The 108,358-nt window shown below is 36.8% G+C and overlaps 7 protein-coding genes across 11 annotated transcripts; 2 read left to right on the forward strand and 5 right to left on the reverse strand.

Moving 5' to 3' along the window:
• Positions 1–14,204: 14,204 nt before the first annotated feature.
• LOC126716980 (putative disease resistance protein RGA3) lies at positions 14,205–30,183 on the forward strand. Of its 5 annotated transcripts, none has more exons than XM_050418061.1 (7): positions 14,205–17,102; positions 17,542–17,709; positions 19,045–19,145; positions 19,246–19,340; positions 28,392–28,548; positions 29,731–29,998; positions 30,110–30,183. In XM_050418061.1, exons 1-2 carry the CDS (start codon positions 14,265–14,267, stop codon positions 17,572–17,574), a joined length of 2,871 nt encoding a protein of 956 aa, XP_050274018.1. In that variant the 5' UTR covers positions 14,205–14,264; the 3' UTR covers positions 17,575–17,709; positions 19,045–19,145; positions 19,246–19,340; positions 28,392–28,548; positions 29,731–29,998; positions 30,110–30,183. The 5 variants fall into 5 exon arrangements, with proteins under 5 accessions (XP_050274018.1, XP_050274020.1, XP_050274017.1 ...); XM_050418063.1 differs by having other exon boundaries at positions 29,741–29,998; positions 30,107–30,183; XM_050418060.1 differs by having other exon boundaries at positions 29,741–29,998.
• A 21,064-nt stretch (positions 30,184–51,247) lies between these two features.
• LOC126719217 (uncharacterized) lies at positions 51,248–54,264 on the reverse strand. The gene is made up of 6 exons (XM_050421797.1): positions 53,510–54,264; positions 53,284–53,404; positions 52,525–53,109; positions 51,953–52,008; positions 51,335–51,460; positions 51,248–51,254 (listed from the first exon to the last, which is right to left on the reverse strand). The coding sequence occupies exons 1-6, from the start codon at positions 54,262–54,264 to the stop codon at positions 51,248–51,250; spliced, it is 1,650 nt and encodes a 549-aa protein (XP_050277754.1).
• On the reverse strand, positions 51,570–77,366 carry LOC126716981 (putative disease resistance protein RGA1). Its single transcript, XM_050418066.1, has 9 exons — positions 73,747–77,366; positions 73,526–73,625; positions 73,232–73,411; positions 72,801–72,878; positions 69,939–69,982; positions 69,466–69,569; positions 68,504–68,588; positions 67,885–68,394; positions 51,570–52,008 (listed from the first exon to the last, which is right to left on the reverse strand). Exon 1 carries the CDS (start codon positions 77,272–77,274, stop codon positions 73,792–73,794), a length of 3,483 nt encoding a protein of 1,160 aa, XP_050274023.1. The 5' UTR covers positions 77,275–77,366; the 3' UTR covers positions 51,570–52,008; positions 67,885–68,394; positions 68,504–68,588; positions 69,466–69,569; positions 69,939–69,982; positions 72,801–72,878; positions 73,232–73,411; positions 73,526–73,625; positions 73,747–73,791.
• LOC126719218 (uncharacterized) lies at positions 54,466–56,215 on the reverse strand. Its single transcript, XM_050421799.1, has 3 exons — positions 55,993–56,215; positions 55,236–55,858; positions 54,466–55,110 (listed from the first exon to the last, which is right to left on the reverse strand). The coding sequence occupies exons 1-3, from the start codon at positions 56,213–56,215 to the stop codon at positions 54,466–54,468; spliced, it is 1,491 nt and encodes a 496-aa protein (XP_050277756.1).
• A 5,030-nt stretch (positions 77,367–82,396) lies between the features above and the next one.
• LOC126719219 (uncharacterized) lies at positions 82,397–89,632 on the reverse strand. Its single transcript, XM_050421800.1, has 4 exons — positions 89,567–89,632; positions 89,408–89,470; positions 83,628–83,671; positions 82,397–83,504 (listed from the first exon to the last, which is right to left on the reverse strand). Exons 1-4 carry the CDS (start codon positions 89,630–89,632, stop codon positions 82,397–82,399), a joined length of 1,281 nt encoding a protein of 426 aa, XP_050277757.1.
• Positions 89,633–95,053: 5,421 nt separating this feature from the next.
• On the forward strand, positions 95,054–95,578 carry LOC126719220 (uncharacterized). The gene has a single exon (XM_050421801.1). The coding sequence runs from the start codon at positions 95,054–95,056 to the stop codon at positions 95,576–95,578; it is 525 nt and encodes a 174-aa protein (XP_050277758.1).
• A 405-nt stretch (positions 95,579–95,983) lies between these two features.
• LOC126719221 (uncharacterized) lies at positions 95,984–98,559 on the reverse strand. Its single transcript, XM_050421802.1, has 2 exons — positions 98,203–98,559; positions 95,984–96,037 (listed from the first exon to the last, which is right to left on the reverse strand). The coding sequence occupies exons 1-2, from the start codon at positions 98,557–98,559 to the stop codon at positions 95,984–95,986; spliced, it is 411 nt and encodes a 136-aa protein (XP_050277759.1).
• Positions 98,560–108,358: the final 9,799 nt, after the last annotated feature.

The raw sequence follows: 108,358 nt of genomic DNA on the forward strand, positions 1-108,358 counted from the left end.
ATGCTTTTGCTTTTTCTCTATACTTTTTGTCACTTGGATTTTGTTTGGTTGCATAGATAATAAAGTAGGAGGATAAAAAATGTTGGAATGATAGAAAATAATTAAGTTTTTCACAATATGTATGTTTAATTGGATATGAGAGGAAGGAAAAGTGGGATGATGAAAAAAGGTTAGGAGGATAAAAAATTTAAGTTTTCCATCATGTATATTTGGTTGGGAGAATGGAAAAGGGGAAGGATGGAAAATTAACATAAAATTTAGGGCAAATTACAATTTATCCACTTGTACTTTGGTCAAAATTTAAGTTGCCTACTTGTGGTTGAAATTTGATACTTTATCCACTTGCGGTTAACTTAATTAGAGTTCTGTAACCCACCTATGTTAAAAACAGGATTAAGTATGCAATTTTGCTCCACCTTTATGTCTCTTTCTTCCAAAAACACAAAAAACATAAAAATACAATATCAAATAAGATAAAAAAGAATCCAGTGAAACACTTGCATTATGAGATTTCAAACCACAAGTAGGCAACTTAAATTTCGGTCAAACTTCAGGTAGTTAAAGTGTCAAATTTCAAACCACAGGTAGGCAACTTAAATTTTAGTTAAACCACAGGTAGATAAATTGTAATTTGCCCAAAACTTTATTTGTTTGGTTAAAAAAAAGTGAGAAGATGAAAAATATAGATTGTATAAATTTAATTTTTATGCCCTCATAAAAATACAAGGTAAGGAGAAAATGACAAAAAAGTAATTGGTGGCTAACATTATAGAGAAGGGCATTAGTATAATTTTACTTTAAAGCCTCATTTTCTCTTCGATTGAGAGAGAATAAGCATTCACGGGCTTGAATGGAAAACACCTTGTAACTATTTATTTTCCTCTCTATTTTCTATCCCTATGGCTCTATTGGTTGGGATAATATAAAATTTGGGGGGATTGAAAAGTGAGAGATAGAATAGAATTAGTTTTCCACCATATATGTTTGATTGGGATGATGGAAAAGTGAAATGATGCAAATTTTATTTGTTTAGTTGAGAATACAAATGAGATTATGAAAAATGTTATTTTTCCAATTGACTATTATGTCTCAATTACATAGGAACTAAATTTTTAATAGTTTATAAGAAGTAATTTCTATATCTATAAGAACTAAATTTTATCTATTTATTTTATAAGAACTAAAATTTTAATGGTTTGTAAGAAGAAAAATGAGTAATTTCTATTTTGTCTCAATCAATATCAATTTATCTATAATTTATTTCTATATGTATATCTATATATATCTAAAAATTGAAGCGTAATATTTATTATTATTTCGCTTCTATTAAGCCACATTAGCGATCATGTCATCATTTCTTTCATTCCTTTGAAAAAGATATATATATGTATGTATGTATGCAATAAATTTTGTTACTTGAAGACACCTCATTTTGAACCCCTAACGATTCGAGCCCCTGTTACCTAATGACGACATTACTCGGAGGTCCAAGGTTGATTATGGCCCAATCTTGTGAATCTTTAGCTTGAAGGATGTTTTGGTGAGGAAAAACATGCAAGAAAACCCTAAATATGCGCACGCATACTGAAAGCATGCATACGTATAACTCGTATATGCGCACACATGTAGGGTTTTAGAATTCTGTAAGGAAAGTCTTTTGGATGTAAAATTGTGTAGAGCGAATCCCACATTGGCTGGGAGCCGGCCTACACTTGTCTATGATCACTATAAAAGGCCCCAAAGTCTCTTTTACCAAAACACGCTGAATTATGTAGAAAATAGTGAATCAAAGAAGAAACGGTTATTCTAAAACATCGTCAAAATAATTTTTTCTTGGATGGGACCTACATTAGTCTTGAACTTCGAGTTTTGAGTTTACTAACCTTCTGGTTTTTTCTTGATTAGATTAACAGAGGGAAACAGTCAAATCAAAAGTTCAAAGGAGTTCTAGTGTTTGAGGTAAAGGTATAACTTTGTCTCTCTCATTTTTGTTTGTTTATATTCGTGTATTATTGTTTAAATATTTTGTTGTTAATTTAGGTTATTTAGTTTGTGTATTTGAAACATAATAGGTTGCTAGAATTGCTATTTTGATTGCTTTTTCTGGGCGTATATGCATGCGCATGCTTCATGCATGCGTACGCCTACTTGAAGCATGCCTACGCATACCCCATGTACGCGCATGCAAGCTTGTGCCCGGAAACACAAATTTAGGGTTCTTGTTGTTCTTCTTGTTTTGCTTTGCTTCTTATCTTATGTTTAGGTTCTGTTTAGTCTAGTTCTTGCATGTTTAGGTCCTAGGTCAGTGAGATAACATGTTTTTCTTCATTTAATTGCTAGAGTAGGGCTTATATATTGGATGAACAACATGAGAATGCATATGAACATGAGCATGCATTGATGCATGGTGATGTGATGAAGAGAGGTAAGTAAGATAAGTCATGCATAATTTTATGGATATGCAATGAATTGAGTGATGAACATGATGAATGTATTTGATGCCTAATTGCCATGATGCTTGGATGTTTGATATGCAAGTGATGATTGGGTTACTTACTACCCTATGAATATTTTGTGACATGATACTTGTTGCCCTTGGATACAATGCATAAACTTGTTAGATGAACAGTAAGGTTGTATACCATGAATGAATGAGGAACATATGCCATGTTATGTGCTAAATGTATGTTAGTGTGTGTGTGAGTATAAGATAAACATGTTAGAGGACCCTTTGGTGAGATTAGGATTTGGATCACAATTAGTGGAGGCTACCAACGGGTCATGTGAGGTTGGATGCCTAATACCTTTAAATTTCCATATCTAAATTCTAGACACGTGCTCTGGTAAAGATCAATCCTTCCACAAGGGCACTACATATATGGTTCCTAGACCTAATTTAGGTGGCAACTCCATTTATATCCTCCATTTAATCCACTCCAAGCTGAGGCGTACTTTCCACAAGGAAACCACTCATTTGTGGGCACTTGTGCCCGCACTACTCTATCACTGAGCCACATCATTCACTTATTTTCTACATCTTTTTCAACTTTTCTTTTCTCTATTCTTTAAAAAAAAAAAAAAAAAAAAAAAAAACTCTTTTTCTTCCTATTAGTCCACACCTACTCTTACACTTTCTCCAACTTTCCCCCTCTCTCTTTATCTCCCCACTACTCTCTACTTTAATGTTACACTTCATTCATTATTTTCTATTTCTTATATTTTGACTCTTCTTCTCCCTATTTCATTTTGTATAAATTTGATATAATTTCTCTCATTCAATCTATACTTTTCTCACATAAAAACTATGGGTACTCTCTCTCTCTAATTTATTTTGGTGGATTTTTGTTCTTTCTTATCACTCTAATTTAGGTTGATAGGTTTTTTTTTTTTTTTTTTTTTTAATTTTATTTTATTTTAAAATTTTTTAATATGTGTTTTGGTGTTGTGTTTTTCTAATTTCTCATCACAATGTCTTCTCTCTCCCTTTCATAGTTTTGGTTGATTTTTTGTTTTGATTAATACTTAATTTTTTTTGGAATAGGAATTTGAGTTTATATCAAAACTCAATCTACATTGCTATGAATTGGAATAAAACTACCAATTGTTTGAGTAATAAATTATTATAAAGTTATCTTTTTATTCCTTCGATTTCATTTTAATTTCGGTTAAGATAACTTTGTAATTTTGTTATAAATTTTGATTATCATGATAGTCTCTCTTCTTCTTTTTTTTATGAGAATCATGATAGTCTCCTTATTCCTTAAGAGATGAGAAATTTGAATAATAAATTCAAAACTTATAAAATTTAGTTGTGTATTGACAAATATAACATACTACAATAGATGTTAGAAGAATATAGTTCACCTTAAAAAAATATTAATCAAACACAAAAAAAAAAAAATTAAAATGATATATTTGTAGAGATAAAAAAAAGACTTGTAAACATCTTTATAAAAATAGACAATGCTAAAAGTAATTGTTGCTTTTTATATATCACACCTTATTATATAATATTTATATATTCTTACGCATTGCATGGGTCTATGACTAGTATCTTATAAAAGTTGGATTTCATAATTGGTGGATGTATAAAACAATGACAAGTGACGCAATATTTAATCTATTTAAATAATATGAACAAATAATGCCACATGGCAAGTAGCAATTTGCCCTTAAAATAAAACATTTGATACATGTTAATACATATAATATATTTGTGATGTGTCAATGATAATGAAGATTTAAAACTCACCATTAAATGTTCACTATTAATTTGTCCAATATGGAAGCAAAATTCATTGAATATGGCAACAAGTATTTGTGCGTTCAAGGATGTTTCTAAGTGGAAATAAAAAAACTAATGTACGCCAATAAATTTTTTATATGGCAACCGATTGGTCCTATAGTATAATTGAAGTGAAAAAAAAGAAAAAAGAAGAGGCTATTGTGGCGGGGCAAAAAGTAATTGGTGCGAATTTAGTTTTTTTTTTGGCTCCAATTACTATTTGCTCACACAATTCATTTTTAGAGATGGGATGCAATATCAACCCTTTAGTACCTGTCACAATTTAATTGATGTCAATCTTGTCAAAAACTACTAGCGTAGTTTTTAATATCCAAGTAGGAAATTGTTGAAAAAAGACTAAGTGTTGGTTCTCGGGTTTGGGTCGAGGATGATATTACAGTTGACTTATTTCTCTACTTATTTTTGATCCTTTTGTCCCCTTCCCCCCCCCCCCCCCCCCCCACTATGATCTTGGTGCTTCTTGGCTTTATATAACTTAGCCAAGACGCATTCGGATCTTACATTTGGAAGGCTATGATCAAACTCTCTTGATACTTGTCCCATCAAGACCTTGCTAGAAGGTTTTTACACTTGAGTATTAGCTGTGGTAACACCATTCAAAGTCATTTTCCCATTAATGTGACCAGCTAAATGGTTGCAGTGCATTTAATGTGGAAAGGACAACCATCTTGTACTTCCTTTTTCTTCTCTTCCTTGTCCAATACCAAGCTACCCTTATTTCCCATCGGGTTGCCCTATGCACCCTCTGACTCTGTCCTTTTACCATCCAAGGTAAGGCAAGTGTCCTTGGCATCCTCATTAGTTATGGTTAGGCAATCCAGGCGCGAGTTTAGTGCATACCTTCTAAGGACAATTCACTTATGTCTCCCGAGGCCACCACTATATGAATTTTGCTAGCAATTTGGGTCCTCGTCCCCCCATAGCTATAATAACCATGATCAAATGGGAAAAAAACTGAAAAAAATAAATTAATTGTATCAGTTGCTCTTATAAAATTCAAGTGAAAAAAAAGGAATAATTGCAACCTAAATAGGTCTTAATCATTTTCTAATAGATTGATCTTATACTTAGTTTACTTACAATAAAAAAGAAAAAAGAAAGAAAAAGAAATTCAGTAATTTAACAAAGTTTATGTAAAAAATGGAAAAAAATTACACCAAAAAATTATTATCTTTTTCAAGTGAAAAAAAAAATAAAAAACTAACAATGAATATCAAAAGTGTCAAATTTTCCATAAACCTATATGGTAGTCTAAAAGCCCTCTATTCAGACTCTTATCACATTAACTATACAACTTACCGGTTACAAATACATTAATACCAATACATACAAGGCCTCCTCCTCTTCTCCAACCTTTCTCTTCCTTTAACATCTTTTTATCATAAATACTATTTTCCCCCTCCCTCTACATATTTACATGTTTATATATGTTCTCTTTTTATGTTTTTATTTCTATTATAACCACAAGCTTAATATATGTGATGAAAAAAAAAGACCTTTTCCACTACAATTTTTTAATCTTTCTCTCTCCCATTTTAATTTCTCTATAATCTTGATCTTTGATTTGGTTTAATGCTTTGCATTTTATAGAATGCTTTCTTTGTTTGTGAAAATTCAAGTTGAATGATTATTTTGCAGCTAAAGATCTCGGTCACAATATTTATGGTTATTAACTATCGTTGTTTAATTCATCCAAAAAAAAAAAAAATCTATATTATTATTATTTTGTTCATGGCCAGCTTTTGATAAGAATCATATTATCATAAGATGGTCAACTTGGGACCAAAATATTATTGGTCTCGATATGAAATTTTGTTTATGAAGGCTACTAACAAACTATATAAATATATAGTTGTAATTTCTACTTGACATACCAACATTTATTGATATTAAGCTTCTCAAAAAAAAAAAAAAAAATTGATATTAAGCTATTTCATTTCTTAGCCAAATTGCAATGGTCTCTAGTACTATATTAACTGTTTTGTATCATACTATTGAGCAGACAAAAGATTGAACATTAGTAACTTGATCCTCAAGGGCACCTAATAATTTATCGCATTATGATATTTACAACTTTTATATATATATATATATATAGTCTAACAAATTTCAATCTAAAATAGAACAACAACAAAATATAATCTATACTATTAATAAGATGATTCCCTTGTTTTGTCTTCAATTTTTTGCGTTCTAAAATATCCTCATACAAATTCTAAAATAACATATTTTTAGTTTAATTTTTTTCCTACAAAAAGGCAAAAAATGTTAAAACATTAAAACTATCTCGCATACAAAAGAAAAAAAAACCGTTATTCTCACCACCCATTTGTATTCAAATGTTTGATTTCTATGGTTTTTTTATATTTTATTTTATTCTTTAAAACATTCCAAAATTTTTGTTATTCAAATTCTATACAGTTATCACAAATCTCCATCTATCCATACTAAATAATATCATCTTTCTTTTGTTTAAATCTCAAAATTTTTCACTTATCACAATTTTTATCCCAATCAATAAATTCAAATGTCCCATTAGGTTTCAATTTCTTATGGTTCTTTATCTCATTTTTAAATATTATTTTACGTTACATTACCTCTTTCTTAAAAAAAAAAAAAAAAAAAATACACACGGTTATTTATATATCACTTTTAAACATTATAACACTAATAAAATAAAATAAAGCATTATTGTACATATGTTTAATAATAAATAATACAAGAGTTGTAAAAATAAAGAACTCTATATAATAATAAATAATACTATTAACAAAAATGAGTGATTTCTTAAACATAAAATTTCGAATTGGCCTCCGCATGGACTTTTATTTACGAACGCTACTAGCAAATAATGAGTATTTATGTATATGCTGGGTAAATACTCGTAAGATAGAGTTGTAATCTTGAATTGATATACTAACTTATATTAATACCAAATTATTTCATTTCTTAGCCAAAACGCAATGGTCTTTTTTTTTTGAGACAAAAACGCAATGGTCTTTAGTATAGTGTTGAATACTTTGTATCATATTACTCATAGGAAAAAAATCACTAAACATTATTAACTTGGTCCTCAAGGGCAGTTAATAATTTCTCACATTATGACATCTACAACTTTTTCAAGGGGGATAAAACCTTCTAACAAATTTCAGCCTAAAATAAAATACAAAAAAATTAGTATTTATATAAAACTATATATAATAATAAATAGTACTACTAACAAAAATTAATTTTTTCTTAAATACATCTAATTATAATATTTAAAAATTTTAAAAAACAAAGAAAAAAAATGTGCAAAGCATGGGTCAATAGCTAATATATATATAAAAGCGAGATTTCATGCGAGAGAGCAAGAGATTCTGATTGTAGAGACACAAAAGGGGGCTTGCAATCCATGGAATCCCACATTGCCTAGGGAAGCACACGAGGATGTATTTATAAGGAGTGACCTCCCTTTAATATGTAGAGACCTTTTCCCCACTACATTGATTGTGTGTTGTGTGGGCATATGTGATATGTCCCACATCGGATATATACTAAGTTGAACTAAACTTTATTAATAACTCGGTAATCCCGTATGGGCTAAAAAACACCACCCCACAAAGTGGGCTTTAATAAGGACGTTAGGAATTTAAATGGAGGAGATTGTGATGCCCTAATTTGATTGATTATGTGTTTTGTGTGTGTATATGATGAGTCTCACATTAGGTATATACTGGGTTGAATTAAACAATGAACCTCAACTGTGATTAGTCTTTTTGAGGTACAACAAAGATGTGGTTAATGCTTTTCATTGGGTTCTTATATGGTATCAGAGCCGGTTCGGTAACCCCCTTGTGGGCCAAAAAAAGACTACCCCACAAAGTGGACCCTAATGAGGACATTAGGAATTTAAATGGAGGAGACTGTGATGCCCCAATTTGATTAATTATGTGTTGTGTGTGTGTGTGTGTGTGTATGATGAGTCTCACATTAGGTATATACTTGATTGAATTAAGCTTTATTAATAACTATAAAGAGCCTCAATTATGATTAGTCTTTTTCTTAGGTACATTATTTCAAGACTTTTTTTTTTGTTTTTGTTTTTGTTTTGGGTTTTCACCTTTTGCATTTATGCTTTAACTTGCCCATAGGGCATATATTAGGTTGAACTGAGCTTTATTAACAACTACAAGCAGCCTCAATTGTGACTAGTTTTTTTGAAGTATAACGCAGATGTGGTTAGCGCTTTTCATTGGGTCATTACATATAGTATTAGAGCCAGCTTGGTAACCCTGTGTGGGCTCAGAAATACTACCCCATAAAGTGGCCCTAACGAGGACGTTAGAGATTTAAATGAGGGAGATTGTGAGACCCCAATTTGATTGATTGTGTGTTGTGTGTGTGTGTGTGTGTGTGTGTGTTAAGTCTCGCATTAGGTATATACATGTTGAGCTGGGCTTTATTAACAACTACAAAAAGTCTCAATTGTGACTAGTTTTTTTCTTAGGTACATTGTTTCAAAACTTTTTTTTTTTTGGGTTTTCACCTCTTGCACTTATGCTCCAACTTGCTCGTAGTCCTTTACGTTATCCCAGCTCAAATACACATATGAGATTCTCCAAACTAAGAATGATGTCCTTTAGCTTCAACCCATCAACTACACATGTCTAACCCTATCATCCCATCCCATCTCACCCTAACTCGTATGAGTTGGCTACAACTAGAGAATAAGTCTTGTGGTTTTGATTTTAAGTGAAAATGACTTAAGGTTTTGATGTGGAAGTCAGAGGTCATCGTGGGTTTTGTGAGGGTTGTGATTGGATATGAGTAATTGGTTTTTAAGATTTTTGGTGTTGGAGCTTTTGTTGGGGGTTTATGATGATGTGTGTGGTTTTTTTGCCAAAATGGTGAAGTTGTGAAGAACTTTTTATAGGCTTTGGGAGTTTTGATTTGATTAGTATGTTATTGTGGCAACATATATAGTATTTTGTCAACTTTCAACCCTTATTCCATGTTTTACCTATTTTTTGTTTGTCTTTCTGTATTTTTTTCCATTACTTGGATACTAATGTATCATATTGCACACCCATAAATGAAGTATATTTTTTTTCACTTATTAGCGTGAACTATTAGAATTGTATTTGAAATTTTACATCCGAGGTTTATAATTTAATAGATTTGAGAAAATTTTGTTTTTAGTTAACATAAAGTTATTTTATATGTATTTAAAAAATTGTACAAGATCTCTTAGAAGTTTTTATTTGCGATTTGCCTTATACAATATTTGGGCACTTGGGAACTTGCTTCAATTTTTGCAATATTAGGACATGATTTTGTCTTGTGCTTTTAATTCTTATTTATAAATTTCATAATCAATTACAATTTTTGAAAACAAAGTTTATCGTTCCTTTAAATTTTATTTTGTCAATTTAAATAGAAAATTTTCTAACATTAGTAAAGCAAATCAATCAATAGTGGTTGGAGGACCATTAATACTATTGACGTGACCTTCCAATTGAATTGAATAATTTTTCCCATAATTGAAAGTTACTTTCTTACCTCATACGTTAAAATTGACATATAGAAACATTTTACAAAACTTGTCAGTGTAAAAGGCATTGATTTTTTTATTATTTATTAGATGGGACATAATGTACATTTCACCTTCAGGTTAAAAAAAAAAAAAAAAAAAAAATCCAGGTCTATGCCACACTAATTAGTTTAGTGATATAATTTATGACAACTTTTTTTTTAAATGGCAAAAAAAAGTCATAAAATAAGTATTTTAATTTTTTTTGAGAATAATAGGTATTTTAATTTGAAATTATAAAATATCAGTACAATGCATAGGACATCATCTAGTTATTATAGAAGCAACTAGTTATTATAAACTTATAAACTAATAAAACATCCATAAAAAAAATTATTGTTGATTAAAAAAGATACACTTTATTAATAAGAATAAGGGATAGATGAGTCATTTTTGAGAAAGAGAATTTTTTTTTGAGAATAAAGAGAAAACACTTTTTTTCCCATTCCGACTAAACATTTTTTTTTTTAAATTTCTTCCTTATTATTATTATTTTTTTTTTTTAAGAAGTTTTTCTCATCCTCTGACTTTTTAACCAAGGTTATCGATTCCGTACCGTACCGACTGGTACGGCCGGAATATATCGTACCGTACCGGCTGGTATGGCCGGAATATACCGTACCGGCCAACAATCCGGTACGCTCGACCCCCCGTTTCGTACTGAAAAAAATATCGGCCGTACCGACCTTGTATCGGCCATACCGGCCAATTTTGGGCAATACCGGGCGTACCGGCCGGTACAGAAAAAAGTTTTTTTTTTAAGTTTTGTAATTTTTGAATTTTTGTTAGAACATAATGGTAACTTATTTGCATTAACTTATTAGTATTATTTGTTTTCTTAGTATGCAATGGTAACTTTAAGCTTTCTATTTTATTTTTTTTATTTTTTCCTTTTAATTGATACTAAAATCTAAAACCATGAATAATTAGTTCTGAATTGAGAAAATATTTAATGGTAAACTTTTATATTTATTATAATATATATATACACAGACACATACATATATATATATATTTATTTATTTATAAATATAAAAAATAGCGGTAAACCCGAAACAGTACACCGGTATTGATCAGTATCTCAAATATATCATATTGATGATCAAATTGATACAGCCTCCAATACGGTATTAACATCCTTGTTTTTAACCCAAACAAACACACGCTACGGTAAAATACCGCTTTCCTCGCTTCTCATCTATATATATATATATAAAACCGAAGCCTTTGTCGCTCCCACAATTTTCCACGTCAGCATTTTTTTTTAATTTTTAAATCTGATTCAATTTTCCATGTCAGTATTTTTTTTAATTTTTAAATCTGATTTATTTCTTTTAATTATATATATATATATATATACCCTCCTTTCTCAATCCAAATACTCTTCCCGTTATAATTCTGAAACCAAACATAGAACGACAAAACCTAAAGCAATAGTGCAAGGGCAGAACGGCAGAACCTCTCCTTTCGACAAAACCAAATCCAGCACCTCTCCTTTCGACATTACTCACCAAACGCAGAACATCTTCACTCTCTCAAACACAGATCCAAGCTATTTCGCAGAAAGCTTGCAAGGGCACGACCATGGGAGCCAACGTTGTCAATCTCCGACCCAGCCTCCATATAGAGCATTCTATCTCGGTATCTCTCAATTAATCTATGAATAATCTCTTTTTCTATTCTCTTTAATTAGGTTTTTCTGATTCAATAAAAAAATTTGAATATTTGTTTGTGTTGTTTGGATGGTTGAGATCCATTAGTTCATGTGTTTGATAATATAAACCCAATGTTTTTAATTTTAATGGTAACGTGCTGGGCGCTTTTTTGTTTTAATTTTTTAAGGGGTGAAATTATATTAAATGTGGCTGGTTGGTGGTGCACCGCGCACTTGCATCACCACCTGAGCTTCGCTACCGCTTGGCCCAGCTTCTACGCCTACCACGAACTTGAATCATCACGTGGCTGCTAAAGCAAGCTAAGCTTCACACGGCCCTGAGGAAGCCAAAAGACCCTCTCCTCTCACGGCCGAAGGCTCCGAAATACGTTGGAAAGCTTTTAGATCCCGCCCTAAAACGCCCATTCTCCTAGAGTTCCGAAGTGATCCTCATTCTCACCGCAGCCTTCTTAAGCTGAAAGAAAGCCGGGTCTATATATATATATATAAAACCGAAGCCTTTGTCGCTCCCACAATTTTCCACGTCAGCATTTTTTTTTAATTTTTAAATCTGATTCAATTTTCCATGTCAGTATTTTTTTTTAATTTTTAAATCTGATTTGTTTCTTTTAATTATATATATATACCCTCCTTTCTCAATCCAAATACTCTTCCCGTTATAATTCTGAAACCAAACATAGAACGACAAAACCTAAAGCAATAGTGCAAGGGCAGAACGGCAGAACCTCTCCTTTCGACAAAACCAAATCCAGCACCTCTCCTTTCGACATTACTCACCAAACGCAGAACATCTTCACTCTCTCAAACACAGATCCAAGCTATTTCGCAGAAAGCTTGCAAGGGCACGACCATGGGAGCCAACGTTGTCAATCTCCAACCCAGCCTCCATATAGAGCATTCTATCTCGGTATCTCTCAATTAATCTATGAATAATCTCTTTTTCTATTCTCTTTAATTAGGTTTTTCTGATTCAATAAAAAAATTTGAATATTTGTTTGTGTTGTTTGGATGGTTGAGATCCATTAGTTCATGTGTTTGATAATATAAACCCAATGTTTTTAATTTTAATGGTAACGTGCTGGGCGCTTTTTTGTTTTAATTTTTTAAGGGGTGAAATTATATTAAATGTGGCTGGTTGGTGGTGCAGAATGATGAATGCAAGAACCCAGCATTTAGGTCGCAGTTCCATGCAATTTTCGATCAGACCAAATTAACCCACAAACATTCACCTTCATTCATCTTTGTCTACTCCTCTTCGCCTTCTTTTTAGGCTTCTGTTTCCAACATGGATTGAAGAGCTGAGATTCGTGGATTTAATTTTTCTGGGCTCTGGGTTCATGTTCAACAACAGATCTGAATTCATGTTTTTTCTTTTAATTTCTTTAAATTGATAAATTATTATTTTTGCTCATATGCTAATGTGTCATTTTATATTATTATTTTAGTTGCCGCCTAAGCTTTAAGTATGCCAACCATGCATACCATTTACCACGTATGCATTTTCCGTTAGTGAGTTAACGGTAGGGATCAAATTGAGTGCAAGTTGAAAATATCAAGGACCAAATTGATTGCTACAAAAAGGTAGGGACCAAATTGATTATAACTTCAAAATGTAGGGACCAAAATAGTGTTTTTGCCTTCAAGTTTTGCTTTATTTTGCTATCTAGGTTTTTTAGCACATCTAATTTAGCTTAGCTTAATCATTTGATTGATGAAATAATTATTTGGGCACCTAAAACGTCAGCCTTCTTTGTCTCCACTTAGTCCCCTATTTTTTTTTTCCTAACCTTCTACCTCTTCTATACAAGTTCATGTCTTTTTTGTTTTGGTCTGTCTCTGATTGTAAAATGTAGGAAGAAATTTTGGGTTGTAGCTGTTGTTTTGTTTTATAGTAGAATTGTAGTGAAACTCCAGTAATTATTCTTTTTAAGCTATTCTAGCAGATGTTAAGCTTATTCTTTGACATACTTGATGTTAAGTCTTTTGGAAAGTAAAAAAATCAAAATTTGATGATTTTTGATGCAGCAACAAAGGAAGAAGATACAAAAAACACTTTAAAATTGTCTTTCAATCTCTAAGATTTTCTATGCATAATTTGATTTTAATGAATTTGTGATTTTGGTACTAAAGATGTATTGTAACAAAGGAAATTTTTTTGCTTTTATGCACAATTTGGTTTTAAATTGAAACAGGTAGGAATTAAACTCTTATATTTAGTTGTTTAAGGATACAACTTTACTTCAACGTTTTTTAAATATAATGAATGCATTGAATATTTAGTAGAAGACATGAAATAAATGAAATTGAAAACTAAGAATGTGCTACTAGAGAATCGATGCTGAATTCCAATAGCTAATGTCACGTCATTTGGAAAAAATTGGTAGTTTTCCTGTACACCACACGGGTTAGCAACTAGTTTTTTTCATTTTCCATCCACCGGTCTTCACCCCAAACAAATACCTTGCTTAAGGAATTAGGTGGGACTTCAATTTTTGGTGAAGGAATTAGGTGGGCTTCAATTATTTTTACTTTTACTCCCAAAAATAAAATTAAAAAAATCTGTAAGTAAACGACAGCCAATCAGGACTACATAAGTACATTGACGCTGTCAGTTGTTCATTTGCGTTTAAGTTTATCCTTTGTGAATAATTTTCTAATCTATCTCCGCTTCCAGTTTTTTGTATTGTCAATCGGAATTTCAGTTTTCAAGTATGGCTGAGGGATTAGTTACTGGTCTCATAGATCAGTTGGCTTCAATTGCTGATCGGGAGGCGGAACGAGAGACAAGGTTGGTCGTCGGCGTTGGCAAAGAAATCCGAATGCTTGAAGGCAATCTACGATCCGTGAAGGCGGTGCTCAATGATGCTGAGAAAAGAGAATTGAAGGATGGAGCTGTGAAACGTTGGTTAAAACGGCTCAACGACGTATGCTACGAGATCGACGACGTAGTGGACGAGTTGAACACTGAGTTGATTAAATCAGCAATTCAGAAAGAAGAAGAAAATACTGTTCCTATTGTGCAGAAGAAGAAGGTATGCTCCTTTATCTCCTCCCCTTCACGTTGTTTTGATAAACTTGCTAGACGTCATGTCATCGCTCGCAAGATAAAAGATCTGAATGAAATATTAGATGAGATTTCCAAAGAAAAAGATGGGTACACGTTTCAGTTAACTAATGACGCTGCCCCTAAAATAGTTGAGCAGCCGCAAACTATCTCCCTTGTTGATGTGCCTGAAATATATGGTCGTGATAGGTATAGGGATGAACTAATGAGGTTGCTATTGGAGAATGATGGGGTCCGTTGGGAACAAGTAAGAAGTCCCTTTGTCATCTCTTTAGTGGGCATGGGTGGTATTGGAAAAACTGCTCTTGCCAGACTAGCCTACAATGATCCTAATGTGCAAGCCCATTTTGAGATAAAAGGGTGGGTTTGTGTTTCTGATCCTTTCGATCAATGCAAGGTTGCCAAAGCAATCATTGAAGCCTTTGGAGGTGGATACCCCTTTATTACTGTATTGCAAAGTCTATTAGAAAAAATTTATGAAATCATCAGTGGAAAGAAGTTCTTTCTTGTCTTAGATGATTTGTGGACTGGGGACTTCACAATTTGGGAGACATTTAGACTTGCACTCAAATATGGTGTCCAAGGTAGTAAAATTCTAGTCACCACATGTGACATTAACGTTGCGAAGATGATTGCAAGTGAGTTTATAATCAATTTGGAGGTTTTGTGTGATGAAGATTGTATGCTTTTGTTCTGTAAAACAGCATTTTTTGGAAAAAATTCTAAGGAACATAATTATCCAGAAGACCTTAGCAGGAAAATAGTGATAAAGTGTCATGGCTTGCCACTTGTGACAAAGATTCTAGGGGGTCTCATGCACTTCAAGGGAAGTAGAGAAGAATGGGTGAGTGTTTTGGATAGCAATTTATGGGAATTAGAAGATGTGCAAATAGGTCTTTGGGCACCATTGTTATTAAGTTATTTTGATTTGTCCTCACCATTGAAACGGTGTTTCTCATATTGTGCCATCTTTCCGAAAGATTATGTGTTTTCTGTTGATGAGTTGGTATTTATGTGGATGGCACAAGGATATATTGAGTCAAAGGCAAATATGGAAATCGTGGCAAGAGAATACTTTGAAAATTTAGCCATTCGTTCTTTTTTCCAAGATTTCACACAAGAAGAATATGATGGCAAGATAGTAATGAGGTGCAAAATGCATGACATAGTGCATGACTTTGCACAATTGTTGTCAAAAAAAGAATGCTGCACAGTCAATAGTGAGATGGAGTTGCAATCAAATTATGAATATGCTCGCCATTTGCATCTAGAAATTCCTAGAGCAGCCCAATTTCCTGTGTCCATCTATAGAGCAAAGCTGCGCACCCTCATTTTTGTATATCGAGGTGACTATAACTTATCTGATGTATTCCAGCATTTAAGATGTTTACGGACGTTAACTTTGTATTTTCCAGATGCTATGTTTAAAGAACTTCCAAATGAAATGGGATATTTAATACATTTAAGGTACCTCAAATTAGTTAATTATCGTGGAGGTGGATTGCCCGAAACCATATGTAATCTATGCAATTTACAATTGCTGGAGATTAATTTTTGTAGTGATAGGTTTAAGAAATCACTGCAAGGGAGTAATCTAAGTCATCTTATTTGGGATGATCCTTCTTTTACATGTTTAGATTTTCCAAGAGGGATTGAGAGGATGATTTCTCTAAAAACAATAAGTAATATCAGCATAAGTGTTAAGGATGACAGCAAAGGCTGTGGTCTGGGAGAATTACAAAATTTCAACCACCTTAAAGGGGCTTTTCAAATAAAAGGATTGGGGCACATGGTAGATGCACGTGAGATTGAGAATGCACAGCTCAAGAAAAAGACAGGCCTTCATACTTTGAAACTATGTTTTAACAGATGGGATGGTAAGGATACAGGAAGGAAGGACGATGCATTAGTTCTAAATGCCTTAGAGCCTCCTCCAAACTTGGTATATTTACGCATTGAAGATTACCAGGCCACCAGAATGTCTTCTAATTGGATGATGTCCTTGACCAAATTGAAAATGCTTTTTCTTCAATGCTTCATAGAGTTAGAGTGTTTGCCTCCATTGGGGAAGCTGCCATTCCTGGAATCATTAAGGATATTGGAAGCAAATAGTTTGAAAAAAGTGGGTGTTGAGTTTTTGGGGATAGAACCTGAAGAGAAGAAAGACAATATAATAGTATTCCCAAATTTGAAATCTCTCATATTTGAAAGGATGTGGGTTTGGGAAGAATGGCTTGGGATTGAAAGAGAAGAAGAGGAAGAAGAATGTATTATTACTCTAATGCCATGTCTTCAAGAGTTAAAAATTCGGCACTGCCCAAAGTTAAAGTCGCTTCCGGACTTCTTTCCTACAACTCCGTCGAAGAATTCGGATATGAATAATAGTCAAATTCTCAAGGAACATGTTGAAAGGGGGACGGGAAGACTGGCCCAAGATTTCCCACATCCCAACATCCAGATTGATGATTGGAGTATGTGCACAGAGGTAACTTCTTCTTCTTATTCTTCTTCTCCTTGGGCTTCTATTATTTTTCAAAAAACATCAATTAAATATTCTCACTTTCTACCAAAAATTTCTACTGAAAAAATTACTACTAACATAGGTTGATGAATTTATCTGGTTCTCAATGATTTGAATCATGGGATTTATATATTGTTGTATACACATAACTAGCATAGCATGTGGTTGTTTAGATCTAGTTATCTTGTTATGTATCCAAAATTGCTTGATGGGCTCAATAAATATCCACAAATCAAATGAACATGTCACCAGATCTCACTTATTTGCATATAGAGAAAACAGCTTAATGCCCACCTCTTTCCAATTCATTCAGGTTTAATACTTACATAGGTCTTGTTCATTTTCTTAACTTCGGCTATATAAGACTAACCTCAAATAACTCATATGGTTTTCCTTTTTTCAGGTAGACAGTGAAGATGAAGAAGAGGACCTTTGATCTCTGTGTTTCTGGTCTCATGAATTTTAGGCTCAAGTTGAGATTTTTGGATGATGATGGTGAAAGATGATTTTTATTTGTGGGCAAAGTTCATTCTCGGTGTGATTCAATATTGCAAGTTTAATTCAGTCATGGGTAACTTCTTCAACTTCTTCTTCTACTTTTATTAGAACAACATATCAATTTTTCATCCTACTTATCTCACAAAATTTAATTTAAAAAAAAAAAGCAAAATTCACAACTTTGGGAAATAAATTTATCAGATTTTGACCGAAATTTCAAAGACATTGACACCAACGTTGCAATCTTATGTAATCTTTTGTGTATAAGTTTTTTGGTATATTTATTGAATAAAAACTTCCAAACACTTAATTTATAAGATTCTAGCATTTTCTTCTATCAATTATATGCTCAATGAACTTCTATATGGAACAAACTACAAACAGGTCCTTTTTAGTTAATTTCTAAAGTTTGTTAACGCATTAATAAGATATCTTAGTTTCTTAATCTCCATAAATTCTTTTGAGTGACTCTATAAATTGATAGAGGTTCTGTCTACATTGATTCAAGGGCAAATTAGAGTAAACCCACCGGTGATTAGACCTGTTTTTATCTTGCCTACCCGTGGTTCAAAACTTACCACTTTGCCCACTTGAGGTAACTTCTATTAGGGCTCCGTTACCCACCTTTTCCTTTGCCATTAGAAAAACATATTTTTAGGGAAAAACAAAATAACAAGAATAAAAAAGTTAGGATTTTTGATTGCTTAAGAACTTATATGAGAACAAAGTGGAGAAATAGCACACCAATCAAAGGGCTCAATGAAATCACTTTTAATCTATATTAATATCAATAGTCTAATAACAACTCAAACTTTTGAACCAAATTTTACAAGAAGACTGACAATCTGAAAACAACCAGCAATGTTATTAACAAAAGAGAGTGAGATAGAGATAAGCAATCAACAACCGAAGAGTGACGCAAAGAGAATTCTAGCTGTGGGTTTGGATTGTGGTAGATCAGCCATGGGTTTGGTGGCGTGGTGGCAGCCCCAGGTGTTGCTTGTGCCTCTCCTAATTCTCGGTCCTTTTCTGCACAACCAAACGCCACCAATCAAAGAAAGGAACCTTCCAACTTCAAACCCAATTGCAATCCCAACCACAATAGCAAAACACTTGAATCATCAAATCCAAAACATCAAGTATATAGAGCCCTAACAGAAGTTACCTTAGGTGGGCAAAGTGGTAAGTTTTGAACCACGGGCAGACAAGGTGAATATGGGCCTAACCACATGTGGGTTTACTGTAATTTGCCCTTGATTTGATTCAAACTTCTAACAAAGAAAAAATTATTTTTTTGAAATGTGTACTTTGGTGATTGTAAATTCTCAGCTCATGTAAATTTCGAAGCAGTAGTGTCTTGTACTCTTGTAGCCTACTAAATACCAATTTATGTTTTCCACTTGTACAGTTCAAGCTCTATGTTTTGGCTCATAATCAAGAACAGTTTAAAACATTTGCATAGAATTGATAATCAAGAGTGTGGCTTGATCATTTTCATGAGGTTGCCAGGTTGGTTAATTTCCTCTGCTGGTATAATGCTTGTTTGGAAGCTGCAAATGTGAACCATTTGTTTGATATTATTTTCTGATCCTGTGCAGTGCATATTCAGGTTGCAGGTTTCTAGTTCCACAATGAATTTCGCTGGTTGAAAGGTGTTGGTCTCTTCACAATTATTGTTGGTGAGAGATTATTCACTTGGTACAAGTAAGTAATCAATTTTAAGCAAAATATTATGATATTGTCATTGTTCTTCTTATTCTTGTGGAAATTAGTCTTTTCAATGATCATTAGTGGCTAATCTGCACAACTTGTTGTTAATAGTACAGAAAAGCCTTGGGTTTTCCATTTCCAACATGCCTAGCACCCTTGGACATTTGGATATGGAATGTGATTTTATAAGCTTTTTATTTTTAATATGTCTTGGTTGCATTTTACCATATTGCTGTGTGTATGCATGTCATGTCAGCTGCATTGACCTACTTTGTTACTTTTAGATGGCACATGTCAGATGGTCAAGCTCCTTAGCTTCAATTGAGGTGCCTGTTCCTACAGAGATGAGTGTTACCCCAAATCCATATAATTATGTGTGTGTGTGTAGAGGATAGGCTCAAGGTTTTGGTTAGAGTACCATTTCTTTGGGTACTTTTTTTCATAAATTGAAGATGATCCTCTGTTTTTGGGAGGAGTCATGTTTCACCTTGTGCTTCACACTTAGGCAAAGTTGGAGACTTTAGCACTTCAATGCATCCCTTTAGCATCTGAGTAGTTTTGCAATTGGGAATTTACATAGGGACTAACAAATTTGACATGCACCAATATATTAAACATCCAACTTTAGTACTTCATTGCATTACACCTTTAGCATCTGAGTAGTTTTGCGATTGGGAATTTACATAGGGACTAGAGAATTTGACATGCAACAATATATTAAACCTTTCTAAACAAGTTCTTTCTACATAAAACTTTCATAAATATGAATTCTATCTTCAAAATCTTTTACGAACTGAGAATAAACAAATGCCTATTCCTTAGATATTGTTCAGAGTGGCAAAATTTGACACGACATGACACGACACAACATTAGTAGGTTATGGGTTGTAGCTTAATGGGTTCGTGTCATATTTGGGTTGACACAACTGACTTGTTTAATAAACATGTCGGGTTTGTATCCAACCCATGGAACCCATCTAACCCGTTTTATTAAATGAGATTTTACCAATATACCCTTTTAACCCTTAAGTATATAAACTTATTAGTTGTTATGGTTTATTTTCTTTGACATATTGTGATAGATTATTTGTAATATTGAGATATGCTTTAGTTTTGAATGATTATTTATGATGTAGTTACTTGTTAGTTCTGAATTTTATATTAAAAAAATTTATTTGTTTGGGTTTTTGTAGTTCAGATCAATTTGGTTAATACTAAGTTTTGTATTTTTTTTCGCTTTGGTAAAATCTGATGAAAGGTCAACATGATTGGCCTATTTAATAAATAAGTTGTGTTAGGGTTGAGGAATCTTGATTTGTTTAATAAACGTGTCGAGTTAGTATTGATCCATATAGTTGAATAATCATAAGTCGACACAACATGAATCCGACACGCGAACACGAATTGTCACCCCTCATATTGGTTTGTATAATCTCTTCCATGGAGTACTCTGGAAAAAAAGAGGTCCGGCTACCTCTAATTGGCCAGAAAATTGCTTTGTATCATCTTCAACGACAGATATGGGTGGGATTTGTAGTTTCTTTATTGAATCAAAACTTTTTCAATTGGTGGGAGAGGAAGGGAGAAGCTTTTTTTCTTTATGAATTTTTGGATAGGGTAAGTACTTCATGAAATCAGTGTTTATGGGTAAGAAGGCGGCACAATGGTTATTGAATAGTACTGAGCATAACGTTTGTGGGATTAATCCTAAACAATTCTTTATGTTTAGAGATGGTGATACTGCCTACAGTTTGCAAAAGTGCTCTAATTCGTTTGGCCAATATTTATTATCGACTGAATTGAAAGTTGGCGGGCTAAGGAGGTCTATCATTGTTCCTGAAGGTAAGGCAAAGTGTGGTTGGAAGGGTTTTGAGCTTGAATTACAAAAGATGTTAGAACCAAATCAATATGTGTTGGGGGTTTTCAGGCCATGCAGAACCTACTACCCAGATACATAACCAGAAACCTGAGCATCAACTTTCATGATCGTTTGTAGAGACGGTTGAAGGGCATGAGAAGGCTATGGATGTCGCATGGCAGCCTATTGTCATTGACAAAGGCAAGAGTCAGAGGGGGGAGAAAGATGTGGTGATGCCTAATAATCCAAAGCCTGTTACGGTGGTGATTGAAAACATCGGTGCAAAATCTGGTCTGCCAGCCGTGATAGCTAAGGATGGGGGAGATCGGCGCATTAAAGGGAAAACTAATTTAGGGGAACAAATCCTAGAAGGAATTAGAAAAAGATTTCCATTACGGTTTAGTTCGTTTTCAAGCATTTCTGATAATGGGAAGGTGTGAGAAATTAGGAATTCACGTTGGGTAGGGAAAGGTTTGATTGCGGAGATGAATGAGAGCATCTCCAACGGTTTGGGCATTCGGCTCTAGTAGCTAAAATTTGGAGAATGAGGTGCACTGTAGATGCTCCAACAGCTTCAGCAAACATGAATTTTTTTTGGGCTAATGAACAGTAGCCCATCAAGTCTGATGGGCTACTGTTCATTCTTCAAATACATTTTTTCTATTATAATAATGATGCGTTGTATAAAAAAATGTTGGAAGATGTGTAGTTGTTAAAAAAAGAATAAATAATGAATGAAAAAATAATATTTAAATGAGATAGAGAATGAGATAGAGAATCTGTTGGAAGTGTATTTGAAAAAGTGGGGAGGTAAAAGCTAAATGTTACTGTTCATTCTCCAAACAGTACAAAAATTTAGAGAAGCTGTTGGGGATGCTCTGAGGAAGGTAAGAGGTGTGTATCTTGGGAGGACAATAAAGTGGGGTTAAAAATTTTTAAGTGGGTTCCACGAGAGATTCCTAGTTAAAAAAAAGGTGAGCTTAAGGAAAAAATGGGGTTGGGCCTAAAAGCTCGGTGGACTTTTCTGAAATGGAAAGCCAAGGGCCTTGTTTTAAACTAAGCCCACTCCTCTCCAGTCCAAGCATTTTTTAGGCTGGTGAGTGTTCTAATGCTCCGTTTGTTTTGAATTAAAATATTTTCATTTTCCACATTCTACCATGTTTGTTTTGTTATAAAATCTGGTCGAACCGTAAAATATTTTCTGGTCAAACTGTAAAATAAAGGCAAGAAGAAGTAAAAAAAATTTTGCTTGAAATTTTGGTAAAACATTTTATATTTTGCAGTCTCTCACATGTAGACATCACAGACCAGCCACTCCACATAAGCTAGACAGGAAAAGCACCCACCAGCAACAACACCTCCTACAACGCCACCCACCTTTGCCTCCACTCATCTCTGGCGACAAGTCCAGCGACTGTTGCGTGTGGAAGATCTCAAACCCCAGCCTGTTTTGATAAACTGTGAGGATCGAGGCTCAATACCCACTGTCAAATGCCGTTCTTCTCCTTCACTAGTAGGCCCTGTTGCTGTCGCAAAAAATTGGCGTTTCTCCACTGCAAGTCAATCACTAAAATTGTAATTTGTGTTTGTTGATCTGGTTTTTTTTTTTTTTTTCCTAGGCCCTGTAGATCTAGGTTTGTTTTGTACAAATCCCCACTACTAGGCCTTGTTGCACAAAAATTCTGTAGATCTTCACCGACGTCCTTGTAGATTTGGGTGTTTTTTTGTTGTCTTTTATTTATTTTTTATAGCTAATTTGAGTTTGGGTGGTTTGATTCATGTTTGTGTTTTTTATTAAAATTTGAGAATTTCAGCTTAGGATGGTGAGAATTTTGAATTTGGATTGTTTCTAAATGAAGGTTTTTTTTTTTTTTTTTTTACCATGAAAAAAAACCCTTGCAAATGATTTCCTAAGTAATTTTAGATACACAACCAAACACTGTAAAATGAAAAAAAATTTGCGGAAAATATTTCTAGTGTAAAATATTTTCATCGAAACAAACAGAGCATAAAGCTCATGCGAGCTGCTTGTCGAAGTCAGCAATTGCTGAACAATGGGCAATATTGCTGAGGGTGTCAGAATGCAAAGTTACTCCTATTTCTTTTGGATTTTGCTTCTTCCGTGTGCGATCGATAGCAATAGGGCTGTAATCATCAGTCCAATGGTCAATCATCGATGGGCTTGGTTTCACTACCTTTGAGTCGTTATCACTCTGATCTTCTTATGGGTTTGTGCAGAGTTGGGTTTTTAACTTTGGGGAAGATCGATGGGGATGATTTTGAAGAAGCTACAACTGCGGCTGTGTCTCCAATTTCTGAGCTGGGTAGGATCGATCTGGAAGAAAGTGATATGATACAGCCGTTAATCGAAGTGTCAAGTGAAGGGATGGTTCTTGACTCTGAGTTTGATAGTACTAGTTCCATTGCAGTTTCCATTGTGAGAGATTTTGGTTTTGCTAGGGAAAGTAATTCAATGGACGGAGGAGTGGAATTTTCTGCTTTGGGATTAGGTGTGGCGGATGAGCTTTCAAACTGGAGTCCTTTGATGGCAATTGCTCCTTCAAGTAATAGTTTGGAGTTGGCTTTGCCAGTGGAGTCGGACAAGGATAGCCAGGTACTATATCTAGAGAATTCTTTAGAAATTTCAAGATGGGTGAAATATAGAGTTCTAGGATTCAATAAATTAGTTGGGCTTCCTTTGAATCGATATGAGGCGATGTGTATTGCTTTATTGCAAAGGTGAGAAAAAGAGATGGAGGCAGCCAATTTGCTAAAAGGGGGAAACTAAAGGAAGTGGTAAACCAGTTAAAGCTAAGAAGAAGGGAATGGGAGAATTGGGGAATTTGATTTCTTTGGTTAATTATGATGGCAGATATTGTGTTGCTTATGTAGAGTGTTGTTTGTTGGGATACTAATGTCTTAATGAAGCTAAGAATGATCTCGTGGAATGTTAGAGGTTTGAATGACCCGTAGGAAACATCTTGTGGTGAAAAATCTTTTATGTGAATGGAAAAATGTAGTTTGTTTGCAAGAAACTAGACTTGCTGGAGTGGATAGACAGGATGGTCCATAGTTTGTGGAGTAGTCCTGTAGTTTGTGGAATTGTCCATATATGGATTGGTTTGCTTTGGATACAGATCATACAATGGGTGGGATCTTGATTATGTGGGATAGAAGGGTTTTGGAAAAATTGGGCTAACTGGTGGGAACTTTTTTTGCATCTGTTCGGCAGCGGGGGCTGGGGGATTGTTTGAGTGGGCTTGCACAGGGGTCTATGGCCCAAATGAAGATATCGAGAGAAGTCACTTATGGGATGAATTGGTTGGAATTCAGCCATATTGGGATGTTTCATGGTATTGCTTTGGAGATTTTAACGTTGTTCATTTTCCAAGTGAGCGGATGGGATGCTCAAGACTAACTTTGGCTATGGAAAAATTCTCTAAGTTTATTTAAGATCTTAACTTGATCGATTTAACTTTAGGAGGGAGGTTCATTTGGTCCAGTGAGACAGATCAGCCTTCAATGTCTAGGTTTGATAGAACATTGGTCTCTCCTGATTGGAAGGAACACTATCCAGATGTGATCCAATGGATATTGCCTCGTCCTATTTCAGACCATTGTCCAATTCTTTTGGAGGCAGGGGCAATGGCAAGGGGGAAAAGTCCATTTAGGTTTGAAAATATGTGATTGAAGACAAATGTGTTTGTTGATAGAGTTCAGTCATGGTGGAATTGACATTCCGTCTATGGTACTCCTAGTTTTGTCTTAGCTAAGAAGTTGAAGTTGTTGAAAGAAGATATCATACAATGGAAGTGTAGGGAGTTTGGAAATGTAGGAATCAATAAAAAAAGATTACTTGAGGAATTGAAAAGGTCAGGTGCTAAAGAAGGGGTACAAAGACTCACAGATGTGGAGAAATGTGAAAGGGAAGAAGTGCGGTCCCAAGTAGGACTCCTATCCATGAAAGAATTTTCTTGGAGATAAAAATTGAGGATGTTGTGTATTGAGGAAGGAGATAATAATACTAAGTTTTTCCACAAGATGGCAAAGTATTTTGGAGGTGGATGGAGTATTGTATGAGGAGTCTGAAGTGGCTTCTCAGATAGTACAATTTTATCAAAAATTGTATCAAGAGACTGAGGTATGGCAACCTATGGTGGAAGGTTTAGAGTTTGAGCAAATAAGGGATGGCTTTAAAGGTAGTTTGATAAGGAGGAGATCCTTCATGCTGTTAGGGATGTACAAGGGGATACAGCTCTAGATTCGAATGGCTTCTTTATAGCTTTTTTTAAGCATTGTTGGAGAGTGGTGGAAAAAGATGTAGTAGCCTTCTTTGAGAAGTTTTACTAATGTAGTAAATCCCTCAATGCTGCTTTCATTTCTATAATTTCTAAAATGAGTGATGCCTCTGATATTAGAGATTTCAGGCCTATTAGTTTGGTGGGGAGCGTGTATAAAATTTTGGCTTAGTTGTTAGGAAATCGCCTAAAAAGAGTTTTGGATCAGCTGATCTCAGAATGGTTTTGTGGGTGGTAGACATATCCTTGACTCAATTCTTATTGCCAATGAATGTGTGGATAGTTGAGTGAAGAGTCAAGTTCTGAGGGTTATATGCAAGGTAGACATTAGAAAAGCTTATGATCATGTGAATTGGGAGGCACTTTTGGATCTGTTAAGGAGGATGGGCTTTGGAGAGAGATGGTGTAGGTGGATTCACACTTGTATCTCCACAGTTCAGTTTCCTGTTTTGGTAAATAAGGTAAATGAGTCTCTAGTTGATTTTTTTGGAAGTCTGAGGGGATTGAGACAAGCAGATCCACTATCTCCTATGCTGTTTTTAATCATGATGGAAGTATATAGTACGATGTTGAAGAGAGTGGAGGGGGTTGGTTTAAATAGAGGTCTTAAGGCTAACGGTAGGTAGGGTGATGGAGTTTGTGTTACACATCTTTCGTTTGCAGATGATATGATCTTGTTTTGTGATGTAGATGTGGAGCAAATTCTTCATATACGGATGTTGCTTCTATGCTTTCAGTTTGTCACTAGCTTGAAGATTAATGTCCGTAAGAGCGAAATGGTCCCAATTGGGGCGGAAGATAATATGCATGTTTTGGCAAGGCTTTTGGGGTGTAGGATTGGGAATCTGCCCATGACTTACCTTGACATGCCTCTAGGGGTCTCTCATAAGACTTCTTTTATTTGGAATCCTATCTTGGAGAAATTTGAGACAAGATTGCCAAAATGGAAGAAGCTGTATTTTATTCCAAAGGTGGTAGACTGACTTTGATTAAGAATACATTATCAAGTCTTCCTACTTACTTCCTATCACTTTTTAATATTCCTCCTAGTGTGGCCAATAAGATTGAAAATATGCAAAGGGATCTTCTCTAGGAAGGTATAGGGGGTGAATTTAAGCATTATTTGGTAGGATGGGATAAAGTGTGCATTCCTATGGCTAACGGTGGTTTGGGGATAAGGAAACTAACTACCTTTAATAAAGCTCCATTAGGAAAATGGCTATGGTGCATTAGGGTTGAGGAGAATTGTCTTTGGAGGAGGGTGGTAGCCATGGAGTTTGGGAAAGAGTGGGGGAATGGACTTCTGAGTTGGGCAGGGGTGTTCATGGTTGAGGTTTGTGGAGAGAGATTGTATGGGTTGGGAGAATTTTAGTCAACATACTTGGTTCAAGATTGGTGGGGAATAGAGCAAGATTATGACATGATTGTTGGTGTGGGGATCAATCCCTTCTAGTAATATTTTTAGTTTTGTATGAGATAGCCATTAAGAAGCTTCTGTTGCATTATCCTTGACCAGGCAGAGGGAAGGGGGAAGGAGATGTAGGCTTTTGGAGGATAATACCCCTTTAATTGAGAATGGGGACCGATTGAGATGGACTTTGAAGAAGAATGGAAACTTTGAATTTTGCTTGCACTTTAATGCTCCACGAGATTCCTCCTCTATCACTTTTCTTGGAAAGGTATTTTGGGAGTGAAGACTCCTAGGTAGTTTCTTTTTTTGTTTGGACTGCAACTTGGAATAGGATACTCACTGGTGATAATATGAGGAGTAAGGGGTTTAGTTTTGTTGATTGGTGTTGCACGTGTTGTTGTAGGGAGACCATGGATTATTTGTTGATTCATTGTGAGAAGGCTTCGTAGTTATGGTGTTTTGTCTTTCATCTTTTGGGGTTTCTTGGGTCTTACAAAAAAAGGTGCTTGATCTTCTTTTTGGTTGGAGGAATTGGCTTGGGAAACACTCGTCATACATTTGGAATCTAGTACTATTGTGTTTGATGTGGTGCATATGGAGTGAACGTAATTGACGTACGTTTGAGCGTGCGGATAGTTCTGGAGATTAGTTACTTGCTTCTTTCAGTGGTTATTGGTTTGATTTTTCTTGGGCTTGGGGACTCACATCTTGTGACTCCATCTTTTGTTCATTAACTCTCTTCTTTTTTGTAATTTGTTTTATGTTTTTTTTTTTTTTTCCTTCTTCTTTATGTACTTTTTGACTACTTTGTGCTTTTCCTGCATATTGGAGTGTCTTTAATATATTTTTTCTTACCTATCAAAAAAAAAAAAAAAAAAAAAAATCTCTTCCAAGGATTGATAGCGTTCTTGTCAACACTGGCTATAAGGTACTTGTGGGACCTTGAGCCCACATATTGGAGTGTCTTTAATATATTTTTTCTTACCTATAAAAAAAAAAAAAAATCTCTTCCAAGGATTGATAGCCTTCTTGCCAACACTGGCTGTAAGGTACCCGTGGGACCTTGAGCAACTGAATAACTTTGAAACTATTAATGTCAATTCTTTAGACAGATATCAACATGCATCTGATGCTGCATATTTCAACCCTACCAATTCTCCTTCTAGTTCAACTCAACTGTATCCAAGTTGAATAAACCCTTATCTCTTTGATCAATCTTACACATTTTCCTGATGTTACAATGTATCTCATGCCTAGTGATCAGAAATTTAGTTATAAAATTCTCAAAAAATCATTACCGAGTGATGATATGTGACAATATAATTGGAAAATTAATTTTTTCTTATGGTACTATTTTATTCCAAGCTAAATGCTTGTATTTTTATAACCTTCTATCAAAAGATGCTTTTCCATACAGTTTTCTTTGTATGTCAAACCCTCATGTTAATTTTTGTTTTTGTTGGTCTGATGTAAACCAGAACTCAAATTCTAGTATGCTGCGAAGCATATTTTGTACTCGAGCAAATTTTAACACATGGTTGAACTTCTAAGAAAGACCTACGGAAGAAACTCCACCATTTTGTAGTGGTACCAAAGCTTGCATATCACATGACATGGTGAAACATGAAAGGAGAGGTAGGTACTTGATCAGTTTTTGGTTTTTTGTAGTGAGATTACTTTTCCCCTTTTTGAGAGAGATAATATTCTTGTGTTTTTCTCAATTTGTTGTGAACTCAAGTTGTGAGATTAAACTTAAGTATTGCAGTTTAGTAGATTAGTTTGATTTGTCCCATGGTTTTTTCCTCTACGCTAAAACTTGGTGGTTCTTTTTTTTTTTGGGTGATTGATTGGTTGTGAATCTTGTGATTATAGCTAATCTTACTAAACACAAAAAATTTTCATATCATCATTGATTACTATACTAATTAACAAATCAATATCATATATAAAAGTAGAGACTTCATGTGGAAAAGCATGAGGCTCTGACAAGTGGCACCTTCTATAGCTCTTTTATTTAAGCCATCCATTTTTTTGTTTTTGTTTTCTTGTTCCAAGTTATTACACCTCATTCCCCCCCCCAAAAAAAAATATATTACACCTCATCTGTTATTACTGCTCCTCACCTCCTCTAACGTTTAAACTTTCAAGTATACCATTAATTCAGCCCTGCTACGTCTAACCTTTCAATTGCCCACCCCTTGCAATTATCCAAGTTATATTTTAGGCTTTATCATACTTCCAGTCCTGAGTCTTAATAATTTCTGTAATTTTTACGTCTCTCTTGCCTCTCCTCTTCGCTCTACAACATCACAACCATATCTTCATCACCATCTCCAAACAAATCTGCAACTTCACCATCATCTCTTGAGCCAAACTGAAAAAATTTCACAGCAAAAACTGAAAACCCAAAACCCACCATTTTAGCCAAACTGAAATCCCAAACCACCTACCACCGCCATCAGACAACCCAAATCTTCACCACTGTGACTCACGCTGCTGCCGATTTGCAACCCAAACCCAAACCCACAACACCACCACCCAAAATTGATGCTTTTGAGCTCAGGAGGCAGACGGTGGTCTGAAAATGGGTGGGAATCTGTTTGTTTTGTGGTTCAAAAGGTGAAGTTGTTGGCCAAGAAAGAAGTTTTAAATCTATTTGTTTTGGAAAAATTTCTTGCATTACCTTCTCACATGTTTATGCTTTGTAATTTTTTGGGATTTTAGTTTGGCTAATATGGTGGCTTTGTGAAATCTTTTCAATTATTCTTCTCAATAACATGATAATTGATAATGGGTATTGACTGAAATCTATGTTAGCATTGTGCAGTTCTTCATTGTTGATTTAAAAAAAAAAAAAAAAGGGTGGTTCTGCCTCTACTGTGTCGGTGGAGATATTGGGGAGAGAGAGAGGAAGAAGAATGCGACGTTGGAAACTGGAAAGAGAATGAAGTAAAACAATAATGAGAAAAACTGTGGTTGATGTTCCTTTTTTTTTTAAGCCTTTAAATGAAATATTTGCCATCTGCTACTGGAGGAAGTAGGAGATTTTAAAATGGAGGTGAGCCTCTCCCATTACAGACTTACAGTAAGCCCTCTCTCTCTCTGTTTTTTTTTTTTTTTTTTTTTCTTCAAAACTTAGGGTTCAAATAGGAACCTTTACCTGAGTTTTGTTTTTTCATTCTCGTGTTGCAAGTAGGATTAAAAGACCAGAACTATTAGAAGGAAGCTCTAACAGGGTCAGAAGACATTCTGGAGAAGAATATCGCAAATGTGAGTTCCTCCTAGAGCATTAGCATCCGGTCTCTTACATGACATGCATGTTCAAACATTCTGCAGATTGCAGTATTCTGTACATTATGCACTAAATAGACAAGAAACAAGAAAAAAGAATTGTTCTATTTTAGGGATATCTAACCAATCCTAATATGTAGGTTCAGATAGAATTCATAGCACTTTGTATTCAATTTCTTATGAATGTTGTGCACCATTTTATAATCTTAGCCATGTCTTGCTTTAATGGCCCAATTCATTTGGATGTGGTGGTGATTTGTTTGTTGTTAAAGTTTTGGAGTTATGTGGTTGAGAAAGAGAGGAATTGTGAGATTCAAAGGTATATAACCTTCTACAATCACTTCTCTTCTTTTCTTTTTTTGGATCTCCTTTTTAATTCTTTTTTTTTTCCTCTAAAATCTTTAGCTACACTTTATTATAACTCAAAATCTTGATGTATTATTGGACAGACTCTGCTTCAAACGGGTTCTCCTAAGGCAAATCTCTAGACTTTGTGAATTTTTATTCTTTTTCCCCTTTTGAAATTTTATTCTAGAAAAGTGATTGCATTCTTGTGTAAGTAAGAGGGAACACAAATAAAATGCTTTAACAAAAATGAACTAAATTTATTTATTATAAAATTTGTTTGTATAAATCAACAGAGGGTTAGGTTTTAATTGTGTTGTTATCAATCTAACATTAGAGTTCGCAATTTTGACGTGTTGGATTTTTTGTTGGAATTACAGACAAATAAAAAAAAGTGGTTTACGAAATCCCTTGACAAAGGCAATGGCATCAAAATTGGTATGTCCCTTTGAGGTTAGTTGTATTTTTCCCTGTTGTTTCCTTTGGGATGTTATTTTTAATTTCGATAATCAACTAGGTATCTTTTTTTTTTTTTTTTTTAGTTTTTGACTCTTCATTGATTTCATTATTTAGTTATAAACATCTAAATTAAAGTAGATGAATATGCAAAGGCAAAATTATATGTAATGTTAAAACCACCCAAGATAAATGTGTAAAGTCAATAATCTATTTATAATTTTTTTTAAAAAGAATAAAAAATAATTCTAAATTAAAGTAGATGAATATGTATAGGCAAAATTATATGTAATGTTAAAACTGCCTAAGATGAATGTGTAAAGTCAATAATCTATATATATATATATATTTTTTTTTTTTTTTTTTTTTGGTTAATGGGGAATACTACATTAACTAGCCATAAAAGGCGAAGTGTTGGCTACAAGCTTTAAGGAGTACAGTCCAAGAGCATCAAAATTTAAAATAATACAAAGATCTTCCGAAATAGGAGTGTCCAAAACAACAAAATTCCCATCAAGGGTGCAGCCACCTTTAGCAAGAAAATCCGCACATCTATTCGCTTCCCGAAAGACATGATTGACCCTGACTTGCTGGAACTGGCGAAGGAGGTATCTGCAATCATTAAGCAGAGAAGAAAAAGAGTTATTGCAAGGTCTGGAAGAGTGAAGCAAGTTGATCACAATTTGAGCATCCAACTCCACAAGAAGCTTAGAGATGCCAAGTTGGGAAGCAAGCAGCAACCCATCCTTCAACGCCCAAAATTCTGCTATGATACTAGAAGCAAAACCGATATGCCTCATGTACCCTTTAACCCATTTCCCTTGATAATCACGTATTAGACCTCCCCCACCCGCCTTGCCCGGGTTTCCAAGTGCAGCCCATCAGAATTTAGCTTAAACCAGCCAATAGGTGGACTGAACCAGCGCACTTGAACAGCAGTATTATGTTTGGACTTTTGAGTTTTGCTTACACAGTAAAAATATTCTCTCACAGCCTGGATACAAGACAAATAAAGCTTTGGGTTGGCTGGACAGTTATCAAAAACAACCCTATTTCTGTTTCCATAACCACCAAGCCGCAAAAGGAAAGATGAAGCACCAAGGAAGACCTTTAGCTTGAATGTTTCTGCTGCACAAGCAGTTAATTCTAAGCCAAACCAGCAAATCAAGACTAAGAAAATCAGTAAGAACTTGAGGCACTCCAATGGATAACCAAAATTTCCTTGCAAATGGGCAGTCTCTAAGTGTATATATGATCGACTCCTCTTGCACATTGCATAAGGGGCAGAGAGCAGAGCAATCAATTCCCCTATGTTTAATCACTTGCCTAGTAGGTATGCTAGCATGGTTGCACAGCCACAGAAAATGCCTTATTTTTGGCAAAGTATCCACACCCCAAACCCAGCAGCCAGAAAAAGATAGAGGTTTAGGTTGATCTGAAATAGTTAAACAGTAGGCTGAGTCCATACTGAATTCTCCATCAGCTGAAAATTTCCACATTAAAGTATCCTCCCTCTCACCAAAGGATTGAATAGGAATGGCTTGAATTCTATCAATGACCACCTTAGGAAGAGCAAAAGAAATTTTTTCAAAGTTCCAATGCCCATTTTGATGAATATCCGAAATAGTAAGAGACACCTCATGATGGGGAAGAGGGCCCTCAATTCATTCTCTCATAGTATTACCCTTCACCCAATTACTTTCCCAAAAACTCAGCTTCGACTTGTTTCCCACTTTTCAGCAAATACCTTGCTTAAATATAGGAAACCCCACTTTGATTGCAGCCCAATTAGAAGAGCAAGGAAGTTTCTCCGGATTCAAAGAATCCCGACGATGCTGGGAGCAATATTTACTTAATAAGACTTTTGCCCACAAGGAATCTTGGTCGTGATAGAGTCTCCAATTGAGCTTGGCTAGTAAGGCAATGTTTTTGGCCCTTGCTGCCTGGATGCCGAGCCCCCCCTCATCCTTGGGCCTAATTATTTTGCTCCATCCAACAAGGTGGAGCTTTCTCTTCTTTGTAGATGAACCCCACAAGAAATCTCTATTGACTTTATCAAGTTTTTCACAAACATGACTCGGCAAAGCAGCCCCCTGCATAACATAATTTGGGATTGCAGTCATGACAGATTTGACAAGAACCGTTCTTCCAACGAAGGATAGGAATTTAGATTTCCACCCCGAAAGCTTAGAGATAACCCTTTCCACAACAAAATTGTATCTATTCCGGACTGCACCTTTGTGATTTAGGGGGAAGCCTAAGTATTTTCCAATATTTGAGGTTTCAGCAATATCAAGAACACCACAGATATCCTCTCTAATGTTTGGGGAGACATTAGGCGAGAAATAAATGCGGGATTTTTCGGCACTAACCAGCTGCCCAGATTCCTTGCAAAAGATATTCAGCACCTTCTTAATGGATTCAGCCCCTTCCTTATCAGCTTTGGCAAATAGCATAAGGTTGTCTGCAAAGAAAAGGTGTGAAACACCCACATTTTGCCTAGAAGCTTTCAGTGGTGTCCAATTTTTCAACCTACAACTTTCATTGATGAGAAATCCAAGATACTCCATGCAAAGGATGAACAGATATGGAGAAAGGGGATCGCCTTGACGTATCCCTCTAGTGGGCTTCAAGGTGCTTGATTTACCTCCATTAACGAGAATAGAGATGGTCGTGGTTGACACACAACTCATAATCAACTTAATCAATTCATGAGGAAAACAAAAGGCTTGGAGGATTTTTCGGATGAATGACCACTCAAGACGGTCATAAGCCTTCACAAGATCCACCTTAATGGTCATGAAGCCCACTCTACCCTTCTTTTTATCTAAAGAGTGAATAAGTTTTTGTGCAACAACAACATTGTCCAAACCCCTTCTTCCCGGAACAAAGGCAGTCTGATTTGGCGAAATAAGTTTATCCAAAAAGGGTCTAATGCGGCCAACAATGATTTTTGTGACCACCTTATAGATGGTGTTGCATAGACTAATCGGTCTAAAATTACCCAAACTTTCCGGGCTGGTGCACTTAGGGATAAGTGAAATCAAGGTTTCATTAAGAAAATCAGGAATCACCCTTGAATCAAAATATTTGAAACTTCCATACATACAGAATTTTTAACATCATTCCAAAAATATTGGAAAAACCCCGCATGTAATCCGTCTGGTCCAGGAGCTTTAAATGGCTTTAAGGCCCAAAGGCCATGTCTAATTTCATCCTCCAAAACAGGGCCAGCCAATATGGATCTCTCTTCCTCAGAAAGGAAGCTGCAACTGGAAAATAGGGCAACTGGATCAGCGGGGGAGAATAAAAGCTCCGTTTGGAAAATCTCTTTAAAGCCCGAAAGGATGTACTCTTTTAACTTCCTCTTCATTAGTAATCCATTCCCCAACAGAATTTTTTAACATTCTAATCTTGTTCCTATGCCTCCTGACCAGCGTGGAGACATGAAAAAATGAAGTGTTGGAATCACCATACGCAGCCCAATTAAGACGAGATTTTAAGGCCCAGAATTCCTCCTCTTGTTGCATTATTGAGTTATACTCATCAATGAGACTCTTTTCTAGCTGAATCAAGAAATGACTAGGGCCATTGGAAAGGGCTTTTTGGGCCCCATTTATCCTGGCTAAAACCCTTTTCTTCCGGGCAAAGATATTCCCAAAGACCGATTTGTTCCACTGTTTAGCATTAACGCAAAACTTTTAATAGCTGTATGAAGGTCAAGCCCAGGCTCCCAAGTTTTCCTAACCACATTTAGGAAATCTGGATGGTGCATCCACATGGTGTGAAACCTAAAAGGTTTATCAGTTGCCGTGGGAGGAGGCCTAGATAACTCTAGTAGAACAGGGCAGTGATCGGAAAATACCCTAGGCAAATGGGTCACCGAGGCTTCGGGATATAGAGTTCTCCAAGCAGGGTTCGCAAAGCATCTATCAATGCGCTCTAAAATAAGATCATAAATTTGCCGACGATTAGACCAAGTGAACTTTGGTCCAGAAAAACCAAGGTCCAGGAAGTTACAATCATCTAGACAGGATTTAAATTCTAATGCTCTGTTAAGATTGATTTGCCTACCCCCCAGTTTATCATTTCCGCACAGAATTTCATTAAAGTCACCAAGAAGTAACCAGGGAAGATTATGTAAGAGAGCAACTTGGGACAAATTAGCCCATAAAATTTTTCTTTCAGCAAGGTGAGGACTCGCATAAACAAAAGAAATAAGCCAAGTAAAGTTAGAATTGCATACCTTAATAGTAGCATGGATCTCTTGTTCTGTGGCAGCCAAGACAAACACCTCTACCTCCTCTTTTTTCCAGAGTAGCCAAAGTCCTCCCGCATATCCAATGGTTTCAGTGACAAAGAATCCATCGAAAGGAAGACCCTCAATAATCTTGGTAGCCCTATCGCCACCCACTCTTGTTTCAGTGATAATCATTATGGCCGGAAAGTGGTTGACTGCCACTTCAAAAACCCTTCTCGTGAAGTCCCCGTTCAGGGCACCCCTACAATTCCACAAAAGGATATTCATTTTGGAGCAGTTAATATTTGGCACTTCCATAGAATTAGTCCCCATCATTGCTGATGCAATCATGCTCCATCCCAGTCTCCTTAGGAGATCCTTGGACGCTGCCCAATCCGGCTTCCACACCACCAAATAGTTCAATATCCCCTGAATTTCTTCTTTGCAACATACCAGAAGATCGCATCTCTTGACTGGGTTGAGAATCTGGAACAACTTCAACGTAGGCATATTCCCCAGATGCGTTGAGACCGATCCCCTGAAATCTATCACTTTCCTCTCTTGGACAAGCCAGCCCGATTCGTCCAAGTGGGGCACTACTAATGGCCGCCTTAGCATGTTCAACTCCTGCACTTCCTTTTCTGAGATCAATGGCGTGTCGGTTAGGAACTTCCACCATTGATTTGGGGTTCTGTCCCAAGCAGGATGATCCAGGGGAAGACTCCCTGTTCTTACACTGGTCGGGGTGATTGGGAATATGTGCCTCCAAGTTGCCGCTAGGTCCTCTTCGAACCAACCCATTGATTCCGTTGGGGCTGCACGGATTTGAGTAATCAGCTCCTCTGGGATGGCTATCATCTTGTTCCTGTACCAGATTGCCCACCCCACCGTGGGAAGTGGAAGGAAGGTTGGGTAGGGAAAATCCATAGCTACTCGGATCAGAAGCAAGAGCAGATGGTTTAAGGCAAGAATCAGGTTCGGGGTTGGCTCTCTTTAAGGTTTTGGAGCTACTAGTGCTTGGATTCCTCTTCTCACGGCTTGCTTTAGAGAGCTTTGCTTTCTTATTTCTAAGATTAGCCGTTTGGGAAGAAGGAGTACCCAGATCGTGGTTGAAAGGCTTTTGATAAGCCACCTGATTATCATATTGGCAATCTCCATGTAAATCTTGCGTGCGAATCTCGCCAAACTTGCTTGATGTGAGCGCTGCCTCAGAGCTATCAGAAGCACCAACAGCTCTCTTCACGTGACCAGACTTAAATTGAAAGGTCACTTCAGGATTGGGAGATGGCATAGGGTTTGATTTTACCTCTTTGCCCTTACTTTCCTTGGGAGTGGCACTAGGTTGCTGGTGGGGTGACTTGGTCCCACGGTTCTGTCCCATTCTAACGGAATTTTTTCTCCTAGTAACTATCATCCAATCACCAAAGTTGGAATCGGATTGGACACTTTGTTCAGTATGACCATCTCGTTCATTCTGCTGCACCTTTTGCCTCTTTGAAGGACCTTCCTCCCTATTCTTCTCCATTGGACTTACATGGTATCCACAACATTCTTGTTTGTGCCCAAGCCTCCCACAACAAAAACACAAAGCTGAGATACCCTCATACATCACCTTTTGCCTTAGACGTCCCATTCTGACCAAATTGACTAATGGTTTGGAAAGATCAATTTGGACACACAGACGAGCAAAACTTGCTCTTGAACCAGACGCGGTGTAGGTGTCAATCCGCAAAACAGGTCCAATGGCTGAGCCGATCTCTCTAAGCACCATAGGGTCGTAAAACTCAATAGGGAGCTCTGGAAATCTGATCCAAATAGCCACTGAAGAGAAAGAAGCTTCAGAAGCTTTAAAATAAGGTTCCCATGGTTTTATTGCTAGAAAGTGCTCCCCAACAAACCAGGGGCCACCTTGAAGCACCTTGTCATAGTCAGACTTATCACTAAACTTGATTAGAAAAAAATCCTTTCCAAGGTCAACACAAACCATCTTTGCAATAGGCTTCCATAAGGTATTGATTTTGAAAGTGAGGTAACTATATCCCACAGTTTTGCCATACACTTTCACTATCAATGCCTTAGTCCAAGGAGCTCTAATCCTAGCCTTAGTTTCTTTAGTAAGTTTCACATCCACCATACCTTCCACTAGATCATCCAGTTCAGTATCTGAATCAGCCTCTTCCTCTTTGTCAAACCGAAAAGCTTGTGCATAGGCACCAGGAATGTCTCCCACCAGCCTATCTTTGTAGCTGACCTGGGACCGATTTGGTTCTACAACTTTCTCTTTGTCTTTCCTTACACTCTTCTCAAGCTCTGCATCTTCCTCACTAGAACGTTGGTTAGCTTGCTGAAACTCAGGCTCCATTCTCTTCCAAATCCCAATAATCTATATATATATATATATATTTGTAAAAGAATAGGAATAAAAAATAAATAAGAAAAATAATAATTATATGGCCAATGACGTGGCAATGAGGTGGCGCAATTGGAGCTCAGTAGCAATAAATTTTATGCTTCAGCTTTTAATAATTACTATTTTGGGTTAAAATCTCATTTCAACTGCTGCCATGCATTAGCCACCTATTGCTGCTACGGTGCTTAAAGGCCCTATAGGGAATCTTTGGTTTAACTATATATTCTTACAAGATATCAACGCAGCACAAATTTCTTTTTCCTGTGCATTGTAATTTAGCTTTCTTTCTCTTTTGATTTTAACTTTCTCTTTATCAATGTTCATTCTTTGTTGTTAATTAATGATATGCTTTTGATTCCATAAAACATTTGGATATTCATGTTTTCATTCTTGATCAATGCAGTAGACCTTATGTTAGTTTATGTGCTGCTTAATGAATTTGTGCAAGAAGGTGAATTAGAAGGTCTGACTTTACATGTGCAGGAGATGAACTTTATGCAATCTTTTGTAGGAGGTGGAGCATTCAAACAATGACACTAACACATTACGAGGCAGCAATGGCGAACTACTGTGGCTGCTGTTGCTATTACTTCTTCCTTTAAGGGGCCTACACATAAGCAAGCTTCCATCAGAACAAATCCAACTATAAATGAAAGTGTGAAACATTTAAAGCTGCAAACACAAACCCAACTATAAATTAAGCTCTAATGCTTATATTTGGCAGTTTTCTATGCAAATTAATGAAGTTTTCCATGTAAGATGAAGAATTGAAGATTTGAAAGCTTCCAGGGGGCATCCAAATATACATGTTGGAATTACTTTTTGACCATTGTGTTTTGTGACTTTCAAATGACTGCATATTGCAAATGGTCATGTTAATATTAGTTATGGATACCTACAAAAAATAATTGTGTTTTCAAATCTAAACTTGGCAAATTTGGCACTAACTGCACTCACTAGAATTTTTTATTTTAATTTTGAGCTTTAATAGGATTTGATTAAACATTGACGTTGAAATAGGAGTGCTTTTTTATTTATTTATTTTATATTGATGTCTGTGATTTCTTAGACATTTCAAATATATATATATATATATATATTTGTCTCCTTACCCTTCTACTATTCATGACAAATGATACCCAGGTTTGAAATTGATTTGAATTTAGTTTTACTAGCAAAAGTCTGTTAATTAATTATGAGTAACAATAATAGTATTGACAAATCCAAATGTGTCCTCTACTTTCCAAAAAAAATAACATACGGACACTATAGAGGGACATCACAAACCTCTTACATATGCAAGTTAAATTTAAATTAGACTACATACATTCCAACTCTGATCAATCAACTCAGTATTCTTTACTCAACTTTGTCTTTAGATATCAGGGCACATTAAAGATGCTACTCCTTACCTTGATGCTTTATCTACATAAAGTTTCCAATTTGTTGGGGCATTTCATGTGTTGCTAGATGTGAGAGTATGTGTTGTTTGCAGTTTAGAGAGAATGTGTGTGTGTGTGTGTTTTTTTTTTTTTTTTTTTTTTTTTTTTTTTCAGTTCAAGTAATGAGGAAAAAAAAATGTTGGAAAGAAGTAATTGTAGTGATGGTATTAACATAAGATTTTGCCCAAAAAAAGTTAAGTTCTTATAGCAAGTGACACCTTTGTTTTAAAATTATTTTTTTTTAAAAATGTTATAGTTAAGTTTTTATAGTAAGTGATATACTATAATATATGTACAAATTCTCTAAAACCATATTGCAAAAAATATTACAACATTATATGTGCATCGCATGGGCAACTTACTAGTTATTAGCAAAAAGCCCTCTTGCTGTGAGGTTGAATATTTTGTAAAAGGTGGAGGACAAAATCGTAGTTACCATGAAGTTTGGTGTCAATGACTTAGGTAGCATTGCCCGATAATTGAAGTACTCCAAGGAACCAAATGTGGCCTAGAAGGACTAGAAACCCTTATAAGCTTAACCCACACAATATCCATTGATGCAACAAGCGTTGCCGAATAATTGAAGTACATCAAAGAGAAAATGTTGGATTGTAAGTAACAGAAAATCTTTTAAACTGATCCTTAATTTCCAATCATTGATATATGATTGTAACAAATATAACAGTTTTAAATATTTTGATGAAGAGATAGGGACTTCCTTAATCACCTACATAAATTTATAATCCACGACCATATAAGCTAAAAAAATGGCAAAAAAAAGAGGCCCATATCAAGATCTTTACTCTCTCTCTCCCCTTTTTTTGGACCAAATGGTGATGGTAGGCTATATACACACGTAGCACTTACAGGTAGAACATGTGTAAGTGGTCTGCAAAAGTGAGAAAAATTTCTCTTAAAAATGTTTAGTGTTAAACTGCCTCATACGTCACAGCATATTCATGTTATAGCTCTCTAAGATTTAGCAAGAATCCAGAGCACATAAAATTGATTTCATTTGAGATAACTCATAACGTCCCGAAATCAGGTCTATAGTCTATACTAAATTCAGTCAGTTCAATAGAAAATTATAATCCTGCAAGTCGTTTCTTAATGTTCAACAGTTATATAAATGCTCAGTTTGTTTGTTTTATTTTATTTTATTTTTATTTTTTTATAAGTAATAAGCTTTGCTGATATAACAAAAAGGACACCCTAGTACACATGGATGGAGTGTACAACCTTCAAGAATAAAAATTATAAGAATCAAGAAAAACAAGAAGAGAAGAGATTGGTTATGCAAAGTAGACAACCAATCCGATAAAATTCTAAAGAAAAAAAATCTTGAGGTTGGGTATGGATCTCTCAATATCTTCAAAAAATCTACAATTTCTTTCCTTCTAAAGACACCACATTAAGCAATGGGGAATGATTCTCCATATATACCCATTTTGATGACGACCAAACTAGCCAGTAAGCTAGAAGCCCCACAACTGATTGTGGCATAACCCAACTTACTCCAAATAAACCAAAAACCATAGATCACAAATCCATAGCAACCAAACAATGAAGAAAAAGATGGTCAACTGATTTACCATTACACTTGCACATATAACACCAATTCAATATCCAAATCTTCCTTTTTCTCAAATTGTCAATTGTCAAGTATTTTTCCAAAGTAGCAGTCTAGACAAAGAAAGCTACTCGATCAGGTATCTTTTGCTTCCAAATGCTTTTCCATGGAAAAAAAAAAATCAATAGAGCCCGTTAGAAGACTATAATAATCTTTAACCATAAACCCCTGTTGATGCCCATTTTTGTAAATCCATATCCAAAAGCCCATGAGGAAGAAAGCCCAATGAAAAAGCAAGGCCCAAAGACCCACCAAGAAGACCAAAGAGCAAGAGAGGTCCAAAGAAAGAAATGCAAGGGAAAGCAATCTATAGCAAAATGCAAATCTGCCGCAGAATATAGATCTGCTGCAGAATACAGATCTGCCGCATAATACAGTTTCCTGACAGAATGGCTTCGGCAGACAAAGACAAATTGGGCCCAAGACCCTTTTGATCCAGTCAACATTATCTGGCTCACAAAGGCCCAAATTCTTTTGTATAAAAGGATAAGAGTGAAAATTGATATGAAGAAGCACGATGAAAAGAAACAAGGAACGACAAGAAGTGTCAGCAGCAGGAATCACATGAAGGAAAGAAAAGCCAAACCAAAGGAAAATGACAAACGTAGCATGAAACGCATGAAGAAATAAGACAAAACACGCGGCAGACCAAAACAAAGCTAATCTGCTACGGTAGAAATGGCGTGAGAGGCAAACACAGAAGATAGCAGAGCAAGCACAGAAGGGCCAGGGCAGCACCAACCTGTACCCAGCCAATACAAGGGAGGTGGGCCCACGGTCAAGGGGATTCAGAGGGCGTGGTTTGGTGGTGGGGGGAAAAGTGGGTCTATATTTGGTTTCCTGCCGTGACTTCTTTTGGGGAATATATCTTGCTAAGATGATATCTTATCCAAAAGAAGTAATAAATGGTTGGGACCATCTGATGCATGTCATAGAGCTAGGTAGTGAGGTAGAGGTACACAACAGGAACAAACAAAAGGGAATTTTGTCGTGAAATGGGTAGTGGTGCAGCAAACATGAACTGAACAATGGCAGTGGTCTGGGCAACCAATGGGTGAGTGGGTAATCTTGAAATGATGTCCACAACAAACTAAAAACAGTTAGTGAATCCCTAGGGGTAAAAGGGAGAAATCCCATTGAATCAGTTTGTTATAAAAGGAAGGTAACCGGGCAGAAAAAAGGGAGGGAGGGAAGGGAAGAGGAAAAATAGAGAAAGAAAAGGAAAAACAGGGAAAGAGAAAAAAAACACCGAAAGAGAGAGACCCAATGGAGGGAAGCGCTTAAGGGAGGAAAACCCATGGTAAGAGAGTAGTAAGCACCCAGAGGGAGGTACTCAGGAAAAGGAAAGACCAAAAAGGGGGAACAACACACGGCAGGAGAGTAATAAAAAACTAAGAGTAAAGAAAGAACGGAGAGAAAGAAAGAAAGTGGTAAAACAAAGAGAGAAAATACGGAAGGAATAGGGGCATGCATCAATAGACTATCTTTTCCCTCCCTCTTAGCAAACCCACTCTTTGATGTCCCCAAAAGTAATAGCTAGTAGCCATTTAGGTCTATTCTCCAAAATGCACAACTTTGATGGCAAAAGCCTATGACAAGGTTGTTCAAGTTGGGGTTTGGGTTCTTTCTTGGTTTACTTATCCTATAGGAAGATTCAATACTTGATTTTGATTGCAAATATATTTGATTTCTCTCATTATAAATTATATCTGCTGTATTTAGTTATCCTGCTGTAGCACGTTTTTATCACGTCTGCTGCATCAATTGTCCTGCTGTGGTATCTTTACTTTTTGTACTAGTTATACAACTGTAGCACCTTTTCATTATATGTACCGTGTCAGCTATTATACTAGCTAAACCTTTTATGTGGAAGTTTTCTTCTTTATTTGTTATTACGTGTTTCACTGTTGACATAAACTAATCATTATCCTGCCATAAGTATATACATACCTATATCTTGTTTCTCATGTTCTGCAAAATATATTTTATATATGTATATGTGAATACGTATAAGTATATACACTCATATATGTATGTATATATTTGAGAATATGCTAACCCATTTAAACTAACATTTGTTTGATGGGTATTTTCTTTGAGCTTTAGATTTGTTTATGTGCAGGAAGTAGAAAAATATTTCTGCAGTAAAAACGAAGAGTAGTCATTCACATTGCAAAAGGTTTTACTGCATGGCAGAAGGCTCTAAAGCACAGCAGACAGCTTTAAAGCACAACAGACAGCTTTAATGCACAGCAAGAAGCTTTGTTGCACAGCAGGAAGCTTTATTGCACAGTAGAAAGTTTTGCTACATAACAAAAAAGTCAATCCTGTGGCAGAAACTGGAGAAAAATTCCTTTTGTGGCAAAAACTGGAGAAAAGTTACTTCTGCGGCAGAAATAGAGGATAAACACCACGTTCTGCCCGCTGTAAGCATGCTCCTAGTAGACGAGACATAGTTTGCGCACAAGTCGGACCAAATTGAGTTGCAGTTGGACCGGTCTCAACTCCCTTACTCAGAATACTCGGGCCCAATACCGCAGGAGGCAGCCCAGCCCACTTTAACCACAAAAAGGCCCACCACAACCCCTTACTTCTATCTGGTTTCCAACACATCTTATACTCCCTAAACCCCCTTGCTGATGAGTCATATATTGTAACCCTAAAGCTCGGCACAACATCCATTTCCTGAACATGTAAACCCCTGAAGAAGCTTACATCCCCAAAAAGGACCCCATTAATGAACTTTATAAGCTCAGCCACACTTGCCTCCTTATCTCTGCAAAATCTAAACAATTTTGGATAACTGACAGCAAGAGGTGTCTCCCTACACCAAGGATCGTGCCAAAATTTTACCCTCGACCCATCACCAATATCATATAGAATGTAACGAGACATGGAAGGCCATCCCTGATTAATATTTTTCCATAAACCAACACCATAAGAACCAGAAACAGAACTGGAACACCAACCACCCCATCTACAACCATATTTCACCTCTATCACTTGCCTCCAAAGGGCATCCTTTTTAAGCCCAAATCTCCAAAGCCACTTCTTAAGTAGAGCTTCATTAAAAAGACTCACTTTCCTTATCCCTAAGCCTCTTGAAGATAAAGGAGTACAAAGTACAAACAACAACCCATTTAACAAGGTGAAATTTTGGTTCATCCCCTATCCCACCCCATAAGAAATTTCGCTGAATTTTTGTAATTCGATTAGCCACAGCAGTAGGAATAGGAAATAAAGATAGAAAAATAAGTAGGTAAATTTGATAGAATGCTTTTAATTAACGAAACTCTACCTCCCTTGGATAAATACAAACGTTTCCATCATGCTAATCTCCTTTTCATCTTCTCTAGAATCGGGTTCCATATTGTATGATCCTTGAATTTAGCACTCAAAGGAAGACCCAAGTATTTCATTCGAAGGATACCTTACTTACAGCCAAGAATAGTCAATAGTAACTCAATATTATGCATCACTCCCACAAGAACCAATTTTGACTTGCCCAGGTTTATTTTTAGACCAATACCCGTCTCAAACCAAATAAGCACCATACGGAAAATCAGAAGCTAATCAAGATTGATATCACAAAAAATTAGAGTGTCATCAGCAAAGAGGAGATGAGACACCACTAAAGATCTTCCCTCTAAATTGCCCACACAAAAGCTTGATAGGCGACCTTCATTTACAGCTTTTTCTAACATTCTTCCAAGGGCTTCCATGACTGAGACAAATAGCAAAGGAGACAAAGGATCGCCTTCTCTCAAACCTATAGAACTCTAGAAAAACCTACAGGGAGAACCGTTAATCAAAATAAAGAAATAAATAGTAAATAGATAAAAGAAAATTCAACGTCTCCACTTATTAGAGAACACCTTACGTTCTAACAACTTCATAAGAAATCCCCAATTTACATAATCAAAATCCTTCTCAACATCTAGTTTGCAAAGTAACCTTGGTAGAACAGTCTTCAATCTACTATCAAGGTATTCATTAGCAATAAGGACAGGGTCAAGAATTTGCCTATTCTTCACAAAAGCATTCTGTGAAGATGAGATTATATCTGTCATGACCGTGCGTAGTTAAATAGCCAAGATTTTAGCAATAATTTTATAAACCCCCCCTCCCCCTCCAAAACAAGACTAATTGGGCAAAAATCCTTGACATCAGTTGTGGCAGAATTTTTTGGGATGAAAGTAATGAAAGTTGCATTCAGACTTTTCTCAAACTGACATTTTGCAAAAAAAATGATGAAAGACAGCCATAAGATCAGGTTTGAGGATCTCCTAGCAAGCTTGAAAAAATGCCATTGGAAACCCATCTGGCTCAGGAGATTTATCACCATTGAAATTCTAAATAACGTCCTAAATCTCTGCCTCCTCAAAAGGTCTCTCTAACAAACCGCATTATCTCCGGATATCATTGGAAATTCGTGCAATCTGGAAAAGGTCAAACCACCTATTGTTCAGAGTATAAATTCATGAAAATTGAGTTATACAGTTCTCAATCATACCCTGATCAAAAGACAAACTGCCATTAACCAACAGATTCTTAATACCATTGTTTCTTATGTTAGAATTCACCATCTTGTGAAAAAATCTTGTATTGGAATCCCCCTAGACTTTTGTCTTCAACTAATCTCTTTTAATAAAGTGAACTTCTTAATCTCTATACAGAGATTAATCTGTTCTAGTTTCTCCTCAACTGTTAAAGTATGCGTCTCCCCTCTAGCATCCAACACATTCAACTTACTCCAAAGGTGCTGCTTCTTAAAGGTGACATTGTCAAACTCCGTTTCATTCCACTTTTTTAGATCCAATTTCAAAGCTGTCAACTTCTTAGCCAATATATAGCTAGGAGTACCTTGGAACTTATAAGATGCCCACCAAACCTTCACTTTATCTACAAACTCCTTTGTCCTCAGCCACATATTTTCAAACCGAAAAGGAATTCTCCCTCTCCGTTGACTCCCCCCCTCCAACAAAATTGGAAAATGATCTAATAGTACTCTAGACAACATTTTTTTGGGAGGAAAGAGTGAACTGATCTGCCAGAATTGGAGAGAAAAGAAACCGGTCTATTCTTGACGCTGAGGATGTATTAGACCAAGTGTAAAGACTCCTTTCCATAGGTATATCCATTAGCCCATGAAGAGAGATGAAGTCAAAAAAGCCATGCATAGCTTGGGTATAACTTACACCCCCTAATCTCTTTGATGGAAAATGGATTATATTAAAGTCACCTCCTAGACACCATGGCAAATCCCACCAACTAATTAGCCCGGTCAATTCCTCCCACATTTTTCAATGCTTTCTGTTAGAATTTGGCCCATAGACACCTAAGAAAGCCCACTCAAATTGATCACCAACATTTTTAAATTTGCAAGAAACAGAAGAAAAAAAATCTCGCGGCTTCCTCCACCTTTTCCACCACCCTTCGATCCTACATCAATAAAACACCTCTAGAAGCACCTTTAGAACCCAAGTATAGCCAATCAATGTAAGGACAACTCCAAATGCTTCGAACAATTCCTCTAGTAATCCACTCGAGTTTAGTCTCCTACAAACACACAATATTAGCCTTCCAAGTACGTAGCAAATTACGAATCTGAAGCTGCTTTTCCAACATATTTAAGCCTTTGACATTCCAAGACAATAGCTTCACATTCATTGAGAAACAAGCAGAGCTCTATCCCTATTAATACCTTTACGCCTTGTTGAGGTAGAGCCATAATTAATCGAGTTGAAAAGACCCCTCCGCTCTCGAATACTTTTCACTCCCGAACTTTTCAAATTTCATGTGTTCTTTTCCAAATTAGCCTTCCGCTTTAACTCAGCTTCAATAGCCAACAAAAAGTTAGTTGCTTGCTTTTCCAAACCCTATATAGATGTTCCTAGAAAATTATCAAATTCATTGAATCTATTTTGGAACCACTTTGAATATAGCTCTTGCCTTGTTGTACTCTCAACACCTACTGCTTCCTGTCCTTTTGAGGCCAAAGGTAAAGAGAAAGCCAATGGTTCAACAACTAGAATTGAGAAACACTCTTCATTTGGTAGCTCAGCTTCCTCCGATAAGGTATCTGAAACCCAATCCTCCACAACTGCTACATCTCCTTCCATCTCAGTTTGTTTTGAAGTAAAATATTTTTTGGAAATGTTTTCCCATTTTCAGGTATTTGTTTAGAGGTAAAATATGGTTAGACTTGTAAAATATTTTCCATTGACTGTAAAACCCTTTATAAAAACTAGTAAGTTGCCCATGCGTTGTACGGATAATATTGTAATGTTTTATGTAAGATGGTTTTTGAGAATATTGTACATATATTATAGCGTAATTGTTATAGAATTTTGTTAGTAATGAGTTCATCGTAAGAAGCAACAACAAAAAAATTTGCCAGTAAGGATTTCGGCGATTTGAGTAATGAATTCATTGTAAGAAGTAACAACAAGAAAAACTGCCCGTAGGTATTTCGGGTGCTTAATGATGGTGGGAGGCCAGCATGATGATAGTAGCGGCCCCTTAGATTTCTCTCTTTCTCTCTCTTACAAATGTTTTGTCAATCCCAAGTCTTCTATTTTGGTAATAGTGAAACACTGCGTTTCATTTAACAATCCACAACATTTTTGTGTCTCTCTATCTCTCTCCATGGCCTCATCTAGTTAGTTATATTATTCCTTAATTGTTATTTTTGCTTTTGTATTTATTACTAAAATGGTTGGTATGCTAAAAGACATGAAGAAGAGAAAAAGATGTGGTGTAAGCATAGGCAATTAATGAAAGATTAATGAGATAACAGTAAAAATAAACTAATGTGATATTTTGGATAACAGTAAAAAAATTAATGAAAAGAGGTAAAAAAAAAGTTAAATGCAACATTAGAGCGTCACATGTTAGGACTTTATGCGGGAGTGCATGAGGTCTCTGCTTATATATATATATATATATATATTGATTTGAAAATTTGGTACAACATTTTCCAAAAACACACAATGGCTTCCCCTTCCCTATCTAGTCGCTAGGTTATCAGTTCGGTGGCCAGAAACACCATTTCGGAGACCTGTGCCGATGGTTTGGTGGCCAAATACTCCACTTTGGCAACTAATGTTTGTGGTTCGATGGCTAGAGACTCTCCTCTAGTGATTGGCGCTAGTGGACCAGTGTTCGAAGACTTTGCTCCAGCGATTCAGTGGTAAGAGATGCCTCACCGGCGATTAGTGATGGCAGTTTAATGGTTGAAGACGCCGCATCGACAATCAATGTCAGTAGTCCAGTGAACAAAGACAACGCACTGCAACTAGTGGTCTAGTAACCTAAGATGTCGTTTTGTTGATCGATGTTGGTGGTTCGATCACTGGAGATATTGCTCTAACAGTGATTGTTGACAATCTAGTTGTCGGAACCACCAATCTGACTCTATCTGGTCATCAGACCTCGAGCACCAGCAGCTTCGGTGTTGAGCCATTGGTTTTGGTTGTTTGCTTGAAAAATTTTACTTGTCATATCAAACACCTGAAAATATTTTACTTCAAAACAAGTGGAACAAAATATGAAAATAAGGGAGAAGGAAACTGAAGTATTCTTTTTTAAGGAAACAACATTTTTGGTTCTTCAAATTACCACAATGTCCTTATTTATATCTCCATATTGTGAAGTAAGCAAACCATTACATTACCAAGATGTAGGAGTTAGATAATACAATCCACCATTTAGGAATACAAAAATCTATGACCACACCTTTTTGTGCCACAATTTTACAACAACTTTGATGTGGCAGACTGAGTGGTGGGTCCATGTGAATTTATGAAGGTGACAGGTAACCAATACATAGAATAGTTTTGGAAAAAAAGATGTGGTAAAGGGTGTAATCCTAAAAATACTCTTTAGGAATTTGCTGCAAGAATAGTACAACATAATCAGTACTACTATATACTCATAAATTTTCACTCACACATACACTACGGCTTCAATAGAGACAGAGTATTGTAGTATCAACTTATCGGTTCAAGAATAAAATAGGCAGAAAAAGGTTGAATGTTTTGTAGGAGACCAAGGACAAATTTGCAGTTACCATGAAGTTTGGTGTGAATGAAACAAGTAGCATTTCCAGATAATTTTAGTGTAGCGAGTCACAAAATGTGGCATAGAAGTTTAAGAAAACCTTATAAGCTGACCCATAATATCAAATCATTGGATGACTCATGGATATAACAGTTTCAACGAAGAAACAGGGAACTTCAACTATCACCTACAATATACATGTCCATTGCAAACCCTGATCTGTCATGCAATAGATCCCAAATATAGTGTGTTTGTGATTAATGACCTTGTTGAATTATCGTTAACGTCCATGGTTTGTTTGGATGGCAGGATTTGAGCACATGGATTTGGATTTGAGTGATTAAATTCTAAATACATTGTTTGAATTGTTTTAAAAGGGTCCAAAGTTTGGATTTGACAAATCCACTTAAGATTTTAAAAATCCATAAAACGTACTTCAATATTTATAGATTTGGAATTAAGGTATTTCAAATCCATTACTTTAAAATTCAAATCCTAATCTAAATCCAAATTCAACTATCCAAACGCAACCGTATTGAATTTCCCATTTTATAAGTGGCCTCTTTGTCTAAGATTTCCCTTTGAGATCACATAAGGAAGGACAAACATAACACTGGGCCATTCCCAGCGATTTTCAGAACAGATGCCAAAACCATTGACAATTAATTGAACTCTTTGTAAAACTCTAAAGCGGTTGACCTTCTTAAGGTTTGGGTTTTTGTAGTACCACTGTGATCTCACTATTTTGGTTAAACTTTTTCCTCGACACACGTGGAAGCCTAAGCCATGTATCCTTGTATTTCCCGTATTTATTTGTTCTGTTTTTCTACTTCTATATCTCGCATAAGCCTACGAAAACTAACTTCCCTTTTGAGCATCAACTAAGTTGGCTATATCAAATAAGCAAGTTAGTGGCACAAAAACTTAAAGATGCAATGAATGAAACACAGGCCATTATCTGATATTTTATTTTAATTTAAAAAAAAAAAAGAAAAAAAAAAGGAAAAGAAAAGAAAGAAGAAACATTGGGCTACACTAAAGTGTTAAGGAGTGCAACCCTCACACCAATTCAAGCCACATATGTTAATGAGTTACGTGCAAGAGGGACACAGGGTTGATCTAAGGAACCTAATGGGTCAAGATGATGCCAAGTGCGAGGAATATGGGACTGGACATTTCACATGAGCCTTCTGGCTCAAACTCAATAAGAAGAAGAAGTAAACTCCAAAAGATGGAAATACTTTGAATAGAGGTACAGAAGAACATCTTGCAAGGCATGCAACAGTTCATGGACAATGCATGTTGTAACTCGACTATGTTATGTAATGCCTTTTGAAGGAATAATTTATGTGAACTGTATAATTGTAAAGGTACGTACTGCACAATATCTTAGCAAGGCAGTCATAGAAAATGCATGTTTTGATTTGAATTTCTTATGTTAACAATTCCTGTTATCTGAAAAAAAAAATGATTTACACATAATTTGTTTAACTTGATAAATTTACAATAGTTCTTATTACACTAAATCAACACATTATTTAATAAATTAACGACAGTTCTTATTACACCGAATCAATAATTACTTGCAAATTAAAGGCTTGCAAGCCGCGCAAATTTTGACTGTCCGATAAAATAAGAAAACAAGGAAGCTAAAACAAGGGGGGAAGGCAATGAGAGCAACTGCTGCCACAATAGCTAAGTGGTTATGATGAAACCCAAGGTAATCTTCTAAGAAGGCAATAACTGTTTTGATTTCTCCAAATACCATATTAAGTGATCACGATGTAGGATTCAGAGAATACAATCAGATGGTCCAGATCCACTACTCTGGAATTTGCTGCAATAGCACAACACCGGCAGTTCTACCATATCCTCTTTTAAGTCTTAGCACCCACACACTCTATGACCACAACAGAGAGGAGTTTTCTAGTGTTAGCTTACCGGTTTAGGAATTAAAAATCAGCAAGGAGGTTGAATGTTGTGTAGAAGGCTTAGGCAAAAATTGCAACTTGTGTCAATCACACAAGTAGCATTCCCAAATAATTGGAGTACAGCAAGGCACATAATGTTGCATAGAAATAACAAAAAAACCTTATAAGCTGACCATAATATCCAATCATTGGATAGGTGATTGTCACAGTAATAGCAATTTTGATGAAGCGATAGGGAACCTCCTCTATCATCTACAAAATGAATATCAACAACTGCCAAGCTTTGGGGGGGAAAAAAAGGAGGTTCATTTCAAAATGTTAACTTCGCCTCTCTTTCTCTTGCTCCCCTTTCTGGATTAAATAACACAAACAGGTAAACACGTAAAAGTGGCGGCAAAGATGAGATAAATATCTATAAGAAAATGATTATTGAACTTCCCCATATTCCACAGCATATTCTTGGTATCACTCTCAAAGATCTAGCAAGAATCCTAAGTACATAAAATTGACTTCATTTGAGATTACTCATTATGTCCTGAAACCAGTCCACAATAAATTCAATTAGTTCGAAAGAAAATTATAACTGTGCAAATGAATAAAGCCCATGAAAAGTACATCCCTGAAAATATTTCTGGGAGCATAACAGTTCGCTCTGTTCCAACATATGGTAGAACTGTTGAGCAGTAATTTATTCCCAAGAAGAGCAGGACAGTGTACATGGAATCAAATATATGGTTATTCCTAATGGATAAAACAAAAATGAGAGTTAGGTCTTTGCATAATTCTTCATAATGTAAAAAATATTGAGTCTCATATCATACATACAATTCTATATCTTACAAATCCCGTCTTAGGCCAAAATAAAAAATAAAAATAAAAGACCTACAACTGCAAGAAAAATGCTCATCAGACACTTCGTAAGAGAGATTCTGGTTATACTGTCACTTACAATGTGCAAGCTCAATTTTGCGAGGTAGCTGGTAGGTAAGACTTGTAATTTTTCAAATATGCTAAACATTTCTGTAAAAAGAGTAGAATCCCTAGACATATTAGAGCTTATAACTTTTTTCCTTTGTTCCAATAAAGTTCCCCAACAAGCTAAAGCTGACACAAGCGTATGCATTATATGCATAAAGTTGTATGCAGGACTCCTCCAATAAGCCAAATGCTGTTTCCATAGGCAAGCTTTGAATTTTCCCCAACCACTTTTGTGAAAAGCAGGTAGGAAAATACAGTACTGTTGAACCAGGAGGTGGACTACTTAACTGCCTTACAAGCTCGTTGTTTTCCTGCAAATGGGATAATATTAGGAGTCAATGCAAGATCTTGAGAAATCCATGTTTGTTGGCTTTAAAAATGCCAATGCAGGTCATATGAAGATCATTCATCTAAAAGACAACATTTTATTCCACTCAATATATGTTTTTTTTTTATAAGTAAAAGTTTATTGATCTCAAAAAAATGGAACACCCTAATACACAGGGAGTGTACAAGGGGTCAAACAATCAAGAACAAAAATTACAAGAATCTAAGAAATCAAGAAAGGATGAAAATGATTGGTTCCGCAATGCAGCCAACCAATCCATTAAAGTTCTAAAGAAAAATAGTTTCAAGTCTGATATGGATCTCTCTTTATCTTCAAAGCACCGACTATTTCTCTCCCTCCAAAGGCACCACAATAAGCAATGGGGAACCATAAGCCATATATACCCATTTTGATGACGACCAAAACTGCCTTGCCAACATGCTAGAAGCCCCACTACATATTGCGGCATAACCCAACTCACTCCAAACAACCCGAATACCATGGCCCACATATCCATTGCAACCAGACAATGAAGAAAAAGATGATCAACCGATTCCCCATTACACTTGCACATGTAGCACCAGTCTAATATCCAAACCTTCCTTCTTCGTAAATTGTCAATCGTTAAGCATTTCCTTAAAGCAACAGTCCAAACAAATAAAGTTGCTCGAGAAGGAATCTTCTGCTTCCAAATGCTTTTCCAAGGAAAGCAATAGTCATTAGGGCCCACTAAGAGATTGTAATAATCCCTAACCGTGAAGCCCTTCTCTCTAACAAATTTCCAGCACATTTTATCCTCACCAAGCCCTCTAACTGACGCACCATATATGGTATCCATGAAACTGGACAGTGCCTCTAGTTCCCGAGCATGCACACCCATAAAGAAACTTACATCCCAAAACAGGATTCCGTTATCAAACTTCATAACCTCAACCACACTAACCTCTTGATCTCGGCAGAATCTAAACAATTCAGGATAGCTGATTGCAAGAGAAGTTTCACCACACCAACGGTCTCGCCAAAATTTCACGCTAGACCCATCCCCAATATCATATAAAATGTGGCGAGAGAAAGTATGCCATCCCTGACAAATATTTTTCCACCAGCCAACACCATATGGACCATTAGTAGGCCTAGTATACCAACTACCCCATTCACAACCATATTTCACGGCTATCACCTACCTCCAAAGAGCAGCCCTCTCCATCCCAAATCTGCATAGCCACTTCCCAAGCAGAGCTTCATTAAAAAGTCTTACCTTTCTTATGCCCAAACCACCCGAAGCAATGGGAGTGCAAACAATAGCCCATTTGACCAAATGGAATTTTGGTTCATCACCAATGCCACCCCATAAAAAATCCCTTTGAAGTTTCTCAATTCTGTTAGCCACAAGAGCAGGAATAGGAAATAAAGATAGAAAATATGTGGGTAAATTAGATAGAGTGCTTTTAATTAAAGTGACTCTACCTCCCTTGGATAAGTACAAACGTTTCCATCCTGCTAATCTCCGTTCTATCTTCTCCAGAATTGGGTTCCAAATTATCTTATCCTTACATTTATCTCCCAAAGGAAGGCCTAAATATTTCATTGGAGGGGTACCTTGTTTACAACCAAGGACATTCAACAATAAGCCAAGATTATGCACCATACCAATAGGAACCAGCTCTGACTTGCCCAAATTTATCTTCAGACCAGAAACCACCTCAAACCAAATGAGAATCATACGGAGAAACAAAACTTGATCCAAATCAGCATCACAAAAAATTAAAGTGTCGTCCGCAAAGAGCAAATGGGACACCTCCAAAGATCTTCCCTCTAAATGACCCACATCAAAGCCTGACATGTGACCATCATGGATAGCCTTATCCAACATTCTCCCAAGAACTTCCATCACCAAGACAAACAACAAAGGAGACAATGGGTTACCTTGTCTCAACCCCTTGGAGCTCTCAAAAAACCCACAAGGAGTGCCATTTATCAAAATAGAGAAGCGAACAGTAGATATACAAAAGAAAATCCACTGCCTCCATTTAGCAGAGAATCCACTCCATTCTAGTAACTGTATAAGAAAACCCCAGTTGACATGATCAAAAGCCTTCTCAACATCTAATTTGCAAAGTATCCCTGGCAAACCAGTTTTCACTCTACTATCGAGGCATTCGTTAGCAATAAGCGCAGGGTCAAGAATTTGCCTGTTCCTCACAAAAGCATTTTGAGAAGGAGAAATTATATCTTTCATGACCGTGCGAAGTCTAGTTGCTAAGACCTTAGCAATGATTTTATAAACCCCCCCCCCCCCCCCCCCCACACAAGACTAATGGGGCGAAAATCCTTGACTTCAATTGCTAGATTTTTTTTAGGGATGAGAGTGATGAACGTTGCATTTAAGCTTTTCTCAAACTAACCTTTAGCAAAAAAATGGTGAAATACAGCCATAAGATCAGTTTTGAGAATACCCCAACATGCTTGGAAGAAGGCCGAAGAAGGCCATTGGAAACCCATCAGGTCCAGGTGCTTTGTCACCATTAAAATTCTGTATGACATCAAAAATTTCTGCCTCCTCAAAGGGTCTATCTAACCAATCAGCATTATCACCGGATATCCTAGGAAATACCAAGACTTCTGGAAAAGGTCGAACTACTTGCTGCTCCGAGTATAAATTCATAAAGATTTGAGTAATACAATCAGCAATCATACCTTGATCAAAAGACAAGGTTCCATTAACCATAAGGCTCTCAATACCATTATTTCTTCTATTGGAATTAGCCATTCTATGAAAAAAATTTGTACTTGCGTCCCCCTCCCTCAAGTGTAGCATCCTAGACTTCTGCCTCCAACTAATTTCTTCTAAAAGAGTAAGCTTTTCAATCTTGGTACAGAGATTAACTTGTTCTAACTTCTCCTCAACTATTAAAGGTTGAGTCTCCTCTCTAACATCCAAGTCATTCAATTTTTTCCATAACAGCTGTTTCTTTAAAGTGACATTGCCAAACTTTATTTCGTTCCATTTTTTTATGTCCAACTTCAAGGCTGCCAACTTCTTAGCTAGTATAAAACTCGGCTTGCCTTGGAACACATAGGATGCCTACCAAGTTTTCACTTTATCAACAAAATTCTCCGCCTTCAACCACATATTTTCAAAATGAAAAGGAGTTCTACCTCTCCGATGACTCCCCCCTCCAACTGAATTGGGTAGTGGTTTGAAAGTACCTTAGGCAACCTTCTCTGTGCAAATAAAGTGAAATGATCCGCCAAAAGCGAAGAGAAAAGAAACCGATCTATTCTAGAGGCAGAGGAATTGTTGGACCAAGTATAAAGGCCTCCTTCCATAAGTATATCCATCAGCCCATAAAGAGAGATAAAATCCGAAAATTCATACATAGCCCGAGTACTAGTTGTAGCCCCTAATCTTTCCGATGGGAAGCGAATTATATTAAAGTCACCTCCTAGGCACCATGGCACATCCCACCAACTAATCAGCCCTATCAGTTCCTCCCACATCTTCCTACGCCTCTTGTTCGAATTTGGCCCATATAAACCTATAAAAGCCCACGCAAATTGATCGCCTATGTTTTTAAATCTGCATGAAACAGAAAAGCGCCCTACTGCTTCTTCCACCTTTTCCATTGCCCTCCGATCCCACATCAATACAATACCTCCAGAAGCACCTTCTGAACCCAAGTACAACCAGTTGACATATGGACAACTCCATATACTTTTGACTACTCCTCTAGTAATCCATTCAAGTTTAGTCTCCTGCAAATAGACAATATCAGGTCTCCATGCACGCAACAAATTACGAATCTGAAGTCTCTTCCCAGCCTCATTCAATCCTTTGACATTCCAAGAAATCATCTTCAGATTCATTTAGGAACAGAAAGAGCCCACTCCCTATTAATACCACTGCGCCTAGTTGAAGTAGAACCATAATTAATCGAGCTAAATAGGCCCTTCAGCTCTCTAATACCTTTCATTCCAGAACTCTTCAAATCGCGTGATTTTTTTTCCGAAGCAGCCCTACGGTGTAATTCAAACTCAACAGCCAATAAAAAGGTGGTTGCTTGATTTTCCAAACCTTTTAAGGACGTGCCCAGGAAGCAATCAAACCCTTTAAATCTGCTTTGGAACCACTCAGAGTAAGCTTCTCCCCTCACTGGATTCTCCACACCCAACACTTCCTGCCCTTCCATAGCCAAGGGTAGAGGAAAAGGCCAATGGTTCCACACTTAGAGGCGACAAACCCCCTACATTAGGTAGCTCAGAAGACTCTAAACAAGTGTCTGAGACCCAATCCTCCACAAGTACTTCATTCTCATCAACTTGGGCTGATGACACCTCCACAACATCTGAACACTTAAAGGGGACCAAGGCCAATTGGGTTTGCTCTTCCAATACCTCTGTGACTTCACCTGGAGGCAGAGAAATTTGAATCGGAACCGCCACTCTTCTTCGATCTCGAAGTTCAAGCACCCATTGTTTTGAATTCCCCCATTTCTTGCTAACATTGCCAGAATTCTCCTGAAGTATCAAACGGATGTCTTGGTGCAATTTCTCTTCACCATCGGAGGTGTTTGCTGACTAACTGAATGAACGATCTAAGCTCATCCATTAGAATTGACCACCATCTAACTGAATGAATGATTTAGTTTAAGACAATGCCCACTGCCAAAGCTGAAGGTAGAAAAGCAAATAAAGATTGTAGATTGATATCACACACACTGATTGAATTTGAATAAGCAAACTAAAAGTTTATAATTGGATTTCAGCAAAAGCTTGTTGGATTAGTTGAAATTAAATACGAGTGCTATCTGGTCATCATATAACCGCCATTCAGAGATATGAAAACTACAATTTTGAATTTCATATTCAAATAACTCCACGTTTTTGGAAAAAAGAAAAAACAAAAAAAGAAACTTTGTAATGCAAATACAGCATGACCGTTATAAATCCTGATATAGGTTCTTTTATGTCATAGACTTGTAGATCCCGGATATAGGTGTTTTTTTATTATTGACCTTGAAAAATCTAATTGATTCCCACCTCATAAGTGGCCCTTCTCTGTAAAAATTAACACTAGGGCCACATAAGGAAGGACAATCAAAATACAAGGCCATTCCCCCTTGCATTTAACAAAGTATGAAAAGCTTTGTGTCTTTTAATCTTATTATCTTGACATCAGGAAGAAGCTATGGAATAGACTCCAGGGCATCAAATTTACATAAAAGAGACATTATTTCACATTATACAACAACAAAACCAATGACAATTGTAGTTGAACTCAGTAACTCAGTCATATAGAGCAAATTCCCTGTACTTCTGGGTAAAATCTACACCAATTTCTGCTTCTGCAGATGTAGAAGTGACGTCTACCATCCATATTGCCAGATTGTAATTATTTATAATCTTTGGAACTCCAGGGATATAAATTATGGTATACAGGAAAAAAAAAAGGGCAGAGATAATCATAGATAAAAGTCTCAAAACAAAGCTGTTGAGGTTAAGAGGGTGAGGGATAACATAATTAGTGCATATGCGCCTCAAATAGGATTAGAGGAATCCATTAAGAAAGAAATTTGGGAGGACATTGATGAATTGATTCAAGGGTTACTAAAATGGGGAGAATATATTTATTGGATGAGACGTGAATAGGCTTGTTGGAAAAGATAGTGGGGGCTTTGAAACAGTTTATGGCAGCCAGAGATATAGAGTAAGGAATGAACCAAAAGATGCTATACTAGATTTTGCGCATATGATTTGATATTGACAAACACTTGATTCAAAAAGAGAGAATCACACTTAATTACCTCCAAAAGTAGGACAAACATGAATCAAATAGATTTCATCCTTACTCGAAAAGTAAATAGTAGATGTTGTAAAGATGGTAAGGTGATACAAGGAGAGAGTGCATCCACTCAACATAGGGTGGTGGTATTAGATATTTGTATTAAAAGACAGAAAATATATTAGACAAAGAAACCCAAGGATTAGGTTCTGGGGTTTAAAGGGAGAGAAACAAGATGTGTTTAAAGAAATAAGGCAAGTGGAATTCAGACAAAGATGTTTCTAAGATGTGGAATGAAATGGGTACTTGTATTAAAAGAATGGCTAACGACGTCCTTGGAGAGAATCTAAAGGATGTGGGTGATCCACTAAGGGGACTTGGTGGTGGAATGTGGACGTTCAAGTAGCAATTAAATTAAAGAGAGAGAGCTATAGAAGCCTACCTAAATGTAGAGACAATGCTGCTTATGAAAATTATAAAGTGGCGAAGAGAGAGGCAAAAAAGGTTGTCCAAGAGGCTAAATGCAAGGCTTATGATAAATTATATAACAAGCTGGGGACAAAGAAAGGAGGGAGATAAGCATATTTATAAACTTGCAAAGACAAAGGAAATGAAAACAAGAGACTTGAACGGTGTTCGATCCATTAAAGTTGAAGATCTAAGAGTGTTAGTAACAGAAATGCAAATTAAAGAGAGATGAAAAAGTTATTTTCATGAACTTTTTAATGGAAACGATATGAAAGATTTGAGTGATTTGGGCAACCTAATGGGGGATATAAACTGTAGATTTGTTTGAAGAATTAGGATGACCAAGGCAAAGGAAGCATTAAGGAGAACCAAAATGGGAAAAGCCATGAGACTAGATGTAATCCCCATTGAAGTTTGGAAGTGCTTGGATGATGTGAGTGTAAGTTGGTTGACAAACATTTTCAATAAGATCTTCAGTGTTAACAAAATGCATAATGAGTGAAGGAAAAGTACTTAAATACCTATTTATAAGAAAAAGGGAAAATTCAAAACTATACAAATTACCATGGAATTAAACTTTTTTTTTTGATAAGTAATAAGATATATTGATACCAAAAAGGAAGTACCTTAGTACACAGGGAGTGAACAAGGGGACAGCAAATCAAATACAAAAATTGCAAGAATCTAGGAAATCAATAAAAGAAGGGAATGATTGGTTTTGCAAAGCAAACAACCAATCCAATAAAGTTCTAAAAAAGAAAATATGTGGTTGAGGGTGGATAATTTTGTTGATAAAGTGAAGATGTGGTGGGCTTCCTATTTGTTCCAGGGAACCCCTAGTTTTATGCCTTGAAGTTGGATTTAAAAAAGTGGAACGAGACGGAGTTTGGCAATGTAACGTTTAAGAAGCAAGACCTTTGGAGCAAGTTGAATGTTTTAGATGCTAAAGAGGAGACCCATAGATTAACAGCTGAGGAGAAGTTAGTACAAGTTAATCTTTGGATTGATATTGAAGAGTTGACACTTTTAGAAGAGATTAGTTGGAGACAAAAGTCTAGGGTGTTGCATTTGAAGGAAGGGGACGCCAATACCAGATTCTTTCATAGAATTGGCTAATTCTAACGGGAAAAATAATGGTATTGAAAGCCTAATGGTTAATGGTACCTTGTCTTCTAATCAGGGCATGATTGTAGACTGCATTACTCATTTATTCATGAATTTGTATTCTGAGCACCAGGTTGTGCGGCCTTTTCCAGATGTGTTAGTTTTTCCAATGATATTCGGTGATAATGCGGACTGGTTAGAGAGAACTTTTGAAGAGGCTGAAATCTTTGATGTTGTTTAGAGTTTTCATGGTGACAAATCTCCGGGTCCAGACGGCTTCCCAATGGCATTTTTCCAAACTTGCTGGTGGATTGTCAAACTTGATCTTATGGCTATATTTCACCACTTTTTTGCTAAAGGTCAGTTTGAGAAAAGCTTAAACACTACTTTTATTACCCTCATCCCTAAAAAACATGCAGCAAGTGAGATTAGGGATTTCCGGCCCATTAGTCTTGTTGGGGGGGGGTCTATAAAATTATTGCTAAAGTCTTGGCTAACCGGCTTTGCGTGATTATGGGGGATATAATCTCAGCATCTCAAAATACTTTTCTGAGGGATAGACAGATCCTTGACCCTATTCTTATTGCTAATGAATGTCTTGACAGTAGATTGATGTTTGGGGTGCCGGCGCTGATTTGTAAACTGGATGTTGAGAAGGCTTTTGATCCTGTAAATTGGAGTTTTCTTTTGCAAATGTTAGAAAGAAGTGGTTTTATGAGTCACACTATGAAACTTTGGGAAAGAGTGATTGAATGTAGGACAAATCATAGAATCAATTTGGTTTTATGCTAGAAGGATCTACCATGGAATCTATCTTCTTACTTAGACATCTAATGAAAAAATATAGAGAGGCTTGTGAAGATCTTTATAAGTTTATCATTGATCTAGAAAGCACATGATAGGATTCTTAGAGAAGTTATGTGGTGGGTTTTGGAAGAGAAAAGAGTTCCTCTGAAGTATATTAAGTTGATTAAGTATACGTATGATGGAGCTATAACTAGTGTGAGAACAAGTGGAGGAATCACAAGTGAGTTTTCTATCACTATAGATTTGCATCAAGGACTAACATTAAGCCCATATCTCTTTGTACTAGTGATGGATGAGCTCATTAAGCCAATCCAAGAGGAAGTCCCTTGGTTGATACTTTTTGTAGGTGATATAGTTTTAGTGGATAAAATTAGAAGTGAAGTTAATGCCAATTAAAGGCTTTCGATTAAGTAGACAAAAACAGATTACATGAAATGCAACTTCAGTAAAAGTAGAAATTGAAACAAAGAGGCAATATAACTTGATGGTTAAGAGATACTAAAGAGCGACATCTTTTGATATTTTGGATCAATAATTCATAAAGATGGCAAGATAAAAGAGGATGTGAATCATTTTTTTTGATAGGTAATTAGAAAACTTATATTAAAGAGGAAAAAAAAGAAAAGAGAAGAACAAGATGTTCATGATGATGAACAACAACACAACACAACAGCAATAAAACAGCAACACAGCACAACACTACACAACACAATAGCAAGAGAGAAGACAGGAAACTAAGCTAAGGGAAGGCATAAACTCAGAGAGGGAAGAACACTCAGTAAAACCCCAGTAATGAGACCACTCCATTAGACTGCGTTGGCATAAAATCTTTAACTCCTCCAACGTTTTCTCTTTATCTTCAAAAGATCGACGATTTCGCTCCAGCCACACAATCCACATTAAGCACCCTGGAACTAAGTTCCAAATTTCCGAATTATGCTTCCCAAGCCATTGATGCCAACTAGATAACAAACCCGCCACCGAACCCGGCATAACCCAATGAATACCAAAAGCCTGAAGCATGAAAGCCCATAGGAAATGAATAATAGGACAATGAAGAAGAAGGTGGTCTACCGACTCTCCATCAGAGCAACACATACAACACCAATTAGCTAGAGGACGACCCTTAAGCATTAGGTTATCCAAAGTGAGGATCCGACCATGGGCAGCAGTCCACAGAAAAAAAGCCACGCGCTTAGGAATCTTTGGTTTCCAAACACCCTTCCAAGGAAATAAAAAATTCGAGGCACCCCGAATCTCATGGTAGTAAGACCGGGTGTCGAACTTCCCATCCCCTTTCAGCCCCCAGCGAAGAGTATCTCTCCTATCACCTCGAGGAATACGAGGATGGATAAGCTGAAAAAGAGAGTAAGAAGCAGCCAACTCCCAATCTTCAAACGCTCTATAAAACCTTAAATTCCACACTCTAACAGAACCCTCTTCTGGAGCCCACAAAACCTCAGAGATGCAAGCATCCTTGACCGCTGAACATGCATAAAGCGCAGGATAGCGATCTTTTAAAGAATTCTCACCAATCCACCTATCATGCCAAAAGCGGATACGAGTACCATCACCCACTTCAAAGGACAGATGCTTAGAAAAGCTCTCCCACCCTTCATTAATGCTTCTCCAAAGACCACACCCATGAGTCCTCCTGCAGACTTTAGTGCACCACCCCCCTTGACCCTCACCATATTTTGAGGAGATAACTCTCCTCCAGAGATGGGTAGCTTCATGACCAAATCTCCATAGCCAATTCCCTAAAAGAGCTTGATTAAAAGACACCACATTTCTTATCCCCAAACCGCCCCTCTCAACGGGAGAACACACCTTATCCCAAGCCACCAACGGAAACTTGAAACTCCCCTCAAAAGACCCCCACAGAAAATTCCTCTGAATACTTTCCAATCTAGCCGCCACAGCTTTAGGAATAGTAAAAAGAGATAAAAAATACGTAGGGAGACTTGAGAGAGTACTCTTTATAAGCATGAGTCTACCACCTTTAGATAAATAGAGCCGCTTCCACCCAGATAGCTTCTTCTCCATTTTCTCCAAAATAGGATTCCATATCGCAGCTGCCTTAAAAGAAGTTCCCAACGGCATCCCCAAATATTTCATAGGCAATTTGCCCACTCTACATTGAAGAATATTAGCCAGAACATCTATATTATTCACCTCCCCAACAGGAACGATCTCACTTTTCCCGATATTAACCTTCAACCCTGTAAAAGACTGAAAACAAGACATCACCAACCTTATGGACAACAATTGTTCTCTAGAGGCATCACAAAATAAGATAGTGTCATCAGCAAATAACAGATGGGAAATATGCACACCAACAGCGTTCACACCTCCCACATGGAATCCCCAAATAAGATTACACTCCTCTGTCTTCTTCAAGAGTCTACTTAGAACCTCCATTATCAAGAGAAACAATAGCGGGGATAGTGGATCCCCTTGTCTCAATCCACGCGAGCATCCAAAAAAACCTTCAAGTGATCCATTTACCAGGACAGAAAAACGGACAGACGTAACACAAGCCTTAATCCACCCCCTCCATTTCATCCCAAAACCCATCCAGTCCATCAAATAAAACAAGGCTTCCCAATTCACGTGATCATAAGCTTTTTCAATATCAATCTTGCATATCATCCCTGGACTTCTGCTCTTCAACTTGCTATCCAGGCATTCGTTTGCAATAAGCACTAAATCTAGAATCTGCCTTCCGCCAACAAACGCATTTTGAGTCTCAGATATGAGCTTGTCCAAAACCACCCTCAACCTATTAGCCAAAACCTTAGATAGCAACTTGTACATGCTACTCACCAAACTGATGGGACGAAAATCCTTGATGTTAATGGCATTACACTTCTTAAGAATTAAAGTGATAAACGAAGCATTCATAGACCTCTCAAACCCCGAGTGTCGGTGAAAATAGGCGAAAAAATCCATAACATCTTTTTCCACCACACTCCAACAAGTGTGGAAAAAAGCTATGGTGAAACCATCAGGACCAGGGGCTTTATCCCCCTCCATCTCCCTTAATACCTGGGTGACTTCCTCCTTCGAGAACTCCTTCTCTAACGATAACCGCTCACCCTCTTCGATACAAGCAAAATCTAACCCATCCATAGTGGGACGCCCCACCTCAGTTTCCTTAAACAGTCCTTGATAGAAAAGAACTAACTGAGAGCGCACGTCAGGCTCATCCTCATAAAGAACACCATCCACCTCAATCCTTTTAATTTGATTAGCATTTCTATGAGAGTTTGCTAATCTGTGAAAGAATCGAGTATTATTATTGCCCTCCTTCACATACAAGGCCCGAGACTTTTGCCTCCAAGAAATCTCCTCAAGAGAAGCCAACTGATCTATGTCACCTTTGATTTGAAGGCGACGGATCTGATCTTCATCTGAAAGTCCCACCAACTCCTCCCTCGCATCTAATCCCATCAGCTCAGTCAGCAAGTTCTTTTTTTTGAAAGCCAAATCACCAAACTCCTCCGTGTTCCATTTTTTTAAATCTGCTTTCAAAGCCTTCAATTTTTGAGCCAAAATGAAGCTTGGAGAGCCCGCGAAACTATACCCATCCCACCAATGCTTAACTCTATCAACAAAACCCTCAACTTTTAACCACATATTTTCAAATTTAAAGGCACTTCGACCACGCCGAACAACACCAGCTTCCAACAAAAGAGGGCAATGGTCAGAAAGAACCCGGGGAAGTACCCGTTGGGATACATTGACATAATGCTCCTCCCAATCAAGAGAAACCAATGCCCTATCCATTCTTGACATAGAGGGGACACCAGAATCTCTAAACCAAGTGAAGGAGGCCCCCCTAAAGGTAGATCAACTAAAGAATTATTCTCAATAAAATCCGAAAATGCGAACATAGCAGGGCTAAAAGACTCACAGCCAATCCTTTCACTAGGGTACCTGATAATATTGAAATCACCTACAAGATACCAAGCCATAGGCCACCTGGCACGCACCTGGGATAACTCATCCCATAAGGTAGACCGCTGACCATTGTCATTAGGACCATATACACCTGTACAAGCCCACACAAAATCATCCACCACTCCTCTCAATAATACACTGACAGAAAACTGACCAACCATAACATCCAACTTCTCAAAGATCCTTTTATCCCAAATCAGCAGGACCCCTCCTGAAGTCTGCACAGCATCCAAAGCAGCCCAATCAATAAAAGGACAACCCCATAAACTCCGCACAAAAACAACGTCACAAGAAGAAACTTTTGTTTCTTGAAAACATACAATATCACACTTCCACTCTCTTAGCAGATTCTTACAAACCACTCTCTTACGGGGATTGTTAAGCCCCCTTACATTCCAAGACAATAGTCGTAGAGTCATTTAAGACAATCAGCACCCCCCTTCCTATTTCTTGCAGAAACTCCGTCGTAATTAACATAAGAAATAAGCCCCTTAAGCTCCCTGAGACCTCTCGTCCCTGAGTTTATAGATCGCTTAGACACCCCAGCATCATTCACCTTGAGACATTCCTGTTCCAGGATGCGAAACAGAGCCAAACATTGAGCTTCATGTTTCACTATAGGGAAGCCCACCATTTTACAAAATTTTTTCATCAATTGAGATACCCAATACGAAGGTGGCCCAGACTCCATCACCTGTGTTCCCTCGATAGAGTCTAGAGGCAAAGATTCACATTGAGGCAAAGGTTCACAATCCAACACCCAATTATCCTTCTCACTAGAGTCACAACCACTGTCATCCACCCCACTGGCTTCCCATGGGAGAATTTGCAGCCCAAACTCTGGCTGAAAATCCCCATCACAATCCACTAATCCATTACTCCGTTCTTCTTCATGAGCTTCCCCTTCCCCGACCTCAGCTTCCAAACCAAAACCCAGGCCTGAGAGGGGGGAAAATCTATTGAGATCCACCCAAGGTTGCCGACACAAGAACGGCAGCCCCTCTTTCATAAACGGAGGCTGAAAACCAGCCACTGCCGAGGTAATCACCAAATCCCCGGTGAACCCAGCATCCCACCTGCCTAATCCCTGAGTTTCCTCGGCACCGGAGCCCGAGAACCCAGAAAAGACAGCCTTGCCGGAGTCGGGAAAGCCTAAAACAGAACTACACCTTGATGCCGACTCTTTTCCGGTCACCGGAGTGTCCAAAACTCTCGTCGGCGACGACCCATTGACACTCGAGCTCGCAACCACTTTTCCCGAAGGCAGAACCCGAGACTCACGCACACCCAAGGCTACAAGTTCAGTATTACCCCACTGCCTGTGGACTGGGTTTGCCAAAGATTGACTTTGGCGAGGCCTCCAAACAGGTTTGGGCTTAACATATTTGAATGGGCCGGAGGTATTAACCTTTTGAACATTCTGAATAGTGGGCTTTTTAGTTTGCACCACTTTTGGGCCCACTTCCTTAACTTCAGACCACACTAGAGCCCAATTCCCATCTAACCCACGCTCCAAACGCAACAACATATCCAAAGTCAACTCAGCTTTAATGCCTTTATCTTCAATCCCATCTATCGTTGACAAAATCTTCACCCCAATTTGATCTCTCTGACCCAAAGTACTATCCTTGCAGGTAACCCGGTTAACATGGCTGGATTCTGACAAAATCTTCACCCCCAAGAGGCTCCCTCTGTCCTAGGATACTTTCCTCACTGTTATTACGGCTGGAGCCTGACAGACTCTTCACCCCAGGTTGCTCAGGATTTGTATTTTGAATTAATACATTTTTTTTCTTCCCTTTATGACCTCCACCCCCGTTGTTATTCCGTTTCCCCGCCACCACCGACGCAAAGGATTTTGAGGCATCTGTAAAAATACCTGTGATAGCTTGCTTGGGAGCTAGAGACTCCGGGTCTAACACCTTCCTCAGGTGTAACCCAAAACCTCTCCAGCCACTCCCCGTCTTTCCTTCAGGCACCACTATAGAACCCTTACGACGACCATGAGTGAGTTCCGAAATTAATAAGAAAGCTCCGTGAGAGTTGGAACCCAACTGAAGAATAAAGCATTTGTCCCCCTCACGGCAAGATCTTGCAAACTGCCCACTAGACTGCCCAGAGATCAGTTCTTCCACATAGAACAGCAGTCTCTTTGCAGTACCTCTTCCCATAAATATTGATCTTAGAGAATCTCTGCCTCTCTCGTAAATACGCAGCTGGTAAAACATACCACCTTCCTCTATTGAAAACTCAAAAGATTTTGATTCCACGAAGAAAAAAACAGAGCCACCCATGACAACAAACTTTTTCTTCTTAAAGATAGATTAACATGAAGTAAAATCTAAGTTGCAAACAGAACTATCATTAAAAGTGATCTTAATGGGAATAATGCTGAAAACCTCTCCAGCATTGGATGTGAATCATAGAATAAGAGTAAGTTGGATGAAGTAAGGAAGCACATTAGGAGTATTGTGTGATTGTAGAATACCAATTAATTTAAAGGAAAATTTTGATAGGACTGTTATACAACCAGCAATGCTATATGGTATCGAATGTTGGTCTTGTAAGAAGCAACATATTCATAAAATGAGTATAAATGAAATGAGATAGGTGGAAATACAAGGAAAGATAGGATTCGAAATGAGGAAATAGAAGAGTATGACTTTAAATAGAATCGAATGGAGGGAAAGAATATATGTACCCGATTCTAACTAATTTGTTGAGGATCCATAGTCAACCACAAAATTTTGGGATTAAGGCTTTGTTATTGTTGCTGTTGGTACTCCAGGGACACTCTATCAAAATAAAAGTGGAGTACCAAGAAGATCTATCAAATTAACTACTCAAAGTAGACAATATTACTAAAAGAAGATGAAAGTAGGAAAAAAAAGATGCAATAGATAAAATGTTTTGCTACATCAAACTGACCTCAAAATACACTATAACGCAACTTGAATGTTGTCCTAATGGTACAGAATATATTACGTGTCCACCAGTTTTTAGAAGAATTAACTGCATAAGCAAGAGAGGCATGAGATAAGTAACTCTTCAAGATTCAATAACAAGAAAATTGTTGTATTCAACACTAGGTCTCATATACTCTTTTGGGGAGTAGGCTGGAATGGATCTCACAACTTTATAATCTGGTTGCTACTCCTCAGAGTACAATATTTTACCCATCGCAGTCAAATCTAAAACCTCCTAGGCCTTTATTTATATCCTCACTACACATGCATGTGTTTTTGAGATTAACTACACTCCTAGGAGGCTAGGACTATGTAACAGCTTCTTGGTTTCACAAGAAAATTACACTTGACCCTTACAATTTTAAATTCTTAAAAATTGAGTTCTACCTCATCAAATGCTTCTAATATGTCAACACTTGGATGGTGGATGGTACAAAAAATTGTTCTCCCTGTATCAACTACTTTCTTCACAGCTAGCATAACAATTGCAACCACTCTTGCATTCAAACCTGTTGTTGGTTCATCCATGAAGAGAATAAAGGATTTAGCAACAAACTCTACCGCTATTGTAAGCTGCTTACACTGCTCATTTGATCAGTATTGCCTTGTTCACCTACTAAGGAATCCTTTATTCCATCAAGTTCAATGGTCTCTGGGACTTCATTCACAAATTCCAGCATTACATACCGCAGTAGCTTTAACAAAATATTATCTCAATAATGAATGTAAAACCAAAACTTTGATTCATGTCAGTGCATAGAGAGCTTACCGCTTTAATTTTTTATTCTATCTGAGGAGACAGTCATAGCCAAGCAGAAAATATCACCAATTCTTCAACAGTAAGTTTGAGGGGAATGTAAGTCTGTTTTTTCACAAACACCTGACACCCTAACAAACTTTTCTTGAACCTTGGGATGCCCTCCAATTTTTGTTTGCCCTTCAATATAGCCACTGGTATTTCTTCTGGCTAAGACATTTGGAAGTTTGTTTCCCAGCTGCACTGACAACCATCAATGCTGTAAGAGCACCAGGCCTCAATGCAACCATAACATCGGAAAGAATTTGGAGTTTTTTGTTGGTGAATACATTTTCTCTCATTTCAAGAAGCCAAAAATTTGAAAAAGAACGACAGAAATTAATATAATGTTATGTAAACAGCTATCAATCCAGCAGCAACCGGAACCTTATATGATTAAATGTAATTACCAAGGGATGTCAACATGGTATTGCACATCTTGAAACACCACTGTTAAGGGTGTAAATGGCAATACCATTCTACCTGTTTATTGAGACAAGACACACATTAAAACGTTAGAAATATATGTTTACAAAATATGGAAAGGTAATGATCTGAAGAATAAGCAGAAGAACAATAAAATTTACAAAACCTTTATTTGGGTCTACTAGTCTGTGCAGGAGAATTTCCAGACTTTTTTTTCCCAGATGGGAACTGTCACATGAATCTTCAGTTTCCTGTATTGTGGAGATCTTTTCATGAGAGATAATAGCATGAAACGATCTGGCAGCTGATTGTTTATTAAATGAGGATGAATCAGCATATAGCTATTGTTGCATTGCTGCTTATTTTAGAATATAATAACAATCAATAAACACAAACTTACACTTCAAGAAACTTAGGCCAAGATATATCTAAAGTTGAATACAATTGTAAATCCAAATAAGGCACCAAGTGATATCCAACAAAGATATCCATCAAAGTTTAGTCCATGGCTTTTCAAGTATTTCTAGTGAATCCATTTACATACCATTTATCTTTTTGTACATAAGGTTTTTACTCTTTTTTTTTTTTTTTGGCTGCTTCGTGCCTTTTGTGCATGAATTAGTTGTTTCTTCAATAATATTATTCTTATTTATTAAAAAAAAATAGTAGTTTTTTCCCTATTGTGGTGTTTGTAGACAACATCTACTACAGACAAGAAAGGAAAGCAACTTAGCTGGTAAGAGCACATAAGCACTCTGGATGTAAAGTCAAAGTTAATTACAGAAATGGCAAGCTATTGACAGGTCTATACGAAGATTATTAATGCACATGTTCTGCATCCAAAATTAGTTGTATAGAAGCTAGTATAAGCAGACAAGTTATAGTCTACAATGTTTAATTGTAATTAGATCGTGCATTAGCCAGCTAAGAAATCAGAAATTCAGCTAAGATTCACTATTAAGAAAGAATATTGGTTATCAAGAAAGAATATATTGATCAGAGATGACTGGCTTTCAATGTCGACCTCGTTGGAGGAGCCATACAATTAGTAGGTTTGCCCCTTGCTCTTAAGTAGCTGTATTAGCATAAAATAGACCAGGACTTTTTGTAATGCAATGAGAGACTCACCTTTTGCCCTTGCGGGGCAAGAAATTCATTTAAAGAAAGGCCTATTTCTCCATATGTCAGGCGAGAAACCTAGAAACCCCACTTCAACCAAACAGGCATAGAAGCTGCAACCAAACGCACAGTTCAGCTCATCCTTTTAATTAAATACTAGTTTTGGCAGCACGTGATTGATTATTGGAAGATTTCATTCTATCAACATCACATAGTACTAAGTATGAGCAAATCACAGTTATATATTGCAATCCTTTACAATTCCCAAAACCCATCTGAGATTCACCAAAATGAAAAAAAAAAAAAAAAATTATATACTATATAGTTGACATAATGCAACATTACATGATTGAACCATTAGTTATCAATCAAACTTACATTTCTACATTCAAATTCACAATCTTTATCCTAAATTACTATTGAATAAACAAGTGAAAACATTAAACAACAACAAAATGAAACACAAATTTTCCGAAACTGACCTCATTGCCCCACAACTGAGCCCTCTCCCACAAAGGTCTCAAACCTGCCAACAGCCAACAAGCACAAAAGCAAGCTACAATCAGAAACAAAAAACCCATTCCCTTTCTTTCAAACCACCAAAAACTTGACCTTTGGCCTATGTCCGTATCAAAATGCAACCAAACCAAAATTCAACTCCAATTTTGTATCATCATAATTTCTTCTTCTATAGGTGAGTGTCATAATATTGTCAGCACAAGCAACTTTCAATTCAGGATGAAAAATTATAATAACATGAGTAAAAGAAACATGACTATGTAAGTAATTAGAACATATCAGATAGAATGAAAGCAATAATTCACATGTAAGATGAAGCCATCATGGAGAAGCTAAATCTAAGTGAGATAAAAATATGCCAAAAGGAAGATAAATATAGTGGGATTCATAATTAATAGCACTTTGACAAACAATGTGAACTAAGTTCAAGGCTTAAAACCAAATAGCACCACCAGTTTGGTTTAAATCATAAAAGAAACACCTACTAACTTCCAATCCTAATACTTTGTATAGTGTAAATGGATTGCCAATTTAAATAAAAATCTTATGCATTTGTCTCCGACAATAAACTAATAAATAACATACGATTACCCTTTTAATTAGGCCAAAAGTATGAACCCCATCACTATTAAATCCACCTGCTAATTCTCAACAACTTCACAAATATTCTCATTTGGATCATCAACAACCACATGCATTTAGACATTTGCTTGCCTATAAAAGAACAAAAAAAAAAAAAAATCTCCCCAATTAAATTAGGTAAAGCATTTGGAATTACAACAAAATCATGGGAAGCATATACTTGAATTTGGATCCTCTCCAATGAAAAGTGAAATAAGTCCATAAGGCTCACTCCCATATCTTAGCACAAAAATGCTATTATATATCAAATAACCATCTAGTACCCACTTGTCCTATCTACAAGTCAAAATACTAAATCTAATCGATCAATTTTCTGAACATATAATTACAATGCGTATACACCAATTTCCATCACTCATCACTCATCACTCTAAAATACCACACCGTTTGGCACCATCACTCAATTTCCATCACTCAATATTTTTCACACTATTTGTGGGTCTCATACCTGTCTCGGTACAGCCTTTTTTTTTTTTTTCCAGTACCCAGATCACCCGAAACCAAGAAAAAAAGAAACCCAGATCACCCGAAACCAAGAAAAAAAAAATGAACCCAGAAACCCAGTTATACCGTCAATTTCAAAACATGGCAAGCTTCAACTTTGTGTGTCATAGCATCAACAAACCCAGAAAAAAACACCGAACTTCAAACCCAGAAAAAAGAAGAAGAAAAAAACAACAAACCCAGAAAAAACCCACACCCAAACCGGCAAGCAACCCATCGATTCAAGACCGAAATTCAAACCGTCCTTCAACACCGAACTCAGACCGATTCAAGCAACCCACTGAGAAAGAACGAACAACTCGCAGTGACCCATTTCGAAGAAAATAGCTTCTGACTGGGCTGATGAATTCAGAGTTGGAAGGATGGAACTCTTGGGTCTGAGATGAGAAAGGCGAGAGAAAAAAAAAACGAACTGAGATGAGAAAGGCGAAAAGGAAGAAAAAAAAGAAAGAAAGACCGAACGGAAGAACAGAGAAAAAAGAAAGAAAAGAAAAAAAGAAAAAAAAAAAAAGAGTGAGTCAAAAGTTGCGGTCGGTGGGTTCCTTGGTGTATGTTTAATTACGAAAATGCTATTGAGTTATGAGTTATGGAAACTGAAAACACATTTTAGCTGTTTTCAGTTTCCATAACTCATAACTCAAAAATCAGAAAATTGAGTGATGGAAACAGAGTTATCATACACCAAACGGATACTGAGCTATGGGTCTCACCATTTCTGAGTTATAAGTTATGGAAACTGAGAATTGAGTTACGGAAACAGGCCATCCAAACAGCCTCTAAAGCTCTAGCTTTCCTTTTTACATATCAAAAAAAGTAAAGCTCTAGCTAAATGGTTAATGAGCAAGAAAAGCACACTCAAAAGAAAAGGAAAAGGAAAATAGAGAAATCAGAGATCAATATCTAAAATTAAGACATAAATAAACTCTAGGAGAGTCGGACTTAATCTGGTATGAACAGAAGGCCAAGAAACTCAAAGATCCAAGCTTAAGTTCATGCCTCAAATGCCTATTATAATATTCACTGCTTGCTTACAAATTGTTGATATTATAATTCCAAGTTTGAAATAACATATTTCAGTACCAAATATTTAGTCACAATGAAGAGAATACAAGTATTGTTATCTTAAGTCATATAATGCCTGAGGTAGCTGTATATGAACCTTACTTGAACTCCAAATTTCAATAAAGAAAATTTGAAAAGGTTAGTCCTCATGCATTGTAAAATCTTTCTTGAATTTCGTTGCTCTTTTAAATTTTGAGTTGTAATTTATTGAGAAGAAGTATTATAATCATCTGTGTATTTTCATCACAGCCACACATAATATCCCACTCTCTGACTTGACCAAAATCAATGACTCCAACCCACCCCATTACCCTAACTTATAAGATTCTCACTTATCAACAGATCAAACTGACTCAATACCTTACCCTCCTGATCCAAAACTTTCATCGCCCACTACATCAAATTTCCCAAAGTTTCTTACAAAATCCTGTATAGATATTGCACCCTTTTACATAACCAACATCAATTCCTTTGAACAAAAGAACATAAACAATTTAATCAAACTCAACACGTCCAATCCATAATCTTCTAACAAGCCTCTCTATCTCATGCTCATAATCATAGCATAATCTCCAAGAATTAACAATACCCAAATTGAAATCCGAGAAATACTAAACCTTATATTGTAGCTTGTCATAGAAAATAGCTCCAATCAGCAGCCAACAAAACGTGCGTTCACTGCTCATGATCATAATCTGAAACAAAGAAAAAAAGTTGGTGTGAAAAATGACAATCTTCTACAAATTGATGGCAACATGGTATAAGTGTACGTAAAAAAGAATTTAAGCAGCTAAACAAAAACCAAAATATTCTACCATTACAATGTCGCTCCAATATCAATAAACAAAAACCAAGTGTATCACCTTACCAACTCATTTTTGAGAATTGAGATAGATCGAAATTATTTTGATAAAGATAGAAAGGATGGGTTTATGTATCTGTCTTTTTTTTCTCTTTCTTTTTATCCCTTTTGCTATGTGAAGAAATTATATCTAGAAGGATAGTTTTTATGCAAAAACAGAAAATAAAAGAAAGACAAGGTAATCACCATCTTGTTGTTGACATTCTATGGAAACAAGAAAGTATGACACTTTTTTATGCTTCTTTTCTTTTCTTTCCATTTCCAGAGAACACTTTTTCTATGCTTTGATTGCTTCTGTATATGAGGGCAATTGCCTTTTGGTCCAATGGGATTCGCCCCCTTCCAATTGGGTTTAGTTCTAGTCTTCTGTACATGAGATCAATTCAAATGTTTTTCAGAAGCAAATCCAACGAGAAGAAAGAAGGGGAGGAAAACAAATAGCATTTTAGTTAATCGTATACGTAAAACTTGATGACGGACCAGGTTCATCCCTCCCAACTGTAGGATATGAGCAATTTCAGGCAATCTTTCCCCATTTCCCTGACACCCATTCAGTAGTTTGTGTAGTGCTTCAAAAATTCTGCATATTAAATTGAAATAAATTGACCAAAACATCAGCATTGAAGAAGATAAAAAAAGTCAACACTAATTGGAAAAAAAAAAAATCTGATTTTCTAGAAAGTACATGCCGAAGTACCTACCCAAAAGAGCAGAAGCTTATCAGTGGCTGAACAAGAATTTCATCCTTACAGATTTCGAAAAATTGGGATGTGAGCAATCTTAGGCCAATCCTCACCAATTTTTTCCTGGCAACTTTCCTTCAACTTGGGACAGTTGATGATTTCCAAGCTCTGTAAAGAGCGGAGGTTACGCATTCCTTCAGGAAGTGATGTCAATTTGGGACACAAATAAATTTCAATCTTTTGAAGTGATGTGAGGTCACCGATCCATTCAGGAAGTGATGTTAGATTGGGCCATTCGTCAATTTTAAGGCTTTGAAGTGATTTGAGGTTGCCAATACACTTTGGTAAAGAATCCAAGTGAGGAAAAATTGAAAGCCTGATCTCTTGCAGATTAGTATCCCATTTTGTGCTATTATCACTCTCATCACAAATCAAATCAACCTCCTCGAAGTCCCCAATCTCCAACTTCTTGAGGGAGGTGAGACTTTGCATAAATCGAGACAGAGATTTTAGTCTAGGACATGCCCAAATCTCTAGATACTCGAGAGAAGTCAAGTTTTGTAGCCAATCATCTGACAAAGACTCTATGTCTTGCATCCTAAACAAGGACAGAGACTTTAATTTAGAAAGGGGTGGGGAGGAGGAGGAGGAGGAGGAGGAGGGAAGTGAAGATTCTATTATCATATCCATTGTCATCGCCATTGTTTGTTGCAATGGCTTCAAGTTGGCATTGCTCAGTATTAAACCTTCTTTAAGATTTGGAAACAATGGCATGCAAGTTAGCTTCACACAATTCCTTACATACAAGTAAGAAAGACGAGGAAAGAAAGGCAATGATATATGTTGTTGACTTGATGTTGACGGTTTTGTTGCCACATCGCCTTGATCATTATCAATATTGACCTCGACAATATCAGTCCTCCACCATCCTTCTAGATTAGGGCAATCCCAGAGTTTGAGTGACTCTAGAGCAGGGAAAACATTTGTCCACGATGTTGGCAATGAAGCCTCATCAGTCATCTTCTGATTTGATATGCATTCCAAACCAATCATACTTTTAAGATATAGTTCTCGAAGAGACAGGAGTTGATACAATGGTGATAGATGTTTCCACACACATTGCCATATTTCTAATTTAATAAGACTTGTTAATGAAGGAAGCCATCTCGGAAATGTCTGACCCAGGTACCCTATCACTTGCAATTTCTTTAATGTAGGGTGTGGTTGAAGGCCTTCCCATAAATTTTCACTAGAATGGACATTGGTGCTATCATTACCATCTGAATCCCAACTTAATTTCAAATCTCTAAGATATTTCTTGTCCTTCAAAATGGCAGCCTTGGTTTCTGAAGTAGCATCTTTCAACCATGACAAATTTTTAATATGTAGTCCTCCCCTCACATCGTATAGCTTGTTCAATTCGGCTAGTTCACCACAAGGCTTGGAGGAGGAACCTGTAGGATCTTTGCTCACAACGAATAGTGGTAATGTCTGAAGAATCAATTGCCCTAATCCACATGGCATATGAGTCAAACTCTTACAACCATCTATCTCAAGATGCTTGAGGCTAACCATTTTTTGAATGTCTTTTGGTAATTCTATAAGATTGACGCATCTAGAGAGCTTTAATGTTTCCAAATGCAGCAGTCTTATAATACAACTAGGGACAAATTTAATGTCATTCTCGGAAAGATCAAGGTACTTCAGATATTTCAAATTATCTATAGAATTCGTCACTGTCACAATTTTTAAATCATGCAGGTCTAACACACGCAAGCATCTAAAACTAGAAATAAGCCTTTCAAGAGATGATTCTTTCTCTACTTTTTGAGTAGGAGAAATAAGTCTACTGAAAGGCGATTCTTGTTCTACTTCTTGATCAGAGTACCTAGGATCGGATGTCAAAATAAATGTGCGTGCCTTCTTTGCTTTAACTAACAAGCTTATATTCTTCTCAAAAACATTGTAGAATGGAAATGATAGATGGCCAACATTTTCATTGAAATTTTGTGCATTGGAATCAAAAAGTGTGCACTCAGTTCTTGAGATTGATTGTGCAAGATCATGGACTAAATTATGCATTTTAAAACTAGTTATATTCCCAGAGTAATCTTCTTTAGTTTCCTGGAAGAAGGCCCTTAAATGTAGATCCATGCAATACCCATCAGCAACATCCTCTAATAGTGGGTTGTCGACTGATGATCGGATAAATCCTTGTGCAATCCATAGTTGTATCAATGTCAACTTTCGAATCTCATAATCTTTAGGAAACATTGAACAATAAGTGAAACAACACTTTAAATGTACTGGGAGATAGTCGTAACTCAATTTTAAAATTGATAAAATATTATTTTCTTCATGATCTACATTTGTAAGTTCTTTATTCTTGATATCTGACCATTCATCCACTGTCCCTTTGAAGTATAATACTCTTCCTATCATCTTAATAGCAAGAGGCACTCCCTGACATTTTTCTACAATTTTCTTTCCAATATCTTCATGGTCAGGATTGCTGTCTTCCCCTTTGTTAAATGCAATCCGCTTTAATAAAGACCAAGATTTGTCTACTGACAAGCCTTTTAGAAAATACGGTGAGACTGTGCTAGTTATCTTTGCAATCAATCTGGTCCGTGTAGTTATCAGCACTTTACTTCCCTTTGAGCCACCCATCAAAAGACATTTTAAGTTAGACCATTCTTCATTTTCCACATTCCACACATCATCCAACACAAGCAAAAACTTCTTTTGATCAAGCTCTTGGTGAACTCTATTTTGCAAGACCTCATAAGGAAAATTATCAGGTTTCCTTCCAGTTGCACATTCAATTATCTTTTCAGCAACTGTTTTCACAGAAAAGACCTCAGAGACAGACACCCACATCTTTAACTCGAAAAAAGCCTTTACTTGCTCATCATTGTATACATGCTGAGCAAGTGTAGTTTTCCCTAGCCCTCCGATTCCCACAATGGATATAAATGAGACATTGTGTCCCTCATCAACGTCCAATAATAGACCTATGATGTTATTCTTATCCTCTTTTCTCCCCAAAAAAATTTCTTCTACAAATGAGTGAGTTTGGTCCCTCTCCCTAGACACAACCGTTGCCTGTGGAGGACATGCTACCAACTCTAAATTCTTCATGTCATTTTCTATTTCTTTAAGTCTTTCCACCATTGCTTTTAGTTTGTGAGCCATCTTAAGACGAAAAGCAACTTGGTTTGAACTCGAAAAGAAAGTACGTACCTTCTTAGCCATTTCCTCATCACCCATCTCCCTCCGCCGCAAATCTTGAGTGGACAGATCGGTCAACAAGTCATCCGCATCATAAATTGCGCCTCTGAGCTTCATGATCCAGTCACGGACTTCTTGCTTCTTGTACTGCAACTCCTCTGCCTTCTGAAACACAGCTTGAATAGTGGAAACAGTGTTCTTCAGTTTCTGGAGCTCATCTTTGACACCCCAAATAGATCCAATCTCTTCAAAAGTAGTGGAGCCCAGTAATTCAATGATCTTTCGTGCAATTTCAAACGGCATTGCTTCGGCCATTTCTTCTTGGTCAGTGAAAGGAAACACAGGAAGATAGATCACAAGAAATCTGAAAGCAGTAGTAGCAGTAGACTAGTAGGTTTGGGCAAATAAAATGGTGAAGAACAAGGGACTGCGTGGGTGTTTTTCTTTTTTCTTCTTAATATTCTATTTATTAATATTATTATTAGAGACTCACACGCTCACAATGTTGACTTTGTGGAGACAATTATTAGACTCATACTTTTTACCGACCATTCTTTGCGGTAACTTTTGAATCTTGTAATTTTGTTTAAGTGCAGAATAGAATAGAGTTTAGCAAAATGATTTTGTTCGTAAAAGTAGTCATCGATCGCTTTATTTTTTTTTTTTTTTGGTAAACAGTCATCGATCGCATTTTCTACTTGTAAAGCTGTCCTTTTTTTTAGTAGAAAGATTAATAATTAAGTTTCTAACGTGATGAATTTTGGGAAATCTTTTAAATTTTACTCTTTTTTTTTTTTTTTTAAGTCGATTTACTTTAACAGATGGGATTCCTATCCAGCCTAATAGGGATAATCTAATTTTTCTATAGAGATTAATCCAAAATGTATAGAAGGGAGAAACATAGAAAGTTAACTATAAATAAATAAATAAACTAATTTTGCTTTTGTAACATAAGATAACCTGCGCAAAACGCATATGATAAAGCTAATTATTTATGTTAAATTTTCTAAGGTTGAAATTCAGCCAGAAATATTAAATTCAAAATCATTTTAGCCTTGTTTAAAAGCTCTAATAAGATTGAAAAAAATGCGCTTGGAGAAATTAGCCCGGCCACTTGGTGATATTTTTCAACTCTGTGATAGAATTTAACTTTGAGAATTAAAAATAAATAAATAAAAGGATGTTTTCATTCTCTCTAACCTATAAGAGAGAGGGAGAATGTTTTGATTTTTACCAATTCTATATGTGTGAATCAATTAGCTTCATTCATTTTTTTGCATGTTTTAATGTTCTACCTTATATGTTGTCTAATTTTTTATTTTTTATTTTTTGGGATAATTACATATTACCCACCTGTGATTTACCTCTAATTCTAAGTGCCTACCTGTGGTTCAAATTTTGACACTTTGCCCACCTGTGATTATCTCCGTCTATGTGTCGTGTGCCCACCTCTCCCTCACTGTTACTCTAACATAGGAAATAGATAAAAGTCACTCCCATCCAGATCAAAACACTCACTTTTCCAAAAACCACTCAGTCACTCTCATCCGGCTTGCTCATCAAAAATCACTCAATGTCACTCCTAAAAATCACTCAAAATCACTCACTCACTCACTCCCATCGTTCATGCAAACCAAACCGAGGAAGACAGCTTCTCCGTTCAGCTGTGGCAGGAAGACTCACTCATAGGTATCGCGCTTCACTTCACTTGACTGGGATTTGAAAGCTTGAGGTCATGCATGCAAACCGATTTGAGGAAGATCAAGATTATTGCCTCTGTTCTGTTCAGCCATTACAGGTAGATTAGGATTTTGCGTTTTAATCTTTGAAATCTAGGGTTCTAAATTGGGTCTTAAAATGCCGGTGGTGGGTTTTAAAATGCCGGTGAGTGTTAAAATTCCTGTGGGTTTTAAAATTGGGTATTCTTTCTTCCAAATTCGGTTCTTGCTTAACCATGGAACTGGTTTATATCTGCATTTTCTTATTATTGGCTTAACAATTATGAATATATCTGCATTTTCTTATTACTTTAAAATAAAGGTCTATGGCCCATCAACTTTTTTAACAATGTGGTTGTAGCATGAGTAGTTGTTACTAAATTTAGATAAGTTGATTCTTGCCACTTGTAACAGATTTGTTGGTCTATAAGCTTGTAACAAATTTTTGCTATGTCTTCATCAACTGGCAATGGCACTACAACTAGTGGTTTCTACCGTGCCGGAGATGGTCATTTATGTACCCTTGAGAATTGTGCTCTAAGAACAAATCGAAAAGCTGGTAATTATGGAAGAAGATTCGTTGGTTGTAGTCAATTTAATGTAAGTAACAATTACATTGTTGTATTTGAATTGAATTGAATTGAATTATTAGTTGTGATTAATTGTGAACTGTGAAATTAATTGTTATAATTGTAATGCTCAGGTTGGTCCCAAATGTGGCTTCTTTCAGTGGGTGGATAACGAAACTTGTAAGAGTGACCGTGAAAGGATAAGTATGCTTGAGAATGAATTGCAGCTTGCAAATCAGAGAGAAATGACAACTAAGGAAATGGAAGAAAGATGTAACCGGAGGGAAAGCGAAACTCATGAGCTTTATGTAGAAATTAGAAAGAAACTTAAGAGAGTGAGAGATTGTACAAGATGACACTAGTTTTGTCATGGTTATTTTTCATTTTTGTAATGTTGTTGTTGTGTTTTGCCTCAGTGAACAATAATGTAAGAGTGAGGAACCTTACTCTGCCATGATGCTTGCTGGGATATTGAAATGTTATTGGGTAATTAAAATGGAAAGTGTTGTTTTTGTGCAAATATTCTTTAGTATAATTTTTTTTTTTTTTTTTACTTCATCCTGTGATTGATATATATTGGCACAAAGTGTTATATGGAAATGTTAATAACATAATAACTTGAATGGAACATGTTGGTTCAATATATACACCTGTGTCAATGTACACCTGCCTATAAATGGAATATGTTTTACACATACACATGATTTGTTGCACACCTGCCTATAAATGGAACATGTTTTACACATACACATGATCTGTTGTGTGAATACATACACCTGTGTAAATCCACCAAAAGAACAAGACGAGAAAAATAGAGTCCACCAAAAGCACAAGACAACAAAATACTTTATCCTATTTCAATGCACATTAACATTAATAAAAGTGAAGAGTCATTGAGCACATCCTGTGACTTCACAAAATAAAAGTGAAGACATTAACATCCTGTGACTTTACAAAATAAAAGTGAAGACATTAACAAAATACTTTATGTCACATGCATACAAAATTGCCAACATTATTTTTGGCACATCCTGTGACTTTACACATCTTCCAATTAAAACCCAACAACTAGTCCACTAGTGCTTAGACATACACATTTCCAACCGAAATTGCCAATATTGTTTTTGACACTTGACATATACATTAAACAAGTGAACTATAATAAAAAAGTGGTTGAAATTTTAGCATCTTCCAAGTTTGTCATTTACTACTTTAGGTGCCCTTGCCAGCTACATTCTTGCCCTTGCCAGCTGCATTCTTGCCCTTTCCACCAACTGGTTAAAACTTTCTACCTTTAAACCCCCTAGCAGCACCACCACCACTTCCTTGACTAATGCTCACAGATGCACTTGGCTGCATAACCAAAATCCAACAGTTAGCAAGATGATCCAACAATAGCAAGTAAGAGGAAAAAAATAAACAAAATAGAACAAGCCAGAGGTGCCTGAGATGGTAAAGAATCTCATGTCTCTCTAGGGGTATGGAAGCTCGGTTGTGAGGATGAAGAGAACCAGTTGGCCTTAGATCTAGTTGGAGGTTGAGTTGCAGCCTCAGATCTATTGTTTGGTGCAGGTTGAGATGTAGTCTGACCAAAAGCTCTGTATGCACTCTGAGGTCTAGTACTTGGTGGCTGAGATGTAGTTTGAGGTATTGCAGTCTGCTTTGTTTTTGTAGATTTACTGCCTTGTGCCTACAAAGAGGGTAGTACAAGTTACATACACATGAAATACTTGAGGAAATGAATATAGTTCAAAGCATGGAAATACTTACAGCTGCTGATTTAGCAAGTCTATCTCTTCTCTGCCATGGAGTTTCACTAGTGATGCCTGCCTTGTACACTCTTGCATTATGTCCTTCTTTCTTGCACTTCCCACACTTGATTGTCTTGTTCATCCTAGAAACTCTATAAGGGTTCCTTGGCTCTTCAGGATCTCTTTTTCTTTACTTTGGTGGTCTGCCAGGTGGTTTATACACATGAGGAGTAACAGGAGCAGGTTGGTTAGTCTTAACCCACTCAGACTGGCCAGTCATTGGCTGTATTATCTCTTTGTAAGTTTCAGCAAATGTCTCTTTTAAGTAATAAGGATGCACATAGTCCTCCACTTTCTCCAGGTTCTTAACAATAGCAGAGATCCCATGTTTGCAAGAAAGTCCTGTCAAATCCCAAATCCTACAGTTGCATGCTTTCTTAGCCAAATCAACCACATGTCTCTCACGACCATTATCAACCTCATACATGAAGCTGCCTGCTAGAGTAGCACTGAAAGGTATAGATTCATGTTTTAACTTCTCTAATTTGTCTTGAATATTAGGACAAACTTTTCTAGTGTATTTTGCTATACCTCTTATCTTTTTGTATTGTTTGGTCATGAGCCTAACTCTAATCCACTCCAACATTGCTAAAATTGGCTTATCCCTAGCTTCTAAAATCATGGCATTAAAAGACTCACTTAAGTTATTAGCTAAACAATCACACAAAGCTCTACTACTAAAGTGAAACTTAGACCATTGTGCAGGGTTGATGTCAGCAAGATACTCCCATGCCTTGACATCCAAATCCTTCATTTCCTGCATTCTTCTCTCAAACTCCTTGACTGTTGTGGCTCCAGCACATCTCCACAGTGCATCCTTCAACTCCAAGCCCTTATGATCCACTTTGAAATTATTATAGATATGCTTCACACAATATCTATGCTCATAAGTTGGGAACAACATCTCAATTACAGGTATAAGGCCCTAATTCATATACAAAACAGAACAAGTAAATATGTTAGTTAAACATGTTGAAATGAACTGAAGTATGTATTATTGAACTTTAAATATGTGGGTTAAATATGTTAGTACAATTGTAGGTCATACCTTTTGTCTATCACTGATGAAGACCAGATTAAGTTGCTCTGGATCCCCAATGCCATCTGAAAACTGCTACAGAAACCATACCCATGAATCTTTGTTTTCTTGCTCAACAACAACAAATGTAACTGAGAAAATATTATCATTTGCATCTCTAACTATGGCAGAAAGTATTTGCCCCCCAAATCTGCCTTTCAAGTGGCACCCATCTAAACCAATGATTGGTCTACAACCTCCCAAAAACCCAAGTTTTTGTGTATTATACCTATACATTCTCTTAAATTTTGGCTGTGCATTTTAATCTTCCATTTCAGTTTGCAAAATAACCCTACTTCCTTTATCATTCAATCTTATCATCTCTGCATAATCCCTAAGTTTCCCATATTGCAGTTGTTCATCCCCAGTAATCAAGTCAGTAGCTTTCCTTTTTGCCCTATACACTTGACTGTAACTTATGTCAACTTCAAGTGCTTGCTTCACATGATGTTGAACACCAGCCACTTTCCAATTGGGGTTTTTGTCAAGCTCATGCATAAACTTCTTTGCAACATAAGTTGAAGTCACTTGGCTGTGTTTGAAGGATCTAGGGCAAGTGCACTCTAGATTGAATGTTTTTTTTTGGAATGTCAACTCTTCAGGTAGTTGAGATGCATAACACCTCCATCCACATTCATTGATGCAATAAACTGATATATTCTTCTTCTCATTCAGCTTGAACTTGATATTTACTGGCTTCTTTATCGCATATTCCCTCAATGCCTTCCTAAATACTTTAGAGTTTGGAAACTTCATTCCTTTCCTTAACTCTGGCTTTCTCATGTCAGTTTGGACATTAAACTCAGGTTCTTTTGCAGCTGGTGCTGGCTGATCATCATCAGACCCTACTAGACTTTCCATGTCATCTTCAAGAGGTGGGTCAATCCATTCACCCTCTTTAAGAGGTGGGTCATTGTCAGCTGCAGTATTCCTATGTGGGGCTGCATACACATGTACATCCTCATGGGTAGATGGCCCATCATCTCCTTCAGAGGGCCTATGTGAGGCTGCATGTGTAGATGACCCATCATCTACATTTCCAAATACATCATCATTAAAATCTGGCCCCTCAAACCCTTCCTCTAACCAATCAATATCATCTCCTTCAGCATCCACATTACCTCCCTCATGCACATCATCATCACTCTCACCCACCTCATGCACATCATCATCATTTGCTACTTCCTCATTACCAAATAGTTGTTCAACTGCAAGTGGCTCCTCACCACCCTCAACATATAGTGTTATCTTATCTATAGGCCATGCAGCATGGATCTCACACATATAAACAACATCATCATCTCCATTTATAAGCCTTAACCCTTGCTTCAAATTACCTCCAGGAATAAGATAATGATATCTACTTGTACTAAGTGCCCCCACATCACAACAAATATCTTGTATTTCAAAATAACTAAGTCTATCTGGGTCAACATTATCAACAAAAGAAGTACTACCTCCTAAATATACCAAATATGGGTTTCACACAAACTGCCCACCATGATGAATCTCAAAATTGAATGCTAAGTTAGCCATCTGCATATAAAACACAACAGAATAAATGAAGATGATAAAACTTATAAATGAAAGATGATCAAAGCCTTAAAGCATACATATAAAAATGAGGCATCTAGTTCTATTGTTAATAAAGACTCAATACCTATATGGATAAGAGTAGTAATAAGAGCAGCACCATTAGTTCACTGGTCCAAGACCTAGAACCAGTCTTGAGCAAACAAGGTCCATTATTATCACAAACTTATTTCAAAACAGAATTGAGCAAACAAGAGAACTCAGAATGCAGTTGGACTTATTTTAAAAATGCATATATAACCATCTAGCTTATATCATAATTGACTGAATAATTATTTCAATAAAATCATGAGCATTATTCAACTTTTAAAGGGAATGGAGGGTTTTTAGTTCACTGGTCAAATTCATAATTAGTTCACTGGTCCATTAGTTCACTGGTCCATTAGACACTAACTATAACATGCTGTCTACAACAGACTCAACCAGTAACATTCTAATTAATCTGAAAATCAGAACCAATGATCAATTTGGTGACAGAAGTAGTAAATCAAACTGATTTCAAAATGACAGAAGCAGTAACCAATGATCAAATTGATTTCAATTTGGTAACATTCCACAAAAACAATTAAACAATACAAATCACGGTAGAGAGAAAGCATACAACAGAACAATCATGAGCATGATCGGGTGAGGGAGAGGCGGGTAATACTAAACAGAACAATCATCAAAGCCTACAACATAAAAAAATGAGGAGCAATTGTAAAAACAAAATTGGGTTTCAGCTGGAAATTTCTCCGACTCTGTAAAAAAAAAAAAGGGTTTTTAAAACCTACCACCGGCACCGACATTTTAAAACCCACCACCGGCATTTTAAAGTCCACCGGCATTTTAAGACCCAATTTAGAACCCTAGTTTTCAAAGATTAAAACGCAAAATCCTAATCTACCTGCAACGGCTGAACAGAGCAGAGGCAATAATCTTGATCTTCCTCAAATCGGTTTGCATGCACGACCTCAAGCTTTCAAATCCCAATCAAGTGAAGCGAAGCGCGATACCCATGAGTGAGTCTTCCTGCCACAGCTGAACGGAGAAGCCGTCTTCGTCGGTTTGGTTTGCATGAATGATGGGAGTGAGTGAGTGAGTGAGTGATTTTGAGTGATTATTGGGAGTGACACTGGTGAGCAAGAGTGACTGAATGGGAGTGACTTTTCAACTATTTCCTATGTTAGAGTAACGGTGAAGGGGGAGTGAGTGAGTGAGTGAGTGATTTTTAGTGATTTTTGGGAGTGACACAGAGTGATTTTTGGTGAGAAAGCTGGATAAGAGTGACTGAGTGGTTTTTGGAAAAGAGAGTGTTTTGATCTGGATGGGAGTGACCTTTCACCTATTTCCTATGTTAGAGTAACGGTGAGGGAGAGGTGGGCACACGGCACATAGATAGAGATAATCACAGGTGGGCAAAGTGTCAAAATTTGAACCACAAGTAGGCACTTAGAATTAGAGGTAAACCACAGGTGGGTAATGTGTAATTATCCCTTATTTTTATATTACAAATGGTTATAGAATTATGAAACTGGATAAAACCTTTATATATATATATATATAATTCGGTAATTGGGTAGAAGATGTTAATCAGTTAAGTTACAAGGTGATTGAATATAAGTTTAGTTTTAGTTTGGTTATAGCATTGAATACACATATTAGACTTTCTTTCCAAAAGTGTAAGGAGAAATGTTTTTAATATATTTTTCAGTTTTGTTTTATTTTGTTTGTATCGTATGTAGGGTGCAATAAACAACATTAATTTCTTAATAGGTGGTCACCTTGTGTGCTGGTGGAGGTGCAGCAGCTGCTTACTCATGAAGGTTTTATGGGTTAAGACTGAATACTTGAAAGCCCAAATATTTGGACCCAGGTAATATTGAGAAGCCCTCCTTGATGTTTAAACAGCCCGATCCAGTTTATATATTTGGTTTTTTTTTTTTCTCTGGTAAAAATAGCCCAATCAGCTTGTGAGCTCAGCAAGTAGTTTCAGCAACCATAGGGTTTTCATTTGTTGATTATATAGTACAAGAAAGGAATTAAAAATTTTTTTTTTTGAGAAGAACAGAAAAAGAAAATTAGTAATACAAGAAGCACCTATCTTTGATGGACTTCCATACCCATGGAGGCTCATTAATTGTTTAGATGATATAAACAAATTCTTTGATCAAATAGATTTGAGATGGGATATTTGTGCAGCAAATTACAAATAGTGCCAAGGCCCACAAAGCCATTTAAACCTGGTTAGGCCCACAAATGCTCAGGCACTCGTCCCATGAGTTTGGTCTATGTAGTTGAATTAATATATGAGAGCAAAGCTGGGCCCACCGATCAACCCTCAAGGCCTTTTGTGTGGGCCACAAGTTTGGTGAAATCAAGCTTGAAATAGAAGCGAGTTACCAGTGCAATTTACATTTCAAGCGGACATATTATCCACACATTTTGCTTCAGAGACTGAATACCAAATAAACAAAAGCATTTCCAGTTGTGAAATTAAAGAGTTGTCTTTGTCCTACGGCCCAGACCTACTGAAATTCATAACCAGCCAAACATTTTTCACCATTTTGTAGGAAAGGAACAATAAGCAAAGGGATTACAGGGGCATCCAAAATAGAGAAACAAAGACTGAAGCAACATTAAAACAACATCAAATAGAACTTTTAACATAATGTTCACCATAATTTACTTTATATACATTTTAAAATTCAAACAGGTGCACATAAATAGTCTCAAACGTTCATATGAACTTTGATTTTCAGGCCCAGTAAGTCGTGAGTAAAAAAGCTAAAAATCACCAAGATTTCAATTGTACAAAAATAAGCAGTTTGGTCAATGGAACACATCTTTGGGGGAAAAAGAAGAAAATTGCAGCTTTTAACCGATGCTCTAGTTAATCAAATGAGACCGATTTCAAATTCTGTGAGCAATATGGAAATGTCACAATATGTTTGAACTTTGAACGCAAAAGTGCATCTTTTGCTGAGTCCAAAATAACTTCTTCCGGAGAACATTGTTGGGGTAAAGCCTTGGTGCACAGTTCTTCCTTGCCAAATTATTTCTTAAAGCACTTTGAATCCTAGCAATAGCAGATATCAAAAAAATAAATTAATAGAAACCAAAGGAACTTGATTTCAATAGAAATGAATTAATGCCTCATATTTCTTTATAACCATTGTTTCTTGCTTGACTGCTAGCCATTGTTATTTTATTTGTTACCAACAAGCATTCGATTCAAAAACTTTTTCAACATTAAAATGAATTCCCGGACCAGCACCTCCATATGATTTTTTATAGATCTCAAACAAAGGCTGGATTATACCCTCAATGTCTTTATGGTAGGTTAAGCTCCATAATAATTCCAAGACTACATCAAAGATGACAGGAAATTCATGTCATGTAAGTTCAAAACCACTTTCCATGCAAGGCTTTAATGATGCCTTAACTCTGAAGATCTAACTTAATGAAACAACCAAAATTTTGTCTAGGACAACAGCTACTCAGTATATGAAGCAGAAAATTGGTAATAATCCATTTATTATTCCTAGAATGTTGAATCAACAACTATGCTTTTGTATAAAAATATGCATCCATATTTTTCTTGAATATAGAAAATGGCAAAACTACAGAAAATATAAATTTACTTTACAACCTGTTATACAATAAGTCACCTACTGAATAAAATTTTTCTTAATAGTAGTTGTGAATAATTCCAATATATAGGCTTTATGAATATTGTTATTTTCGTAGGTGAAAGAATTATAGAGAAAATGCATCAAATTGATTCTCATAGGCAATCTGTTTCACTAGCAAAGCAACTATAGGGAGAAAAGTGTGAAGTTACTACCTTTCAATATTCTAATATGAGCGAAATACTGATGCACCAGAAGATACTGGAAGAACATCCTAAGCAGCAGTTGGCCAGTTGCCCTAAAGCTGAAGATATCCTCAAAAAGGTACTGGTAGAAGATGAAACATGTGACATTCAAGCATCTTGCATTGTATTAAACAAAATCTGCAAATGGAGAGTTTACAAAAAGGATTCTTATTCTGACTTTTAGGAAAGCTATTAGGATTGAGATAAGTAAGATCAAATTTTTCCTTGTAGATGCATAAGAAGTACCAGCATTTTTTTGAAGATACTCCACTATTGTCTGGTTTAGAATTCTGACCTTCTCTCATATATGCATACAAAATCAAATCATTGAGAAACTTTACCAAATTTAAACAAAAGAAAACAAGAGAAAGTTGGGTGTTTGCTTAACAGAAAACAATTAAATCTTAAAGGAGCTGTATGAACCTTTCAAAATCCTGGACTGCATGATCCTTCAAAAATCAATTCAAATCTCAAGGATTAGAGCAGTCCCAACCTATTTCCACCAGGTATCATGTTAACAAGTAAGGAAAAGAACCTACTACAAAGTTTCTAATGCCATGTTTTATGCCACTATACATAAAAACACTCCTGATTAATTTTGGTTTCTCCAAGACCAATTATTTATACTTTTTTTTTTTTTTTTGATGGTAAGAAAGAAAAATATTATAGAAAAATGTATAGCAGGAAAAATATACAAGGTTCACAATAGTGAACAAAGAGTAAATTAAAAAAAAAAAAAAAAACAGTCATTAAACTTTTCTAAGAGACAAAAGAAAATCTATAAGTGTAGAACAATCGGAGAGTCCCCAACACAGAGACCAATCAAAGAGGGTCTGTTGGCATACATCTAACAACTGAGCTAGAGATTTCTAGTATTCTCAAAAGAATGCCTATTACGTTTAGTCCAAATAGTTCACATTAGACAACATGGAACCAAATTCCAAATATCATAATTATGTTTCCCAAGCCAATGACACCAACAAAATAATAAATCTGCAATTGAACTTGGTATGAACCAATCAATCCCAAACTATATGGTTATTTATTATTTTATATTTCAATTCATCCATTTTTTATAATTAAATGCACAACGCATAATCCATCTGAAATTGAGTGCATTTCTAAACTCTATATTTCATGCTATGTTTTTAATCAATGAAGCGACTGAACAGCCATTCTAGAAAGCATAGAGATTTCTGCACTAAAATCTCCCACAAATCTAAAAAAACATGGTAGAAGCCCTAAGCAAAAAGAAATAATTTAAGAAAAAAAGACCTGATTACTTTTTGAAACGATCTAAGAACAGTGTTTCGCCAATATCAGCAAGTGTGACTATTGAATTTGTTCATACACCTAATCAATAAATAAACCACATATATCACTTGACCAACTTGATTTTGAGATACTTTATGTGCAGTGATGATAAGAATTATAATAAGGGTAGTTAACAGAGATGAGAGGAGATTGGTATCCAGTTAGTGGATATGTGCCTAAGCAATTGAATCAGAATTTGCCGTTTGAAACTGACGAGAATACAAAGGCAAGTTCCTTAAAACATAATCAGCTTGTTGACATCCTTCTCAAATAGCTCATAGTCATGCCTTGCATGTTGTTCCCAGCTCTCCATTCCTTTCAGCTAATGCACCCTTATGTCAGCCGCACAAAATTCCTCAAAATCCAAATTTCTATGTTGAATAGAAACTAATATACACACAGATAGACAATCAGCTGCCACTCTTGTCATCATATGTTTTTAGGAAATAAAATTTTCAAATAAGGTAATCAGTTACAATAAATAGAAATATGATTTTTGACGGCAGTACCATGGTGGCATAATCTAGGGCGTATGAATCCTTCATTGAATTGGGGGAATTCCTCATCACACCCTGTGAATATGAGAATAGAAAAACATCTGTCCGTCTTAAAGTTCTCCATAGAGATGAATCCACTAATGCTAGCCTTAATAGTGTGAATTATCTCACAGATAAGCTAACTGAGCTACCATTAATATCTTTTTGAACAAGTAACTCTGGAATGCAGCCAACCATTGATCACTGGAATAGAAATTGTCATTACAAATCAGACTAAAATATAAATACTAGTATATGACGGGCTTTTTATCCCTTGTTGTAGCTTCACATCATTACGTTTGGTAATAAAAATTATTTCAGCTTCCAAAGGATCAATTGTAATAGAAATTTTTTATTTATAATTGAATCATTTACCACCAATAGTAAAGTCTGCTATTCGCCAAGGACCAAAAATATTTCTTTTAAAATCGTTCTTTCTTTCCATATGCTGGATATAGTTGAGTGGTTAACAGAGCCTGCTAACTTGAGAATAAGGCAGATAGAAAGGAAAGTAATGGATTTTGCACGCTTGTCTATCTCATTGTAGAAGACTAGCAGTAGGAAAATTCATTGAAATTAAAATGTTGTATATTTATAATACGAGTATTGACATAAATAAATGATTTAGAAACGGGAGGAACACAGTGGAAACTATACAAAGTTCAATATGGGGACAGATTATAACTCAAAAGACAGGAAAACAATGTCAAATTCTCATCCTTGAATAATGGAGGTGGGATGGATGGTGAAAACATCCTTCATCTTCCATTGAATATAAAAAGAAGAAGAATACAGATAAAGATGTGGTATAGTTATTTCCAAAAGGGCACAATGCAGAAGGTTTAGGCCGATGCACTGGAATCTAAATCACCCATGGAAGAAGCCACATTGCTAGGTAAAGAATTAAGACTTAAGCCTCTGTTTACCCATTGCAGCTTGCCATTTAGTGGCATCTTTTTCTATCACTCTTACGGATGTTGGAGTAATTTAAAAACTGCAACTTGAGAGTTGAGACCAAAATTCTATAATTGTCAATATGCCAAAACTATTGTCTTTCAATTCTGTCCAATCTTGCCATTTATTTAATATTTTTTTATTTTCCAAAACAATGTGGTTTGATGAAATTAACAATGGAGATTAAACAAGAGGATTACATTAGAAATGAATTGAAGTTAAAGATAGAAATGGGGAAAAAAAAAGTAACAAAAAAGACAATTATTAATGATAACTAGGTTTTATATATTTGCTTGATGGTATGGTAGCAATACAAGTATACAAAAATCCATAAAATAATGAAGAAAATTTGGCTCTAAACTTGTCTAAAACTGTCTTCCTTTAACTCACTTTGTGTCAATTAAACAGATCCTCCATGTATTGTTTAGTAAGGGTGGTCCGGTGCGCAACTCGGTGGGGCGTCAAATGCCTCTAAAAGAAACGTCGGACGAACGACGGGTGGTGGGAAATGTGCCCGAGTCAACAACGCCAGTAACAGAGCCTTGGGTAAAAAAGAATGAGACAAAAACAGGGGATCAGGAGTGTCAGGAGCAAAAGGGTAATCATGAGAAGGGAATGGGCAGAAGTCTCGAAGGGCAGCATGAAGGTATCTTTCCTTTCTCAAGTAAGGAAAAATTGGAAGCTGGAGGAGGTCAAAAAGAGTTAGAAGAAGGGCTGCAGAAGGTGACAGGGACGTGCCATGGGCTGGAAAACAAATTTGACTTCAAAATGGCGCCAAATGGGGAAGGAAAAACAGGTGTAGGTTGTGGGGGAGATGGGCCCGGCCCAATGGCATTATGTTTTGATGAGAAAATGGGCTGGGTTGCAGAACCTTTGGGCCCAAAAAGTGGCCACTGGAAGAGGCTGGCCAGGGAAGTCCGTGTAGACAATTCGGAGAAGGAGAAAGGCCCAATGTCGAAGAAAAGAGAGAATCCCACACCCATTCAAGACCTGGAACCAAACAACAAAACTCAGAAAAGAACAAAAGTTTCTGCCCAAAACAAAACTTGATACGGATGGCGATGAGGCGGTGGCTGCGGAGCAGCACCGCCGAGCCCAATGAGGGTGTTATCATGGAACTGTCGGGGTTTAGGGTCATCCCCGGCAGTCCGGCTTCTCTCCGACGAAGTGAGGTCAAAAAACCCAACTTTGGTGTTCCTTATGGAAACCAAAGCCGGAGTGAATCGGATGAAAGGTTTACGGCAGAAGTTGGAATTAACACAGGGCATTACGGTACCAAGTGATGGGCGAAGCGGGGGTCTGGCGATGATGTGGCATGAGGGTGAGGCGGTGTGCTTGAAGAGCTGCTCAAATACCCACATCGATGTGGTGGTGCAAGGTGAAGGCGGGGCAAATCCGTGGAGGGCAACAGGCTTTTACGGCCAACCCGACGCTAGTAAAAGGTACATTTCTTGGGATCTTTTGGTGGCTCTGAAAAATCAGTGTGACATGCCTTGGGTGGTATTTGGGGATTTCAACGAAACTCACCCCGATGAAAAGCTGGGTTGGTTGGACCGGGATGCAATCCAAATGCAAAATTTTAGGAATTGTTTGAGTTATTGTGGATTGTTTGATCTGGGTTTTGTGGGGCAACGATTCACGTGGTGCAATGAAAGGTTTGGGGAGCAGAGAACGTTGGTGAGATTAGATAGGATGCTGGCACAGGTCCGGCATGTCTCTATGGCAGCATCAGACCACTGTCTGCTTGATTTGTCGCTTAGGAAGAGCAGTCCCTCAAAGCCGAAGAAAAGGAGATTTGTGTTTGAGGCGATGTGGGTTAGGGACGAAAGGTGTAGAGAAGTGATCGAGTCGGCGTGGGAGTCTTACCAGGACGTTACAAAAGATAGCATTGTCGACAAAATCATAAGATGTCAAGCTCAACTTAAATGGTGGAACCAGCGAGAGTTCGGGAATGTGAATACAAGGTTGAAACATTTAAAGGAAAGATTGCAATTCCTAGAAGCACAGAATCTGCTCAATGAGACAGCAAGCGAAATCCGAGGATTAAGGAAAGAAATAAATGAGACATTGCAAAGAGAGGAAGTGATGTGGAATCAAAGGTCAAGGGCACTTTGGCTGAAGTGTGGGGATAGAAATACGAAGTTTTTTCATGCAGCTGCTTCTCAATGACGAAAGAAAAATAGGATTGATGGGATTACTGAAGAAGGGGTTCGGTATGAGAGGCAGGAGGATATTGAGAGGGTGATTCTTGGGTACTTCTCAAACATTTTTAGCTCGAACCATCCAAGCTCTTTTGATGCATGTTTGAGTGCAGTGACGCCTCGGGTCACCCAAGAAATGAACTGTGAATTGTCGAGACCTTTTAGGGAGGAAGAGATTAGAGTGGCATTGAACCAGATGCACCCAACAAAGGCTCCCGGCCCCGACGGTATGTCTCCAATTTTTTTCCAAAAATATTGGGATGTGGTGGGTCAGTCTGTAGTAAATTGTGTTCTCAAAATTCTGAATACGGGTGTTATGCCGAAGGGCTTAAACGAAACATACATATGCCTTATCCCAAAAGTTGATTGTCCTCAAAATATTACTGAATTTAGACCAATAAGTTTATGTAATGTTGTGTACAAAATTGTTTCCAAAGTGCTTGCGAACAGGTTGAAGAAGATCCTACCGAATGTGATAGATGAGTCTCAAAGCGCATTTGTCCCGGGAAGGCAGATCACAGATAATGTGTTAGTGGCATTTGAGACGATGCATTGTATCAATCAAAGGAGGAAAGGCAAAAAAGGTCTGATGGCTATTAAGCTCGACATGAGCAAAGCCTATGATAGGGTCGAGTGGGCTTTTTTGGAGGCAATAATGAGGAGATTGGGTTTTCAGGAAGGGTGGATCAGGCTGATCATGTTGTGTGTATCCACAGTTTCCTATTCTGTGCTAATCAATGGGGAACCAAAAGGCAATATCATTCCAACAAGGGGGCTGCGACAAGGGGATCCGATATCCCCCTACCTTTTTCTACTGTGTGATGAAGGCTTAACTGCTATGCTGAGAAGGGAGGAGAGGGAAGGGCTGATAAGCGGAATTTCAGTGTGTCGAGGGGCACCTAGGATCTCTCACCTCTTGTTTGCCGATGATTGTATAATTTTTGGGGAGGCATGTGTAAAGGAAGGAAATAGGGTGCTAAAGGTTCTATCAGACTATGAAAAGGAGTCGGGGCAAAAATTGAACAGAGAGAAGACGTCGGTCTTCTTTAGCAAGAATACATGTGGAGCTGTCCAAGAGGAAATAAAAACTAGCTTTGGGGCACAAATTATTCATAAGCATGAAAGGTATTTGGGATTGCCTACCCTAGTGGGGAGGGGAAAAAAGAAGGCGTTTAACCGTATAAAGGATCAAGTTGGGAGGCGGATAGAGGGGTGGAAGGGTAAGTTGCTATCTGCAGCAGGAAGAGAGATTCTTATTAAAGCGGTGGCTCAAGCAACAACGACATATACTATGAGTTGCTTTAAACTTCCGGATTCCCTGTGCAAAGAGTTAAACTCCATGGTTAGCCAATTTTGGTGGGGGCAAAGAGACAAAGAAAGGAAGATGGCGTGGATGTCTTGGGAGAGGCTTTGCACACCAAAATCGGAGGGTGGAATGGGGTTTAAAGATTTAAGGGCCTTTAATATGGCGCTTCTTGCAAAGCAAGGGTGGCGGCTTAAGCAAAATCCAAATTCTCTTTCCCATAGAGTGTTTAAAGCCAAGTACTTTGCGGGGTGTTCATTCATGGAGGCACAGGTAGGAAAGAAGCCATCCTACGTATGGAGGAGTATCATGGCAGCAAGGGAAACCATCGAGGTTGGCTCGAGGTGGATTGTGGGGAATGGGAAAAGCGTGAAGATTTGGCGTGATAGGTGGCTGCCTTCACCAGAGACATTCAAAGTGACGAGTCCCCAAGGACTGGGCACGGAGCTGGAGAGGGTGGATCAACTCATTGACAGTGAGTATGGAGGGTGGAAAACAGATTTGATCAAAAAGACATTCTTTCCTCTGGATGCGGAAAAAATCCTTAGTATCCCTTTGAGCCCACGGCTGCTAGAGGACTCTGAGGTGTGGGCTTGGTCAAAAAATGGCCTTTTTACGGTTAGGAGTGCTTATAGGGTGGCCTTAAAGCTGTTGCAGAAGTCAGGTTCCTCCTTAGAAAGAGGAGAAGGGTCAGACAAAGATAAAATGTCTCAGTTTTGGCAAGGAATTTGGAAGCTGGAATGTCCAAATAAAGTAAAACATTTCTTTTGGAGGGCTTGTAGGGATATCTTGCCAACTAAATTCCTTTTGGCTGCAAGGAAAGTTTGTACTGATGACAGGTGCGACATGTGTGGTGGCTCTGAGTCTTCTGGTCACATTTTATGGGACTGCAAGTTTGCAAAGGAGGTTTGGAAGGAAGCTGAGCTCGGGCTGCTTGTGCTAAATCACCCAATAAGGGATTTTGTGGATGTAGTTTGGGCGTTGAGAGAAAGAAAGGTGGATTTGGATTGGGTTTCTTTTGCTATTACGGCGTGGCTCATTTGGAACAATAGAAATAGTTTCAAACATGAGGGGAAGTCCAAAGAGGCGAAGAGAATTGCTAAGGAAGCCCGTGAGCTGGTGAAGGAAGTGCAAGAAAGTTAGAATCCAAGTTCGCAGAGAATGGCATTGGGCTGCAACCAATGGAAACCTCCGTCAAAGGGGAGGTATAAGGTAAATGTGGATGGGGCGGTATTCGCGAAGATAGGGTGCTGTGGTGTTGGGGTGGTCATTAGAAATGAGGAAGGACTGTTAATGGGGGCAATGAGTAAAAAAGTTCATTTCCCCCTTGGGGCCATGGAGGTTGAAGCGATGGCGATGGAGGAGGGAATTCAGCTGGCTAGGGACTTAGGACTGAAGGATATTGATATGGAAAGTGATGCTCAAGTGGTAGTGTTGGCTGTTGGAGGAACTGACCCAGGCCCGTGCTCAATACAGAAAATTGTGGAAGGGGCGAAACAGGGGCTGTCTGCTTTCAGCTCGTGGAGTTGTTCTCATGTGCACAGACAGAGCAATATGGCTGCTCATCTTATGGCTAAGGAAGCTAGTAATGTACAAGAATGTCTAATTTGGGTGGAAGATACCCCCAGTGTTATTGTATCTCAAATTCATATGGATGTTACTGCATTGGACAGTTGTCCTAAGTAATGAAAGTTTAGTACTGGTTTACTATCAAAAAAAAAAAAAAAAAACAGATGGCTCTATTTGGCATGTGTGTATAGTTCAAGGAGCAAATTGTCAAAATAAAAGTTTAGGAACACGTGCACATTGAAAGTTTTGGCAATGCCATGGATTTAAAAAAAAAAAAAAAAAATTTATTAGAACATCTATCAATTTATTTATCTAAATCAAATCGTTAAATCCCTTATGAAACTCTAAAAAATCAAATGACTAAATTTTTGTGAAATTTATTTATTTTATCATTATCTATCTTATATTTTTTCTGGTTGAACTATACTTTATAACTAATAACTAATTAAAGACTTGTGAGTTGCATTGTTTTTGTCATGAATTTATAGAATAAATAATTTTATTGAGAAATAATAACTAAATTTAACATAATTCCGGTAGCTGCTTTTCAAGAAGTTCATTTGTTTTAATAGGTTCCTGTATTCATTCAAATTTCCAAAAGATAAAGATATATCATATTGCAGTTAGGGCATTGAAGTTTGGGTAGTTCTCTTCTCAACACACAATTTGTTTTGACCAATAGTTACTGAACAGTATGCCGCCAATTTGTGTGCTACATCTCGAGTTTGCACGCCATCTTGCAAAGGTGATCACGCAACATCTAAACTGCCATTTAGGGTGCGTTTGAATCGGCTTCAAATCAATTCCAGAAATCAATTTCCGGAAAATCACTACGTTTGGCTGTCACGGAAAATATCATTTTCCGGAAATTGATTTCCTGTTGACCGAAATTTTCACCCTTGACCACGGAAATGAATTTCTGCCTTCATTTTCACTTCAAAGGATTTCCGGAAAAAGAGAGAGAGAGAGCGCGCGCGCGAGAGGAGATCGACGCTTAATGTAACATGCTTCGCGACGACGGCGATCGACCAGTCTGACGACGGCGATCGACGCTTCGCGAGATCGCGCCGTCGATCGCGATCTCGCCTTCGCGAGATCGCGTCGGATCGAGATCGCGATCGACGGCGCGATCTTGCGAAGCGTCGTTCGCGAGATCGCGCCGTCGATCGCGATCTCGCCTTCGCGAGATCGCGCCGGATCGAGATCGCGATCGACGGCGCGATCTCGCGAATGCGAGATCGCGACGTTGTTCGCGATCTCGCCTTCGCGCGATCTTGCCTTCGCGAGATCGCGCCGGCGAGATCGCGATCTCGCGAACGCGATCGGGATGACGTTTTCTGGATTTATGAACGCGATCTCGCGAACGCGATGACGTTTTCTGGATTTTTGTTTTCTGGGTTGTGGCTTGTGTCTGGATTTGTGATTTCCTTTCTTCTTTTCCAAACACTAGAAAATATTTTCTGAAAAATATTTTGAAATGCAACCAAACACACAGAAATATTTTCCTTTTCCAGAAATTAGCATTTCCGGAAAATATGTATTTTCCGAAAAATGTTTTACGGCAACCAAACACAGCCTTATTAAAGCATCTACACTGGTGCTTCTAAAATCTTCTAAAATGCAAAAAAGGACAAAATTTACACAATTTTCCTTCAAAATTGCCCACATTAATGGGCGTAAAAATATGCATATTTGCACCATATGCAAAATTACTGTAGCTGTGTATAATATATATATATATATATATATATTTTATCTCTCCTCTGTCAGACTACTTCATCCCAACGTTCACAACAACCCAGCAAAACATAAGAAAAAGAAGGAAGAAGCCGAGGATAACCACCCAACCACCAATTTACCACCACCACCACCTAACCAACACCAACACAAATCATTTGAACAGTTGATAATCCACCACAAAGTTGACCCAAAATCAACGGAAAATTAAACCAGAATCAACACAAGCAACTAGAAAACCCAACTCAAAATCAAGCCAAACACACCAGAAAACCCAACTCAAAATCAATCAAAACTCACTGAGAAACCTAACTCAAAAACAGTCTAAACCCACTGGGAAACCCAACTCAAAATCAATTCAAACCCACCGGAAAACCATCCCAAACCAAAATTAATTCAAACCCACCGAAAAATCAATTCAAAACCACTGGAAAATCAAAACCAAACCAAAAACCCACGTGAAAAAACCCTACGGAACTGCTACAGCTGCCGATCTACTGCCACTGTCGCCACTGATCTGCTGCCGCTACTACCGCCGATCTGCTGCCGCTCTGCCACCGGATCTGCCGCCGTGTGTGAGTATTTGAGAGAGGAAAAGAGTTGAGGGAGGAATGAGAGAGAGACTTTTGGATTAGACTGATGAAAGATACGGTAACTGAGAATTAATAAATAAGTAATAAAAAAAGAGAGATATTAATAAGTAATAAAAATAAATAAATAATATTATTTAAATAGAATAGATCGTAATTGTGGGTGTTTTGGAAAAGTGATAATGTAAAATAGAAAAAGTAAGTTTTTTTTTTTTTTTTTAATGTAAATACTGAACTTATATTAAACTTCAAACCAAAATAGATACATCATGGATTAAAGCTTGCTCAAGAAAGTAAGGATTACCTTCCATCTAAGTTTCAAAATTAATAATGCCTAAAGCATATTTAGCTAATAAATAGGCGGGTCTATCTCTTAATGTGAGAAAAATAAACCCTGTAGCAGGACCCACAAACCATTAAAACTCCTCTGATCACGGATTCCACAGCAGCATGTGTAGTAGAGAGTCCACGTAAAGCATTAAAGACCACTAGTGAATCTCCTTCCAACTTAAAATCATAGACACCAACCTCCCTCACAAACTTCACACCTTCCTCCCAAGCCTTTACCTCAGCTTCCAATGGACCCAACGGAGCATTGATTTTCTTGCTTATCGCAGCCACCACCTGACCATACGAGTCACGGATTAAAACCCCAACTCCAACTGATTTCCGCGAGGCAAAAACTGCTCCATCTACATTGACCTTATACCGTGAAGCAGACGGAGGAGCCCAGGCCACCACTTGGTTACGAACAAGCTTTGGAAGGCCCATGTTTGCTTCATTAAATTCCTAAAGGCACTGCTTCGTCGCATGGACTAACTCCTTCCCATTTTTCTTCTTGCCTCCGTGTCTAACTTCATTCCAGTTGTGCCATACCGCCCAAGCAATCATCATCACCTCTTTGGCCGAATCCTCATCTAGGTTTTCAGACATCAGTAACAACCACATCAAATCTTGGAAAGACCGAACCCTGTGCAGCTTAAAGTTAAAATGGAGCTTCGAATTCTACCACATGTCCTGAGCTCGACGACATGACCACAACAGGTGGCCCTCCGATTCAGCTTCTTCATTGCACTCATCACACCGATCCTCATGTATCACTCCCCGCCTCACCAAGTTTACTTTCGTGGGCAAAATTCCTTTAACTGCTCTCCAGGCAAAATTCCTTTAACTGCTCTCCAGGCAAAATGACGGACCTTACACTTCCAAGCGCCACAGGTTCCTCCAAAACTTACGGGTTCTGCCATTATCTAAGCTTGAGCCACTTCGTTCAGCCCTTGCTTGATCCATCGCTAACCTGTAAGCACTGCGCACACTAAAAACACCATTAGAAGATAGAGCTCAAATCAGCTTGTCCTTTGGTAGCTGTAGGCTTATGGGAATGCTTTTAATCAGCTCCGCTTCATGAGGTAGAAACACTGCATCTAAAGCTCCACCTTTCCAACCAGCCAATTCCGGATCAATAAACTCGCTAACCCTTGTATCTTCATGTAGGAAAAGCTTTGGTGAGATATTCACCATTCCCCACAGACCACCTAAGACCTTGCTGCACAATGAATTGAGCCGCCATAATACTCCTCCAAGCATACGAAGGATTATGATCCACAGAGGCATGAACAAAATCAGTTTGGGGAAAGTATCTAGCTTTGTAAACTCGGTACACTAGGGAATCCTTCTTAGTTTGCAACAACCAGCCCTATTTAGCAAGCAAAGTAAGATTGAATTGTTGCAACTCTCGAAAACCCATACCACCCACATCTTTAGGCTCGCAAAGTAGAAAAAGTAGATTCTTAGTATAAAATAGACAGAAAATTTGACCAGACCAATGCCGTTACTCTTATAGAGAAATTCAGGGCATTCAAAAATATGATATCTCTTATGATATTATGCTAGGCGTGACTAGTTGGGAGTAATTATTCAAAAAGAGAACATGAATAAATTATTATAGTTTTTTTTTTTTTTTTTGGGGGAACAAACTCACACATATAAGGAAAAGAGAAAGATGTTCTAACTTCTAACACAAACGCGCACCACAAACTCTACTAAAAAATTATGATAACTTTTAAAATTTTATTATGGTACTTGTGTATTTTAATCTTGAGAAAAGTTAACTAGTATCCTAAAGATATTGATTAAAAAAAAATTTAAAAAACTTTTTATGAAAAAAGTAATAAATAATTTATTTTTTAACAGTTTTTATATTTCTCATTAAAGTTATATCAATACTTTTTTAAAATGGCCCATCAACAAATGTTTTAAGGGCTTATTTTAATTGGACCCTTTTTATTTTATGCTTTGGCCCCTTAATAAACAATCCTTGATTCATTCCAGCATACTCAACCAAAAAAAAAAAAAAGGGAAGCAAATTGCAATTTGATACAGAAACTTTTATTCTATTTATTAAAGGAGATAATGAGCCACTTGAACCTAAACTTTTGGCGTTCGAAAGCCATGTTTTTAGTGCCATGATCAGAGCATCAATATCAAACCAAGCTTGATGCTATGTTCACAACTCACAAGAATCACAATTAGCTTCTGTTATATTTTTGGGCAGCCCATCCAAAAGTCTCAAAAGAATACTGAGTCAGTAAACATAAAAAAATTTGGATCCACAGAGTCAGCCCATAAACTTGGTCCCGATGGTTTCGAATTAGCACTTGAAAATTTGTTAGGCCCACAAATACTCAAGCGAACAGCCCATGAATTTGGTCTATGTGGCTGACCAAATAAACATTTGGGAGCAATTTAAACTGGTCCCACAGATTCAACTCCAAAGGCCATTAAAGTGGCCCACAGTTTAATGAAATCAACCAAATAAACAAAAGCATTTTTGTGAAATTAAAGACTGATTGGGTTCCATTTAGTTGATAAAGAACTATAATTAGGAGCAAATGTTATAAATTTAAACTCTCTATTTAAAAGAAAAAAAAAATACTTTGCTTTGTCCTCCTACCTAGACCTATTGAAAGTCATAATGTGGCCCACAATAAATGTACTGCTAAAGATAATCTGAAAAACCATAAAGATATTCCGAAAAACCATCTCACTTTTTTCACCATTTTGTAGAAAAGAAACATTAAGCAAAGGGATTACAGGGCCATCCAAATCAAAGAAACAAGGATTGAAGCAACGTTAGAGCATTCTCATCAACAATTGTAAAAATTTTAACATTTATAATCTCAAAACACTACTTTTACAATTTTAACATCTCATTTTACAATATACCAAACATCAAACATTCTATTTTTTTTACAACTTCATTTAAATATATTTTTTTAATATTTTTATTCATTTTTTTTTTAATTTCTCACCATCCCTCTGTCTCTCTCTCCCACTATCTCTCCATCTTTCTCAACCCATGGCACAACCCACACCCATGGCTAGCCACTGCCAGCCACCACCGCAGCCCAGCCTCACCACAATACTAACAGCCACAACAGCCACCACCCACCCACTCCGATCTTAACCCCAACCAAAACCCACCACCACTAGACGTGGCAAAACGGGTGGGTCAGTCGCAGGTCATAACGAGTTGCAGGTCGGGTCGTATTTTTCAAACAAGTTTTTTTTTTTTTTTTTTTTTCAATTACAAAAATAAATCAATGACAACTTGTTTAGAGAGAATGAATAAAATTAATTAAGCAGATGAATTGCACTTAATGCCACTTGTTAATATTCTTCCAATTTTGATAGTTTTGATCATGACAAAAATTATTTATAGTCATAAATTCATGATGAAAAAAGTCTTCAATGTTAATAGTTCACTATCAAAATGCATATAATTACAAGTTTACATCTTCAAAAAGAGATAGATCTTAAAACAAACAAAACAAGTAAGCCCGCAAAGTAACAACTTGTTAATATTCTTTCTTTTGGATGTTTTTATGGTTTTTTGAAGCATGAAATTCTTTTATTTTATTATTAAGATTTGGATCTTTTGGGGGTGATAGATTGTGAGCAAAGGAGGAGCTCAGATTAAAAAAAAAGGAACAAAGTTTTTTGTAGCCTGGGTGAAGGCAGATTTTTTTTATGGACGAACGAAGAAATTCTTTGTAATTCGTAATGGCTCTTTATCATCAGACCAAGATGCCATTTGGTATTTGGTGTAGGTGGGGATTGAACCCCAAATCACTTATTCAACCATCATAGATTTTACTAATTGAGCTAACCACTAAGTTTAGTCAATTTGAATGTGTATGTTATAACTTATAAACACATGCTAATTTAATTTATTTCGTTAGCTAGTTAAATATTGTTATATAAGTGATGAATAAATTAGTCATTAGTTGAATGTATTCAAAATTTATAATGAATATACACTTTGAATATGTATACCTATAGTTGTGTGTGTGTGTGTGTGTGTGTGTGTGTGTGTTTTATTTTATTTTTTTATAATCTCTATATATTAAGACGATTCAAAAAGTTAGTTATGGTTTCAAAAAATGTCAAAAACACCCCTAATCTAATTAGATAATCCTTATTTCTAAAAAATAAAAATGGGGTTAAAATTGTAATTCAACAAAATTCAAAAAAAAAAAAAAAAAAAACTACTAGAGAAATTTTTTTTCCTAAAAATTAGCACTCTCTATAAATATATCTCACATACATTTGATGCATTTTTTCCTAAAAAGTAGCAAACACTAAACCAGCCAGTTTACTCCATTTTAAATTCTAAATTTTAGTTTCTTAAAAATTTCTTCATGTGTAATTTCACTTACAATAGATAAATTCGAATTGAAAAATTACTTTAAACTCAAAAAGAAAAAAGAAAAAAAGGCTCATCGCACGTGCAAAGCGCATATGATGATGCTAGTTTTATTATGAGTTTGTGATTCTTATTATATAAGATACAAAAGAATAAAAAATCGAATCACAACACGATTCATGTTTTGACAATTATGTTTGCAATTATTATACCAAAATAAATTCAAAGTTAGCTTTCTTTTTTTTTATTTTATTAAAAAAAAAAATCTAAAGTTAACTAATTGCCTATACTAAAAAAGCTTGGCATAGTGCATGAATACCATGCAGCCACCTATAAGCCAAGTCAACAAAACATTTAAAGTATCTGCTCAAAAGGAAGGAGCTAATCCCTATAATTTATTACCATTTTTTGACCCTGGACAAAACTTATCACCGTCTACAACTAGTATTGACTCTATTGAATGAGATTTTATTATTTTATTATTTTATTATTTTTTATTTAATGGTTGTCTTGACAGCCTTGTGTTGTCTTGTCTCTCATGTCACTCATGTCCGTGATTTGTGAGCTCTTATTGGTTGTGATGAAATAGTCTTCAGCAAAAAAAAAAAAAAAAAAAAAACTCAAATAGTCATTCTCTCATGTCATGTCTTAACTTGTTTATAACTTTATATCTATAATATATTGACTATTGTTAACGACAAATTTTTCACACCACATGGCTTCATTTCATTGGCGACCCGCATCACGTTAACACTATCATGGATTTTGGGAAAATCTCTTCTAAAGTCCAAAAGAGCCCATATTTACACAAAAAGGGCGTCAAAGCCCATGGTTTAAGCTCATAGCACATCATCTCATTTTTGGCTCATGATCCAAGCTTATGAGTCTTATTGCAGGAATCTTAGGAGTCGTGGTTTGGAGGGTCAAGAAGTATATTTAGTAAAGCTCCAGTGGTTCAAAGTTGATAAAGGAAAGCATGTTGCTTGGCATGTCTTCCCTGATTCCCTGAACTCTAACGGGTCAGTGTGCAATAAGTAGCATTTGGTAAGCCTTCCATATCACATAACACTTAAAATGATAAAACTCTCCATGCTCTTTACATAAAAATTAATGTTCATCATATAATATAAGTTTAAAAATGTAATTATAGTATTTCATATAAATTATATTATTATCATCTAAATCAATTCCAAACACATGGCTAAATATATATTAATATCTCATATCTAGCATTAAATGCTCTCCTTGCTCTCCAAGATTTGGTTAAAATACAAAAAGACCATAATTACATCTCTAAAACTTCATCAAATATCAACTAACTAGTCTATTACTCACCAAAATTATATATGAACTAAGCATATAATTTTCCAAAAGAAGAAACTTAGCCAAAAATACCAACAGTAGCTCCAGCAGAAGCTGTAAACAGCTCCAACAGAAGTTGTTTTGCTGAAACAGCTATAGCAAAAGCTACAAACAGCTCCAGCAGAAGCTGTAAACAGCTTCAGCATAAGCTGTAAACAGCTTCAGCATAAGCAGAAACAGCTTATCTTGCCATTTTTAGCCAAACCATGAATTTAATATCAAATATATTTTCCTCAAAGCAAGATGTCATTTGGATGATATCATTCAACTGTGATAGCTGTGATTGATAGCTGTTACAGCTATAACATCAGCCTTAAAGTCTCTAACTTTCTTCTTTTGGCTAAAAAACAAAATCTCTTTAATAAAACCACTTACCTTGTCAAAGACTTTTTCTTATTTGCTAATTTTCCCTTCAACTAAGTTCTAATCTAGTTACATAGCTTGGCTCTATATAAAGAAGACCGAGGTACACACTAAAGGACAGACACCATCCATCCCTCTCATCCCCTTATTCTGAAACTTCATTCATTTTGTTGCCACATACACATTTTCATACTTCCCCATCTCTCTTACAAAATCACTCTTCATAGATAACAACACAACACACATATTATAACACACCATTATCCATTTCCCATGTTTCCCACAATCCATTATTCTGAAACTTCATCATTTTTGCTACCCAAAAACACATCTCCATCTCATTCTTTATTTATCATACAAAATCTCTCTTCTTTGAAAGCAACATGACACATTCCTTACAAAATACTCATACATACTTCTCATATATCTTTAAACTCCATGACTCACAAAGTATACATATACAAGATACATAATTCTTATACATATTACAAAAACCATATCTCACAAAATATATATATTTCTTACCATCTCCACACATCTTAAAACATATCAAACACTTTTCTAAGAACACATTACAAAAGCCCTTTCTCATGGAAGGCATATGAACATCAATACTAAGGCCTTTCTCTTAAAAGGCATGAAAACTTCATGTTAAAGTCATTCTCATTGAAGACATACATTTCTAATATTTAAAGCTATTCTTATGAAAGACACAAACTTATGAAATTAAAAGTCCTTCTTATGAAAGACAATATCACTCATGTTTGACTAAAAACTAAAAGGGCATTACATGGGGAAAATCATTTAAGTGCATGATTAAGGGGACAAACTTAACCAACCGATACACACGGCTGGACATGCTCTCTCTCCCTCCAGTTGCACCCATTTTCCCTTTCAAATATGAAGTCACCATGAAAGGATTCACTTCACCAAGCTGCTGAAATGTTAAGTCCACTGGTGTTGTACGGTTGGAGCCGCAAAGTATGAAGGTTGCTGAAATGCTAAGTCTACTGATGCTACAGTTGGAGCTGCAAAATATGAAGATAAGTTATTATATTTTATCTTCGAATTTATATTATTAAATATATTTTATTCATTATCATTTTACCACTGAATGCAAGTTATTTTAATATCATCTCACTATTTAATGAACATGATCTCACTAATACTTCATTAATGAACATACATATTAATAAATCGATCTACCACCATTGCATATATATTATTTGGACATGAACCACCCTTGGACATATATTTTTTGGAAATGAACTACCATTGAATATATATTATTTGGACATGGACCATTGTTAGACATACCTTATTATGTTGAACATGAACCATGAACTGTAACTAGACATGAACTATTGGACTCATCCCATTGTTGGACATTTGACACCAAATTAATTATTTTCTAATATTGGACATCACTTAATATACATAATAATAAAGTATCGACTTACCATTTAATCAAAGCTATCATGCTAAGCATATCATTTATCTATTTCAACCATTATCATAATTCTAAGATTTTGGGTTTCATCTATTTTGTAAGCTTAAAAATACACTGGAAGCCATTAGTCTATGCAGCCCAATGTCGAGTTTCGAGTTGAACTCCCTAAAACAAATTCGGGCTTAGCAAAGTTACACTTCCTCTAAAGACACGTGGCTACGCACAAAAAACCGCCCCCGACAACTATTAGTTTTGATACTTTGTGCTTTATGCACTTAGTATCATGACGTAGTTTAAATATTTTTTTTAGCAAATTTTTTTTAACGGGTCGGGTTGGGTCATGGGTCAACCCATTTTTGCTTTGGGTCAAGTATTTTTCGAGTCAAGTCGGATTAGAAAATTCTGACCTGTATTGCCATGTCTAACAACCACCCATACCTAATTTAACCCAACCAAACCCATGACCCATCACCATCCATAGCCAAAAACCCGTCACCAAAACCACACCCACAGCTAAACACTATGCCGAACCAAAACCACTACCACAAACCACAGTTAAAAAAAAAAAAAAAAAAAAACCCACCACCCACCCACCTTGATCTCAACCCCAACCAAAACCCACCACCACCCACCCATCTCGTTCTCAACCCCAGCCAAAACCCACCACCCCGATCTCAACCCCATCAAAACCGTCGCCGAGCACCAGCGATACCCACCAAATCAGACCTACAAAACCCACCAAATCATGACCACAATTGCTGACCACAAACCCTTGAAGCTTAATGGAGAGTAGATGAGTTTCAGAACGGAGGCAGTGTGATGAAAAGGGAAGGGAGATGATGCCTGGGTTATGAGGGAGAACTAGAGAACGAGAGGGAGAGTCTGAGAATCTGTGAGAGTCTAAGGGAAAGTCTGAGAGTCTGAGGAGAGAGAGAATAAGAAATAATAAAATATTATACAATCTTGCTATAGTGCGCTCTAAAAAATGAGAGTGCACTGTAGCAAGATTGCAAATTTTATAGCATATACAAGTTTTGATGGAATGGGTTTTTGGGGTTTCAAATGCTAAAAAATAGCATTTATAGCATTTACAATTGTTTATGAGAATGCTCTTAAAACCACATCAAAATACAACTTTAACATTTTAATGTTCAACATAATTTACTTAAAAGATACATTTCAAAATTTGGATAAGTGAATATAAATAGTCTTAAACATCCATATGAACTCTAATTTCAGACCTAGTGAGTAGTGAGTACAAAAACTAAATTACTAAGATTTTAATCATACAAAGTTAAAGAAGAAAACTGAAGCTTTTCTCCGATGCTCTAGTTAATCAATGGAGACTGATTTCAAATTTTGAGAGCAATATGAAAATGCCAAAAACACATCTTTTGCTGAGTTCTGAATGACTTCTTCTAAAGAATATTTTTATGAGTCAACCACACAAATGTTGAGACCGAATTTCACTTCTCAGCTGCATCAAGGAACACAATGGGCCATAAATCTTGAGGGGGTTGTAGTGGAAGTGCCAGAAATTATCATTGCCGAAATTTTGGCGAATTCGGTCCACGTGATGGGGTGGTTCAATGCGAAGTTGAAGAAAGTTTTGGAGTTCATCTTCCCACTAACGAAAGCGCGTGTAAAGGAGGGGAGCTCACCACTAACGGACAAGATTTGGGGGGAAATTCCAAATCCATGGTGGGGTTTCCTGTCCAACGGACCACTTCCAGAGGAGGAATGTCGGCTTGTATGAGAGACGATACCCCAGATTTCCCTAAATCTGACACTATGCGAGATAAACCCATTGGAGTGCTTGACAGAGAGAAGCATGTTGGAGACAATGCCGATTTCCACCAACATCATGAGCAGCAAAAACATCACGAAGCTACTCCAAGTTTTTCAGCCTACTTTGGAGTTCAGTCTGCAATCTGTCATGCAGAGAATGAATATGGGGGTGTTGGAGCATTGTCTGACTTTGATGCCATGGAAAGGCCAGATGACGAAAATGGTAAAGCTGATAGGATGGAATTTGAGGGAGGAAGCGAAGGCCCAACCTCCTACTGATGAGTGCCCTACAACCCATCATCATCTCATCATGAATATAATAGTGTGGAATAGCAGGGGCATTTTGAAGCCCAATTTTCAGAAGCATGTCAGGGATTTAACCCGAAATCATGATCAGGCGGTGTTTGTGGTGATGGAAACTTGTCTTGGTGGTGAGAGAGCAAAGGAAATCACCAACATGTCACCTTTTGATGAAGCTATCTATACAACGACTATTGGATACATGGGTGGCTTATAGGTGCTGTGGAATTCAGATAAGGTGGAAATAACTCAGATGGCCAACACTGAGCAGGAAATTCACGTGTCTATTAATATTTGTATCTTGTAGTTTTGTTTGGGTATGTACTATATATGTATAGAACAAGGAAGTTAATTTCGTACTGTACCGGCCGGTATCACCGGAATTTGCCGTATCGGTGCTTAGGCTGGTACAGAAATACTCTTGTTTCATTTCGGTTTAAATACCGGCTGTGCCATAGTTGTTTCGAACATACTGGGATAAATACTGGGTTTCAGCGGAAAATAGATACTGAGCAAAACAAAAAAACTCAGAAAACCCCCCAAATTTCAAGATCCACCTCCTCACTCTTACCACGGTTTTTCCTCCTTTTCTTCGTATTTGT

This window comes from Quercus robur, chromosome 3 (genome assembly GCF_932294415.1).
Source record: "Quercus robur chromosome 3, dhQueRobu3.1, whole genome shotgun sequence".
Classification (NCBI taxonomy): domain Eukaryota; kingdom Viridiplantae; phylum Streptophyta; class Magnoliopsida; order Fagales; family Fagaceae; genus Quercus; species Quercus robur.

What these genes read in the sequence shown, in the direction of transcription:
- LOC126716980 (XM_050418061.1), top strand. Translation starts at nt 14,265, where the DNA reads ATGGCTGAGGGATTAGTTACTGGTCTCATAGATCAGTTGGCTTCAATT. An exon ending in ATTGGAGTATGTGCACAGAG is followed by an intron (nt 17,103 to 17,541) that starts GTAACTTCTTCT and finishes TCCTTTTTTCAG; the next exon opens with GTAGACAGTGAAGATGAAGA.
- LOC126719217 (XM_050421797.1), bottom strand. Translation starts at nt 54,264, where the DNA reads ATGAAAGATATAATTTCTCCTTCTCAAAATGCTTTTGTGAGGAACAGG. An exon ending in GTGGTTTGGGCATAAGAAAG is followed by an intron (nt 53,110 to 53,283) that starts GTAAGACTTTTT and finishes AATATTTGTCAG; the next exon opens with GGATGGCATACTTTCTCTCG. An exon ending in CCTCCTGGTTCAACAGTACT is followed by an intron (nt 51,461 to 51,952) that starts GTATTTTCCTAC and finishes TTTATCCATTAG; the next exon opens with GAATAACCATATATTTGATT.
- LOC126719218 (XM_050421799.1), bottom strand. Translation starts at nt 56,215, where the DNA reads ATGGAAGGGCAGGAAGTGTTGGGTGTGGAGAATCCAGTGAGGGGAGAA. An exon ending in GAAGAGTTCTGGAATGAAAG is followed by an intron (nt 55,859 to 55,992) that starts GTATTAGAGAGC and finishes GGAATGTCAAAG; the next exon opens with GATTGAATGAGGCTGGGAAG. An exon ending in CACAGAGAAGGTTGCCTAAG is followed by an intron (nt 55,111 to 55,235) that starts GTACTTTCAAAC and finishes AAAACTTGGTAG; the next exon opens with GCATCCTATGTGTTCCAAGG.
- LOC126716981 (XM_050418066.1), bottom strand. Translation starts at nt 77,274, where the DNA reads ATGGCCGAAGCAATGCCGTTTGAAATTGCACGAAAGATCATTGAATTA.
- LOC126719219 (XM_050421800.1), bottom strand. Translation starts at nt 89,632, where the DNA reads ATGGTTGGCTGCATTCCAGAGTTACTTGTTCAAAAAGATATTAATGGT. An exon ending in GTAGCTCAGTTAGCTTATCT is followed by an intron (nt 89,471 to 89,566) that starts GTGAGATAATTC and finishes TCATATTCACAG; the next exon opens with GGTGTGATGAGGAATTCCCC. An exon ending in GAGATTCATCATGGTGGGCA is followed by an intron (nt 83,505 to 83,627) that starts GTTTGTGTGAAA and finishes GGGGGCACTTAG; the next exon opens with TACAAGTAGATATCATTATC.
- LOC126719220 (XM_050421801.1), top strand. Translation starts at nt 95,054, where the DNA reads ATGGCATTGGGCTGCAACCAATGGAAACCTCCGTCAAAGGGGAGGTAT.
- LOC126719221 (XM_050421802.1), bottom strand. Translation starts at nt 98,559, where the DNA reads ATGGGCCTTCCAAAGCTTGTTCGTAACCAAGTGGTGGCCTGGGCTCCT. An exon ending in TGATCAGAGGAGTTTTAATG is followed by an intron (nt 96,038 to 98,202) that starts GTTTGTGGGTCC and finishes GAATGAATACAG; the next exon opens with GAACCTATTAAAACAAATGA.